The sequence below is a fragment of the Hydra viridissima genome, unplaced genomic scaffold, assembly GCF_058129835.1.
Source record: "Hydra viridissima isolate aposymbiotic clone 2 unplaced genomic scaffold, HvirCarnegie_v1 scaffold_6, whole genome shotgun sequence".
Taxonomy (NCBI): domain Eukaryota; kingdom Metazoa; phylum Cnidaria; class Hydrozoa; order Anthoathecata; family Hydridae; genus Hydra; species Hydra viridissima.
This window is the reverse complement of record NW_028324305.1, coordinates 13,475,250-13,606,173: the sequence shown is the minus strand read 5'-3', so window position 1 is coordinate 13,606,173 and position 130,924 is coordinate 13,475,250. Positions and strand designations below refer to the sequence as shown.

The 130,924-nt window shown below is 30.1% G+C and overlaps 11 protein-coding genes and 1 long non-coding RNA gene across 23 annotated transcripts; 6 read left to right on the top strand and 6 right to left on the bottom strand.

Annotated features, from left to right (window-relative positions):
• Nucleotides 1-2,341: 2,341 nt before the first annotated feature.
• Nucleotides 2,342-3,639, bottom strand: LOC145189983 (kappa-type opioid receptor-like). Its single transcript, XM_080066724.2, has one exon. It carries the CDS (start codon nucleotides 3,549-3,551, stop codon nucleotides 2,529-2,531), a length of 1,023 nt encoding a protein of 340 aa, XP_079922850.2. The 5' UTR covers nucleotides 3,552-3,639; the 3' UTR covers nucleotides 2,342-2,528.
• A 1,770-nt stretch (nucleotides 3,640-5,409) lies between these two features.
• LOC145189982 (uncharacterized) lies at nucleotides 5,410-17,065 on the bottom strand. Of its 3 annotated transcripts, XM_090090744.1 has the most exons (9): nucleotides 16,883-17,065; nucleotides 16,667-16,732; nucleotides 15,995-16,086; nucleotides 15,841-15,895; nucleotides 15,472-15,528; nucleotides 9,155-9,191; nucleotides 8,200-8,573; nucleotides 6,945-7,220; nucleotides 5,410-6,527 (listed from the first exon to the last, which is right to left on the bottom strand). In XM_090090744.1, exons 1-9 carry the CDS (start codon nucleotides 16,883-16,885, stop codon nucleotides 6,258-6,260), a joined length of 1,230 nt encoding a protein of 409 aa, XP_089946870.1. In that variant the 5' UTR covers nucleotides 16,886-17,065; the 3' UTR covers nucleotides 5,410-6,257. The 3 variants fall into 3 exon arrangements, with proteins under 3 accessions (XP_089946870.1, XP_089946872.1, XP_089946871.1); XM_090090746.1 differs by lacking the exons at nucleotides 15,472-15,528; nucleotides 15,841-15,895; nucleotides 15,995-16,086; nucleotides 16,667-16,732; nucleotides 16,883-17,065 and adding an exon at nucleotides 9,323-12,112; XM_090090745.1 differs by lacking the exons at nucleotides 15,472-15,528; nucleotides 15,841-15,895; nucleotides 15,995-16,086; nucleotides 16,667-16,732; nucleotides 16,883-17,065 and adding an exon at nucleotides 9,334-12,112.
• A 3,188-nt stretch (nucleotides 17,066-20,253) lies between these two features.
• Nucleotides 20,254-25,585, top strand: LOC145189791 (sorcin-like). 2 transcript variants are annotated; one of them, XM_090090271.1, is made up of 8 exons: nucleotides 20,254-20,394; nucleotides 20,703-20,780; nucleotides 23,046-23,084; nucleotides 23,353-23,535; nucleotides 24,356-24,434; nucleotides 24,653-24,766; nucleotides 24,908-24,966; nucleotides 25,071-25,585. In XM_090090271.1, exons 1-8 carry the CDS (start codon nucleotides 20,368-20,370, stop codon nucleotides 25,095-25,097), a joined length of 606 nt encoding a protein of 201 aa, XP_089946397.1. In that variant the 5' UTR covers nucleotides 20,254-20,367; the 3' UTR covers nucleotides 25,098-25,585. The 2 variants fall into 2 exon arrangements, with proteins under 2 accessions (XP_089946397.1, XP_089946398.1); XM_090090272.1 differs by lacking the exon at nucleotides 20,703-20,780 and having other exon boundaries at nucleotides 20,266-20,394.
• A 317-nt stretch (nucleotides 25,586-25,902) lies between these two features.
• On the top strand, nucleotides 25,903-33,890 carry LOC145189787 (STE20-related kinase adapter protein alpha-like). Of its 4 annotated transcripts, none has more exons than XR_016453315.1 (11): nucleotides 25,903-26,061; nucleotides 28,923-29,053; nucleotides 29,715-29,823; nucleotides 30,374-30,497; nucleotides 30,640-30,802; nucleotides 30,914-30,983; nucleotides 31,161-31,343; nucleotides 31,493-31,530; nucleotides 33,279-33,321; nucleotides 33,497-33,587; nucleotides 33,714-33,890. XR_016453315.1 is itself a non-coding variant. In XM_090090268.1 (11 exons), exons 1-11 carry the CDS (start codon nucleotides 25,989-25,991, stop codon nucleotides 33,773-33,775), a joined length of 1,122 nt encoding a protein of 373 aa, XP_089946394.1. In that variant the 5' UTR covers nucleotides 25,903-25,988; the 3' UTR covers nucleotides 33,776-33,890. The 4 variants fall into 4 exon arrangements, 3 of the variants coding, with proteins under 3 accessions (XP_089946394.1, XP_089946395.1, XP_089946396.1); XM_090090268.1 differs by having other exon boundaries at nucleotides 30,914-31,018; XM_090090269.1 differs by having other exon boundaries at nucleotides 25,923-26,061; nucleotides 28,923-29,060; nucleotides 30,914-31,018.
• Nucleotides 33,891-37,483: 3,593 nt separating this feature from the next.
• LOC145189860 (nucleic acid dioxygenase ALKBH1-like) lies at nucleotides 37,484-42,508 on the bottom strand. Its single transcript, XM_080066547.2, has 3 exons — nucleotides 42,039-42,508; nucleotides 41,616-41,944; nucleotides 37,484-39,157 (listed from the first exon to the last, which is right to left on the bottom strand). Exons 1-3 carry the CDS (start codon nucleotides 42,446-42,448, stop codon nucleotides 38,847-38,849), a joined length of 1,050 nt encoding a protein of 349 aa, XP_079922673.2. The 5' UTR covers nucleotides 42,449-42,508; the 3' UTR covers nucleotides 37,484-38,846.
• Nucleotides 42,509-42,856: 348 nt separating this feature from the next.
• On the bottom strand, nucleotides 42,857-45,124 carry LOC145189859 (uncharacterized). 2 transcript variants are annotated; one of them, XM_090090965.1, is made up of 2 exons: nucleotides 44,918-45,119; nucleotides 42,857-44,464 (listed from the first exon to the last, which is right to left on the bottom strand). In XM_090090965.1, the coding sequence occupies exon 2, from the start codon at nucleotides 44,428-44,430 to the stop codon at nucleotides 42,928-42,930; it is 1,503 nt and encodes a 500-aa protein (XP_089947091.1). In that variant the 5' UTR covers nucleotides 44,431-44,464; nucleotides 44,918-45,119; the 3' UTR covers nucleotides 42,857-42,927. The 2 variants fall into 2 exon arrangements, 1 of the variants encoding a protein (XP_089947091.1); XR_016453498.1 differs by lacking the exon at nucleotides 42,857-44,464 and adding an exon at nucleotides 44,630-44,832 and having other exon boundaries at nucleotides 44,918-45,124.
• Nucleotides 45,125-55,568: 10,444 nt separating this feature from the next.
• LOC145189765 (uncharacterized) lies at nucleotides 55,569-56,508 on the top strand. Its single transcript, XM_090090661.1, has 2 exons — nucleotides 55,569-55,863; nucleotides 55,961-56,508. Exons 1-2 carry the CDS (start codon nucleotides 55,587-55,589, stop codon nucleotides 56,410-56,412), a joined length of 729 nt encoding a protein of 242 aa, XP_089946787.1. The 5' UTR covers nucleotides 55,569-55,586; the 3' UTR covers nucleotides 56,413-56,508.
• A 4,487-nt stretch (nucleotides 56,509-60,995) lies between these two features.
• Nucleotides 60,996-64,866, top strand: LOC145189764 (uncharacterized). Of its 3 annotated transcripts, none has more exons than XM_080066430.2 (2): nucleotides 60,996-61,199; nucleotides 62,865-64,866. In XM_080066430.2, the coding sequence occupies exon 2, from the start codon at nucleotides 62,982-62,984 to the stop codon at nucleotides 64,575-64,577; it is 1,596 nt and encodes a 531-aa protein (XP_079922556.2). In that variant the 5' UTR covers nucleotides 60,996-61,199; nucleotides 62,865-62,981; the 3' UTR covers nucleotides 64,578-64,866. The 3 variants fall into 3 exon arrangements, with proteins under 3 accessions (XP_079922556.2, XP_089947382.1, XP_079922555.2); XM_090091256.1 differs by having other exon boundaries at nucleotides 60,997-61,230; XM_080066429.2 differs by lacking the exon at nucleotides 60,996-61,199 and adding an exon at nucleotides 61,813-61,957.
• Nucleotides 64,867-67,645: 2,779 nt separating this feature from the next.
• On the bottom strand, nucleotides 67,646-68,581 carry LOC149887121 (uncharacterized). Its single transcript, XM_090089514.1, has one exon. It carries the CDS (start codon nucleotides 68,402-68,404, stop codon nucleotides 67,733-67,735), a length of 672 nt encoding a protein of 223 aa, XP_089945640.1. The 5' UTR covers nucleotides 68,405-68,581; the 3' UTR covers nucleotides 67,646-67,732.
• Nucleotides 68,582-69,108: 527 nt separating this feature from the next.
• LOC145189827 (uncharacterized) lies at nucleotides 69,109-84,495 on the bottom strand. Of its 2 annotated transcripts, XM_090090508.1 has the most exons (19): nucleotides 84,437-84,495; nucleotides 83,718-83,784; nucleotides 77,264-79,855; nucleotides 76,734-77,178; nucleotides 76,415-76,617; nucleotides 76,084-76,235; nucleotides 75,566-75,707; nucleotides 75,189-75,323; nucleotides 73,682-73,804; nucleotides 73,192-73,332; nucleotides 72,777-72,902; nucleotides 72,510-72,629; nucleotides 72,120-72,413; nucleotides 71,907-72,043; nucleotides 71,675-71,769; nucleotides 70,699-70,913; nucleotides 70,035-70,300; nucleotides 69,620-69,809; nucleotides 69,109-69,522 (listed from the first exon to the last, which is right to left on the bottom strand). In XM_090090508.1, exons 2-19 carry the CDS (start codon nucleotides 83,761-83,763, stop codon nucleotides 69,326-69,328), a joined length of 5,619 nt encoding a protein of 1,872 aa, XP_089946634.1. In that variant the 5' UTR covers nucleotides 83,764-83,784; nucleotides 84,437-84,495; the 3' UTR covers nucleotides 69,109-69,325. The 2 variants fall into 2 exon arrangements, with proteins under 2 accessions (XP_089946634.1, XP_089946635.1); XM_090090509.1 differs by lacking the exons at nucleotides 83,718-83,784; nucleotides 84,437-84,495 and having other exon boundaries at nucleotides 76,734-77,141; nucleotides 77,264-77,401.
• Nucleotides 81,048-81,753, top strand: LOC149887120 (uncharacterized). Its single transcript, XR_016453366.1, has 3 exons — nucleotides 81,048-81,187; nucleotides 81,338-81,429; nucleotides 81,622-81,753. It is a non-coding gene; the product is annotated as an uncharacterized LOC149887120 (long non-coding RNA).
• Nucleotides 84,496-91,414: 6,919 nt separating the features above from the next.
• LOC145189857 (uncharacterized) lies at nucleotides 91,415-105,544 on the top strand. Of its 2 annotated transcripts, none has more exons than XM_090091825.1 (14): nucleotides 91,415-91,651; nucleotides 93,166-93,285; nucleotides 93,562-96,053; nucleotides 96,346-96,581; nucleotides 96,687-97,511; nucleotides 98,594-98,811; nucleotides 99,162-99,322; nucleotides 101,470-101,605; nucleotides 102,050-102,172; nucleotides 103,948-104,070; nucleotides 104,238-104,375; nucleotides 104,628-104,747; nucleotides 104,873-104,989; nucleotides 105,134-105,544. In XM_090091825.1, exons 1-14 carry the CDS (start codon nucleotides 91,597-91,599, stop codon nucleotides 105,394-105,396), a joined length of 5,127 nt encoding a protein of 1,708 aa, XP_089947951.1. In that variant the 5' UTR covers nucleotides 91,415-91,596; the 3' UTR covers nucleotides 105,397-105,544. The 2 variants fall into 2 exon arrangements, with proteins under 2 accessions (XP_089947951.1, XP_089947952.1); XM_090091826.1 differs by lacking the exon at nucleotides 91,415-91,651 and adding an exon at nucleotides 92,726-92,967.
• The last annotated feature ends 25,380 nt before the right edge of the window (nucleotides 105,545-130,924 follow it).

The window sequence follows — 130,924 nt, the reverse complement described above, 5'->3', positions numbered from 1 at the left end:
TTAGAAAACGCTTATACAGCTTGTCAGCCAACAATGCATTAAGAATGTTGGAGAACTGATTGCTGTTGAAATAACCTGAATAGATATTAACAAAGGCGGTAAGAAATGTGTCTAGAAATTTTAATTAAGTAAAGATCTCCATCAATGCTAATGAAGAAGTTATTGAGATTCTTTCTTAAAGAAAACTCAGGAAATTTCTTTGGCATTGCCGCTGATATATAAAACTTATACCTCATATGTAAAGCACATATAAAAACCCCAAAAATGTTAAAAACCTTTTTAGTTCTGAGATTATTTTTAGAGACTTCAGCTAATTATATCTTCTAATGTCAGCAACACGCTAAAGAAAGACATTTTTTAAATTTCGTTGTCCAGCTGAGTGATTATGTATGACTTTATTCATGCAACAAGGTGAAGCTTGAATGGTTGGTGTATTTTTTTGACTCTCATACCTAACCTAAATATAGTTGCAGGTTGCCGTAATCAGGAAAATTTTCAGATAGCGACGAGCAAGAAAAAAAAGAGAAGAAAGAGAACCTAAAAACATAACCGCTAAAGTAATAGTAAAAAAGTAATAATAAAAAATAGCCACAAAAAAACTCCTTAAATGTAGGAAAATCTTAATAAAGCCAGATTGGTACAAACTTCAGAAAATGGAAAACAATTATAGAAATCTCAAGACCTCCAAGATCTGAAGAGAACTAATAGCTTTTTTAAACTATTCAACGAAGAACAAGAAGTAGCATTTTGCATTCGAAATTCCATTGAACTAGAAATTGAGAGGAAGAACCGATTTCGAAGGCGTACTTCAAAGTAAAAGCTTAAATAAGGAAAAGAATGTCTGTATTTTCAAAAATCTCAGCTAGAAAAAAAGGTTTTTGCTCAATTTTTGAAGGATAAACTTTGAAAACTAAAAGATGGTGAGTTTGATTTATAAACTAAACTCATAGTTAACCAACAAAACCTTATTATTCTAAAGTATAGAGTTAAGCAGCCAATAAATATCATCCAAGACAGCGGTTTATCCAATCAGAAACTGAGAACAACTGTAAAGAGAAATTCTTCTGTACTCACGACTTGTTTTAGTAAAAGAAAAAGGAAGAATGAGAAATATTATTTCATTTGTTGAGCAGAAAATATTATCAGACGACAATTGAACAGGTTGACAAGTGACGAGTAAGCATTGGGAAATTTAAAAACAGGTAGGGAAAAGTCTCATCCAACTTAAACTTTTGAGAACAACTTCACCCAGACGACTCTCAAGATGGTCTTGATAATTATGCCGATTTCATTCGACATAATTGACAAATTCGTAAAATTTCTCATTAAAATCTCATTAAAAACAACGCAGCAAATCATCAGAAATTTTTTTGCAAAGGGGCAGGTTCTTGTTACTCCTGATTTAACGAGTCTAAATATTGTAAGAAGTAAATCCTTAATCTTTTACCACGTGGGTTCTAAGCGAGAACTTCCTATAAATGTTGAGATAATATTGATCAATAGGGAACGTTTCATTTTTTACGGATACCAGAGAAAATTGTGTTGTTGGAGCAATACCACGGCTTATGAGTGGGACATTTGACAGCGTTTTTTTAGTTTTAAATTAGCAATTCACGTTGCATGGTATGATGGAGAGAGTTGATTGCATGATGGAGAGAGTTACCATTCCACGTAAACATTCACTTCTTCTAAAAACAATTCAATAAATGTGCATATTTTGAAAGTTAAAAAGTGTTATTGTAAAACTTATTCCTATCAATATTTTAACAAATACTTAAAAACTACATGAAGATGGGCTGCAAGTGTGTTACCAATAATAAACTTGAAACCTGTTCTCATTTAGTTTCTTTGACAAGTAAAAAGGTTCTGAACATTTATTACCTTACTCCTTAAATCTTTTCTCAGGATCATAACTCATGGAGAAAAGAATAATTACCCAACAGTTTGTAGAAAATGTTGGGATGAGAATGCTATTCATGTATACTAAGCGAGTGTTAAAAAGAATGTGTTTGTACACCGAAATATTTAGTAAAGACTAATTGTTGAACCAATCCTTTTTCAGTTTATCTTGTTTATAGTTAAGTTTAGTCTGCTGTGTTTCTTATAAAAACGTTATATTTGATGTATTGTTAGTTATTGAAAAAAATTGGGAAATTTTATAAGATTTTTGCAGAGCATATTTCTAAAAAAAGAATTATCGAAAAATCTTTAAAATACTTAAACAAATGGAGTTAAAAGTAACATAAAAAACCGATGGTTACATCCATTTTTGATTAAATTCAATAAACGTTTATATTTTCTTAAATAATAGAACAAATTGAAAAAACACCATTTTCCCGCTGCTTTGTTTTGTCAATTAATAAAGAAAGTTCGAATCACAAAATATGCTTATCCTCGATAAGCATGTTTTGTGATTCGAACTTTTTTCATTAATTGAATTTTAAGTGCCATAACGGAATGATTCCCAGTTTCTTAATTGTTTTTGAACTAACGAGACAACATTTTCATAATATTTTCTCTTCTGCGCTTTAATTGATATTACGTTTGGTTGTGAAACAAAATAACAGTTTTCGATATCCGTGTCTAAAATCTGTACTCAGTACATAAAGGATAACAGGGTTCATAGTTGAGTTAAAAAATACCATAACGATCGCTATTTGGAAGACAATTCCAGCATATGTCCATTTGGTAATAGGTCCGTGAAATGTAAGATCTATCAATAAAACATTTATTGGGAAACAACAAAACGTAAAACTCGAAAAAATTATTACCAAAATTTTCACAAGTTTTTTGTTCTTTTCTGTTCGATAAATTACTTGATTCTTTCCCAATGAGTTATTTGCCAGCTTCAACATATTTTTTAGATCACGTCGCATGCGTAGAATGCAAAATAAAACAACTATGAACGGAAGAATAAATGAAAATAAGAAAAATCCCACTCGATGTGCAATATTCTCTGCATCACTTCTCCATTTTAAATTGCAACTTTTTTTAACCCAAAGACCTGATGAAACTTCCAAAGATCCGACTAAGGGAAGTCCAAAACAGATGTAAGAAAATACCCAAGTTGCAATTATAATATATAAAGTTGTTTTAAAGGAGATTTTTGTTGAGAACGGATAACAAATTGCTCGATAACGATCCACAGTGATTTGCATCATTGTAAATATTGTGTTAGCAATCACGACGTCTGAAATTGCATAAATATACTTACAAACAAATGTCCCATAAGGCCAAGACACGTAGAGTGAGATTAGAGACGTAGGTAAACACCAAAGAACGTTAATCAAATCCCCTACAGCTAAATTTGCAATAAATGCATTTCTAACATTACGCAAGCGCTTCATTCTAATAATAGTTAAAATTACTAAAATGTTGCCTGGCAAACCAACTAAAAAAATTGCCGTATAAAGCCAGGTCATGACAATTTTGAAAGGCATTATATGTTCGGACAATCGGCGTGTTGTAGACGTCAAACTTATTGACGAATTCTGGATACACGTATGTTCTTCTACAATAGACCAAGATTTGTTCACCAATGCATATTCCATTGTTGAGTAAAGTCAAAGTAACTTTTTAAAATTTTATCAAACCTCAAACTCTTATACACGCTTAGGTACGCTATTTTTAAGCTTTGTTGCAGAAATCCACTGAAAATCAATGAAACTATTTTTATATTCATTATTTATAATAGAAAAAAATCATCCCATTCTATTAGATTTTTTTATAATAAACAAAAGGAATATTAGAACCTTAATCAAATAACTTCAAATTTAGTAATTCCTCTTTCAAAAGTGTAAAAGATTTAATTAAGATGAACCGTCAATAAGCTACATTACCTTTATTGAAATAGCGATATGTACGTTGTCTTAAGCGTTATGAGAAATGATAAAAACACCGCCAACCATTCTTGAAACAAGTTTTATCGATGAAAAATAATGAAATATTGAGTTAATTGTCTCGATCAGTTTTATCGATAAAAAATAATGAAATATTGAATTGTCTCGACCAGTTTTTACATAACATGAACTTTTAAGTTCATTTAAAAATTGCAGCTTGATTCTTTGGAAAACAAGAGATTTAGGAATTTGATAATAGAAATGAGATCACTTTTACTTCTGTAATTATGTTAAAGTTTTTTTAATCTAATTTTTAAAGCATCTTGTTTGTTCTAATATTAAGCTTAACATGAGCGTATTGTTTCTCACTTTATAACATGTATAAATTTGTTAATCATGACGAAATACCAGATCAGGAAAAATCTCATTATGAAAAGTAACCAAACTGTTTTCAATTGATTACACTATGAATTTTAAGCATAAAATAATTTAAATTCTGAATATTTAACTTAAGTTAGAACAATTTATTGTCACATATTACACTCCCCCCCCCCCCCCCCGTTCCTCGCTGAAAAGATTAAAAAAATTTTTTTTGAGATATTCAATACATACCTCATATATTTATAAATACATAAAACTTTTAAATAAACAATTTCACATTTAAATAAGTAGATATGGTCACAAGAAGCTTGTATTCTACATATAAAGAACACCCGAGTTGATTTAAAAAAGTTATTCTATAAATCCTTGAGCTTAAAATAAAATTACTTTAGCTTTTTCGGTAAAATGGATTTTCATAAAAATGATTTTAGAAAAATTGCTAAGAAAAGTCAATACAAAATTACAAAAGTTCTCCAGCCACCAAAATAAAACCAAATTACGCCACAAATATATACTTCTAATGATTAATAATTTTCAAAAATTTATTGCAAAATAAATAACTGAAACAATCATTTTTCAGACTATATTTAAATATCATTTAATGTGGTTTCATATTGTTTATTTATATCACCAAAAACACAACAGAACAAATACACATCACATTTACAAAAAGAACAAAAAATAAAAAATAAAAACTGGAAATATCTTTAATCCTATGATTACCATCATTTCATGAGGCTAGCCATTTACAATAAAATTCAAAAAACATAGCGTCTTTATCCCAGAAAAAAAATGATAAGCTTGACTACTCTGATTTAATAAAAAATCCTTTTTTATGACAAATTTATATATTAATATTGCAAAATATTTTTTAAATATAAAAAGACTTGAACCGAACCACATTTATAACGCACTTTTTTCGTTTGTCGGAAAAAAGCAGTTTAACTTTTAACTTTTTTTTTTTTAGCAAAGCACAAAACATTGCCTAACTGGACTCAATTAAATTTCTTGAAATAAAAAATATGAACACTTGCTTATCAGAAAACTATAGCAAAATCATAGAAAACTTAATTGCTTAATATGACTTATCATAATTCCTTCTTCAGCTTTAACTTCATTACACTATAATGCTGTATTTCTTAGGATTTAAAAAAAAAAAGAAAAGAAAAGTTAAGGAGACAATCAATTATGTAAATATGAATTTCTTAAATGTTACAAACATTCTAATATATTTCATGCTGTTTTCATTTTTCAGTCTGGCTTTAACATAAAAAATGATTGTAAAATTTCAAAATAAAAAATTTAAAAAAAAATCCTTTCAAAATTAAATTAACAATCCAGGTTTAAAGCTAATTATGCCAGCACTGATCAGTAAACTATAAACTTTATCAAATACAAGTGTCTCTGAAATAAAAAACTTATCACTAAAAATAAATAATATAGAATGTTCAAGCCTTTTTTTCAATTTACTAATTCCTGTTAGAGAAAAGATTAAGAGGATGAATACATAATCATATATAATAATTTTGATGCTTACAACTGAACAATTAACAAAACTGCCCAGTGATCTCTAAAATATTTTCAAAGGTACAAGTTATTATTTTTGAACAATTTTTCTTTCAAGAATTAAAAAAAGAGAGAGTAAACCACTACAATTAATAAAAGTCATCAAATGTGTCATTAAATGTTTTTGACATTGTTAAATCATAATTACCTAATTAATGAAAGTAAAATCATAGTAAAAAGACACTCAAGATGATAAGTTATATATCTGCATAAGTTATGCAGTATAAATTATAATTCGTACTATATATTTTTTAAATTTTCCATTCAAACAGAAAAAGTACAAAAAAGAAATATTGTTTAAAAAAAGATAATTTACATAAGCCTAAATCATCAATCTATCTAATAAAGATTAAAAAAAAAATTTACCAAAAGTGGCAGTTTTGGAACTATTCTAGATTTATTAGCACAAAGATTTTTGACTTTGAAGAAATGAAATATATCTAAGCAGAAGAAAAATAGAAGATAAATTCATTAAACTGGTATACGATTGTTCATTGTCAAATTGTTTCCATTATCTAAGGATTCTTTATGTGAAGATTTGGAAGATGCCATGCGCTTGTAACAACTACCATTAATAGAAGTACTTGCATCATTATGTGAAAGAAAAATTGGTAGAGATTGATCAGTACATAAAGGGTATATAAATGTATCCTTAATAGGATTTAAGCATATTGGAGGTACCATATAACAATCAGCTTTCTGAACTGGATAATTATAGTGATAATGTAAAGGATGAATTGCCTATAATTAAATACAAAAACTTCTATAAGAACGTTTTTTAAGTTGACTCCCACAAAAAAAAAAAAGAAAACTCATTGTTAAATTGACCGCAGATTCACAGAAATGAATTTCTAGCAGAAATATTTTCTTTTCCACAAAACAAACTGTTCTATTGATTTTACCAAGATGAGATTATAAATTTTAAAACATTTATCAAGATTCAACAAAAGCAATACACTAAAAATGAACAATTTTTATAATGTATAACTTAGAGTTTTAGTTAAAACTCCAAATTTTATCATTTTTAATATTTTAGCTTTATAATGTATTGGAGTTGTGAAAATTCAGGATTATCCTAAATTAACCATTACAAGGCATAAATAAATTTTTCTATAATTTTTATTTTTTATTTTTCACAAAAAGATATACTTCACTAACCTGCTGAGAACTATTAATGTTGTTTACAGAAATATTTCCTTGTATTAACTTGTTTTGATAATATGGAAAATACATGTCACTTATTTGAGTATATTGTCCAGATGAACTTCCATTAAGTCCATGAAAAGCATTTAGAGGAGGGTGATGCATCTGATGAACTTCACTGCCAGGTAATCCTTGAAACCGTGATGGTGGAGAAGAGATAGACATGCTTTGAAATGCAAATTGAAGGCCTGGATTTGTAAACGGCATATGATGAACATACTCATGTTGAGACTAATTAAACAGACAAATGATAAAAAATAAGAGTAAAAAAAATCTCTACCGTTAACAATTTATCATAGGTCATTTTTATAAAATTTCTTTTACACATAATTAGATAGCAAATACTTGTACTAGATACCTTTCATTAAGAAAAAATCCAAAAGAATTAGTGATGAAATGTTTCTGCAAATTTACAAAAACATTTTAATGGAACGATTTCATGAGCAATCTTTAATATACTTTAAGTTACTTAGTGGTTAAAGACAGAATTACTTATTTAAATATTGGATAGAGTATGTTACTTTTTCACTTTTCATGTTGAAAACTTTCACTAAAACTCATATCAATATTAATAATAATAAGATGCTGTATAAAAACTTAATATGAAGTAAAATAAAGAAAATAATAATAATAATAATAATAATAATAATAATAATAATAATAATAATAATAATAATAATAATAATAATAATAATAATAATAATAATAATAACAAGAAATTTCCTTTCCTATAATACTTACTAATAGCAAAATCAGACTTAAAAAAAACTACATAAATGTTGAGTGCAGGCTGAAACAGCTACATATTCATAAAAACCAACGATTGAGTACTTTAAATATAATTTTGTTCTCACTTGATTAAAAGCATTAATAAACTTTAAACATTCAAACTTCATAAAATATCTGTGGTAGTTAAAATAAAAAGCAACAAAACAATAAACATTTTTATTTTTATCTAAAAGCAGATCAAAGCCTAGTTCAAGAAAATATGTTTATTAATGCAAATTATCAAAATAGCACAGTAGATGCATTAATTGCATGACCTGCAGATCAATTGAAGGAAGAGGAAGTAAATATTTAATAATAATTTATAAAAATTCAAACATAGTTAAACATCTGATCTCCTTGCTAATTAAATGCAAAACTGAGAGGCTAAATTCAAATTGGTAATACTTTGTTTTACTACTAAAAAATTTAGATTTTTACATACAGGAAGAACAGTTTGCTGGATGAGCTGACGATTATGCAGTATAGGTTGTATCTCAGCTGGTTGAGCTCCATGAAAAATAGGTAAACTCATATCTGGAGAAGAGTTACCTGATGCAGGTGACACTGATTCACAAGTAGAAGATGAGCAACATTCACCTGAACTTTGACGCTGTCTCAGCAGAATTGTTTGCTCAGTTTGACTATTAGAACTTCGTTTACGCTGTAAAATATTTGGTGCATATGCCATTGGAGGAGAACCAGGCACACGAGTTGGTGGTTTACCATCCGAGTTGTGAAAGTACCACACACCATTTGGGGCTACTGTATATGAATAACCACTTGGATGAATGTAAACACCAGTTGACAATACTGGTTCTAAAAATATTTAAATGCAAAACTGAATGATTTAATTGGAATTTTTTTTAAACTTTAAAGCAACATTAAAACAAAACTTTAACAAGTTAACATTCTATAATTTAAATGCTTAGTTTGCCAAGCATACTTAGTTTTATTTATACTACAACTATATTACTTGAAAAAAAACACTTGGAGTTTAAAACTTGGATTTTCATCTGTAATAGTATCTGGTTTTATTAATTATGAGTTATAATTTACTTAATATCATGCAGAAAAACTAATGAAATTTTAAAATCTTTTAAACTTTAGATCCTGCCTAATAGATTGACTAATAGAATTCTCAATAATTTGAAAAAAATGACCATGAGAAACTTTGATAGAATTAAGTATCAACAATAGAAAATCAGACAATTTTTAGTTGTTTCAAGATTGTCAGTATTTACTATCCTACTTTAATAAATTTTCAAAGTGCTACTATAAAAATTGATTTACCTGAAAATGCTATAGATGTCACTTTTTCCCCCTATGGCCTTCATTTATTTCACAAATTTAATTGTAAAAGATTGCAAGATTAAGAGAAAAAACAAAAATAAACTTACCATTTTCAACTTCTTTTGTTCCATTAAAAACAACTCCCTAAAATTAAAGCTATTAATGTATAATAATCTGCAGAAAAATCCATGGTAAAGTTCATAAAATAACAGTACTATAGTATAATGGATATAAATTCTTCTCAACAGTCAAAACTGATTTAAAAAAATCAATACCATTTATATACTTCAATTAGAGAATGGCTCAAACTGATCATACTTTACAGCATAAGAACTGTTTCAGATTTGCAAGTTTGGAAAGATTGATGCAAAAGTATTTCTTTTATTATTTAAAAATATATCAACATCCATGGCTTATGAGATTTTGCAGATAGATGAAACAGCAAATTTTACACACTTCTGGAATCTTCATTATTTATGAACTTTGTGTGGAGTATGAGGTATTGCTAATTAGCAAATCAATTTAATTTATTCTAGATTTGTTCATAATTTCTATTAAATCAATAAAAAATTATGTTTATGCCGAACTAATTTCTTTTGCAAATTTATCACTCTTAATAAAAATAAATTTTTTTAATAAATGATTGAGTGAATCCACAATAAAAAGCAATTAAAAAGTGTCAATATTCATTATGAACAAATATATTCAAAATAAATAAAGCTATTTTTTTAAATTTTTTAAGTCCTTAAAAAAGGCTCAATTAGAATGAGAAACTTTAAGTTTTCTGGAAAGTCAAGAAGAGTCAATCTAAGATTTAAAAAAATATATTATATCAGTATGTACAATCACATTTCAATTGTTTTTACTGGTGCATATTGACACTTTTGTCCAAAAAATGCAACTATTTTGTGAAAAAAATGAGTCTTTTTCTTCTAAAAATTATGGTGTAAAAATGTAGAAATTTTCTGTCAAACAGTTTGTAAAACTTCGGGAACTAAAATTGATTTTTGGGGAGCTTTTTTTTTTAATATTTTAGTCTCTTTTGAATTTAAAATTTTACATTACAATTAAATAAGTAATTAAGGAAAACGCAGTTTAGCTTTAAAACAAAAAATGCTATTTTCATGGATTTAAAAATAAATTCCGAACCATCTTTCTGGATCCTAACATCTTGTCATAGATACCATGCAAAAATACAAGGTTGATACCTTGTAACAACAAAGAACAAAACCTAACTCATTTATGTTAAATATTATGTTAAATATATAAATATTATGTTAAATATATCTTCACGAACTTAAATTTTTTTAAGTTTTGAAAAATATGGAAATCAAGTTAATGGCTTGTTCTCCAGCCAGATAAAAGTTCACAAAATGATGCAATGTGCCTCTAATCAGCTTTCATGTCATCAGGTAAGGCAAATTTATCAATTTTCTATTTAAAAACAAGTCAAAAGTTCATTTATTAAATCTAGAATTTGATCAAATTTGAACCTCTCTAATTCCTTTTGAAATCAATTTTTTTTAAATCAAATTCATCCTTGCTATAAAGGTCTGACTATGACAGTCAAATTTGATCCTATCAAACTTTTTTAATTTTTTTTTGAATTTAGACTCTTAAATAAGTAGTTATGGTATGCATTTTATTCATAGAGTTTTTTCCCATTATAGCTTATGATGTTCATTACAAAATTAAAAGTATTTTCATTTTACAAAAAATAGATTACAGTGAGACCATCATTTATACAAAAAAATTAATACAAACTCTAAATTTTGTTCAGTACGGATTACGAATGAGAGTTTTACCACCTTTGCATTTTAAACATAACAATTCTGCAATTTTTTTGTTATGGTATGTATATTAGGTTGGAGAAACACTAGACTTTTGTAAATCAAATTTTGTAAAAAATACTAAAATAAATTTTTTTATAATTACAGAAACAACCACAGAAATCTGTGGAGTTCCTAGTCAACTAGTCAAGAACTAGGCAACAATTTGGGGAGCTCTGGCATCTGGCTTTGATCTTGATTAAGGAAAATTTGAAGCTTTTCGTGAAAAAACCGAAAAAAATCTATTTTGACCCTATGCAAGGTGTAGGGTGGTATCCAATCACTTCTACTTTACACAAAATCTTAAGACATTGTTATTAAATCATTGCAAATTGTGTACTACCTATTGGTCTTACCAATGAAGAGGCTAGAGAAGGAAACAACAAAGTTTGGCAACATGTAAGAATACTTCACTCACAAAAATCTTCATAGTTAAATGGAATGTCTGATCTCTTTCAAAGACTTATGGAAATAAGTGACCCAGTCATCCTTGAAGTTTCATAAAAAAAGAAACAGCTGAAAATGAAAAAACCTAAACCCCTATCTACAGAAATACTTTCGATCTAGAAGCAACCAATAATATATATCCAATAATTTCTCTACCTGAGATTGAAAGTGCTGAGTCTGACATTGAAGATACAAATGTTTGAAAAAAGCAACAAAAAAAATTTTCAAAACTTTATTTGATGTTTTCTGCAAATAAATATTATTTTTATTGCTATTTATAACATTATGTTTTATTTCCATCTTAAGGTTTTTTCATATTTTCGACCAAAATTGACCACTGTGTGTGGGAAAGAGAACCCTAAACTCTTCTTGTTACATACTTTTTAAAGAGTTTTGCGTACTTACACTAAAAATCAAAAGGAAAAAATTCCAGCATTGTTTATTTGGAAAAGAAATTTGATTTATCTTCATCTAAATATGAACTGCTTGCAGCTAAATGTAATAAAAGGCATAGTAAAAACTTATTCCTTAAGATACAAATTTTTAAAAAATTATTTGTCCTCTTAACTTACTTTGAGACAATTTTTTGCATAGTTATCCTTATATGTAAATATTATTTAACAATTTAAATAAAATTTATGCAGACTAGCTAGATGTGATGTTTAAAACTGCAGAAAAAAGCATATTTTATGAATTTGTAATATAGAGAGGTGCCTAAGAATATAATTTTTTGATTGTATTCCAATTTAGTTGATGATTACCATAAATTAATAATTTTTTTTAAAAAAAAATTAAATACCACTAAATGAAATGGAGTACTTAAAAGACCAAAATGCTGTTCCTGACAATACAATTTCAAATACTGATACAGACAATAGCCTAATTGTTCAGCTAGAAAAAGCTACAAATAGAAAAATCCATTTTTTAGGATGTCAACTCCACTAAATGAATTATCATTTAGGGGCTGTTTATATGGACAAAGGCTAGCCCGTTTGCCAAGATCTCATCAAAAAACAGTGAGATCTCATCAAAAAAACAGTGAGATCTCACTTGCCGGGCTAGCTCTCTTAATCATATAAACGCTAAATAAAATTGAGTTGAAATAAGGACGACATCGAGATCTCAGTAAACAGGCTAGCCCTGCAAACGAACTAACCTGCTTTTCATATAAACAGCTCCTTAGACAAGTAATTTTTTTATTTAATGGAAAAACGAATGATCTAAAAATGTATGAACATATGTTTCAGTTGATTTCAAACATAAACTATCTCTACATTTTTCTACAATAAAATCAGAAACTCAATCATTGTAGATGAAACTGTTATTTCTGATTTAAATAATGATCAAAGACAACTATATGAGTGTACTGTTGGTATAAGTACAGGCCAAGTCTCCAAAAATTATGCAGCAACAAAACCTGGACCTGTAAACCATGAAAGATGGTTGGACACTTGGATTATGTATAATGTGTAAATATGCTAGGAAGGAAAATCCATCTTCAGAATTGATTTTGATGACTAAGAATGTAGTTCAAGTATATTCTCCAACATGGTTTTCTTTGAAAAGGTCAAGTCATTATAAAGATTCAGCAAAAATTCTTTTAAATGATTGAGATGGCTAAACAACAAGATGTAAAGTATAAGAAGTTGTCTTTAGAAACTTTACTAGTAATTTATTTTGCTGTTTACAGGAAAACTTTCACTATTGTATAATTATAGATGATGAGAAAGTAAATCAAGACAAAGCTATAGATCAAATACTCAAAATTACGAAGCTAAATGAGGAAAGTAAAAAATTGTTCTTAAGATTAAACCCAAAACAATTATGAAGATTGATTTTGGTTGTACAAGTTGCACAGATCTAGTTTAAGTATCTCAAATTGAAGTGAAACCTCCAGCTATAATTTATTTCCCATCTGTCGACCTGATGAAAAAATCTAGAAAGGTTTTGCAGCTTTCATATCTTCCTAACAACTCTTAATCAGTTACATGTTCTGTAAAGTTTGTTACAGAAGCCCCAAATTAGTTTATGACTGTCATTTTTATCCAGCTTAAAGCACTTGAATCTTGTACAATAAAAATCAGGGTCAGTTTATCTTATGCTAATATTTCTTCTAAATGTTAGTCATTTTTTAAAAATCAATATCCCATGGCAGATTCAGATATCACTTTTTACCAAAAATGTTAAGGAATTTATTGTAATCTACTTTGTCAAAACTTATACAAAAATAATTGTCTTGTGTATAACATAATGCAAATATTAAAATTATTAATCAAAAAGTATACAGACAAAATATATTTATCAGTATTGATTTTATGATAATTATCATAGGGCTTTTTTAACTGCATTAGGCAATTAAATGGGAAAGGATGAAAAATCAAAGAACATAAAATTTGACCCAGGTATTTTTTCTCTGTGGTTTCAAAATGGAATAATACAGCCAATATCATAGTGAAAACAATTGCATCATTCCAATCAATAATAGTGATCATAGAAAAAAGGCAGAGCTAACAAAATGGAGTGGTCAGTGGGAAGAAGGGGAGAAAATGGTGAATTTTTCCATTTTGGCAGGCTTTTTATCTTTCTTCAAGTTTAAATAGGAATTCTTCAAATTGGCCAAAAAATTAAACGTATAAAGTGTTTCTTTATTTTCTTTATAACAAGAATCTTTTATAATCTGCAAGAAGAAGAAAAAAAAAAGCATGCAGGGGGATGTTAGGGCGTTCAAAAGTAAACTACTCCTAAATTTTTACCTAAGAAATCATTTTTTTATGAAATAAATTTTTTAAAACACATCAGTCTGGACATCAAGATCAACTTCAAAGTCAGCAACAGAAAAATAGATTATTAGAGTAAGTAGGTTGTTAATATCCAAGAATTGCCTCAGAAAAACTGTTTTTATAAGATTTCAAAACACTGGTGGCATTCATCAACACCTAAGATCCAGAAGATGAAAAAAGACTACAGAGCATTAGAACAGTTTTATCATTTTTTAAGTAAGAGCTGATCCATGGTTATTGTCAATTTACCAATCGCCAATGAAGACTGTAAAAAACAAACTTCTTCAAATACAATTAGAAAAATATTACTTAGGAAAGACATTGGTATTTATGGAGCTGTTAAAAAACCAATTATGATATTCAAAGATTATTATTAGGCTCATAAAATTAAGGTGCTTAAGAACAGAATTGCTAAGTCTATGGAAAAGTGAAAGCAAGTAGTTTTCAGTGACAAAAGTAGCTTTGAAGTAATAAACAGAACTATAAAGGTTGAATCAACCAACATCATCTACAAAAAGATAATAGAAAACTGTATGATTTTATCACCAGACGCTTACTGATCAAAATAAATGGGAATTTTAACAAAATATGCCCAAAGAAATAAATCAAGAATTAGATATCATTTAGAGAAGACTTGCAACAAAAATTTAAAACAATCTTGTTAAATCAATCAAAAAGAGATACATAACCTAACTCATAAATTTTGGTTTGCTTGTGCCTAATTAAGTTAACTATCAAATTATAATTTGATAAGATTTAAGTGCTTGGCTGCAAATGTGAAAAGCAGATAAGAGAGAATTGTAACTATGGTTAAAGAAGAATCTATTTTAATGTTCGACGCAATGCAACATTATATATACCAGGAGCCTGTATTTAGTCGTTTTACGGCAAAAAATCAGCTTGCCCAAAAAGATATTTTAACATATCTATACAAAATAATTTAACACAACGTTTTCTTTAAATTCGGGAAAATTACTTATTTCGTCAATCATCAAAATATGATAAAGATGAGAACAGACTAGATCAGCTTGAATTTTTTTTAATAGAAAAAGATTTTCTTTTTTTTTCGAAACATAAAATTAAATAGCAACTAAAGCTCAAACGCTTAAATAAAATGTTATGTCTTATAACGTCATTCTTTTTTACAGAAAATTTATAAAAATTAATTTGAAACAACTAAAAGAGACAAAAAAATAAGCAAAACATATTTGTGGTTTGATACATAAACTGTCCACGTCATATTGATGTTAAGTGAGCGTTACCGCACAATTTATTTTGTAGCACACCAAAGTGACGTAGCGCCGAGAGGATTTAAAACAAAACGATATTGTTTCTTACAAAAAAAAAAAAAAAAAAAAAAAAAGTTACCTTTTGTCGTATTGCAGGACCCAAATTCAATTTCTTTTGATTAAAAAATACTGTACCCTAAAAAGTTTAGATGAAACATTATTTACGATCTTTTCATGCACCGCTAAAACTTTAAAAACTAAGATTGTTTAACTGCTTCTTTTTTTTTTTTTTTTTTTTTTTTTTAATTATAATTTCAATCAAAAATCCTAAAAACTTTTTTTTAAAAGCAAGCTTTTTAAATTTTATAACCGGAGCTAGTATGACATTGTGACCGGAGTTAATTATATTTTATGACCTAAACAAAACAAATGAATCCGTGACAAACAAAACAAACGAATCCGAGGCAAATGGTTTGCCTATTCGTTAATAACAAAACATCTAACATACCAGCTGTTGCGTTTTTACTGCGTCCTGTTTACATTCAAAAGTGACGAAGGCAAAACTAAAAATAAAAATTTTGTAACAACCTCCAAAGTTTGATTTTGTTAATCGAAATAAATACAGAATATTTAAAGGAACATTTTCATAATTCAAAATTTACCCACGACTGATGCTTTGATTGTCTTTAATGATCTTGCATTCCTTCACCTTCCCATACTGCGAAAAAAATTCCTTCAACTCTTCTTCTTTTGTCTGTTAAAAAAGTATTTAAAATTATGTTAAGAATATTTTTAACGGGTGTATATAACAAGACTTTTCCTTTTTAGGCCCGTCAAAATTAGAAGGCAAAAGATGCACTTATCTCCAGAATGATTTTCAGCAAGTTTATTTTCCGGTTTTAAATTTCTTATCAGCTAGCAATTTTTTTCAATAATCTTCAATTTCGACAAACAGAAATGTAGAAGCAACTTGTTCTTTAATATTCATTTCTTCCTGTCAGATTTTTTAAGTACTAATACAACTCCATCTTTGCCCTAACTTGGTAAATTTTAACTGGACTTTTTTCTTTTAGCCTCACAATCTGTAAGGTTTTCCTTGCTTTTATAAAAATTTTACAAACTCATATTTCAAAAATCAATTTAAAAATAAGCACGTGAAATTTTGATTATGGAATAAATGAAGAAAAAATTGACAGAAAATAATGAATATCCTATATATATTTGGCTCCGTATTATGGATATATGTATATATATGCATACCCATTCTAAAAGCCAAAACTCGTAAAAGGAAACACGAACTTTTATAAAACTCATTACAAAAATTAAATACTCACATCAAATGCAACTCCGCCGACAAAAACACGATTTGCTATTTGAATGCCGTATTTCACTACATCAGCCTAATTTTAAATTGCCAGTAATGGAGTTTATTGAAATTTTATAACATCACCAAAAATAGCCATAAATATCTTAACCAGATTAATAAGTGGATTGATTATTCCTAATTTATACACCGTGATTAAAAAATCAGTGGTAAAATAACCTCTTACCATTTCAAAATAATAAGTAAAATTTTGATTCAAATGCAGTAATTCTAAAAAGTCCTCTGCTTTTTACTCAAACTTCAAGCAAATCAAAGAGATTGACCAAACGGTACACAATGTATGAATCCATTTTATGCAATTAAACTTAGCTTATGAATTACCGCGTCTCAAGAGATTTGATTATGCATGAAACAATACTTAATATGTTTGTTTTAACGACGATAAAAAAAAATGCAACACTTAAATAGATTTCGCCAAGATTTGTTTCCAACGCTCGTAATTAAAATTTATAGAAAACGGGGTTAAGTTTATTTAAAGTATTTTAAATAGAATATTGCAAAATTTCACATAAAGTGTCTAAAAATAATCAAAAAAGACTACTAAAAAAAATTTTTTTACTAATTCAAATAACTTTGAATTCAATAAAATTTATATCAAAATAAATATTAGAGCAACAATATATAAATATACACCCTAATTAAGTAAGACACGTGAGAAAATTATTTTTCCACTCGAGATTTTAAAAAAACAAAACTTTATGATGTTCACCGAATGTGAAATAAAATGATATTAAAAATATCAGTAGACCAAATTTCACCAATAAAACAATTTTAATATACGGAATTGTTATATTTTAGCTTGAAGTATCATAATTTATCAATATCAAATATTAGCACATTGGTGTGAAAGTATAAAGAAGTACCATACAAAATGTGATCGATGTCATTTAAAGCTGTGGGACACTCTCAGGACAGTGGAAAAAGGAAGGCTAGCTGGGAACTCTTCCTAGGCTCCTTACTGGGTTAAGACCCATCAACTTGAGTGATAAAAAAAAAATTTTTTCGAACCTTTTTTTTTTGTCGCAAGACTTGTTGATTACCTACCGTTAACTGGGTATACTTGGGACAGTTGGGCTATGCTTGGGAAAGTAGTTAACTATCAAAGTAAAAAAGAATTAAATTTTATTAATTTAATAATGAACAAAATTTAATTTTTAAATTCAATGAGAATGCCAAGACACTCACAAATTTCAATGCCAGAGCTTTCAAAATTTGCGAAAACCAAGTTAACATTTTCACTCTTGGCTGTCTTAAACGCCTGGAAGTTCTCGATGCCTTAAACACCACCTTCTTAATTACTTCCCAGTCGGTTTCCTCCCTGAATATGCAAGTGTTGACTTGACGCAGTGAAGTGAGATAAATCTCAGTATCATTCCAAAGTCTAATTCCTCCTCAGTAACAGACGGTCCTTCCGGCGCGTCGACAAAATTTTCGTCAGTTGAGATGTTAATTTCAACTTCCTCGTCGACACCAATGACTTTTAGGATGTTGTTAATCGTAATTGGGACAGAGGCAACTTCGAATCCCGAGTCACTACATTTTTCGGCGACGACCTCATCTCCGATCCTGGCATGCGCTGTTTCCACAGTTTGTGCGTTATGTAGAGAAGAGTCCGACTTGAAGTCACAATTCAAACCGTTCAGTAAACCGTTTTTCCAAGTCATTCTTCTCCCCTTTAAAATACTGCACGTGCGAACCAATTTTTCGCGGACTATTATTTGCGGGCATGCACTGCACTTCTAGGAGATCTTAATACACAAGTGCATTTTGGCAATGTGGTACCTGAGATCTAGCCAGTATTAAATGTTTCTTGACATATGTGACAATACCTATCAGCGCTGTTGTATTGTTAGCCCAACAGCGCCTTAAGATAGAATTCGAGTAAGATCTTTATCTTCCAACCCTTGGAGCCCCACTATAAATGGGCATTTGCTGCCTAAGTTACTAGTTTCTCCACAGAGAGGCTGTATAATATGGATTTATTACAGTAAAATTGAGAGACGAAAGTGCTTTCTCTCAAAAAACCGTAGCTAACCAATACAAGGTCAGATGCTATGGCTTTGAAAAAGATTATTGAACAATTTCACTTTATCGTTTTCAAAGTTACAAGGAAACGTTTATAAAAACGTCTGCATAAAACTTCCTGTGAATTTCAGTCTGTGCAAATTAAATTGTCTTGTGTAAAGAGACTACTTTGCATCACATACAATGAGTAACATTTTTTACTTGACTCTTAAGAAAGTATGTTTTTAATCTCCAAAGCACTGTAAATGTGGCATAGGTTCAAAGCAATGTAGCATTGATTCAAAGTTCACTGCAAAGCAAATTTAAAAAAAAATGAGTTTTTTAGAGAATTTACTTCCGATTAACGGTACATGGACCCAGAGCAATTATTTTAAACAAATATTTTCAATGTAATAACTGATAAAACTATGATGTAATTGAAGGTCCGTTTTGAGGTACAGAAAATAGTCTCAGACATGTTTTCATGTTTATTTCCAGACAACTTGTATAATTTCTTGATAAGTCATTGTCCGATTTTCTGAATAATATAGTAAAATTAAACCATAACGATGTAAGTGAAGATTTGATTTCTGAAATAAGATTGTTTCGTGATGAATTTAAAAACGAACTCCAGTAGTTAACTACAATTGCAGTGATATCTTGAAACTTACTGCTAGTGCAGTAAGTTTCAAGATATCACTGCAAACATTATCTCAGAATTTGGCAACTGTTTGTGTGCAAAAAAGCACACAAATAATTGCAAAAAAAGCCGGGAGTAATTTTTTATTAAAATTAATGAAGCCTTACATTTGGTCAACAATATCGCAGAAATGGATGGATAGGCATTTATTGCCTAATGAAAGTGACGAAGCAATAAATAAAAAAAACTTTTAATCTAGTAACACCAATTCAAAAACACGAAGAAGTAAGTTTTATTTTTGTTAGAGACCATCGAATATGGTGTTTGTTTGTTTGTTTTTTTTTTTTTTTGCAAAAGTATAGACAATTTGATTTTTATTTAATCTTGTAGCATCAGTTCTATAGGAAAAAAAGCATTTTAAAGCATTTACTGAACTAATTGTCTGCGTGAGAATAAACTAATAAATTGAATAAATAACATTTTAAGTTAACTGATGAAGACAAAGTTTCAAGCAATTGTCAATTTTTGCTTATAAATTTTTAAATATGAAAAGAGTGTTGAAACTTGTATTGAATTGTTATCTACTAAATTATCTGTTTTGTGTCACGTTTTTTAAACAAAAAACGGTGTATTTAAAAAATGTTATCGCTACCTCAAAATTATGGCAATATGAAAGTCTTAAGTAAGGGTCACCGACTTCAAAAACAGTCTGTTGCCCGTTTGTAAAAATTGATAGTGCTACGCAAGTGATATTTTGTAACCAACTGCTAGCCGTCTCCCTACAAGTTTTTCAGCCTTTTTCAGACAATAATCCTAAAAAACCGTCAAAACTCCCCTCTAAATGCCCCCATTCGATGCCATTAAAGTTAATTTTTGTAATTTTCCGCTGGCTTTTCATAATCGTTACGTTGGCACATCCGAAAAAAATCAAAGCGCACGATTTCACAAACTTGTTTCGATTCCACCCATAAACTTGAACATTCGCCTTGTTGTGCATTTCATAAAAGATGGCATATCCAGGATACAATCAACCGGTTGGTTTTTTTCTAATATTATCTAAATAAGTCATTAAATATGTGTAATTATTGTCTATAAATATTAAGTAGGTTTTTGCTGATTGAAAAACTAACTTTATAGGTGTACATTCTTATAATTCTTTTGAAATAAAAGCCATTAAAAACTGATTTAAAAAACTGAAAGTATTTATTTTGCAAGAGTATTGATTTTTCATTTATCCTGTAACTTCTTTCCTTTTTAAAATAATGTATATTATTAAATTATCCAACCCGTATTTTATTTCATCAGCTACTTGCCTTGCTTATCCTCCCACCTTCGTTTTTAGGGTGCATACCCTGGTTATGGTCACCCTGGGGCTTACGGTCCTCCTGGGGGCTACCCTGGATACCCTGCAGGTCCAATTGTAAGTTGAGTTAATATATAATCCCATATGCCAAAGTTAAGTTAAACAGTTTTTTTAAACAAATGTTTTTGAAACTTTTTGGTTAAATATAACATTTTAATATGAATTATTTACATGTAATTTGTAGTATTAACAATAAAAATAGACACAAATTGTCAATTAGTAAAAAACTGCTCATCCTTATCTTGCTGCCTATCTAACATAAAAATGAAGGTTGTCTAGGCAAATATAATATTCAGTTATTTTATTTTGTCAAGCCAACAGAGTTAATTGTCAGTTAGTTTCAATTATTAGCATTTATAAAAACAGTTTTGACTATGCTATACTTAAGGTAAAATAATACTTATTAAAAAAAAAAAAAGTGTTAAGTTTGATAAATTTAGAAAGTGAAGAATGAGTTTTATTGACACTGACATTTTTAAGTTGAAATAAAATTTCATTAAAATTTATGTCCATTAGCATTGCAAACAACATTTCCACAACCTTCAAATTATTTATTTCAAGTATCTAACTCTAAATAAGTAAGCCATTTCCTATTACAAAATCTGTTTAAATTATTCTACATACATAAGACATGTTTGTGTGTGTATTGTATGTGTTAGCATGCATGTGTGTATGTACATTTATATGCAGTGTGGAAAAAATAATAGTAGTGGGATTAAAATTAGTAAATTATTCTTATTTTCATTAAATCATTACTGTAAATGAAATTGTAATACTGAATTAGAAATGAAATAGATGTGAGATGATAAACTAATTAGTAAAAAATTTTGAAATTTTTACAATAATTGTATAAGTATAAACAACAGGTTAGACATAGTAGTTCATAATTTTTAATGTTATATTGCAGATAATTTATTTTGTTAATCACAAAATGACATAAAAAAAATCAAACAATAATAAAAAGTTAATAATTAATTGCATGTCCCTGGTTTTTAATTACAGCTTTGCACCATTTGGCATGAAGTTAATCAGATTTTAACAACTTTCTAAAGAAATGTCTTTCCAAGCATTCTGGACAACATTCCATAAATCTTACTGATTTTCACTACAAATAGCCTCTTTTACATCCATCCAAAGATTTTTAATCAGGCTGAATTTAGGTGACTGCACAGGTCAATCCATAACTAAAGTTTTTCACTCTATGGCTGGTATGCCTTGGGTCATTGTCCTGCATATAAACCCATTTGAGTAGCATATCTTCCTCTGCATAGGGCAACATGGTATTTTGTAAAATTTTAGATAAATATTTTTATCCATAACTCCATCATTCTTATAGACTTGTCTTACGTCATAATAAAAAAAAGTAAACCCAAATATTTATTTATACTCTGTCATGTTTAACAGTTTTTAGAGTGGGTTGTACTTTTTATAAAGCTTGTCTCTTAATTTTATAATAAGATGTCTTTTTTCTGCACTATAATGCTTTGCACAACCAACAGTTTCTTTTGGTAAAATAAATCTATTTGATTATCGTTTATATTTCATTAAATTAACTCTAAAATTAATCTTGCCTTTAACAAATATTACTAAAAACAAAAAAATAAACAGTAAATATAAATGCATTAACAAGAAACAACAGATGTTATTTTAACCATGGAGTTTAAATATGTTCATTTATAAAATTTGGGATTTCTCAAAAATAATTTGAACAGAGTTACTATATATATACACACACACTGTAATCTTGATGGTTAAATTTATTTTTCCACTGTATTTTAAAAGAATTTAAAAGAAAAAACATTTGTTAGTAATATAGTTTTAAAATTTTCTAAACAATTTTAAAATGGCTAGTAAAATGTATAAATGTGATACAAATTCAATTCTATCTTATCATTTATTTGCATAAGTAAAGCTTTACTCTTAGAATCACTTTAAATACACTAGGACTGATTTGCCACATTGAGCTTCGTGCATATGTAACAATTTTTACTAGTTGATTAAGACACTAATGACATTTTAAAAAGTTATTTTGATAAAAGTGTTTTTTGAGTTTCATTAGCTTTGATAGTTTTTACAAAATGTTTATAAGAAGAATTTAAGCTAAAAATGAACGGTTCTATTTATTTAGAATCTTTTTAAAAAGAACTTTTTTTATTCAATATATGTAAAAAAATATTTTTTTGAGAAAACTTTTCAAAATTCTTTAATTTACAAACAATTTTTTCCATATTATTTTATATTTTTCTATTCAAATATATTATTATATATTTTTCTATTCAGCTTTTTTATTGAGTTTTCTAACATTTTACATTTATTTAAAAGGATCCACTATATGGATATTTCTCTGCTGTGGCTGGTCATGTAAGTAAGCTTTTCATGTAGGATTATTTTATCTATCCACTCTATATACTTTCTTTGTAATATTAAATGGATCATAGTTGTACAAATGTTTAAATGTCTGTTGTGTTGGCTGCCATGCTTAAATTTTTAGATCAGGTACTAGACTGTAACAATTGTAGACTGTTTAACAGTTAAAAACTGTTTAAAAACATAGCTTAATGTTTATGTCAAATATTATAATTCTACTTTGACTTCTGATGCTAAAGTAGAGCCTGAAACTCTTTTTTAGGATCAACAAATTGATGCTTTGGAATTACAAAGATGCTTAACTTCTTCAGGAATTGCTGGTTCATATCAACAATTTAGTTTAGAGACTTGCCGCATCATGATAAGTATGCTTGATAGAGATTACTCTGGTAAAATGGGTTTCAATGAGTTCAAAGAATTGTGGGGTGCTCTTAATCAATGGAAGGTATTTTTTTTCTCAAGTTTGTTTAAGGATTCAAACAAGCAAAAAAATGTTTGAATAGAAAGTTGAATGTTTCTTGCTATTAGTGGATATATGCATAGCAGCTGAGAGAAATTTCGGGCCCCGGGGAAGTTCTCTTAAGGGGCCATCATTATGATCAATTACATACCCAGGACCAAAAGAAGCGTGCTCTGGTCATTGAAAATGAAAAATAAAAGTTAATTAAATCTTTTAAAAGTCAAAACTATTTAAATATTTTAAAAATTACTTTAAAAAATTGTTTGTGCACACGCGGGGCCCCGGGAATCTTCCTCGTCCACCCCCTCTCGGCGGCCATGGATATATGTAAGGGACTTAGCGGAGTAGAAATTTAATAATAAATTGTGATTAGGTTTATAAACAAATTCTATGAAGAATATTTATTTATTTCAAACAAATTAAAACTTTTTTCTGCTAAAAGACATTTTAACAAAATCAAAAGATTTTCAGTTACTATCTCAATATTTACTATCAAATTTTAAAACATGACATTTTTGGAAGGAAATTGTAGCTATCAATATTGTTGCCTGTATGTTTTACCATATAGGTTAACAACTTGATGAATAAGTCTCTAAAGCCACAAACTTCTTAAGTTAGTCTATGAGTTGCAACACTCTCATAATATACTTGGTGCAACACCATAAGCTCCAGTTTTTTGTTTTTTTTACTTCATTTTTTTAAAATGAAGTTGAACATTATCAGTTTTGTTTTTAAAGAAAAATGTGTAAATGTTATCTTGTTCATTAAATTATTATTTTTTTGGTTTTGTTTCGTTTTATCATAGTCTACATTCATGATTTATGACAGAGACCGCTCTGGTACTGTAGAGCCTCATGAAATGCATCAAGCTATAGTTTCTTGGGGTAAGAAAAATACTTAAGTGTATCTAGTTGTTTAAAATAGTCTTATTATTGCTTGATGCACTAAAGTTTATATATTATTTTGTATTAGTTGCTATAAAAATAATATTTTATATACTGATTTTTGTAGTATCGTTAAATTAACTTTTATCATAAATTTAATGTACAAAATTATTTGTGTGATGCGTGTGTGTTTTAATAATTTCCATCAATTTCTCCAGGTTATAACCTAAGTGCCCAAGCACTCAATATCATTATAAAAAGATATTCTGATAATGGTCGAATTAAGTTTGATGATTTCGTTTCTGCAGCTATAAGGTTGCGAATGTTAACAGGTTAGAAATGTAGTGTTTTCTTTAATACTTTGAGTTTTGACTTTGCACAAGCAGTTTGTCACTACACCCATATAAAATCAATCTGAAGAGAAACTTTCATCTATTGGAACTACTGTTAATATATTTATGCTAACTTTATAGATCATTTTCGACGTCGAGATGCTACTCAAACAGGATATGCCAGTTTTTCTTATGATGATGTAGGTTTTTTTTAAAAAATTTTTGTGAAGATTTAAACATTTTTCCAAATGCTATTGACAGCAGGCATGCTTATGCATTTCTACAACTAATTTTTGTCATTTAGTTTATCCAAGTGACAATGTTCTCATAAAAAGACGATCAAAGAAAGATATTTGTGGGTTGCACTTGAACAGTTTTAACATATATTATGTCTCTTTTTGTGAACATTGATTTAAATTTTTAAGTCAAGGATTTTTTTTATACGAAGATAAATTTAATTTATTGTAATCTTTTTTTCTGCTTATTTGCGTTCTAAGTTGTAAATTTCTTATTTTATCATCTAATTTTATTTTAAAGTTTGATAAATTACTTTTTTCTTAACTCATTTCATTTATGATCATTATCTTTTACAGAGTGACAGTTTGATTTGGTATATAAACCATAGCTCAAACCTTTTTACAGAGTGACAGTTTGACCGTAGCTCAAACCTTTCTATTTTATATGGGATAAAAATGAATAGTTTTGTTTGTTTGTTTTTTTTACCAAAGAAAACATATAACAGAATAATAAAGGGTTGTATAAGTGTTTCTTTGGATAATTCTTGTTTGATAAATAAAAAATTTAGCAAAAGGTGTAAAAGCCTGATTGTTTTCTTTTGTTTTCGATTGTTTTCTTCTGCTAGTTATTGTCTTATATATTTAAAAGAAATGTTAAGCTATTAAAATTTAAAAAAAAAAAAAAAAATGTACTAAAGTTCTGCAAGTGTAATAGAGCTTTTTTACTCAATCACAATCTATATGATGAGTACCAATAAAGCATCTTAAAATGTTATTAAAATGTTATCATATAAATTGCTTAATAAAAAAGTGTTAACTTTTTGATATATTTGTGCCTTTTTAAATATTTTTTTAATTGTAGTACTTTAACTTGAGAATTGATGACCTAGCAGTTTTTTAAAATCTTATAATTGAGCGCTTGTTTTCAGAATAACTAAAAAAGAAATATGGAAGTAAAATTAAAATTAAAATGAAATTGTGGAATCATGTTTAAGCAAACCAAGTTGGTGGATGCCAAATTCCCATTAGATAATATGTTTGATATTGGTTGCAAAATTGGTGGGTAAATTTTTTTAATTTTATAAACTTTTTAATTTTCAAAAAAAAAAAAGTGAGAAACTATATATCTATTTTAGAAATGTGCACAGTTTAGAGTTATTTCTAATATTCTTTATGGTTTGCATAATTGAGCCTAAAATTATTCATATTCAGAGAAGACTTTTCTGCCTGAAAAATGATATGAAAAACTACCAAAAAAATTAAGCATTACAGTATTATTAAAAATGTAAAGAAAGAAAAAAGCTGCTGTTATTAATTGCTAGTATTTAATACAAAATGTACTAAATACTAGCAATTAATGCTAGCAGTTTATTTTCTTTACATTTCTAAAAATGCTGTGCATATTAGTCATTGGTACTTAAAAGTATTTTGAAATGTCTTTGTTCCTTTTCTTCTGACCATCCACAAAAATACAACCAGAGTCATAATTAAATTCCTTGGTTTTAAAGCATGAGTTTCAATTGACCAGAAACTGGTAAAAAAAAAAAAAAAAAAAAGCATATCAACTGTTCTTTCATATGACTGTTTAGAATGCTTTAGAACATCCTTGAAGTTACAAGGAACATTCAATATGATCTGAAGATTTGATTTTGACCTGAAGATTTTATTTTATATATCCTTATTTCTGTTGTTGTCATTTTTTATAATTTTATTAGGAAGATGCTTTTGTAATAAAACTCAGCATAATTAAAACCTTGGCCTGGATATGAATAATTTTAGCATATAGTTCTGTTGTTAATCCATTATATTTTACATATGGAGTTTAGGAAACAAAATGTTATTATACATTAAATAATCATTCAGATGTCCAGCCCTTGTAGACATTGAAATAGTAAACTCCAACTTCATATTAGTTTTTTGCACAACTTTTGAAAATCTCTCCAGTAGTTAACTAAGAAGAATTCAAATAAACCAGTTTCTTAAAATAATTGGACAGCTTTATGGAAATTCTTTAATGATAACTCAGTTAATGAGTGGTTTTATTTACTATGTTGGTGCTCCTTCAATCTGTGTAGCTAAGTTGCCATTTTATTGTCAGGCCAGTTGACATTGTGTTCAGACAATGGCAATAGTATATAAAATAAGACCAGAATCCCAGTTTTTCTGAGCAGGATTGTGTCCAGAAGTTGGAGAAGTTATTCCTTGAGTGGAAGGTTTTGTAGAAGCACATAATTTAACAGACTACAGGTTACAAAGTGAAGAAAGGAAAATTCATGGAGCAATTTGATATTATATTTGATACTGCTCATGCTGATGCTCTTATGCTGTTCACCATTCCAGAAGACAATTATTTTCTTTTGGCTTGTAGGCAAAACAGACAACCAAGGTTGTTGGGAACTGTATGATCATCATCTCAGGACTGCCTATTATGCTGTTGTAGCCACGCCAACTAAAATACAAAATTCAAAGTAGCTGTACCTTTAGCAGTATGCTGGAATGGAAAGGTGATGGCAAATTTAACTTATATATAACAACTCATATAGACAATCTTAAAGTTCTGCCTTCAAATTCTAATTTTGGAGTGAAGCAACTACTTGGTGTTCAAAAGCTTGCATCAGGAACTGGCAATGCCCAAGCTACTACCATTATCAGGTGCTTGGAGAAGTGGCGTTTTATTGATTGAGTTGTAGTGCTGTGCTTTGATGCTAAAGTGTCTTGTTCAGGTGCTTGTAAAATCATTGAGCAAATATTTGGTCTAGATTTACTATTCTTGATGTCACCATCATATAATAGAGTTAATGGTCGGTACTGTATTTGAGACAATGGTCGACCTATTGGATCTGAAATTTTTGCTCCATAAATTATTTTAGGAGCACTGATTACAAGAATTTTCAACCAGTTTCAACAGATCAACTAGTGGAAGTCTTGTTAACATAATCTTGAGATGATATAGCAATCACAAGAGGTATATGTAATTAAGATTTTTCCATGACCAGTTCCAATGACTTATGGTTGAATTTATGAGATACCCACATGAAGCCATTTCTAATGCAACTTAGGAGCTATTTGGACTAGACCTATTTGAAATCAGAGTGTTTTTACACATGAAGAGATTGATTCAAGGGAAACCAAAGATCATCCACCAAATCAACTAAAACTTAAATTAACTTTGTTTCTAAATATTAAGTTTTGAGTAGTTTTATACCATCAACAACAATCAACTTTTTTGCCAAGGATCCATCTAAATGGAAGGAAAATCATCTCAGGGGGCCTTGAGCATTGTCAAGAGGTTGATAGCTATCGATCTAAGGGTTGATCATGGTGTACCCCTCATTCAGAAACTTTGTAAAAACTTAATACTGGGGAGGAATAATTGAAATACTTCCTTCAAGTCATATTTGTCCTTCAAGTTGTATTTGAGAACAATTACAACTTGTGATAAAAAGTGCTCTGCGAGATGTGACAAAAAATAGGTTTGAAAACACATGAATTTAAATAATTTTTTTCCACAAATCTAAAAACTTGAGAGTGAGAAAGAAAAAATTTTTTTTTTTTTACTATATGCTTAGAGATACCCTTATAATCACTGTGTTATAATAGCCTAAGCTATACACTGTCTTATAATCTAAAAATCATCCAATCTTCATTAAATCTGGTTGTATCATCAAGCTGATTTTTATACTTTGTTTTATGGTTTTAGCTTTGATACCATGATTACCAGTGTTGCATCAGTTTATTTGATTTTCCAAATGAATCAATTTTTTTTTAAATTTCTAGTTATAATTTATTAGCTTTAATTTGAAATAAAGTTAACAATTTTAACTAGAAATAAAATTAATAATTTTAACTCGAAGAAAATTTTCTTCTAACAAAGTGCATTTTTGAATAAAAAAGTACAGAAAGACTTTTTTTAAATTTAGGCCATGGAACATTTGGTTTATCAGAACTATACTTTGCTAGATATAAAAATGACACTTTAGATCCAACTCTACTAGTTATGAGGAAAACAAAAATCGAAAAATTGTCTACTGAGGCTTTACAAGAATTGCAAGTACTTGGTGTATTTTTTTATAATATTAGCTTTTATATATTTTCTTAATGGAGCAAAACTACAACAAATTCTGATTTTGCATTTGTTTTACTTATAACTTTAATATTTCATATATAGCTCCGTTAACTGTTTTTTTTTTGTTTTTTTTTGTTGAGAAAATGCATAATAAATAGAATGTAAAAAACATTTAATGTGATTTAAATGTTTTTTACATTCTATTTATTATGCATTTTCTATACAAAGTTTTTAGTTCGTAACTAAATACCTACCACTTTTTTAAAAGGAAAGTACATAAAAATTTCCTTTCCTTTTAAAAATTGGTAGGTATTTAGTTACAAAAAAAAAAATATTGTATTATAAAGAAATAATTACAGTTAAATCCCAGTAACTCGAAGTTTGGTCAACTTGAACTTTTATCATCTCAAACTGTTTTCTTTGGTCCCTTAAAAAACCAATTGTGGAAAAATGTTCACTTAAATTAAACATTTTTTTTGTTGAACCATTTCCTTGATCCCTTTAAGGTTCAAAATACCACGATTTAACTGTAAATGATTTTAAGTAAAAAATTGTATATGATGCTAAAAATTCCCAAATGGGTTTTATAGTATGGTGAAGAGGACTTTTCTTTCAGTTTCATTGAAATAATTTTTATTAATTGTAGAAAGAGTTACAACTTTCGAAATTGGTTGCCTGTCCTGGTATTTTATCATTTTTCTGTGCATTTGTCAAGGATGAATACATATGTACTTTGTTTCCTTTATACAACTATGGTATGTGTTTTGGAAATAGTTTAAAACTTTTCCTTTTTACTAAAAGTTATGCTCTACCAACTTTATATGTTCAAACCTTTGGGTTAAAAGATTAAATAACTAATTAAAACCAAGAAAATAACTGCTTGATTTTATTCTACTGTTGTTTTTTTTTTGTTGTTTTTTTCTGTTTCAAAAAGAATAGCTAGAGTAAAACTGAGTTTAATGTTTCTTTTACAGTTTCCCTAACTTTTCAGCTCCTATCTTTTTTTTTTTTTTTTTTTTTTTTTTTTAATAAGATTCACTATTAAGGACACATAAAAAGTGCCTGGAACACTTCTAAAAAAGAACATGCAATAAGATTACTAAAATATTCATTATGTTCGAAATATTGGTTCGATTAAAGTTCCCAGAATTAAAAAATAAAAGTTAATTTATTATTATTTGGAAAATCATTTTATGAAACTTACAAATTTATAATAATTTATAAATCCTTTAGCTTTTTTTTTTTTTTTTTTTTTTTTTTTAGGTTTTGTACTTTAAAATGATCAGAAAATGATTTAATTTACAGGTTCTTGTCATGATTTAATATCATCTGAATTCCGGCACGGATTACCTATACACCTTGTGGCAGTGATTATTCGCTCAATTATTCTTGCTTTAGAATACCTCCATGATTTTGGTATAATACACAGGTATGTTTTTCTTGTCATTCTTTTACAGCAATTATTTAAAAAGAACTTTAAAATTTAATTTAATTATTTTGATATGCTGTTTTTATTGACATTTTATATCAACTGATTTTTTTTTTTTTTTTTTTAATTTTTTTTGTTTTAGAGCAATAAAGGCCAGTCATATTCTTCTTAATTCTGATGGAAATGTTTGTTTATCAGGTCTTAGCTACAGTCTTTTGTTGCCAAAAGAGAATGAGATAGCTCATGATTATCCTAAACATGCTGTCCAAATGCTTCCTTGGATTTCTCCAGAAATACTGCAACAGGTTTTTTATTATTTCATATTTGTAAGCTGCAAATAATTAAAATATCAATTAATCATAGCAAATTAGTGAATACTTTTGTTTTCTCAATTAGTGAAGTGTACATTTTTTTAGAATATTACTGGCTACAGTTATTTATCAGATATTTATAGTCTTGGAATGACCATTTTTGAGCTTGCTACTGGTACAGTACCATTTTTTACCATGAAGCCAACTGAGGTTTGTTTAAAGAAAAGTGTCAAATGATCTAAAAAAGCTTCTAAAAACTCTGCCTATTTTTAGATTTTTTTTTCCTGTTGTATTTACCTACTTTAGTATAGTTGCTGTATTTGTCTGTATTTGTCATAATTTTTCAATTTAGATTCTACTTCAAAAGCTCTGTGGTATCGTTCCACAGTTCCCAGACATTTCTAAGCTATTTGATTCACAATCTGATTTTGTAACTTCTCAATCTTCTTTGGATGGATTAGAGAATGACAACACTGAATACACAACAGTAACACCGACCTTGCAGAAACACAAACGAATAAAACACCTGCAACAGGTTCTTTTTAACTTTTTTATTACTTTTGCTTCAATTTTTTGTTTTGTTGTAAACAGTTTGAAAAATAAATGTTTTGATTTTTATAATTTTTTCCTGAAGAATTTAATTATGCAGTTAAAAAATAGAAGATAATCAAATCCTAATTTTAGTTAGTTGATGCCTGTGTACAGAGAGATCCTTCAGCGAGGTGAGTTTTTTTTTCATTTTTATTATTAATGCTTAAGGAATGTTTAAAATAAACTTAATATTTTGGTTTTTTTTTGGAGAGTTTTTTATAAGAATTTGTAAAAAGTTATTTAAAAAAGTTATTAAAAATATATATTTATAAAAATTTTTGAAAGAATTTTTTTTTATCAGATTGTAACTATTAGCAACATCATCTTTTTCAAATCCAAATGAATATATATATTTTTTTTCATGAAAGGAGTATCTTGCCTTATGGTATTTCATATCATAAGATAGAGATAAACTAAAAGTTACTGAAATTAAGGGAAATTCATTTGTTTGTTTTTTTCTTTACTAAGAAAACATGAACATACACAAAACAAATTCACAAACTGAGTTTTTGTTGAACTAGATGAAATCGGAAGAAATCGTTGTGTCAGTGAAGTGAGATTAGGTAAACTAGACCCATATGTTTTTCATTGGTCTAGGGTTTTATAACTTTTTAAAGGATCTGGGAGATGTTCAGACTGAAATTCATTCCAGCTGAGATGAGGTTTTTTTAATTTTGAAGTTGGAGGCAACCTATTCAAGTTCTGAACTTTATATTGGTAGTCCAAAAAAAAAAAAAATTGGCATTAAATAAAGAATTTGAATAGTTAGCTTTCAGTATGAAAATGAGAAAACCATACCTCAAGATGATTCTGAAGAATTTTAGCAAATGAACCACAGAGTTGACATGGTTTATAGGCCAGAAGTCTTAAATATGTCTAGCTTCTGGCATATTTGAGGGATTATTATTTTTGGCAACGCAATTTCTTAAACTATCGATTGTAAAATACTAATGCCTTACACAAAATGTGAGCTAGCAAGCATATGATTCTTGGTTTTATGATATTTTCTTTATTCTCCTTAATTCTATTGCATTTTCCAGGGACTTCAAGAAAGTGTTAGCACCCTTTAATATTCTCTAGTGGTCAGTGGGTTGAGATTTTAATGAATAAGTATCCTCAGTGGAAAAAAAAAAATTGATTTTCTGAAATAATATAGATGCAGTCCTATGTAACTGCTTTCTTCAAGGATTTAGAATTAAACTCTTCAATGACTGAAATTTCCAATAATAATCCAAATTCAAGTTTTTTTCTTTTTGACATTCTAAACTGGTTCGTTATAATTGCTATTAGAATTTTAATATTGCTATTAGAATTTTATATTGCTATTAGAATTTTAATTTCACAACCTACTCTCACGAAACTAAATTTTTTTTTTTTTTAACAATCAAAAATATTTATATAGGCTGATTAATTTCCCAAACATTAAAAAAAAAATTTCTTGTTGGAGAAATAAAATTTTAAAAGATAACTTTAAAACCAGTTCAGTTAAATTTAACAATTTAATAATAACAAAATGCTAAATTTAACAATAAAACGAAAAAATTTTTAGAAGTTCTTGTTTGGCTCACATAAGTTGTTTTTTTCGGTTTTTTGAAAAAGATTTATTCTCCAGAGAACAAGAAATGAGATCTCGCTCTTCACTACGAGATTAGTATAATACAATAATAAATATAACTGGGTTATTTTTTATCGCTTCCGCATTAACATTCTTCTATTTATTGTTTTTTAATTGGTTATTCCCATATTATTGTTTTTTAATTGTTTGTTGGTATATTTTATTGTTTTTTAATTGGTTATTCCTAAATTTTATTGTTTTTTAATTGGTTATTTGTAACTTTTTACTAATTATTTAAAAGTATTCTTATTCTTACTTTAATAGACCATCAGCACACCAGTTACATCACTGCTTATATGTCCGGCATGTAAGCAAGTATTTTGTATAATGATTTATTTCTATTGACTGACTGTTCAAAGATCCATGTTGTGTGTTTAATGAAAAATTATTCACGTTTCATTTTGACATTTAAGGTTCGTGTTACTAGTTTGAATTATGATATTCAGTTCATGTTTTTGTTTAATGAGATTTTATTTCTTAAGGTAAAACGCAAACAAAAAGAGAAAGATTTTCCATCTTTTATGGCAATGCTCAATCCTCTCAAGCCCGTAACTCAATTTATTCCTGCAGACGGTAATGTCTATTTTACTCTTCAGTAATATCCGGTATAATCCAGCATGCTGTTTTTCAGTTCGGCATATTTAAATAAAGTAATAATTCATATTTGCCTTTTTCTTTCTTTTTTTTATTTTTTTTTAGGACCGTCAGCAGAGAGCATAACTCCTACTGCGATATTGAACAACGCTTGGGTGTTTCCTTGATAGTTCTGATTAATGTCTGTACTAGATCAAAGTAAAATAGATTGTACAAAAATTGTTTAAAGAATTTTATATTTGAATGAGCTGCTCACAAAATCAAGATTCTTGGTACCTTCAACGATTTCGTAATTTTGTTTGTTTGTCTGTTTGTTTATTACCCTTTTGGTATTGGATAAATTATAGCAACCTTTTATCTCCTGGACCTATGGTTAAATCTGTCTCCGACAAACAAGAATTGATTTTTAATTGACAAAGATTTGACAATAAATGAGGATCTGCAGTATATTACTACGGCCCCTTCCATGTCTGCTCTTACCTTATTTGCCAAACTCAAAATTTGAATTATAATCTGCATTTTTATGCGTTAGCCAAAAAAAATTATCAGTTTCTATAAATTTAACAAAATTTTTAAGTAGTTTTAAACAGTTTGTGGAATGTTTCTGTACGAACTTAAATGCCACATAAAGATTCCTTTTCACCAGAAAAAAATCAAATCTTTATCTTTTAATTCAAATTCATTTTTTTTCTTGACAAAAATTAGCCCATTTGTAAATAATTATAGATTTGATCAAATGGCGTGTTAAACTAATGCCCCCCACAGTTCATTCAAATTTTTCAGGGTTTTACATTCTCTGTAGTCATATACGTTCTCAATATGATAAAGATTAGTACTTTAGACAGGCCAAATTTTAAAACGTCGACTAAACGATTATCAATCCCCTTTTTTACTGAACGTGCTGTATGCTTAGTTACTAAACACCTTTATTTGTGTAAAAAAATGGAGTTTTGTATTTTACTTATGTCTTCAATTCTATTATTCGTTATTAACGAAAAAACAAAATGTCGATTCTTAAAGCGGAGCGAATTATTTCGCGCGACGCGATTTTTTTTGCCGCGAATGTTTCTGAGCATGCGTACAAAGATATTTTTCATCGCCTGGCGATTTCTTTCGTTTCGCAAAAAAGTTGGATAAATTTCAACTTTATTGGTGGCGAATTTATTCGCTTAAGTAAGGAACCAATCAGATCCTTTAAAAAATGCAAACTCAGAAATCGTGTTGAAAAACAAACACATAGAAATTGTTGAAAAGAAAAGAAATTTAAAAATGGCCGATAACAACCCGTTAGTGGAGTGGTTAAGAGACAGAGATGTCTCTCAGACGGGCAATAATAAAAATAAAAACACTTCTTTTCAATATGAAATACGGTGAACAAGAAGAAATTTAGGTTAATATATTCATATGTATATATATATATGAATATATATTAAAACCTTTAGGTTTATATGCTCCATGAAATACTTCTTTAAATGAACTGATTTTTTTAAATTAACATGAAAATTATTTTTAAATTCAAAATTTAAAGCTATTTTTGAAGTGTGATACAGTAGTTAATATATGATTAAAAGCATATGTGCCAACTGTTAAAAGTTAACCTTGCAAATGAATTCCACCATTTCAACTGTTACTTATTAATCAACTGTATAATATTTGTCTTTAAATAATATTAGCTTAAAAGTGTCATAATATTTTGCTTTAAAGTTGTTAGACATTACCCTGAAACTATATGGTTAAAATTTATGAAGATGCTTTTTATCTCATGACTTCTTTTTTATTTTCTCATGCTTTATTTTTATGTGTAATCAAAGTTATGCAAATATAAATGCATTACACAAATAAACATTTGAATGTAAACGACTTTGTTTTTTTATTAAGAGTAACAATATTTTTACTTTAACTTCAGAAACTTTACAAAAAGTAATAATTTACAGTTTTTTACTCACTTTTAATTTCAGACAGGAACTGATTGGTTGATATTTTTTCAAATTTATGAGTTTCTATTTACTAAGTCTAATTGCCATTCCAGCTCTCCTTCTGGTGTATTAAAAAATTCTTTAAAGTCGTCTCTAACCTGCGTTGCATCTTTTGAGTAGTTGTTAGAACCTGATTGTGTCATTGGTTGAAGTGCAGCGGAACGTAAATTATCTTTCCTCCAATAACCTGGTCTATAACCCTTCTGGCTCTTGAAAGTCTGTAATTAAATATTCTTTGATCTAAAGGAGTATTTTTATTACGATGCGGCTTCATCATGTATTTTTTTAAACCAAAAGCATCATCAGCAACTAAAACATATGGTAGTATTTTTTCAGAATTACCAATATTGTTGGGATCAGGAAAATTTAATTTATTATTTTCAATTGCATAACCAAGATAGCAGCTATTAAAAACACAACCATCACTCTGTCTTCCCGAATCACCAATGTCTACCATAGTGAATTGGTGTTTAGCATTATAAACTGCTGGAAGGACAATGCTATGCGTTTTTTTATAGTTAAATTATTCTGACCCTCCATTATGGGGATAATGTGCTTGCCATCTATTGCACCTATAGCATGCGGAAAATCCGAAATATTTTCAAATTCTTTTGCAATTGACTTCCATTCATGTTTTTCTGATGGGACGTGTAGAAAATTTCTCTCTTTCAAAGAATTCCAAATGGCTGCAAACGTTTCAGTAATAATTCTACTGATAGTGGAAGCACTGATTCTGTAACTTGCAGCAATAGCACACTGAGCATCTCCTGTTACAAGGAATCTAAGTGTTACGGCCAACCTCTCACTTGGGCTGACAGGATCTCTCATTATAGTTCATTGTTTCACAATGATAGGCGCTACAAACGCAAGCAACTCTTCGTAAGTTGTTGGAGACATGAAAATACTTAAAAAAATATTCCTGGTCGTGCAAACGTAAATCTTGTACTAATAAATGAAACTCTCCTTTCTGTAGGCATTCGGCATAAATTTTCCTTACCCAAAATCGTTTCTTTAATTTTTCTCGTTTTATTTGCAGTATCTTAAAAGTAATTATTTTTCTACTAATCAATAACAACCTTTTTCTTGTTAATTAACATGTTTTCTAGCAAAAAAATAAGCGTGCCAACTTGATGGTGGAAATTAATATTCTGATTCGTCGAAAAACGAGCCGCGAAAAAAATCGCGTCGCACAAAATAATTCGCTCCGTGGAAATTGGCCTTTAAATGAAACTTATTTCCTAAGATAATGCAATAAACTAGAGCATCCCACCATCAGAAACTGCGTAAATGCGTAAATGCCGATGTGAGAAATAGTTTATAAAGGTGACTCCGATGTGATGCGATGGTGAGGAATGGTATCACATCGGAGGTGCGATGTAGTCCGAGGCCGATGGGGAGAATTTCACGCACTCTCCGATTTATTTCGAGATTTACACATTATCGTATGATATTTTTGCGCAATTTCACAATAAATCGTATTTAAAGTGTAAACTCGTAATATTGTGGTATTTCCGATGTATTATCTATAATTACGAAGTTTTCGCAAAATTACAGTAAAATTTTCCAAGCCACCACAAACCATCGGAAAATATCGGAAGATAAAAAGATTAAATCACATCGGAGTCACCTTTATAAACTCCCATCGGAATTTACGCATTTACGCAATTTCCGATGGCGGGATAAACGTTTATTAGTGTGTAATGGTTAGCAATCTTTTATTCATTACGTTATAAAATACAAATAATATTCTCTTGCGGTTCTTGCTGTGCTCAATACTGTTTATATCAATTACTCCTCTTTGGCTCTTCTAGCTTTAAACAAATATCTTTCTTCATTTTATTTTTTATTAAAAACGGCGAAACTTCTGCTTACTTTTCTTCAATCAATTTTTCTTCTGACTTTTATTTATTTCTTTACTTCTGTTTTATCAACAGTTTCAAATTCTTCAATATTAAAAACTCTCTCTAAAAATTCTTCTTCATAATCTTCCTTAAAAACTCTGACTTTTTCTCTTCATTTATATAAGAAGAGGACTTTTTCCTCCTTCTTTTTGATTTGTTCAATAACAAGTCCTTCTCACTCTTTTTTGTTTATTCAGAAGTCCTTTCGCTCCTTCATTTCATAAGGAGTACTTTTCTCTCTCTTTTTGTTTATTAACAAGTCCTTTGTAACTCTATTTTTATATTTTAACAAGTCCTTCGTAACTCTATTTTTGAGCTTTTATAGTTCTCCACTATTATTTGTTTCTTTGCTATATCTACTTATTCATTAATTTACTTGACAGGTAAATAAGTCTCTGCGTGTACGCTTTTTGAACTTTTTTTTCAATTACGTTTTATCGTGTTATCGTTTACCTATATGACAGGGTGAACAAGTCTCTGTACGTACGTCTTTTCGCTATTTTTAGCTTTTCTCCCTCCTCACAAAAAAGAAAGGTGTTCTCAAGTCGAAAATCCAAGAAATCAAAGAGACATGGCTACAAGACATACAGGAAACAGAAATTCCCTGGAAGATCCCAACGGCAATTCAGCGAAAGTCAAAAACGCGGTCGTAAACTGCTAACATAAAAGCTTTAAGGAAATCAAAAGAGCATTATAGTCGATGAAACTTACTGCAAACTCAACTGTTCGATGCACCCAGGCCAGAAATTTAATACAATTCTGAAAGAAACAAAACCCGTGATGATTCACCTGTCTTCTGGCCTGATCTTGTTTCTGCCATTATTCAAAAAGTGCAATCGAATGGTATCAACAAAATGGCGTCAATTTTGTTTAAAAAAATGAAACCAGCCACTCGCCAAAACTTCGTTCAATTAGAAACTTTGGGCAAGTAAAAAACGTGAGCTGCATAAGAAGGACAATATTAAGGCAGATATCAAGCAATTTTGCCAAATTTGGGGTGTGGCATCACGAAATTTTACGAAAATAGTCGTCCAAAAGCTCATGTCCGCACTTGAAAAATTATAATGATCAGCTTGAAGACGATGTTTTTAAGACTTTACTGTATGGGGAAATTAACTTTAAAACAAAAAAACAATCAAAATCTATTAAGGGGTTCTCAAAATATTTCACGGGTCATTATCATTCCGGACTGTTCTTAATACTGAAATAATTTTTTTGCAAGTTGCTTCTAAGCAACGTATTTAAAAAATTTGTTCCCTAAACAGAAAATTTGAGTGAAATTCATGTAGGAAAATTGATTTTCATCGTCTTTCACTTGTAAGCTATGCTTAATGCTTAGACACATGCAAAAATATTGGTAATCATTGTTCATTTATTTTTTTAAACTTGTGAACTTGCCTAATGTTGATATTTATTCTGGTACTTGAAATATATTCAGCAAATTCTTTCCATGTCGAGTCATTTAAAGCATTCTTCCACAAATGTTGACTAACGTCAACGCATTTGCATTTTTCAGATGTTTCCGTTGTAGAAGTTTCCCATAACTGACATGGTGTACCTATGTCGTGTGGCATTGTTTGTTGAGGCTTGGTAACGATGCAAGGAACTGCATGAAATGCAGTTCGTGAAATACCAGTCATAAGTATGATATCTCCGGTTCGAACCCAAATACCTTAATAAAATCAACGAAATATTTTTTTAGTGAGAATGGAAATTAAGCTAAAAATTTGAACGTACAATAAAATTTATAAAGTTAAGTACATAGCCAGAATGTTTCTAGTTTTAGGGCTTTCTATGTCAGCACATCTATCTATCTATCTATCTATCTATCTATCTATCTATCTACATACATACATACATACATACATACATACATACATACATACATACATACATACATACATACATACATACATACATACATACATATATGAAATCCAAAAAACATGCTTAGCTAAGATTGTAAATATAGAATAATCTTAAAACCTTTTATTGATCATCTAAGATTTAGTAGCATACTTCGATGTTAGCCATATTATCCTAATGTTACAATTACCTTCAATAGAGGAGGAGAATAATTTATACTGCTAATCTATTTTTTTTATTTGCATGAATATTTATAAGAATTTTCACATTTTATAAAAATGTTTGGATATCTTTTTAAACATATCAAAATATTTAAAATATCCAGGAAGTCTTTTCTTGAATAATTTCCTGGTAATGTCTCTATGATCCTTTTTTCTCTTATGTAACCATCTTTTCGCTCGAATCAAAAAAAACTTTTGATGCTTTTGTAACTACTTTAACAACCCTCTTACCACACTTTGACTATAAACACGGAACTGAGGAACTGACATAGGAGTGTCTTAAAATTTAATGTTTTCCTCATTTAATAAGCGCGTCAAAACAGGTTCATTTAAAACTTCTTCCCAATCAACAAGCTCATCTAGATTTTCAGCACCAGAATTTATTGGTGGAATTTTTTCTTTTTCTCTGGATTATTATTTCTCTGAAGTATTTTCTGCACTGCAAATTGCTTTTCTGTCTTGTCAGAGATACAAGTATAGTTTGTAGAATGTTTTCAGTATCGTTATTCTGAGGAGTAAAGCTGAACTAAGTGCATAACAAATTTTGATCTGACTTGTTCTGAAACTTTGACCAGAGATAGCTGAAGTAGGATGTGTGGTAATCCTTGAATTCAGCTGTTTTTAGTCTGCAAAATAAAAAAACTTTGTGTAACAGTGTCTTAACTTAATACGTTATTTAATTAAAATCTCATATCTTAATCTCATATCTCATATCTTAATCTCGTATCTCATATCTTAATCTCATATCTCATATCTTAATCTCATATCTCATATCTTAATCTCAGACCATTTTGTTTGAATAAACTCTGATTATGAACTGTACTAGTAGTTTCAAATTCTTCAAAGTCTTCTAATTTGTGCGGAGAGAACCAAGTTCTCAGCAGTCTACTAGCTCATACTACCCATCTTGCATGTGGACCAGATAGCTATTTTTTTTTAGATTGTCAGAAAAAGTGCTTATTATAATTTTTAGATATTCTATATATGTACTTTTGATCTGTAAAAAAAGAGTTAAGAAATTCTTCCTCAAGATCTACAAGGTATACATTAAGCAATATGCAGACTTTCTGCTTAGCTAATTACATTTTGAATATTATCACTGAATTTGTTTTCTGAAACAGTTTTGCCATCTAAAAGTGATCTTCAAGTGGCTAAGTGGTAGTACATTAGTGTCCAAAGCCAATGTAATCTAAATAAGCTTAACCCCAAGCTTTTTACTAATTGTTTATAGTTCAGGGCTATGCTACATTATAACAACATTTAACAAACAAAATACATGCACACACACCGATTTTTAACTGCTAGTAATGTCATCTGAAGTCAATACTCTTTTATCAATTGATGCAGTTGATCAGCAATGTTTAACAAAATGTCATATCACTTCTTTCCTCCTGGTTCAGAAAAAGAATAATAGTCTTCTTTGATTTCCTTTGGATGCAGTTCTCACTAAAGACAGTTTTAAAAGCTGTCTTCTCTCCCATCAAATGACATAGACTGGATATTCCTCTTCCATAATCCTTTTATTCTCATCTTAAAAGGTTTTCATAACATTTCATTTACCTATAGATACTACCTATCTTATCTCTCTCAGCCTTCATAAACTGATGTTCTATACAAGGAATTTTACATATTGTATGAGACTTCTGATGGCTGTCATCACAATTTACACATTCCTCTCACATATTCAACATTTTTTTCCTTTCATTTTTATAAAATTATAGCATTAAAAAATCATTTTAGTTTATCTGACATTGTATTTAGTTAACTTTTTATGGTGGGTAATACATATTTTTATAGGGAGAATTTATGTTAAATATTCAAATATTTAGCTTAAAAACTAAGTACAAGTAAATGCCATTAATGAGTTCTTTAATTCGTAAATATTTAAACTTAGTTTTTTTGTATTTTTTATTACTTAGCTTTTTTCTTTTACAAGTATAAAAGTATAAAAAAAGTGAAAAATACTTTGAAGCATTTACAAAATAATTATTAAAGGTAATTTAGCTGACATAAGATAATGATTGCAAATTAAACAGTAAATACCTTCTGGTTTTATGTCCCTTGTACAACCACCAATTAAAAAAACTGCTGACTGTCCAAAACTAAAAGATATTAATGGCTGAGATAGTTCCTCCTCATAATGATCAGTGTGTCCACCCATGCTACTGCCTTCAGGATAATAATTAATTATACCAGTTTCTGCAATGTAATTTTGAAAATTAAAAACCTGTGCAATAGTTGTTGTGAGTTCAGCCAGGTCACTTGGGAAACCATAGTACTCTTTTGCTTTGTAGTCAACTATATTGTAATCAAAATGGTATCCAATGTGTGTCCAGCGCAACTGATTTATAAATGAGTTATCATCAGATTTTCTAAGAGAAATTATAACTGACTGATAACTGTAGCAAAAAAAAAAAAAAAAAAACTCTCACAAGAATAAACTATTAAAGAACAAAAAAGTCTTACTCCAGGCTAATATCCCACAATGTTTTTTTGTTGTCTAGTGTCATTAATGCATCTAAATTGCATGGGTATGGTTTCTTTGTATACTCTGTCAAGGATTGTTTAACCCAATGACTTTGTGCACCATAGCATAAAAAAGGATTTTGTATCACAAAAAAACCTGGACAAGATAGTAACTCAAATACTTTCCAGCATTTTGGATGCTTTAAACCAACCCTGCAAAAGGCAACATCTGGCATAATGCTTTCTACATTACATTCTTTAACTAAGGAGCGAAACTTTTCTGGCTGATGAAAATCAATTACCTCACTAAAATCAGGTGGTGGTTTCCTTTTCTTGTATCGCTTATATTGTTTAAATACTAAATCATTTGTTCGATCATACTTATTTGAACAGCTTGATTCAGTAGTCATTCAATAAATAGCTAAATAGAAATTCTCAAAATTCATAGAAAAAACATTTATTATGTACTTTCATTCATAGATTGCATAACATGATTTTATACATAATAATATGGTAGTTAATGGCAAAAATTTAGCACATTATTTTAAATTTGGTTTCAAAAATTTAAATCAGTTAAGAAAAGTTAACACTAAATCAGTTAGAATGGTTAACACTAAATACTTATTCTTATCCAGAAAAAACTTTTCTTACAAAGTTAACTATTTTCATACTAAAGTATTCATAAGTCAAATTTTAAATAAAGCAAGATTATTTTCTTAATGATAATATATTTATATAGGGAAATAATTTTTTTTGAAATAAATACAAAAGGCCATTTAAAAATCTCAATTTGAAATTCAAAACAAATTAAACCATTCTTTTTTTCTGTCACTAAATGTTTATTTAAAAAATAAATAGTAGACAATAATATGAAGAAATACAAAATAATCTAAAGAGCTTCCTCTGAGCTTCTACCATCTAAAATATCAATAACTTTATGAGCACTTATTCTTTTCTGGCTGTTTGCATAAACTGAACCTTCTAAACAGGAAACAACCCAATCACAGTTTTTTTTTTTAGTCATCTTAACCAGAACAATTTTTACACACTCCTTGGGTTTATAATGAATTCGAAATGATAAGGTTGGTCCAAATGAATTCACTTCTTCTTTAAAACTTAATTCATCTGCATCTTGGGGTAAGTTTTCAATAAGAACATAGTATTTTGGATCTAGAAGTGATTTTAGATACTCAATACTTGAAATATCTTCAGAAGTGACTTCTATTGCATCATTTGCTGCTTCATTTGGACATTTTAAATCAATTGAGTCACTACTATCAAGTATTTCTGATTTAATCTCCTCACATAAAATAACATCTTTACCTACATCTTTTAGAAACTCAATACCTGAATTATCTTCTAAAGTGATTTTTACTGGATCATTTACTACATCATTCAGACATTGAAGATCAATTAAATTATTATGAAGCATTTTTGATTCAACCTCTTCACACAAAACAACATCTTTATTTCCATCTTTTAGTAACTCAATACTTGAAATATTTTCAAAAGTAATTTCAATTTTATCATTTGCTACATTATTCACTGCATCGCTTGAACATTTAAGATTTGTTAAGTTGTTATCGTTTGACATTACTGATTCACTCTCCTTACACAAAACAATATCTTTATCTACAACTTCTTTAAAAAAGGATGATTCTTCTTTTTGATTTTTGAACTCTGTTTCTATTTGATTTGATTTATTGAAAGGTATGTTTTCTTTGTACAAAATGTCTGAGTGCTCTTCAATTTTTTCAAAATTTGAAGAGCTATTTGCAAGTTGACTGGATACATTTAAAACTCTTTTTTCATTAACAAGAACAGAACTGTTTTCAATGTTTTCATTTTGAAAATTAGTCAATTCATTTAAATTTATTTCTTTAGGCATATATACATCTTTTAGTTGATCACTTTTAACATTCCTAAGACAAGAACCAGAATTTTTATCTTCTCTTTTGCTATTTGAGATAGGTTGAACATTTTGTGTTGCAGGTTTTGTGTTTAAAACTGATTTTGTGTTTAAAACTGATTTCTTTTTCTGTTTTGAAGTAGGATTGGATTGTTGATAAGTGTTTACAGACATAAATGGATAATCCACTTCACTAGCATAGTTAAGATTTTTTTTAAATTCTGCTTTAGAGGAGTCTGCAATACATGATAGATTGCTAGGTTCATTTAGAGATAGCAATTTTTTATTTTCCTGTAATTGCCTTCCTCTTCCCCTTCCACTAACTCTTCTTTCAAGTTCAACATTTGGAACAACTAATAGATTTGGTGGAATGTTAAGTTTATTTCGCCCTCTACTTCCAATTGGAATACTTTTACCATTCTCAATAGGTAGCTTATTGTATAGGATATTTAATTGAAAATCTGGATCCCATTTCCCTGACATTTTATCTCTCAAAAATTGGTTCTCAATTTTTTTTCTATAATCAAATAATCAAACAAGAGTCCTGATTATTTTTCTCTATAATGAATATATGTATATATATATATATATATATGTATATATATATATATATATATATATATATATATATATATATATATATATATATATATATATATATATATATATATTGTTTGTTTTTTGTAAAAAAGTATATACAAAATTAAGTTAATAAATTACAATTAACCAAATATCATTACAAATAATTACAAACTAATCAACGTCTTTAAACCTATGATAAAAATAAACAAGTTTATGCAATATATAATATAACACGAACGAAAAATCCATTCTTTGCTTTCCTTACTGCACAAACAAGTTTTGGCATACGTTTGATTAAATTATCTAAATAAATTAGAAAAATATTTTTCCACACTCGTTGCAAAATTGACCACAAATGATTTGTTGATGTAGGACACTTTTTTCTTACCTCACGATCCAGTTGTTCCCATAGTAACTCAATTGGGTTGAGATCAGGGGAATGTGAGGGCCATGTCATAATTTTGAGTTCTCCGCGAGCATCTTTTTTTTTGCAAATAGTTTGTACAGTATTTAGATGTGTGTTTTGGATCATTATCCTGTTGAATTGGTGAACCCGTGGCCAATTAGACGCCTTCCACTAGGCACGGCATGTCTACATAATATCTTATGATATCCGTTTTTATCGAGAATTCCATTTTTTTCACGAGATTACCAACCTGATTAAAAGCAAAACAGCCCCACACCATTACTGAACCTTCACTATGTTTGACAGTAGACTGTATACACTGTGGATGAAACTTTACAGTAGCTGTTCATCGCACATAGATCAGTCGCTTTGTTCTAAAAACAAGATATTTGGATTCGTCCGTCTACAATACATTTCGCCAGTCTATTTCTGTCCAATTTGAATGTGCTAGAGCCCATTGAAGCCTCATTTTTCGATTTATTGCTTTTAGAAGAGGTTTTCGAACAGCTATTCTCCCATTTAAGCCAACAGTTTTCAAGCGACGTCTTACTGTAGTTTTATTTTGAGCAGTATTGAACTTAGATTTCATTTCTTGGGCTGTTAATCTTCTATTTCTTTTATATGAGAGTATAATTGACTTGTCTTCAGCCTTTAATGTTTTGCAGGGACGTCCAGTTCTTTTCCTATCTTTATTTGTACCAGTACATTTAAACCGACAAATTGTATCACTCACTGTTGATTGCGGTATTTTCGAGAATTTTTTAATATATCTTGTAGAACAACCATCATTTGCCAGAGCAACAATTGAAGAACACCTTTCTAGTGATAAATCACATTTCCTTGACATTTAATATTATTTTCTAAAATTTTAGTCTAAAAATAATCAAAATGCACTTTTATAAACTGGAAATTAAAAAATGATATCGAATTTTATTCAGCTATATAAAATATTTACTAAATTAATTTATTAATCCAATATATTATATTAAGTTCAACAAATAAATTTTGACCCATATATATATATATATATATATATATATATATATATATATATATATATATATATATATATATATATATATATATGCGTCAAAAAGGTCAGAAAAAAAGGAAAAATGATAAACCTTATAAAATTTGAGTAAAAGCTTAGCATCGCCATAAAAATCCAAATGAACTTGGTTGACTAAATCGAATAAATGCTCACAATCTTCTTGATAATTTTAAAGCACACCCTAACATTTATAGAAAGTTTATTTTCAACATACTTAATGCTTTTTTTTGACGAAAAATGAAGCATTGCAGGCGCCCATGTAAGGGGTGGTCATTATGGCAATGGCCACATATTTTAAATTTAATGGCAGCCACGTTAGTTATGGGTTTTTTCGCTTAAATATCCCTAAAAATTTAAATTCATCCGCCGTAATTTACGGATTTTGGCTATAGAGATTCCTGCTATAGCCACAACGGTTCTTACAATACGTTACCGACTTTTTATTCAATCAATAAATGCTGTGAAAAAATATTAAAATATCGATCTTTTTTCAAAGTTTCAACCGTGAAAATTAAATATGGCCACACAGTTACAAATTCCTGGATCCGCGCCTGCATTGTTATTTTTTCAATACTTTTTCTCAGTGTAAAATGGAATGCTTTTCTCAATGTGTTGCTTAAAGCCTTCTCTTAGAATGCCAAAAATTTTTCGTAAGAAATTGAACTCACAAAATTGTAAGTTCACGATTTCTTTACAAGCTAATTGCAATTATACAGAGTAAAAACATTTTCAATTTCATTTCAAATGCCAAAAAAAAAGCAAAAGATATTAGCGGAAACATATCGTCTATTGACAAGTAAAACTCATTAAGTGCAATTTGCTGCAGTGTCACTTAATGAGTTTTACTTGTCAATAGACGATTTTCAAAAGACTTAATAAGTCAATTTTTTTATGAAAATGAGATTATTATATAGAATCACCTTAAATCTTAAAATAAAAACTGGATACAGTCCACTTATCATTTTGAGATGATATCGATTAGATCTATATTATAATCGATTTAAAGTTTTTTTTACCATCTTATATTTTAAGTTGACAAAATAATTATGCTTTTGTTTAAATCATATTTGGATTTCTTTTTTTTTTTTTTTTCTTTTTTCTTTATGTCTGAGTGGATGCTTCAACAACTATTTTAATTATTCAAAAAATTATTAATAATAATAATTTTAATTATCAAAAATTTGTTTAATTATTATTATTATTTTTAACGTCTGAGTGGATTCTTCAACATTAACTTAATTAACAGAGGCTAGTTCAATTAAGCTTATACATATAAATTACAATTTTTGACTTGTGGAGAAGATAATTATTTTAAACAAAACAAAGACTGGTTATATGATTAAATAAGCATTCCCATAAGTCAAATGCTTTTAATTGAGTAAAAATCGCAAATATGAAATGTTACACAATGTATGCATGTTAAATTATATATATATATATATATATATATATATATATATATATATATATATATATATATATATATATATATATATATATATATATATATATATACACACACACATTACTTATCTTCGAAAGCCTTCCATTAATAGCTGCCGTCTTGGTAGACTAAATTGGCTTCAAAAATTTCCAGTATACTATTTTAAGATAAGTGCACAGAACTAATGATTTTGATGTCTATTTTCTCACTCAAGTACCTTTCATTGTATTAAAAAAAATACAGTCTCTTTATGTTATTGCAATAATCCAGCATTTTCACCCGTAGTTTTCAGGGCAATGTGGATAAAATATTCACAAAACATAAGGATGACCCTCTGGACTGATAGAGTTCAAATAAGAAGCACTCACCATTGCTTGCTACTTTGGTGCGCACATTTTTGTGTACTCTACCCAGTCATGAAGTTTAGAGAAGGCCTTTTCACAGGCTAGAATAATCATTACCCAAAATAGAACGAAAGTGAAGCCTGAAACAGCCCAAAGAATGGTCTTCGTTAAGCTGAACATGAAGTGTTTTCCCTCTTCCTTCCAAGGGAGAGGGAAAATTGAAGTTACGGATTAAGAGGAAGAGACAGATATAAAGGCTCCATCAAAGGAACAATTTCTACTCAAAGCACTTCATATTCTCAGTTCTCAGCAACAGAGACTACAAAACAGATAAAATGATACGATAAAAACTAGGCTAAGGCTGTCAAATGGCAAGTTTTGATTGTTGTTAGAAAAGTCATGTATAAACTAATGTTTTTCACATAATTTAAAATTCTAAACATTTTTATAACAATCTCAGTAACAGTTATCAAACTGTTCCAACGTACGTTTATAATATTCTTTAAAAGCACGTTAGTAACAATTCGGTTTGCAGAGATATATTCGATGGTAGTTATTAAATAGTCAGTTACGAAATTTTATGTCAATTTAACGGGAAACAATCGTAATAAATTATTTGATGGTTCTCGTAATTTTTATTGAAAATTAATTGATTTACGTCAGTTATAACGAACTTTTCTAGCAAATGGATTGAAGTTTAGAATTCAATTGAATCAATAACTCGTCAGAATTTTAATTTTACAATTTAAATAGTAACGTTAATTGATACGTTTTTACGTTAGGAACGCGCATAATTTTAGGAACGAACGCAATTTTAATCTTTAATATAAGGTTGTTCACGGAAGCAAAAGTTGAATTTTCGATAAAAAAAAAAGTTTTCGAAACTCTATTTTTGTTTCGGTAAGCTCGAAATAATTTCAAACTAATTAATTTTGCATCGAAACGATTTTTTCATTTCGAAATTGTCAAATTTGTTTCGAAATATTTTTGTGATTTCGAAATTCTGAAAATAATACCGAAACGATTTTTTATCTTCGAAATTCTAAAATTTGCTTCGAAATATTTTTGTGATTTCGAAATTCTAAAAATATTACCGAAACAATTTTTCACTTTCGAAATTCTAAAATTTGCTTCGAAATATTTTTGTGATTTCGAAATTCTGAAAATATTACCGAAACATTTTTTCACTTTCGAAATTCTAAAATTTGCTTCGAAATATTTTCGTGATTTCGAAATTCTAAAAATATTACCGAAACAATTTTTTACTTTCGAAATTCTAAAATTTGCTTCGAAATATTTTTGCAGGGATTAGAACCCCAAAAGTTCGTTTACAGGGATTAGAACCCTCAGGATAAGATAGGGGGTTGTTATTTTGTGACATTTTGTGGAAAAGGGAGGAGAGGGATCTGAAAAGTTTTTGCGTGACATAATTTGCGAATGACCACTTACATCTACACGGTGAAATGTTTCTTATAAAATATTAGTCCTCTCAAAGTGAATAAAACCTACCTATAGCAAAAGCTACTTAAGTGTTTTTGTCTACAATTTAAATTGTAAAATTTGAACGTAGAGTTTTTAAAATTTTTACTATTTAAATTTTTACTTATTGATTATTGAATGAAGATGCTTAAAAGCATCTTCATTCAATAATCAATATGATGGAGGGAGATACTATATTTTAATTTCTAATTTGATATGAAAGGAAGGGGGGTAAATATTTTATTCCGGCTCTGAAAAAACTACATTCTATTCAACAGTCATATTTGCTTTTGTTAACAAAATAAAATTAAAAAGATTTATAATGTTCAATCAAATAAAAAGATATTAGAAATACATGTATAAGTACTATTATTCAACTAAATAGACTTTTAGTCGATTAGTAGAAAATCCAAAGTCGATTACATCGACTCTTAGATTTTTAAAAGTCGACTAATTTCGACTTTTAGTCGATTTAGTCTAAGTCGATAACAACTTTGAACACTTTTTAATTTTAAATTTGCTTAACGTAAGTTTAAACTTTAGATTTAGAATTTACATAAAAGCACGTGCGCTTTTCATAAATGATATAATTATGATATTTAAAAGTTATAATATGCAATTCCTTTAAGGCCTGTAACGCACGTATATGAAATAATTGTTGCAATGTAAACGGCTAATTACTCTCTTGGGATTATTTAGATGAGATTTACAACAATTTCAAACAATTATATTTATAACTTAGCAACCTTTTTGTTACGTAACTCAAAATTTTAGTTTGAGCTGTTGAGGCGAAATCAATTTATTAGGTTTTAAAGATTTACTAAAAACACTTGCTTTACAACACATTTTACGCCATTATGGATAGTAAAACTAAAAAAAAAAAATAGCTGTTTTTTATTTTATTTTAATATAAATTTATTCTCATCAAAAAAAAAAAAATCATAATTTTGATTACTAAAAAAAAACTTGTTTTCAGTTGTGTGCCACCTTAAATTTACCGAGATAGTATTATTTTGCCATATATACATATATATGTATAATATATCTATATACATTATACATATATATGTATATATGGCAAATTATTATATATATAATATATATATATATATAATATATAATATTTAATTGTATAAATATATAATTATTATATATATATATATATAATATATAATATATATACATATATATTATATATGTATATATATATATTATATATACACATATATAATATATATGTATATATAAACACCCCGTGGTAAATTATTTAGGCACCCGGATATTTTAATATTATTATGCAAATAAAATATAAGGTATTAAAATTACTTTTTGGAATAAATTTAACTTTCCAAAATTCTTTTTTTTTTTTCTTGTAATTAATTTCACTTTTCGAAATTCTGTTTTTTTCTTTGGAAATTAACATCAGTTTTCGAAATACACTTTTTTTTTTCGAAGTTAATTTCACATTTCGAAATTCTGTTTTTTCTTTCGAAATTAATTTCACTTTTCGAAATACACTTTTTTTTTTCGAAGTTAATTTCACATTTCGAAATTCTGTTTTTTCTTTCGAAATTAATTTCACTTTTCGAAATGCACTTTTTTTTTTCGAAGTTAATTTCACTTTTCGAAATTCTGTTTTTTCTTTCGAAATTAATTTCACTTTTCGAAGTGCAATTTTTTATTTCGAAATTAATTTCAAATTTCGAAATTCCTTTTTTATTTCCGAAATTAATTTGGCTAGTTCGATTATCTTCATAAGTTTTTATAGATTTCGAAAAAAAAAGAAGTATTTCGGTACCGTTTTAATCGAAAATTTTCGAAATTTGCAATTTCGATAATGAACCTTACTTTAATAATTACGTTCTCAAAAACTTCGTCTTTTTTTTTATTTATGAAATTGTTTTAAATCATGTTTAAAGTTAAGCTTTAATTTATCACTTTTAACATTTTTGTCGAAACATTAGGATAAACTATTATCCAATATAATTTTTGTCGAAACATTAAGATAAACAATTATCCAATATAATGCGTTATAAAAGTTAAGTCATTAATCGTTGTAAAAAAATGTTTTTTAATTTCAAATTATTATTTGAACATTTTTATTCTCAAAAAACACCAAGTAATGTATTTTAATAAAATTTTTAAGGGGGTGAAATAATTAAAAACAATACAAATGTTAATTTGTTTTACCGCTTTTAACCCTTAAAAAGCTCTTTTATTTTATAATAAGTGCATTGAAAAGTGGAAATAAATTTTTTTATGTTTACAAATATTGAATACCACCTTACTGATTTAGCTTTTAGAGGCTGAAGTACGTATCATTTACTGACAAACCTATGTATCTTTGAAAAGCTTAGTAAGTAAGAAATTTGATTGGCTCAGCAATAAAATCAGCAATTAACAGATAAAAAATACGTGTTTAAAAAATTTTAAAATATACAAATCAATTTTTTTTAACAAGACATTTAAAAAGAAATTAGAAATTTAATCCGTGGGAATCACAATTTAATAAGAAATCACCACAAATTAAAAATTTTTATAGAAACTGATATCCACATACACAAGTTTTAAATGTAAAAAAGGCTTTATATTTACAGTTCTCTGTGATATTTTGCAAAGTACAGGAGGCAGTCCAACGTAACATACGGTGCACTCCCAATCAGCTCTAACACGAGAAAGATGGCCAGCAACACACTGCCTTTTTTTCCCCCTGTAACAGCTTTACAAGATTATTTTCATCAAGTAGGTGATCTGCTTCTGTCTGAGGAAGTTGTATTGCATCCATTCTGGCAGACTCCATTACCGTTCGGATACGTTTGTGTATTATAACTTTTTTTACTGTTATTTTGCTCTTCAGGTGGCAGGTACAGTAAAATTGTACATTGGTAACTTGACTGGTTCTGAATCTTCTATTTCTAAAGAAAAAAATAAATAAATAAATAAAATAAACGAGCAATTAGTCTAATAAACTATATATATAATTACAATTTTATTAGATTAGATTAGTCTAGACTAATTGGTATGTGTTACGCCCCGTTTTAGAATCTAGACTACATCTAAGTCTAGATGTTAATGAAAAAAAAAAAAAAGCATTTCCGATATCATATCGGTATGCATGGCCGTATTAAGGCGGGGGCGGATGGGGCTGCAGCCCCAGGCCCTTATAAAAAAAATAGGCCCTAAGGCCCGTGACTTTTTTTTTTTTTTTTTTTAGGAAACCAGATAAATATTCCTATGTTTCTCAGTTTTTTTAAATCAATTTATTGGGAGCTGCGGAGGCGTTGTGAATAAATAAATGAATAGAGATATACTATATCTCTATCTTCGTATATTTGGCGGAATTTTGGTATTCGCAAATGTTTTTTAAATTATCTTTCCGCATAAAGATGTTTTGAGAACATTCAAGTTATTTATGTTTCCATCTATGTCCGCACAACTATCAGTTTTTAAAAAACACGCTAAAAAAATTAACTTCGTGACATAAATTTTTTAATTAAATAGGTTTTATAAGAGAATGCTTTTAAAACATTCGTTGATGTAAAAACCTTTTAAAGGAAAAACAATTATATTAGTGAATGATCTTAAAGCACTCTCATATAAAACCTATTTGATTAGAAAATTTATGTCACGAAGTTAATTTTTTAGCGTGTATTTAAAAAACTAATAGTTGGGCAGACATGGATCTCAACACCGCTACGGAACTGCTTCGTTCTTTGGGTGATTTTGTTCATTCTCTTAGGAGCCAGTTCGCAGCATTTGAAAAGGAAGGAAAGGATCTGGGTACCGATTCGTACAAAGGTGAATCAAGGCGAAAGCGCAAGAGGAACCAAGGATGGGATTATGGTGACTCAGAAGGTCTAGAGTTATCCCCTTCTGATAAGTTTAAAGTTCAGTGTTTTTTGCCTATAGTTGATCAATTGTTAGTTGCTCTTAAACAGAGGGCTAATGCATATGATACAGTCAGCAAAAGGTTTGGTTTTCATAAAAATCTACAATCTTTGTCCAATGATGGTATGAGAGATCATGTTTCATTTGTATGTGAAACATATTTTGAAGATGTTGAACCTAACTGTCATGGTGAATTTATTCACTTCACTTCTCTGTTTGCCAAATTGTCACCGCCCAATGAAACTGATTGTGTTGAACTGCAAATGTACACCTTTCTAGTTAAGAATAGTTTGACCAATACCTTTGTGAATGTCTACACTGTGTTGAGAATTTATTTGTCTCTTATGGTCACAAACTGTACTGGAGAAAGATCTTTTTCAGTCCTTAAAAGAGTTAAGAATGAACTTAGATCAACAATGGGACAACCTCGCTTAAATGATTTGGCTTTATTATGCATTGAAAGTGACATAGTTAGATCAAGAGATTTCACAGTAGTGATCAAGAAGTTTGCTTCAAAAAAGGCCAGAAAAGTCAATATATAAAAAACACACGCTACACGCGCTAAAAGAACATTTCAAAGAAAACCAATTTAAAATACTGAAGTAATTTTTTTTTTAGATGTTATAACTGTTTTAGAAAGCTTAGAATTAACGTGTTCTAATATAAATAACTTGATTTTTTTTGGGGGTTCAAGCTGTATGGTTTTGTCGTAGAGGATCACATTTTACTAAAAATTGTGTGAAGATTGGCTCTTCTTGATGTTGAATACACAAAATTTCTCTGAAGCTTGAAAACCCTAATAAGTTATCTTCTATACGTAATAAATTTAAAAAACACTAATTTCAAAAAAATATACCGTGGTGTGACCTAAGGAAGTCTTATGCAATAAAAAATGTCTTTAGTTTAAGAAATGACAATTTTGGTTTATATAAAATAAACATTAGAGAAAAAAATTCAATTATTTTAACGAACTAGATATTTAGTTAAGGTAACTATGTTATTTTCCGCAAATGTTTATTTCATATATACAAAATTTGTCATTTCTTATATTAGGACTTTCTTAAAACATGTCACACCACGGCAATTCATTTAAACAACTTCAAAGTTTTTTTTGGTTCGGTATAACATTTCGCTGGCGATATTAAGAACGCCAGGGTTGCAAAACAGTCATTCTTATAGGTAGCTGCAACTACCATTTGGTACGCTACCCACTACCCACGATTTTACTAATTACTACGTTGCTGCATTATTACTGCTAAATTGCTGCATTGTTAGCAGAAAAAGTTCCGAAATTCCAACCTAGTTGTTTATTCCTTGTGAAAAAATGTAAAATGCGAAGAAAGAAAAAAAAAAAAAAAAAACAAATCTGAACTTTTGTATTATTTCCTTTTTTAATTTTTTCAAATTAGGTTATGATTTTCATCTAAAAATCCTACTCAAAATGACGACCTGCAGAATGTCCATTCTAATTTTTTGTTTAATCTTACAACTCTTGAATCTTAAAAAAAATAAGTGATCCATAATTATAAGCTCTGTTGTGAGTCTCTGTCGGCAATTACATAAAAAATCTTTTTAGTGATTATCAACTGTAAAAACCATGGAAATTTAGGCTACCAATGTTTCTGTTTTTGATATTCGACCTCAATGTTAATGAGCTAGAATATCTAGATTTCTTCCATAAATGTTTTTTCAAAAATCAATTACACGCATTTCCAGAAAATTTCATACTGGTAAAGATAGCAAAGACTTTGCCTAGCTTTCTTCTAATTTTGACCAATTTATCAAATTCTATGTACATAAATTTTAAAAAGTTCTCTACCACTATTTATAGGCTGATAACTGACTGCTGGCTGCCATTTTAAGTTCTGGAACATTTTAAAATGTTCGCAAAATTTCTGAATAAGTAATATCTAAAAAAAATACGTGTATAAAAGCAAAAGGTTTGAGTGAGGTACTTTTAAAATGAAGTAAGGCAAGCATATCCTTATCGAGAATGAGTTGTGTTATAATGTAATGAGATAATCAAACATGAAAATAGCTTTTAGAAAATGGGAAAAAAAGGGTGTCGTAATTGACTTTTAACTTGAGTAGGCTATTGTAAAAAAAAGTAATTTCTATTTTTTAGGTTATGATATTTTCCTACTAAGCTTTTAATTTATTATTTACTTTGGTTGCTTGTATATGTTGTATTCTTAGTATTACATATATATATATATATATATATATATATATATATATATATATATATATATATATATATATATATATATATATATATATATATATATATATATATATATATATAATATATATAAATATATATTTATATATATAATTCAATACTAAGAACACAGGATAGCAATTATTTTTAATCATAGTATTTAAATGTGAAAATTTTTTAATTATTATATAAATATTTCTTTTAGTGAAATAATAATAGAAAAAATGGCACTTCGGCATATCCCTATTCAAGACATTATGTTCAAAGATAATCTTTTAGAAGATTTTTTTGAAACAGCTCCCGCTTTTCATTCTTTATCTAAATTGAAAGAATTGGATGAGTTTCGTGATGTCTTAAATGCAAAGAAGTTACATAACTTTTATCATAAATTGCTTCGTTATCAACCTTACAAAACTTCAAGAAAGCAAAAAAAAGATAACTTTGTTTTGCAACTTGATGTTAAGCATTATAAACCAGAAGAAGTTAAAGTAAAAGTTCAAGGTATTTATATAGGTCCTTTTGTATTATCATAAGAGAAGACTTATCTAAGATTAGTTGTTTGATATATTTCTTTACGATATTGAATTTTTTCTATCAGATCAAAATCTTGATGTAAGTGGTAAGCATCATAATGAAAGTGAAAATGGGTTTGAATCAAGTGAGTTTCACAGAAAGTACACCATTCCTGAAGATATTGATGAGACTGCTCTTACTTCAAATATCACTCAAGATGGCATTCTACATATAGAAGCTCCTAGAAAGTCTTCTACTACAGATAACTTTAAGTACATTTTAGATGTTCAGGGCTATAAGCCAGCAGATATATCAATTCAAGTAAAAGGGAGAAAACTGGTTATTCATGGTGAGTCTAAAGATGAAAACAATAGCAAACAAGATACAAGTTTACTTCAAAAACAGTTTACAAGAAGTATTTCTTTACCAAATGATGTCGATCTGTCTCAATTAAGATCATGCTACACCAAGGACTCTAAACTAACTGTGGAAGCTCCTCGTTCACCACCACTCAAGATAGAAATCAAGAGTGAATAATAGTGGATTTTTAATTTTCTACACTTTCTATTTATTTGATTATATCGATTCTCTGTACTTAACATCTTATTAGATTTTAATGTTTTACACATTAAACTTGACTCATATGTTTGTTATAAAATATTAGGCTAAATTTTTCAGTTAAAAACAGGAGGTCGACTTATACACTTAGTTGACTTACCAGCAGTATATCTAGTACACCTATAAATAAATGTGTATATATATATATATATATATATATATATATATATATATATATATATATATTTGCAAAACACAAATTTAAGATTAAAAGTTTTTGTTAAACTTTTCAACTAACAGAGACTATTGTTCATGATACTTCATTAGCCCATAATGAACAATCAACGTTATGAGTAATTCCACAACAAAAAATGCTGAAAAGTGAATCTATTTACATTGAAGCTAAGTTCCTAACCTGAATCCATATTAACTGCAAGTTATTAAGTTACTCTGGAGCAAGTTTTGTTTTTTTTTTTTTTTTTTTTTACACAACAATATTTAGTCTTCATCAAATCTTATGACTGTTCTAAAAAAATTTTGTTTATTGTTATTCAGCTATTATATGACATGTTTGGTCTGTTTTGAGGAGCATAAAAAATGTATAAAGAGTTATTTAGGATCAGGTACTTGCGTGGTTTTACTTGTTTACAAAAAGTAGCATAAACAAATGATGTAAGTAAACAATTTAGCATATTTGTAACCAAACCCTGGCTGTATACCCAATTTTATTAAGTGGCTTGTACAAGAAAATCATTAGGCAGTTATTTTTTTGTGCAACTAGATTTCTTGTTTTATGACATGATTCTTTTCATCGCAAACTTCTATTACGATTCCATTACCTATGTGCATATGTAGCGTTGTCGACTTGTAAGATTTAAGACTTTTAGGACAGGCCATTTTTGTATTAATAATCGTTGGTATATCCCTTATTTCTAACTGTCATAGCTCACTCATCGTGTAAAGTCATCACTGTTCTTTTCATACGAGAAACAACCCTAGGTGAGCTACTCCACATCATAAATCTATAACAACACTTGCAACGACCTATGTGAACTGTGTAACTTATCTTACAAATATAACCATCAGCTGATACTGTAACTGAGTAAAGAAAATAGTTTTGCAATTAGTAATAACAATACCTAATAAAAATTTTGCGAAATTTGTTTAAAATATATTTCTGTTATTTCTTTATTTTTTTATTTTAGCCTCGGTAAAATGAGTTTATCAGATTTTCATCGGTTTTAATCAAAAAATATAAAGTAGAAAACTAAATAGACATCTGTAATATCTATATTATTGATAGCTTCGGTAGTGTTAAAATTCAAATGTTAATTGCGAAGAACACTGTGTTTTGATTTAAAAAAGGTTTTTCTACTAAACGCGTTACGATTATTTTCCATTTAGGCTACTGATTTAAATTTTTTTTAATGAATTTATGAATGATATTTAGTTTATGATAAATATATAGGTAATTTTGATGATCATGGAGTGGCAAAGTATTTAGAATGTTGGACTCTCATTGACGACCCGAATGTAGACCTGTGTTTACATAAGGAGTTAGTTAATAGTTTTGAAGTAACTTTGAATTAATTGATCATTGTACTGTTTTTATCATGGTGTTAATATTTTATTATAACAACTAATAGCAATCTATAATATGTAGCACTTGTAGCATTGTATAATACATAAGAGTAGTGTGAAATTAACATTTACAGAAAAAGCAGAAAAGAATGAATAAAACATAGCAGCAGCTTCTTATACAAACTGCTAAAAATATTTTGCAAAGAAACTTTTTAATAAAATATAAAAAATCAAAGTTTTTCTAACTCCCTTTTTTTTCTAAAGATAATTCTTCGAAACATTTTTTATCTTCAATCATAATTTATTTAGCTTCATTATTTACTTTACAATCTTTAAATGTTACAATGTAACAAATTTTAATGAAAAAGTCTGCAAGAATTGTGTTGATCATTCTTGAAATTGCACAGCCAGAATCCCATTATTTTAGTAGATGGATGAGGTATCACACTCGAAATCTAGCTGTTTAGGAACAAGCAAATGTTAACAATTTTTCTCTTCTGGTTTTCTAGTTCGGAATTGTGACAGACAATAGCCCAGCTACATAAGAAGTTTCTATCTACTTAAATCTATTTCAATCAGTTAATGTTTTACAAACGAAAATCCGCCACAAAAAAAAGTGTAAAATCGCTAGAAAAACATAGAAAACATTACTTTATCTTAGAATCTCGAAAAACACGGACAACTGTGACAAAAAGGTTAACCTGAAGCAAAGGGCTTTATATAAAACCAAAGTGATAAGTTTTAACATCACTCCATGATTGGGTACATTATTTTTTCGCATTATTTTGAAAAGTTTTTTTTTAAACTTCAATTCTAAAGGTGAGATGGATTTAATTTGAATAAGCATTAGAATAGTTAGAATATGATCAGAATCAGATCAAGGGAGACTGCAGAAAACTTAAAATAAAAAAAAAGAAAACAACAAATCTTTATCATGCAACTCTTGCCACTAAAAAATAGGCTATTCCTTATGAATCCTTGCAGCATCCTAACATTAATTTTAAATATATTTTTGTTTTTTATTTATATTTTCTTAAAAGGAGAACAAGATATGGTCTCCGTTTGTTTATAACTTTTTGATTTTTCACTATTTTAATTCAATATTCAGCTGTGAACTGGATGCAGCTTACTTCAAGTGTTCTACAGTTTTTTTTTTCCTTATTACTATCAATTCAAATTGAACTTCTAAAGGCATTTGCGTGTTAATACTAATAACATCATTCAAAAGGATCCTCAGGTATCTATTCTCCAGAACATCAGCGCCCTTGACCTCTGTCTTGGGCACTGAACATTACTCCCTGTTTTTTGGATTTTTAAGCTTCCTGTTACAGCATGCAATCGTAAAATCTGTATTTAGCCCATAAAAAAAAAACTCAAAATAATTGATTAGTTTAATTACGCTTTACTTATTACTTTAATAATATGACATAACGTGCATCTCCAAGATATTGTTTTAGAAATCTTTAATAATGTGATATAATTCCTTATAATTTCTAAACTACTAAATCCTAAAATTACTTTTTTGTTCAATTTTTTTTTACAATGAAACCAGGACAATATGTTCATTAGAAATCTTACAAAATGTTGATAAATCCATAGGGTTCTATTAAATTTCTATTTATTTTAGTGTCTCATGGAACTTCTTTAATATTCATATATAATTCGTTTACACTTGAAGCGTAGAGCTTTTTTAAAAGCAGAAGTAACTCTTTTTAGGCTCATTCGTTTGGAACTATGAATACCGTATATAGTGGTGTATATAGTGGCGTATGTAGTGGTGTATATAATGGTTTATAAGCCGACCCATTTAATAAATCGACCTTCTATTTTTAAGTGAAAAGAGTATTTAATGGTTTATAATCAATGTCGATGATTGAAATCTAGGTGTTTAGTTTCCACAGATCAATATTTTAGTCTCATTACATTTTTTGATCTAATATAAGTTCTAGTCTTGTGTAGCTTGTAGTCTCGACTAGAATTCACCGGTATGTATAGCACTTAAAGACGTTCTTACAAAAGTCGAGTCCTTTAAGAAAACGTTTCCTTCAAAATAAAACAAAAGGAAATATTACTTACCTTGGTGTTAAATCATCTATTAGCGGTTTTTAAGCTTGGTACTGAGGAGAAGTCAGGGATTAGTAAGCCGTGACTCATTAAGTTTTTCAACATTTGTATTAAAATGAAATAAGTTTCGTGTTGTTAAAATTTTCTTTTTGTTATTTAAGGTTATTTATCAACACAACAGTTTAAATTTCAAATAGTGAGACAATCTAATTTTACATACCGAAGCGGTTCAACAATAAGTTTTAAGAAAATAAGAAAAAGTAGTCCTGAGATTAAATAAAAGAAATACTAAAAAGATACGGGGAGCAAAACGGAAATTCTATTTATCGAACAACGATTACAAAATCATTATTGAACGAGTTTTATGAAGCGTAAATAATTTTTTTTTTAATCAGTTTTTACGAAGAATTATCTCTAACGGCTAATAAAGACAACATGGGTTTATTAATCTTGAAAAAAATATTAATTTGAAAAAATGCACTGTGAATAAAGTTTTTATTACTCAAGACTATTGTTTAACTCCAGTTGTTTAAATACAGTAATTTAGTCTTAAGGTGTACCTGCGCAACAAATAAAAAAATTTAAAAAATACCCAATGCGCAAAAGAAAATGCAAACTAGTGAAAATCGCTTGTTAGTTTTGTAAACTTGCAGAATTGAATTTCTTTATAACAATAAAAATCTAAATTTCATTGATAAAAAGTAAAAATAAGAAAAAAGTTGATTTTTTAAAATTAGTTTAGAATTTGAAAGTCATCATTTTTCACACCCAAATCAGATTTATGTTCTCCAGCTGAACGAAAACTTCCACGAGTTTTTTTCGTGTCTCTTAATTCATTTATCAATAAGATTGGAAAAAATATTCAACTTGTCAATGAAAACTATTAATTTTTTATCGTGCTGTTTTATATAAAAATAAAAAGATGAAAACGTTTTTATCCAAGAATCATACTGATTTTCTTTTATCTATTTAAGAGAAAGAATAAAGAATTGATTTTTCATATCTTTTTACAATCGCACTATGATATTACAAGGATGAAATAAATCAATCTAAATATGTAGGATTATACTTGTAATCCAATAGCAGAATGAACTGTAGTACATTTTGCTAAGTATATGAAGGTTCGTTGCAAAACTTCTTACGATTTTTACGGTAAATTAACTTTTCATTGAGAGGGAGGATTTTTTTGTATATTTTATATCATTTTGAAGTCAGGTGTTTTAATTTTCTTCTTTTCTCTTTGTTTCTTAGTTCTTTGTTAGAAATCTAGTTTAACAAAAAAAAAAAAAAAAAGTCCAATAGCTTTAACTTATTTAGTGTTTGATTATAAATAATGCAAATATACATGCATAAAATTAATTATGATGTATGTAAGCAGTTAAAAAATTGGCCGTTGTCACTGTGTTTAAAGGTTACAGCATATTTTTTTTTCTCTAAAGTCACTTAAAATTATTGAGTAAACAGGATATCAGATAAAGCAACAACACCACAAATAATATTTACAAAATTTAATTTTTAGATATTGAATTACAGAACTTATTATAAGGAAACATTGAATTCACATTTTTTAAGTTTTTTGCTGTTAAAAACACCTAAACTCCGCAGGTTAAAAACCACCCGATTTGTGATCAAGCTTATTAAAAATAATGATTTTCATTCATTTATTACTTTTTTATAGCCATGACAACTAAAATCTTCTTTTATTTAAGTACGTATCACTTAAAATCTTAATAATTCTTTTGAGAATAATTATATTTCCTTAACAAACGTTTAAATAGCTTTAAATATTAGTAGAGTCGTGAAAAATAGCCGTTTAACAAATATAAAGTATTTTGCATATAATCGTAATAGATGTAGCGGAAAAGACGCTTTGGCACAGGTTTTATGATTTATTTTAATTTAAAGTTAAGATTATTTGCCATCATGTAACAAAAACGGAATAGTCTAATTAACATTAAGTTCTTCAAAAACCTAGCTTTAAAATAAAAGTTAACGCTTCAAACGTAAACCAGCCCTTTTTTCTTTTTGCGTTCATTCATTCATCGACAACAGTGTTGATCTTTTAATCCAGTATTTTAATCCAGTATTAGCTTTACTTTATTTATTCTAAGAAAAAAAAAACTGCAGACTGTGTTTCAATTGCTGCCAGATAATAATTTTTTAGAAAGATTATAGTGTGTATATATATATTTTTGATGTTGTTGTTGTTTCTGCCTTTTTTTTTTTAAGTGTTATATTTGCTTTTGTCTATTTTACTGTCATATTTTACTAAGAATTTTCATTCAAATTTAAAGCAAATCATAAAAATTTTTTTCCTTGATATAAACTAGATTTTGTCTCTTTAGTTTTTTTTTCTTTAAAATAAATTTCTGAAAATCGAAATGATGTAACATCTTTGTAAGCTTATCTCGCAACTATCTTTTTATAATTGTATATCTATTATAAGAGCGTCTATATCGTATAGCTTTTATCAAAACGATTATCAAAATTACTGATATTGGCTGTTACGTACATAACGTTTTTTTGAAGCAACTATAATGCATTAAACGAGTAATGAAAATCAACAAGCATTTAAATCGCACAACAATTTAAAGTAATAAAAGCAAGTTTAAGACGCTTTACTAAAGTTGTTTTTTAAGCACTTGATAAAACTTTAGACGACGTCGAAAAAAAACATTGAGGCCATATTATAATAATAGTAAAAACTGTTCTTAAACCACTTTCATTTGCTGATTTGGCAATTAACATTAAAGCTTTTGATGGCTCAATACTTATATCTCGTTTAGATAAAGAACAACAGGGAAAGACGGATGCGGTCAGGATGTGCTATATTGTATGACGTAAAGCTACTAAAACGTTTGAATTTTTAAACATTCTGCAATAAATCTATGAAATAATTACCCATGAAGTTTAGTAAAAAGTGTGGGTTTTTTGGTGGATTTTTGATGACTTATTTTCTGATTTTTTTTGTCTATTCAAATAATTTTCTGAAGACATGGAGCATAATATGGTTCGCTGATGAAGAGTCATTAGAGTTCAGCTACACAGTAACTAAAGAGAAAGCGATCGATTCGAAAAACTTTGAGAGAAAAATAAAATTTTCGACTGATATTGATAGTGATACTGAACAGCTCGCGAGCAAAGAGCTCATATTTATTTCGAAAAAAGAATATGACAATGGAGATATACAGCTTGATGAAACAAAAATCAAACAGACACGTCAAGATCAGTTAACTTACGAAAGTAAACATAGTTTGTATAAAAAATTTCCACACCATGGCAAGAAAAAATACATTTTTGCCATGCGTCACTACGAACAGCTTGCAAAAGCTACGAAAAACTTCTTGTCATTGTCATCGCTGGCAACGGAGAGTGGACGTCATCCAGTGATGCCGTTTGTCAACAACTCTCGCTTTTGTGGCCTTCGACTTGGATTATCTTTCTCAAGATTTATGGAAGCAAAAAAACAGAATCGTAGCAGCGATAAAGAATATGAAGGAAATAAATTTAGCGAACTTGATCGATATTTTGATGTGGATCATCTGCACGCTCAATTATTATCCCACGGATACTCTAGCCTCGCTACTTTTAATGAGTTTTCCAACGAATGCAACCACTTAGATGTAGTTATTCATTTTCTTTATAACGATTCAATTTCATTAAATGAATTTACTAGGTGGTATCAAAAACCTAAGGAGCAATATAACCAAATTTTACAAGAAGCTTTTAATAACGGTGGATGGACTGAATGCAATTTTGTAAAACAATCTCGAATAGCAGATTTTTTAAATGTTAAAGTACGTCAGTACGTGTGTGTTGATCCGGAAGCTATTAAGACAAGTAATCAGCTTGAAAGTCTTGTATTAAAGGGTAGTCAATGCGTTGGAATTGTATCTTGGAAAGGAAGCGGTTTGAGAAGGACGCACTTTCCACTTTCCTCGGCAATAAAACAACCGTTAAACTCTTATGACATTCAACACAGTCAACGCCTGATAGATATAGCCTACGATTATGTCAAAAAGGTCATACAAAGACCTTTCATATCTGTTCATGTTCGTAGTGAGCGTCATCTTTTAAGTAAAGGGCTTCGAGCAACGCGCAATTGCATACAACAATTATGCGAAAAACTAAAGTTTAGGAAATTTAATATGAAAAAAATATTCTTAGCAAACGATCTCAAAGACGGTTCAGACACTCTAGTTGAAAGTGCGCAGTTGCATAAACGGGATCGTACCCTAAGTTATTTGATTGCAGAGCTAGGTAACCCATATATCTTTAATGCAAAGGATTATGACTTGTATGATCGAGGTGAAATTGCTATTGTTGAAATGCATATTCTGAGTATGGGCGAGTCGTTATTCACACTTGGTGGTGGAAATTTTCAAGAATGGATCGAAGAACTTTTTTTGAAACACAATGCTCAAGATAGATCTCTTGTTATTAAAACTTGTACGTTACCCAACTTATTAATGGGTTTTCCGGAACAAAAAGCTGACTGAAGCTGCTTGTTAACAATAGAGAATATATATATATGTAATATAGATACTATATTTCATGCATGCATATACAATATATTAATAAATAGTTACATTATATTTACATATACAAAGATGAATATACTGTGTATAATTTGTAAATAAGTTTTACCAAAACTTTTGTAAAAAAGAATTAGGAAGAAAGGTTTATGCATTTTTAAATAAAATAGCACCTAATATTTAAATTTTATCTATTTATTTAACCTAAGTGACAATTGTTGCACATATAAATATGAAAAAATTAAAAAAACAATATTATTGGTCTTGTTCTTTATTTCGCATGACGTAAATTGCAAATACCCCATAAGAAAATAATACATTTATTTGATTTATTTTTAGTTAAATTTAGAAAAAAAAAGTTATATCTTACTATATATATATATATATATATATATATATATACATATATATATACACATATATATATATATATATATATATATATATATATATACATATATATATATACATATATATATATATATATATATATACATATATATATATATATATATAAATAGTATTATATACAATAAAATAGTATTATATACAATAAAATAGTATTAATTACTATTTCAAGTTGTATTATTTTCAAATACAAAATCTCATGCTCGTATGAGAGCAATATATATATAAATATAAACCGAAGAAACAACAACTATGTATGTTACTTAAAGTTTCATGCCTTACGGCAATCATCAGCCATGAAATACAAATCAAAAATAATATTTTGTTTTTATGCCGGCATTTGGAAACCATTTCGTTCTTTTTATTCAATAAGTTTCCTTGTTGAAACATTATAATCACTTGCTTCTCATGCTGGCATAGCATACAACGTTTTCCATATTTCTTTAGATAATTCCGTGTCGTTCTTGTACTTTTCAATGATAAAGGATTTTAGGTGGTTTGCATACCGTAATTTTTCTTTCATTTCTAGGTTGTAGACTATTTTTTTTCTAAGGCAATTCTGATGTAAAGGACACTTTATTTTTTCTCTAATATTGGGGTTTTTTTGCAGAATGTTTTGGTTGTGTAAATTTATGATGTCTTTTATGCTTGGCATGCAGCTGTAACTCTTTTTGATGGAATTTCTATTGAATATTTTATGGAGTTTATAATTTATCAGAAAATGTCGACCAGATTTAAAAACCGCTTTCCTACATTTGTGAAAACATTTTTACTGTGAGGAGGATTGAAGCAGATAATTTTTCGCTTACGACTTTTGTTGTTAACAGGTTGTAAGTTGGAAATGTGTTTAAGCTTTTGGTTGTAACCGGATTTTTTGAAGGCTTCGTCGTACATATAGGAAGAATTTCTGAAGATGTATTCACTAGATGAATTGGTCGACAATTGTAGCTCAATGGAGTGCGGAATCTCCTTTAAGATGTTTGGTGGATGGTTTGGATTCAGCATGAATATAGCTTAAAACATTCTCGGGTTTACTGTTAGGCCGCAATGAGTAGTCATCGAGGTTTAAAGTAACGTCAAGATAATTGAGACTTTTCATATTATATTAGATGGAAGTAAGATGGCCATTGTCTTTGCAGATTTGAAGTGCATTGGTACTTTTAAATACAGTTAAATCGTCGTCTCGATACAATCCAAAATCAGCCTTGTTATGTTGCGATATTTGGAAAAGTAGGAAAATACCAACTAGTTCACAAACCTCGGCGCCGTCAAAAGCACCCATGTTAACATCAGAAAAACCGTTTTTCTTTTTTACCCAAACTTGTTCATTATTGAAGAGTAAAGATTTTTTTGCGTGATTAATAATCTTTTTTTTCTCATCATTAATTATATGTTGCTCAGCGAAGCTAATTGCATCGTTTAGAAGATTTTCATTAATTAATGGCTGGAAATCATTTATGTCAAAAAAAAGGAACTTATAAAGCTGTTTTTCAGTAATTCTTTTAAACCAAGAAGACTTTGGTTACACAATGATTTTTTTTTTGGGTCTCTGCCATGATTTCATATTTTTAAATTGTTCCAATAATAGCTGGACTTTATTTAATTTTTCATCTTGAGTTTAATCTAAAATTTCCTGAATAAAGGTTTTTCATAAGCTCTTTTTAGTTTAAGAATAGCTACAACTTTCTCATTGAAAATTCTTCAAAAAGCCTCAAAGATTTATGAGGAGTAGACCAGGCCGTTGTTTATATTCAATAATTTACTTAATGAGATGCTAATGGCATTTTTAAAAGCAGAAAAAGCTTGTGAACACAACTTATACTTATTATAAAACAATTATTGTCATGTGACTTCTTGAAATTTTTTATCATAAAAATACATACTATATATCATCTTGCCAAGATACTATTTTATCATAAAAATACATTCTATGTATCATCTTGCCAAGATATTATCAAGTTGTCACATTTTTTATGTAACTATTTGCTTGAGATTTGCTGAGAAAGATAATAGGGATCAAAACTGAGTCAAGCCAAAAGAACATGTGGAAACCAAAAAAATGAAACGTTTAGGAAGAAATAAAAGCGGAAGTTTTGAAAAATGATAAAAAATAAATTATACGTTATTTAATTTTTCTGCAAGAAAGTAATTCTACATACCTAAAAATTTACATGAACAAATTATGATTGGCTATATAATTAGTCAAATGATCATTTATATAAAGGTTATGTGATTTGATTGGTTTATGGTTGCTTGTGTAATTTGTTATACAATTAATTCATCTTCTAAGAACATTTTTATGCCTTTCATCATTTTTTTAGCGCAATCCCTATTATTGAGGGCCAGCCTATAGTATAAATATACAGTACAGGTCTATATTAATAAAGTAATCTGACTTTACAATACCACTTACAAATTTGAGTCAATGCTAGTTATAAATACAGATTTAATTCGTTTTATGATGAAAAAGTAGAGTAGGGGAGTTTTAAGATTTATCTACTAATAACTAAATCTTTTCTTGAAAAAAATTTTTTTTTGAGACAATTTTTTGGTAGTGGTTAGGATCACTAGCCCCCTCTCGTCTTAAATACTCCCCTGAATTGCAAAAATTCACTAACAATATATTTGATAACACAGTATGCAATATATTTGATGTAAAAAACAAAACGTTTCAGGATTTCATCTTTATTATGATATAAAATAATATCGTCTCAAAACATGCCTTCACTTTGATACTCTTGAACATCAGATTGTTGATTTAAGTACCGAGATTGTACAGACGAACTTGTTATGGTATCGATAGTTGATACCGTAGCATCGTCATGAATATATGCTGAATTATAAAGGCTAATTTCTCCTTTTTTTAGTTTACGAATGCAAACAATTATCTCCACAATGATTAAACATATACCCAAGGAAGCAAAAACAACTCCTACATCTAATGTAGAACACGTGGACCATGAGTTTAACTTTAAGAACTCACACTCCCCGACAATCTTTTGTCCTACTCCTAATTCAGGCGTGTAAATTCGTTCTGAATTGTTTATTACATCAATTTGAATCGCTGTAACCACGACAGCAATCGAAAGAAACAGAGCAAATATAACATCCATGATTAAATATACCCAATACCAAGGTATAGGAAGGTGGTTTGTTATCATGAGGAAATTTAAACAAAACGTTAGTAAATACATTATCCACCCGACCGCTGTTACCAATACAAAATAATGCAGCTTGGAGAACTTGGTGTTAGTGAATGGCGTAAGATTAATAAAAGATTGTACAGCAGCCCATGCAATAAGAAGAAACACTATTTGGATAAGTTTTATTATAGCAAGAAATGATCGTAAGTAGACAGCGTCATATTTAAAGCACTTGGTCATTATACAAATTGTTCTGGTTATTTCAAGTTCTTTTTCATTCTTCTGCAGTTTTTCTGAATGTGATAGAAAGTATTAACAATAAAAAGTAAGAGTAATTAGAAAAAAACTCTAACTTTTCTCTTTTAACAAATCTAAAAATCTTCAAAATAACATCGGAACTTTCTTAATGCAAATGTAGCAACGGTCTTTAAATAATGAACAACTTCTATTCATTTCATTCAGCATTACGCGCAATACATTTTCTAATTCATTTTTAAGTATTATTTATTAATGCTCGCGCGAAGATGAAACGTGTGTTAAATTTTGAATTTCAAAATATGAAAGAACGTTTTTAATGAAAATTTATCGTCCATAAATAGTTTACTATATTCTTGATTCTTTAACGGATAAGTAACCAAGATAATTATATGAAATTATATGAAATTTGGGTAATTGATAAAACAACTGCAACAAAAACAAAACAGTGGAAATGGTAGAAGTTGGGCAATAAAGATGTTATTATGTTAAAGATGTTAGCTCTATCGAGGTTTTATTATTTGATAGTGAGACCCAAAGAAGAATAAACTAATTCAAAGAAATTTCGGTCAGTTTAAGACATCGTAAAGACAATTAATTCTAATAGAATCACAAATTGAAATTGTTTTAACAGCAGGAGTTCATCGTGGTAGAGTTATGCTAACTGAGTTAATGAAAAAGCATTGTAATTTTAATCAAAAGATTTCTTTAAATAACTATTTCAACATATAGCAAATGATGAACAATTTTAAAATTATATTTCCAATTTTAGTCACGACGTTTTTGCTGTTGTTACTAGTGACTTTGTCTCGTCGTCATAGAGATTTAAAAACAATGCGTTTAAAGTTTTCTTGTTTAAAAAATTTATTTGAAGAAAATCTCTGCAAAAAATCCAAGCAAAAAAAATCATATTTTTTTGCTTTTGTTTAACCAATTCTTTGCTCTGTTTAACTGTTGTGCGTGCGCTAATTCCATGCCATCCAACCGGTCATTCCAGTCACGCGTGAAGCAATCGATTTGTCTCTTTAAACCCAAGATTTCGTTTTTGAAAGTAATTTTCTGGTATTCGATAATTTTATAGCCACGCCATACAATTCTTGGCTCTAAAAGACAAACGAAAATGTAGAAAATATCGGTGTGTATATGTGTGTGTGTGATTGTATGTAGTGTGTGTGTGCGTGCGCAAGTTAAAAAACATACTCCTTGAAAAAAATTTAATTTTTGTTGTCGATAATGGTGGTTTTTTTCTCCACAGAAAACGTTCGAAGAAAAATCCAACCATAATAGATACCACTATAAATGCTACACAAAGTAGCAACAACTGGTAATATAACAGAGACTTAAAATTAAACACGATGCTCTCCTCTGGCGTATTACTCCTCGAAACTTTCTATTGGAAAAATGTTAAGATAAAACATATATTCGATAATAATATTAAACATTTGTTAAATAATCTAAAATATTAAATAACAATATAAAGCATATATTAGATAATAATACAATTGTATCTCGTTTTTTAAAAATATATTTTTCTAAAAAAAGCTTAAGACTAAGAGATGGATTAAATTAACAAAAAGATGAGCTGCATTAAAAAAAAAACAAAGGCAATTCCTACTATTTCTTCTTCGACAGGAGCACCATTTGATAAAACTGAATATATAGCATTTGGCTGATACTTCAGAAAATTCATAAACATTGTTTCCAGTTTGAGCCCATCTCTTGCAAGTACCAGGCCATATGCGAAATCATGTTCAATCATCTCTTGAAACGTATAGTTCAAAAGATCTTTTTGGAAATCTCTAGCTATTAAAGTGTCAAGTAAAGCTCCATCAATTTCACCAATGGTTAATGCTTCTATAATGTCAGCAACAGAACTGTATCCTGAATATTGAGCAGACATTTTTAAAACGAAACTCACTTTTATAAAATTAATATAAAGAATATTTTTTTTTTTATTAAAGGATAAAATCCTTTCCTTAGTTTTTTTTTTTTTTTCAAAAACTTTAAATCTTTAAAACTAATTAAATGAGATTTTTCGTACGTATTAAATTTCGTAACCTATGAAATTTTTAATGAGATAGCAAAAAAAAAAAAAAAAAATCAGACCATTTGAAACATAGAAATCAGAATATAAACAAGAAATGATATTTTAGCAAAATTTATAAATCAAAATTTCTTAAGAAAAAAGTATATTTACAAGCAAATTTTTCAAACTCAGTCTTCTATTTTTTTTTTTAATTCTTTTTTTTTTTTTTTTAATGTAAATCAAAAATTCACACCTACAACTTCAGCATTTCTCTTAAATCCCAGACGAAATTCCTCACTGTTGCTAATGGCTCCAACTTTTAAACCATGAAGGTTCATAGTATTCCTTTTTGGTAGCATTATTATGGTGACACAAGCAGTAAGCACAGAAATTAATATAACACTTGATAGCATCCACATTATTCCAAGTGTTTGTGCAAAAAATGCTTGAGAAACTTTCTTGACAAAACTAATTTAAGGAAATCATAGTTCATCATAAAACAACACAATATAGGTGTAAAAGAGTAACAAAAAAATTAAAATAAAATGACATGAGTTTAAAATAAGGGAAACATGTCAACAAAGGGTATACTTTATTGCAGGATTAGTATGGAGGCTGATAATAGAATTTTCAGTCAATATTCTGCAACCCTTCAGTTTTCTTATGAAAATCAGGTTTTGAGTTTAACATTAAATTACGCACCAAATGTTAAAAAATTCATTAATCAATATAAGTACAACAGGAGTAATTTGTTTGAACTTTCCAGGACATAAGAATTTTTGAATTGTATATAAATGAAAACCTTTAAACTCTTGTAATAAATAGCATGCAATAATTTATCCAGCTATTCTCACAATAACAATTATTGAAATTGATTAAAAAATCCAAAAAAGTGGACTGGTGGCATACAACATCTTTTATTTTTAAATACTGGCAAATATTTTAAAAATGTTATCTCTTTACAGAGCTAATAGTTTACTATGAACTCAAAAAAATAAACTATCAATCTTTTAATATGTGCAAATGTGTATAATAATAAAAATTAAATTTCTGCTGCATCATGTTTCAAATAAGTAATTAAAGTGTAAGAGCAAACAATAATCATTTCAAACAAGAACTGATACTTTATTAGAATGCATGCAACTTAATTCCTTTGAATGATTACTACATTCTTACGCTTTCAGGGTTTGTTGATTTTTTTAAAATAACATCAAAAGCAAGAAACTTACCCAATATTGGTGAGTAGAGCAACTACCCAACAAAAACTTTGATACGACCCTTTGAAAAAAGAGCCAGAGAAGTTCCTTGAACTCATTAAAGTATCCTGATAACAAAGTTTAAAAACAATTTTTAGGAAACAGATTTCATTTATCTTTTAAAAATGCATTTTAAAAATCTACCTTATTTAAATTAATAGGTGCAAAAATGATTAAAAGAAAAATAATTTAATTGACTGCTTACTACAAACCAGATAATCATACCAAACAACAACACTAACAGGAATAAAATAACAGGAACCAGGCAAAATTGACTCAAAATTTGCATAAAATATTTGTCCTTTTTAATTTTAATGTAGAAAGCCACCTTTGTTCGTTCAACTAAATTTAAGTTAGAAATAGTGTCATTTCAAATTCACACAGCTTTTCATTTAAACATATAAACTTTATGACTTACTAAGTGGAATAAATGGATGTCCAGAAAATCTAAATTGATCATTATAACCATAAAAAGTGCAGCCAAAGTCTGTAATATTTGAATGAACTATCATAGCTAAATCTGCAAAACTTTTTAAAGGTTCTTCATAAACAACATGAGAGCATTCCCTGCAAATATCTTTAATAATGAGATCAAGAATATCCTTGATCAAACCATATACATGATTTAATGATAGATCTCTACCAATGTATGGTTTCTGTGGCAGCCATGATACAGAATATTGTGCAGTACAATATGAAGGGCAACCAACAGCTAAAATAAATTTTCACCTTTACTAAACTTGAATTGTTACTGTTTTGATAAATTACTATCCCAAATTGACTACTCATATATTTAAATTTTACTCACACATGCATTCTATGCTACCATTGCCTTCGTACCCTTGATTACAGATACACATATAAGAACCAAGGTTGTTAACACATCTTGCATTGATAGCACATTTAGTTTCTGAGCACTCATTAATGTCTACATTAAAAATGTGAAATCAGTTGTTTTATCAAGTTTAAAAACATAAAAAGTCACAAAAGTCATAAAAGACATAACAGAGTGTTATCTCCAAAAATGTATGAGGCGCTGAGAATGTAAAGAAATATAGAACTAGTATAACTTAACCTGTGCAATCTGTTCCATTGCCAGTCCAACCTAAGTTACATTTACAAACATTTGAGCCTGAAATGTTTTGACATGAAGCTTGTTTATGGCAAACATATTTGTCTAAATAACTGCATTCATTAACATCTATAAAGAAAGAAAAAAAGAAGCTTAAGCTTTGCAAATAAAATACTTTATATAATAAATTTGAAATGAATTTAAAATTTACTAAAAATATTTATTAAAATTAGAGGTATTTTAAGAACTTCAAAGTTCTTAAAAAAACATAAAGCTAAATTGCTATTAAAGCTAAGCAGATTTAAAATTTAAGAAATTTTATAATATTACAATATAAGTAAAGAAAATCTTTAATATACTTTAAGTGCAGGAAGTCTTCCATAAAGTTTTTATTTTAAATTATAAAAATCATGAATACCTTTGCATGTGTTATTTTCCTTAACAAACCCATATTTACATAAACATTCATATGATCCTTCTTTATTGTGACAGAAAGCTTGATTGGAGTGCATCTCTTGAATACAAATATTGTCACCATCTAAGCTGCACTCATCAGTATCTACAAGTATAATTTACACTTTCAAGACCAATATAAAGAAAATAGTGTGATACTTTAATAGCAACTAAATCCAAAGTATCCCAAATGTAAAGTTTAGCTGAAATATAATTAGTAAAAAAAGTCATTGCATTTTTATTAACTTGTTAAAAATTAGGCGCCACAGACTTGTTTTAGTTGGTTAGCAACCTTTTTTTCAATTTTATATTGGAAGGAATACAAAATCAAGCACATAGGATTTGAGTTTCAGTTTTCTAACCCGTGATGAATAATGGAACTGTTTTATTAAAGATAAGCATACATTAATGTCCCATTCTTATTGCTATAAAATGCAAACCTAAGACGAATTCACCTTGACAATTTGCTCCATTAATTGATTCAAAACCAAGGTTACATGAGCAAGAAAATGTCCCATTTAAGTTTTTACAAATTGAATTTTTACCACAAATATTTTCCTGCTCACACTCATCAATATCTAAAATGAAAGAAAATTTTTCATTAAAAACAAAGCACTAATTCTAGTGTAGGATGGTTAAACAGGTGGCCTGTGGTGTAAGTACAATCCAGAAATCTTTAAAATGTGGCACACATGACTATAAGAAACTGAAAAAATAACTTTAAACAAGAACAAAGTATTGTGCAAAGATTACACAGAAATATTTTAGTTGTATTGAAATAATTGTTATTCAAACTTTCAAATTATTATTATATATATTATATTATTTGTAGTAAAATTAATATAAGATACCTATAGATGCTGTCAGAAAAAAAAAAGGTTGATTCAAAATAAAAAAATAAAAGAAAAACCTTTTTTTGTTAACTATTGCATTATATTTCATTTATTTGTATGATACATACTGCACCATTAAAGAATTTATTTATTTATGTATACTAGGGTTATGAATAATAGGGTGGAGCTTATTTTTTAACTTTTAAGCTTCTAATATTATTCTAGTAATATGAGTATTGTTCCATAATATGAAATAAAAATTCAAACAATATATGTACAATTGAACAATATTTAGAGGTAGTTCAATAATGGCAAAGTTTCCAGAGCTCTTGTTGTCAGACTCCAATGGGTCTATAATTGTATTGTTTCAGTATAAAATTTGGCCTGACTTAACTTCTTTATACTTTATGCCAGAAGTGTGATCAATTACCTGGATGAGAAAAACATCCATTATGTTACAAAAGAATGTCCCAGAATTGCAACTTATTGAGGATTTCTGGTCAATCCTTTAAGGCTAAAAAAACAATTGGGAAGCTGAAAAAAAAAAAAATCAACTGCAAAAAAAAATCTCTTCTTGTTTAAGAAGAATTGACCAAATTTTTCTACAACATGTGTGAACATGTACACAAAATTTTTCTTTGTATTATTGCTGCTTGTGCTTATTTTGCTCCAAATTTTTGTCACCTGGGTTTTAGTGGCAGTAATCAAGAAAAATATAGAATCCTACGAGATGTTATCTAAGCCAAAAAAAAAAACAACTGTTAAATAACTTCTTTAAATTTTATACCATAAAAGTAAAAGTAAACATTTACTAAGATTAGGAGAATTTTATTAGAGAATTGATAGGAGAATTTCGCTAGAGAGTTTTATTAGAGAAGTAATAGGAGAATTTTGTTAGAGAATTTTATTAGAGAATTAATAGAAAAAATTTATTAGAGAATTTATTTAGAGAATTAATTAATCACTGTACTAAGATGGTTAATGAAAAATATAATTGCACCTTTCATAAAGTTAAAGGACTATACCCTAGTATAATGGTTTACTGAACACTTCATAAATATTTTGGAAATAAAAAATTTAATCCATTTAAAAAAAGACACACAGTTCTAATAAAAACAGCCTGCCTTACCTTCACAATTAAACCCATCACCATAATACCCATTTTTACAGGAACATTTGTATGAATTATCTACACTTATACAGTCTGCCATAGTGCTACAAAGTTCCATATCTGTTAATACCATTAATTCGCACTTATCTTCTTCTAAATAAATACAGATAATTAACAACACTATTTTGATTTAATGTGTAATATTAAAAATATAACCAGTCAATTTCGTTTGGATTGTTTTAATTTATTTGGTAAAAACAGAGTTTGATCATTGCCTTGTTATTAAATTATTTACACAAATAACTTTAACCATTCCTTGCTTTTTTTTTAATGACTTTTATCTTACTTTGTTTGTTTACAAAAACAAAAATGAAAAAAATAACTTATGAGAAAACCTTGTATTAAGAATGTGCCTATGTTAGAATCAACTTCATAACCTTGAGATGATGCTGTACAAAAGTAATGACCAATCTCTGATGATCTACTTAATGTTAAATTGCTTGAAGTTGATATGTTTAAATATTGATGTCCAGAGTTCTAATAAAAAAACATAAAATTCACTATTAAAATGCAAAATATTGATAATGCAATAGCTTATATTACTAATATTGACAATTTTGCATTTCTTACTTTTATGAATTATCTATTAAGATCTGCTATCTTCCCACAAAAACATACATATAATAATAAATACATACATATAATAATAAATACATACATATAATAATAAATACATACATATAATAATAAATACATACATATAATAATAAATACATACATATAATAATAAATACATACATATAATAATAAATACATACATATAATAATAAATACATACATATAATAATAAATACATACATATAATAATAAATACATACATATAATAATAAAAGTAGAACTTCTTTATACTTACAATATCAACTTTGTTCCATCTGTATTCTATATCCTGGTTTCCATAAGCTTTGCATGCATAACTTGAAAATTGTGGTGAAAAAAAAAATTTAGTATAAGGTTGGACATAAAATACTGGTATGTTGGTATGCAACTCTTCAAACAATACTTCTTCTAAAAAACAAAAAAACATAAGTAAGCAAATGAAATTCACAGAAATTGTTAAAAGAGTTTAGAAATAAAAAAAGTTTTTATTAGAGTATCAAGGTATTTTTTTAAAACTTTTACTGAATCATTGTCATCATTATGATGATTACAAAAACCATTATAGTTTTAATTCAAGCAAAACTTACCTTCTCTATATACTGCAACTGTACTTTCTTTCAGAAAAGTAACTTTATTCTTATTATTACAAATGATAAAAAACTGCATTAATTGGTATAAATTTAAAAATATTTTTTTATTGAGTTGGTGGACATATAAGTCATCTTTAAGTTTGATTGTTGTCAAAGGTTCTCCTTTATCTAGGTTCCCATCTATTACTAAAAGAACTGACCTAAAGAAGAAAAAGATTACTTTAAGGTTCCCATCTATTACTAAAAGAACTGACCTAAAATAACTTAAAAGATTTAACAAAAAAAATTTTTAAATTAATCATTAAAAATATAACACCTGTTTTCCTTCATGAATAAATTTGCAATGAACAAGACTCTCCCCTGAAAAAAAGCACGATACTCAAATCCATAAACAACATCAACGATTTTCTCTAAATTACATAGCATAATATTATGCTCATAGGTAAAACGCCTGAGATTTTTCACTTCGTTACCAGAATAGAGAGCATAAGTTTTTATTTGAAATAATGAGGTATTTGTTAAGGTTCTTATGATCTCCTTGCCTTTAAGATGGACCATAAGTTTCAGCTCAATACTGTTGCAATAAGTGCAGTCAAATTGCAGTAATTCCACATTTGAGTCGTTGCTTGATAATATAAGTTGTACTTGCATTGAATTCCACATGTTAACAATTTTTTCATCAAAGATTTCAAATGTTAAAGTTTGATTCAAGGATGATGAAATTCTTAAAACAATAATATAGATACCTGGTTTATCTCCAACTAAAAATAGACAAATAATGATAAAATAATATTTAGAAATCTGAGAACATATTATAAGCTCCAGCAAAGGAATTATAATTTATACCTTTGGAAGCATTATAAAACATGGGATCAGAAAAATTTAAATCAGTAAATCCAAAATATTCAGCACATTGAACATTTTCTTTAACTCCATCCAAAATTCCAAACATAACAGAAGTTCCATCTAAAACTTCAAAACTTATTCCATTTGAAGCTTTAACATTGAATTGAATAATATCATCTGGGTAAAACAAAAGGACACCTGACAACTGCAAAGTCAATTGGGAAGACCAATTTAATAACTTCTTTGTTGAGCTGAAGTGTGGTGATATATTTTGACCTTTCCTAGTTATGTGTAATTCAATAAACTGGTCAGCAGAGTTAGATAAAAAGTCCAACTTTAAATGAAACTCAACTGATATAATTGCAACAAATGTTTTTAGAGCCACAAAATCATAAAAGAATCTGATATACTTGCTTGGCTTACTATGTTTTGGAAGTGTAAAAATAACATCAGCTGAAGATTTTGCATAAGTTGGAGAGATAACAGCTAAAGCGTACTTTGTCTGATTATTAGTAAGCATAAAAGTTGAAACAGTATAACTTTTTTTAACTATATAAGTACTGTTCAAACTATGTTTTATTAAAAACTGCAAGCTATCATGTTTATTTAAGTAATATATTTTCACAAGTGAAATTGTTAAAACTTGTGAATTGGCAGCTGCTTCATATGAATAAAATTTCTTCACTTTCAAATTAGAATATAGGTGTAACTCTAAAGATACAGTAAAGAAATCAACAACAACACCAGCATCAATGTTAACATTTAAAGTTATAATGTAAACACCAGGATGATCAATAAGTATTCTATCCTTATATAAAGAAATACTTCTGGTAAAAAATATTGAATTTTGATTGAGCTGTTCATAAGTTAGAACATAATCATTTTTTTCTAGTTTAACACTATTATCAACTTTGAGAGATAAACCAATAGCTTCTTCAATTCTATTTATGTACTGTATTTCAAAAGATAAACTAACTCCATCTTCAAAACAGTAGGATGGTGCAAAACACTCCTGAAGAACAGCAAGAGAATCAGATGATTTTAATAGCAAAATGACAGGCGAGAAACATGCAGATAAATCTTCTTGAACACATCTAGATATAGTTTGTTCAACGTTATGATTTTTGTTAACTAAACTGAAATTGAACAACTTGTTTGTAAACAACTTTTCACTAAAAAAGCTTATGACAATATAAAAAATGCCATCTTGTAAAACTTTTAAACCACGCTTGTCAGTGCTCAAAACAACTTTTGAATGATGCCCAACAGGTGCTTTTTTAAATTGCAGATACCTGAAACGACTTTCTTGATCAACACTTATGTTTCCAGTATTGATTGTATATAAAGAGTTATAAAGTGCAAAAGGAACCTTGAAAATGATTAGATAACTCAAAGGGAGAATATTTACATTAGATGATGTTTGAATGTGGCATGAGAGAGCTTCTTTTTGCATTATAAACAACACATTACTGATTGACACAATATTGGAGTTATTTGATGGATAAATTGAGAGAGAAGATTTTTCTTCACCATTTAATGAAAATCCAATTTTTATAAAGGCTTTCCCTTTAATTACCATATTTAGGCTAAGAATGATAAAATAATACCCTGTTGATGCAATCTGGAAAGCACCATTAAAGTAAACAAAATCTAAATTGATTTGCCAGTTTGTTATTTTAACAAGCTCTCCTGTATTATTTACAACCTCTTCACTCATTAAATAAAAAACATCATAGGATTGATATTTCCAAGAAATACTTTCAATAAAAACAACTGAATATTGTGATTTTGATGAAACTCTGCACCCATTTTCAACATTAACTTTTAAAACTAGTTTTGTCTTTGAAAAGTATTTTTTAATGGCTGTAAATGCAATGGTTTTTGAAATATTACTGACTGAATGCGAGCGATGTACAACTTCTTCACCTGCATTGCTATCACTCAGGTAGACTGACATCTCACCACTTGCATTCAAAAGAATAAGATTAAGACTTATTAAATAGAAACCATCAATTTCTATTATGAAATTCCCTGTTGACTTAGAGAAACCATTTCCCACATCTAGTAGGGTTTCCCAATTTGCAACTAATTGCTTTTCAACTCCAGGTAAAACCTCAAACTGTTTCGGCAATGCTACAAATCCTAAAGAATGGGTGTATGAACAAATGAGCTGCATAGTAAAACTTGATTTTGATGAATAGCTTACAGCTGCAGATGAAAGCACATACAGTTGAAAACTAGCATTTTCATCTATTAAAACAATCCAGTTAGAAAAGAGAGTTTTTATGTAACTTTGATTTCGATCTTCAGTCTCATAGTACTTTGTGATAGAGTTTGCTGTTACTGCTAATCTTGTCATACACAAAGCATTAGATACAGGCATCTGAAATTGAATTTGCAGTGATGCAAAGTATAAACCAGGTCTGGATGCAAGAAACTTTGAATCATTTTTTATATTGAATCCTTCAAAGAAGGCACCTTTTGCTAAATAGCTTTTCTGCCAACCTTTAAGCAATATCCATTCATTAGTTGTTGATGCTGACTGATAATTTTCAAGATTTACTACAAATCCACTCTCTGGATATAAATGTACTAAAAACAAATAAATGAATGTAAGAAAAAAAAAAACAAAAAAAACAATAGCTTACACTTTGCTAAGTCAAAATTGATAAACAAGATGCATTTAACAATAATAGCTCATATATTAATATTATGCTATTTTCAATTCAAAATAAACTTTTTAAGTCTAGTTTTGATGTTATGTGATTTTTTCAAAATTTTTTGAAATAAGTGTTTTTGCAATATTATACAAATACATATTACCAGTGTACAGTAGTCTAAGACAAGATACTATATACATGTACACAGTATCTTGTATATACATGTATGCAGTATTTTGTATAGACATGTATATATTATCTTGTATAAGTCTTAGGCTACTTATCATTTTCATAGTTTTTGTAGTTTACATATATTGTCAATAAACTGCTTTTTGTAACATAAAATGTGCTGTTGGTGATGAGAAACGTTTTTTATCTCTTAAGATACACACTCTATCCTAAGTTCTTCATTATTTACATTTGCCTATGAAAGAAAGTTAAATACTTTTTTTATATATTTAGTATATTAAGGAAATATTAAACAAAATGGTAAAATTAATTGAATTTAATAAAAACTGGATTGTGTTACAGTACCAAGATGATAACTATATTATCAGATAGCATAAAAAACAACCACATCTAAGACAGTTATCCAAAGTCCTATTATTTTTTTTAAAGAACTGTCAAAAAGATTTAGAAGACCAAAAAAAAAAAAAAAAAAAAAAAGAAATGAAAAATTTTGACCATGATGACATGACCTCCCCAAAACCAGGCTTTGAATAAAATTAAATGTATGGCAATCTTTTGATTGGAAACTACACACATGCCAACCTTAAAATTTCAAAGAACTAATAAGTTTTACAATGCGGCTAAAAATTACTGAATCACTCATAAAAAAACTATTAACAGTATCCAAAAAGATCAAACTAATTTAAGTTAATTAAAATAATTTTCTCCAATTTTTCGGTTACCTATAAAACATGTTGGTTTTGCTTAATATTATTTTGTATCATGAAAAATTACACCTCCTCTACTGAAGGATTAACACATGATCATTAGATATTGGATCTCTTGTTTGAGCTTTTTGAATAATTTAGGCTACTCCCCCCTTAACAGTTGCATTAAGTTCAGCTCTTGTTATTATATAAGCTAAACATTCCTGTATCGTAGGTGACTGTAAGAGATGATTTTTGTGTTTCGTGTTTTTAGTTAATTCAAACGTTTTTTTATTTAGATTTCGGATTGCTTTAAACACGAGGAACAACATTAAAGCAAAACGGTTGGATTTCTTGCCGTAGATTGATATTACTCTAGACCTTTTTAGGTAACTTTGGCACAACCTTTACAAATAGTATTATTATTATTATTTTTTAAATATATGCAAAGCCAAATAAGAGCATATATATTATTTTTTGCCCAAATGTAAAGGGAAACTCTACATAAGCAGAAATGCTGGGTTTTACTTTTTTTTTAGATTGGCGTTGAATGTTAAGTTTATTTTGTTCTTGTTGTTTACATTTGAAACTTTTGGATCGCGGAACAATAACCTGAAGACATAAAATTAAAGTAAGTGGGATTATGATAATTTACATAAGTCTTTCACCCACAATAATACATTTAACGTATATTTATATTAAACATAAACCTAGCCTTAAATGTTGTGTTTTGGGGTAACATAAGCATAGAAATTGTTTGGGTCATGAAGCCTACTCTTGAATAGCTCTGTTTTATGTTATAAATATAAACAATGTATTGTAGAATTGTTTCAAGTATGTTACAACAACGAAGATGCCTAGAAATTATCGGAGACAAGCAGGTGCAAGAAAATGTTCAAACTACTCCAAATAAACGTTGCAAAGGTGTTTGGATGATATTTGGAGTGGTTTGCAATCGCAGAGACGTGCATCGCAGCATTACGGAATTTTGAGAAGTACAATAAAAAAAAAAAACTTAAAGGAAATTTGAAGGAGAAAGTTGGACACCCGTCTGTTTTCACTAAAGAAGAGGGAAATTGTTTTAAAAGCAAGTTAGCAAAATGAGGGTTTCCTGTAATCGAATTGGATATCCGATTTACAATCAATATGTACTTAGATAAACAACGTCGTCTGGTGAAACAATTCAGCAACAACGTGCCTGGTAAGGATTTGACCCTATCATTTTGTTAACGCCACAAAAAGTTAATAGTTTGCAATTTCCGCAATATTGAGAGGGTTCGAGCTGCAGTTGATGAAAACACCATCAACAATTTTGGAGGTCACACTACAGAAAGTAACCTTAGAAAATATTTGGAACTACGACGAAATTAACCTTCGAGATGACCCAGGTTCGGCCAAAGTTATCTATAAAATAGGTTCAAAATATGCAGAACGTATGAAAGACTCAACAAAATTGCAAAACCAGTTTGTTTATTTTAACGTCTTAAAAACGTAAGCGGACCTAATAAAGTTAGAATAAAGATAGGCAATTTCAGAAAAGCCCGGAAAACAACCAAAAGCTGTATCCTGGTGCGGACTATTCCAGACTTTCCTGAAATTGCCTCTCTTATTGATCATTCGTGGAGGCTTTGTTTTTTTATACTACATCATACCATTCACAAAAGTCCGGAACTTGCCGATGACTAGACATGGACCATTTTTTTATAAGTAGCCGGATAGCCGGATAGGCCTGAGGGTAATTTTTTTTATAAGCTGTATCAGTAGGAATAAGTTTTTCGTAAGCTGCAGTAAAATTAAGTTTTTAAAAAAAAAAGAATCAAGGTTAAATATTGCCACCCATTTCTACTATACTCTGTTTTTTATTAATTCCGTTTTACCCCAAAACCATAAGGTTTACAACAGCTTAAAAGAAAAATAAACTAAATTTAGATATTAATACAAAAGTGGGCCTTTTTTTCAAATAGGGGGGGGGGGGGGTCAGATCAGCACACCTTTAACAAAATATTTTGCAAATTAGAATAGCTTTTTTTTTTGAACTCCATCTTAGATTAATTGAGAAACATAAAAAAACATGCATGAATCAAAGTGGATGAAAAGCCCATTCGACGGTATTGAGAACATTCAAGTTCCTTTATGTATTTTGTAAACAGAGCCACACCCGGATTGCTAGAATCCAGATATCCATTTCACAAATCAGTTTTTCTCTTCTTGAAGATTGAAGCAGAACTTTGGATATTAAAGATCTCGTATGCTTTCTAGAGTATTGCGACTAAAATCAGTATAATGGCACCAGGCATTTCTTGAAATAAATAGAAAAAGTGTTTAGTGAGCTCTCAGTTTTATTTAAAAATATTTAAGCACTCTTAAGTGAATTATGTATTAAAAAAACGCAAACAACGCTGATCAAAGAAATACCCGCGATTTGGCAGACTATTTCAATGGCAAAGAACATTCCTAAGAACCTAAGAACTTCAGCAAATATTCTAGCATTTAAACTCAGAAAATTCTGGTATTTAAAATCTTGGGATTAAAATTATAATATATTTCTTTTCTGAATCGAAAATATCCACGATTGAAAAAGTAAACGTGGTTAGAAACGACTAGTTTATTGAAATGTTTTAAATCGAATGGTTGTAGCTGCTTTTTAACGAAACGTTTTGGCTCATAGTGATAGATTAGTCGAAAGTAGACATTTTAAATTAACAATTTTATTCGTAAATGCGTAAAAATTAGATTCGACGTTTAAAATCTTTTAATTTTGACCAATAAAGTGGTTGATCATATTTTTCGCGTTCACTTTTTTTCAATATAAACTTTTCTAATTAGCAGATATTTGGATTAAATTAACTTTTCTTAATTTTTTAATTTTATTTTTGTTTTTAAGTGATTAAAATTAAATGTTCAACGTTTCTAACTTACCGAGGGTTAGCCATTCACAAACTATTATTACATTCACCCACCACATTTTTAGGTTGTTCGTTTTTAACTAAAAAAAAACATTAATTCATCATTTTTGGTATCTCTTATAAAAATAAATGTCTTGTAACAATACGCGAGTCTTTAGTTTGCTGAAATCATTTGCACCCAATGCCTGGTCTACTCTTAAAGGTTACTGAACAATTGCATTTTGCTCAAGAGCTGTTTAAAAAAAAAATAATGTAAAAGATTTAAGGCTCTAACTTTAAAAATGCAAAAAAGAAATAATATAGTGGATAATGGTGTATATAATAATCGTCACTATTACTATTATCATTATTGTTATTATTTTTATTATTATTATTACTATTATTATTAATACTATCATTGTTATTATTATTATTATTATTATTATTATTATTATTATTATTATTATTATTATTATTATTATTATTATTATTATTATTATTATTATTATTACTATTGTTATTATTATTATTACTATTTCTAATACTATTATCATTAAATGTAGTTAAATACTCCGTAAAAAGAATGTAAAATTAGTCAAATGTCCAAAACAAATTTTTTTAGGCTATTAATTTTGAGTGAAATAATTCCATTGATTGTATTCACTGGGCTAGAAGATTTTGCATTCGACTAAGAAAACCTTTAAAATTTTGAAGAAATATAGATTGCAAACAAAATAAGACGATAACGCCTACCTTAACGTGTTAACACTTCCGTCTTTACAACTTTGTAACTCGCTTTTATTTTGATGATGAGAAAAAAATAAAAAAAACAATTGTTTTCTTCGTTTCTAAAGATGTTTTTTAAATTTTTATTCAAATTCAATTTAAATCAGCTTCAAATTCTTTCTGATAATAAAAGAGAAAATTGAAACGTTTTAATTTCAAAATGATAACAAAGCGATTAAAGGTTTGATTTCTTCAAACTTACTATTATATTTTTGTTCTAATAAATTCCATTATTTCCTTTATAAATCATCTTGAGGTGACTAAAAAATTTTTATTTTTTTTATATATATATAGTAAGATATAACATATATATATATATATATATATATATATATATATATATATATATATATATATATATATATAGTAAGATATAACTAATTTAACTTTAGTATAAACGTATATTTGTATCGTTAGTTATCTAACATAAATATTTTAATAGGATGTAACTCAATAAAAAATAAATTTTGGTTGAAGAAACAAATTTAGGAAAAACATCTTTGTTTTTTTCTTCTTTCGTTTATTTTTAGAGCCCCCTGGAAGCCACACTGTCATTATGATATCTATTACTTCCAATAGCTTTTTTGCAAAAAAAAAATTTACACATCAAAATAGTAAGTTGGAGAGGCTCTTCCCTTTCCCTGACATCCCGCCCCACACATTTCCTTGCTCAATGAAGTTGTTTGAAAGATACACAATGAATAAGTACAACAAACGATGAGAAATTTTTTTATAACAATAGGAAATTTCTACAATACTAACCTGTGCAGAATGTGAGTCAGAATATTTTGTAATCTAATATATCCATGGTAATTATTATACATGTATTTTATCGCTGAAAGAAATATGGTAATTCAGTGATTCTTCAATATACCGACACAGAAAACCTCTCATTCTTCCTTACAAAGATTTTTGTAAGGAGAAATGCAGGCTGTCAGGATCATATCAACCCTGTGAATAATTTTTACAAAAAGGCACTATTCAGCCCTCAGGGAGTTTTTAAGATACTGGGCGACCTATCGGTCAGCAAAAAACTTACATAATTGTCGCTCTATATCTGCTGGAACATGTAGAAGTTCCTCAAGAACAAATATGCGTTTAAGTCCGTTCACAAAATTGCGCAGCACTGGCGTGCTTTTCTAAAAAATTTTGTTAATGACTCTTTAATTTGTTAAAGACCGAATTGTATCAGTAGCTCGGCTTATTCGCCTTTTAATTCTCCTGTTGCGATAAGTGACAAACAATTGCAAAGGAAGGTTGTAAAAGCCCAATAGTGCAACCAGCAGGTATTGGTGGTGTGTTAACAACGGCTAAATATTTAACGGTCTTGTATTACCATTCACCCAACTCCATTGTTTACTTATAGCTGTTGTAACACCTGATAACTTCTCTACGCAACTCTTGTATAAAAAACTCCTAACTTTAAGTAAGTCTTTGAGCTTTCATTTGGCTAATAAAACTAGCCTTTCGACATTTTTTTTTAACTCTGATTGTTTCTCTGAAGTTCTTTGAGTGAAAAATTGTGGCGGCCAATCTTTTCCATTGAAGACTTGTTACCTGAAAGATTAGGGGCCGCGTGTTATGATTCTGTGAAGGCTAGCGCATTTGCAATTGCTTAACCGATAATTATTGCAACTAGTACTGCCATACCGTGGCTGACACTGCAGGCTAATTTACTATATCCTAAAAATTTTTCTCATTCTTTATTTTTTTAAAGGGGATGAAGAATGAGCCATAAAGAACTTGTTTTGGCACCAGCAAGCTGGTATCCAACCCTAAAACCATTTGCTGACGAGGAAAATCATTTTACATTTAAAATCTAATCAATATAAAGCAATTTAAATTCATAAAGATCATGGATTAATAGAAAACTTGACAAAAAAATCACTTTGTTAACTGCTATTAATTGTCTGCAAACCACGATGTTTATTAAACGATTAATATTGTGTATAATTCAGAGAGAAAAAAATTTAAGTATGTTAGGTAAACACGGAGAAAATTATGTGATCTTACGTCAGTCTGATGAAAACTAAAGTTCGTCAACCATAAAATTTAAGAAGAAATTTGTGGCAAGAAATTATACTAACAGAAATTCTCGACTGAGTACCATAAAAGAGAGAAAAGAATTTAACTAAATGCTGGCCAAGCGAGCTGATACGTCATTATTTGCTTCAGATTCAGCTGTAGGAAAACGAGTTATCAGCGCTTAACAAACATAATATAAGTACAGACTGACTGAGAGAGCATGAATTTCTGAATTAGGAAATCCATCTAAAATTTAAATACTTGAGCTGCGAACCTGTAAATATAGTAGATGTATGATAGATACCTGAGGCTACTTTGAGATAGAGCTATCCTTATCTCAGCTTAGAGCCCGGCAGAGCTAGACCCCAAAATTAGGCTTAAAGCCCATGGTTAGACTTTTTAGAGCAGCTAAGGTAGGTCCGACGGTTAGAGGCTGAGACCTATTGCTAGGCGAACCTTTGGCTTTATCCATTGGTCAACGCTCTGGGTCCTACAGTGTCTAACGCGATTAACGATAGAGTATATGGTGGGTGGACGCCTAAGACGCTGATCAGCGGACTATATATTTTTCCATTTAGAGATTTTACTTATATTAGGATATTAACCAATCAACATGAAACCAATCATTAAGCAGGACCTTAAAAGTCTGCTCCGAGAAAAAGTAATAACCTTTAAGGAGTTTGTGGAATCTTGCAAGACCCTCCTACCATAAGATCAAAAAACCGCGCCATCACTACCCAAAACAACAACCAGTACCGAAAGCATTATCCAAACCACCAATACCACTTAAGCCTAAGCCTTTACTACCACCCAAGCCAGCTCTACCACCAAAGCCCAGGCCTGTCTTACAGACTAATTGTAAGGCAACCCCTGATCAAAGACCAGAGTCTGTTGCTCAGACGCTTAGTGATGAAGATTGGGACCTGCTCATGAATTATTATGGGTTGACTGGGAATGAGCCTGCTGGAGTGGCATCCAAAGAGATATCAGTCTTCTCCATTCATAAGAGTACCAGCAAACTCAAGAATGACATAGCCTTCATCCCACCTGGTCATGAGCTTGAGCGTGAAGCATTCGAGCTCGTGAAAAGGATAGCACCCACCGTTTGTAGTGGAGAAGGAAATACAGGAGGAAGGGCGGAAAGTTTCTCTTATGCTTGAAAACAGATGCTTCGAGTGGGTTATCCTATCCGCAAAATATCCAGCAAATTCCTACACTTGCCGCACGACTAAGTACAATCTGCATCTAGGTGAGCTCAACTTCACGGGCATTGATTTCCCGGTGAAGCTTACGGATCTTAGAAAATTTGAGCGTCTAAACCCTGAGCTATCGGTGAACATCTTTCCATAGAAGAACAGGCTATACCCAATCCACATCAGCGAGAAAGAAGACATGGATGTTGACCTCCTATTAATAGTAGATCAGGCTAATCCAGAAAAGATACACTGGATGTCTGGATTAAGAATCTGGTAGCGATATGCTATCGAACGAACAGATGTACATGTATGTCTGCATGTCTTCTCCAGAGCGGATATCTTGGAAACGCACTGCCAGGATTGTTTGGGTGTAGGAGAAAAACCTCACAGGACTGTGATACCATAGACTGATAAAAATTTACTAAAGTTTATAAATTAGTTTAAGGAATAGCGTGTGTCTTTCATAACCTATGTTGACTTTGAGTGTCTAAACATCCCTATAGAAGGTGTCCCAGCTAACCCAGAAAATAGCTCAACGCATCTCATATCAACACAGGTTCCATGTAGCTACTACTATGTGAGGATGCAGAACGATGGGTAAACTAAGGTACCCTTCTTGTTCCGTGGTAAGGGTACAGCGGAGTACTTCTTGACTTACCTCAATGCTGTGCTGGCCGAGATTACTGAATTCTTTGAAGATAAAGAAAAAATGAGCTCGCGAGATTAGTACTTCAATGGAAAGAGATAGAATGCTCCGTATGCAAAAAGCATTGGATGAGGACTAGGTTCCACAGCTACTCGAGTGGGAGGTACAGAGGAGCCACCCATTAGCAATGTAGCACCATAAAGTATGAGAGCGAGCGCAAGAACACAAAGCTTCTGGTTGTCTTCCATAATCTAAGGGGATATGATGAGATTATCATCATGCAAGCTCTCGGTAAAGATAAGGAAAACGAGGAAACCAGCTGCACCCCGAACACTATGGAGAAGTATATGACCTTCTCAATTGGTCGGCTAAGCTTCATCGACTCTAAGCTAATCTATCAAAGAACCTAAAGAAGAATCACGAGCGAAAGTCTTGCAGAAGCTGAAAATTGTTGAGGCGCAAGGGTGTCTATCCCAATGAGTATGTCAACAGCCATGACCAATTCGATAAGGCTTGTTTACCACCCAAGGAGACATTCTACTCTAAACTGGATAAGAGTGGGATAAAAGATGAAGACTATGCCCACGCGCAAAATGTTTGGAGAACGCTTGGATGTAAAAACTTCGATGACCGCCTGATGTCTACCTGAAAACTGATGTAGATCTGCTGGCAAATGTATTCAAAAAATTCAGGAAGAAATCAATGAAACACTATAATCTCGATTTTACCCAATATTTCAGCGCCGCAGGGATGACATGGGACCACATGCTGAAAAAGACTGGAGGCGAGCTCGAGCTCCTGACCGATATCGATATGCATCTTTTCTTCGAGAAGGTTCCTCGTGAGAGTATCTCGATGGTCTCGAAAAAGTTTACCAAGGCCATTAATCCAGGATGTTCAGATTATGATGCCTCAAAGCAAAGCAGTTACAAATTGTATCTGGACGCCAACAACCTCTATGGGCTATGATCCAACCACTACCCGTTGGCGGCTTCGATTGGACCCAGCCGGAGCTGGCTGAAGTTTTAGGGACAGCTAATGATGCGCTAGAAGGCTATGTCCTCGAGGTAGACATTGAGTACTCTACCTACATGACATTCCTAACGACTATCTTCTCGCCCCAGAAGCTTTAGTGATCCCGTTAGACTGGCTCAGCGAGTATCAAAAAAATCTGGTTGAGAAGTTTAAGTGTGGATATAAGGAGTGTGTTAAGCTCGTCCTCAACCTTTGCCGCAAGGAGCGGTATATCGTCTGTTATCGCAATCTGAGGCTTTATTAGTCGCTCGGGATGGTGACAACTCACATTCACAGGGCCATAAAATTCAGGCAGGAGTCCTGGATGGCCAGGAGTCCCGTGCCCACTGGGGAGCTGTATCCCCAGTGGGCACGGCGATGTTGGTTTAACGTTTAGACGACGTCGAGTGCGACATCGCATTAACGTTGGAAATGGAAAGTTAGATCGACGTTAATATGCGATGTTATCGCGATGTCATCGCGATGTTTTACGTCGTTTTGACGTTTATTTAACATCGCAACTCGATGTTAATTTTCGACGTCATTCTCACGTTGGTGCGATGTTGACTTTACGTTGGCGACGTCGCTAACCTAAAACTAACATCGAACCGACGTGAGAATGACGTCGATGCCCACTGGGTCAATAGGCCTAATTTAAGTATAAAAAAGCCAGCTCTGAGTCTGAAGAAGCTAGCGCTGAGTCTAGAAAATCCAGCTCTGAGTCTAGAAAAGTAGGAGTTGAGTCTAGAATGGCCGGCTATAAGTTTGAAAAAGCCTTCTTTAAGCTGATTACAATAGTGTCTTCAAAATACAATGAAAAATCTGCGAATGAGGATACGCATCGATCCCATACGCGCCAGTGATATAGATTGATTGAGGAGGCTTGTAGATAATCCTGCGTATCTGTTACAGAATACTTGATGGCGATTTGGTGGAAATCCAAGCTTAACAGGCCGATATATTTTGAGAAAGCTGTACTTGACTTGTCGAAGCACCTGATGTATGACTTCTATAATGAGATAAAGGCTAGGGATGGTTTTCAGACACAACTGATATATGACAGCCTACCTCTATAGCGATATGTAGGAGAAAGTTGATTTCAATGACTTAAGCGATTACCCGATTCAACTCTATCCACCTTTTGGTATCTAGTGCGTTCAGAGTTGTCTTTACTTGCTCATAGTCACCAATCTGGTGGTCAATACTCTGGATTGCGACTTGCACATGTCTTATCTCTTTTCTGTCTTTGTAGGACTTATGCTCGAGTTCCTTGCCAACCACGGTCTTGCTAACCCCTTTGCATTCTTTCTATTTACCATTCCTCATAGAGAATTGAGTACATTTTTGTAAACTTGTTATCGTATATGTTTACCAGCTCCAGAGCCAAATGGTTTGGCAAACTGACATTCAATTTTTTTTTTTTTCTTTTTTTTGTATCCTTTTTTTCTACCTCTAAGGTAAAAACTTCTTCTAAAAACTTTTTCACCTATAACAAGTCATTAATCTATTATTTTTGGCTTTGTGAATATATTAGTTCAAATTTCTCCGTAGGTTCAAGATTGTTTATTTCCTATTTTAGCATCCCCGTGTACTGATATCTGTGTCTTAAAAAATGAGAGGATGTTAAAAGGTAGAAAACTGATCCGAAATAAAAAAAGAACAGTTTTTCAAGAAGTTCTCGATTAAAGAGCAAATACAACAATAATATATATTAATAATAATCAATGCCTTCTCTACTTTGTTGTAATGTTGAAGAAAGGGCCTTTTTATCCCATTTTCACTGCTAGAGCACTAAAATCTATTTTTATTTTGGACTCCACATGCTCTAATTACGTCTCTTCTATATACTCACATCAAAAGCTATCTGTTAAAATAAATATACATTCACAATGAGGATAATTATGAAACATAAAAATTCCTTCCAGGCAATATGTAAAATACAAACTAACTATTTTTATTTTTGAAAATTCGTTAAAAAGGAGTAAATAATTTACAGTTTTTTTTTAAATAATCGGCATGGGAGATTTAAAAAGTGAATGCTGATTCAAACTTATATTTTTGATTGATTTACGATTGGTTAAAATGCTAAATAGGTAATATTCTCTCTAAGAATATCTACGGCAAAGAGTTAAAAATCATGTGTTAAAAAGTTATGAAATCATGGAGACTTGTTAAAAACATTGAGAGTTTGTAGCACAGCTAATTCCGCAAAATGTGAATATATTTTGGTGAAACCGACAAAAAATATGGACTACATTTTTAACTTTTTTTTAATTCTGGTTTGTTGCTACTCATTGAATGGTAAGACAATTTAGTTCCAATTTTTTTCTGAAAGTCATTTTAAAACCTGATACGTAATGCATAGATAATATATATGCTATAGAGTGACTTTTACATATATCGGTCTAATAAGCTAATGTAGTATGTAATAGATTTAGGATGTATAGGAAGCGTAAATAGGAAGTAATCATCCCACTTTATTTGAATTGAGGTAATTTTTTAAAGAGTTTATGGAGAAAGTTTAATTCTTAATAATATTTTGTAATAATCCACTTAATTGTTTTACAGTTAATAATAATTAAATATAATACAGGTAATAACAATTAACAAATTGTTCTTTCATTCTTGTATGTAATTTACTTTATCGGCTGGCTTTGTAATTAATATTGAGTCTAATTCAAAATTTAATTAAAAATTTTCAAAATTATCATCAAAAAAACAAACAGCACAATATGCCGAAAATCAATTCGTTGGATTTGTTGCGCTTGGAATAAAGCAACACTTGAGATAACTTTAAAGAGACTACGCAACTTAATAAAACTAAATTCAAATTGATTATTTCGTGTTTAAGTGACAGATCATGTTTATAAGAAATTCATATTTTCACTCAACGCAGCAATATTATCATGAGGATTCTTTATTTGGTTCCGAGCGTTCTGTAGAGGCAAAAATTAAATAAAATATTGAGTACTTTATGTAAATAATTCTGTAGTCATACTTTTTTTTTTTTGGTGGAGCCTAACTAACATTTCCAGATACCCCTAAATTATATGTTGTGATTAAAGCAATGAGACAATATCCTGCCACTCATTTTGGTATCAACTGCTAGTTCGGCTAGTGAATACAGAAAAAAAAAAGTTCAATGAGAGTGGATTAAAGAAAATCTATCAACCTTGCTTCTTCTCTATTGAAAGGAGTTTTAATATAAATTTTGATTGGTAAAAATTTATACTCCGACAATTTATGTGCTCTTGCATTAAACGTGTATTGCATTTCAATACTATCTTAAAATGCGAAAGAGCCTAAAAGAAGAAAAGACATTGGCGAATTTAAAGGTTGGTTGGATGGAGGGGGTGGGGGAGGACGGAGATATTTAAATTAAATAAATCTATCAAGCTTAGGCCCGAACGCAAGCACCAAGCCTGAAATCCAAAATCAATCTGAAGCTTGGTTTCAAGAATAAAATTTGCGAACTTCTAAAATATTCCTGGTCATAAAGCATATATAAAATGCACAAGTTCCTTGATCTCAAATATGACTGGCATATTGCTATCGTTTATAAACAAAACTTTTTAGCTGCACTGACTACAAAGTTTATCATGATACCCTTTACTATGGTACCTCTTGTATTACCCTTTACTATGGTGCTTCTTGTAATACCCTTTACTATGGTGCTTCTTGTAATAGTGCACACAATAAAAAATCTAATATTGCAAATAATTGTTCTTATTGATTGAATGCTGAAAATTATGAAAATGGTACATACAAATACATGCACACATTTGTTAATCAATATTTTAAAATTTACTAATTAGGTTTTCCAGAGAAAGGATTGAGTGTTTCCATGGTTAACTCTAAATCATATGATTACAACAAGTGGGAGATACTTAGAGGATGGGATGTCTCAACTCATCTTGTTGGGCAATATATTAGAGGTAACAGGTTTGTTAACCAAATTGATGAAGAATATAAGCATTGTTATAAATAGCTTGATATCTTAAAACATATTTTAAAATTAATTTTGTAATTTTTCAAAACTATTAACCATAGTAGTTAATAGTTTTGAAAAATTTCTATTTTAAACCTAAAATCGGTTTTAAATGGTAGCCAATTTTAAATGGTAATGAACTATTGAGTTTATCAATGTTGTAATACACTATTATTCCTATCAAAACTGTCTTTAAAATTCAGAAAAATATATTTTCATTTAGGTTTGATGTTTGATGATGCAAAAGCTGTGATAAAAATTCAAACACCTGGTATTTATTATATTTCCTTTCATGTCATACTGGAAAACATAGAAGATTCTCTGACAGCTGCAATATCAATTAACAATAAATTTGACAGTTTTCCAATTGTAAGTGCTCTGAGAGTAAATGAAACTAGCACAGTTGGTGCTTCAGGTTTTCTTAAATTAACTGCAAGTGATACAATTAGCGTGGCAGCATATTCTACAAAATCTTACACAGTGAGCAAAAATACAGCTTTAATTATTCGCTATCATGATGATGCTTTATCTGTCTCTGGGTTTTTGTTTAGCTTGCCTGAGTATGCATTAAATAACAAGACAACTTCACTGATGTTAGGCCCATGGGCTGCACCAATATACGGCCAGTTCTCAAGCTCCTTAAGTTTTCAGCCTGGCCAATATGAGTATACTGTACCTATTAATGGCTCATACATGATTACATTGAACTTAATTTTGACAATTCTTCAGTTTGAGTATGATGTACAATTAAGTTTGTATGCAAGCAATCTTTTGATTTTTAATATTGATATTGAAGAGATACCATTTTCTACAGCCACTGTAAACTTAAATGAAATTGTACATCTAAACTTTGGAGAAGTTCTTAGGGTTATACTCACAACAAATGGTGCCAGGCTTAATTTGCAAGATATGAGCAGCTGGTCAGTTTTGTTGCTAATGCAACAAGAGGATATAGTGAATGGTTTTCGTGGAACTCTTGAAAATAGTTTAATTATTTTTGATACAAATGAATATCAGATAATCGGAAAATGGCTTCCACAGAATAATACACTAGATTTTTCTCAGCTTTTATCATCATCAGTTGAAAATGGAAACAGTTTTAATACAAAAAGCGATGGAATGTTTTATGCCACAGTGGATCTTAGTTTTTCACTTTTCATGAATATTTCACAGAAGGGATACTTTTCATTGTCATTTTTTCAGGAGCCAAATGGTATTTTTGCTGAAAAGCAAGTTATTCCAAAATTACAGGGGATTACAATAGATGGTCTCTCTGTACAAACTTATCGAGTAAGTTTAGCTGGTGTATTTGAACTCTCCAGAACTACTCCTTTATCTGTGGCTATAGATGGAAAAAATATAAGTAAATTTATCATTAACAAAGAATCTTCTTTTGCCATTATAGAAACCAGCTCTTTGTATCCTGGTTTTCACGGTGCCCTTGATAGTTCCATGCATGTTTCCAACAATGATCGGAATAAAATTAAAGAGTGGAAAAGTTTTAATAGTGATATAGGCGGACTGTATGATTTTACAAATGGTTTAAGTATTGGAAATGATATATACACTGTGAGTGAAGATGGCTTATATCTAGCTGTTGCAAATATAGTTGTAAGTGATGTTGACGATGGATGTATTTATGGGTTTATTAAGCGACTGTCAACTGACTCTGATAGTGTTTCAGCCAAATGTTGTTCTTTAGCACTAAAGATGGCCTTTAACTTTGGTGGTTTTTTCTTGCTCAAACGCGGAGAAACATTGTTTGTAGAACTCCAATCTAACATTGATGAAGATTGGAAAGTCTTACTGTCTGGGTTCACTGTTGCATACATGGGAATGAATCCAATATATTTTCAAAGTGGATTAAATGATGTTGTTGTTGTTGACCAGGGTACTATTACAATTGATAATTGGCAGAACACTGCAGATAGTTTAGTTACTAATGGTAAATTTGTTGCCCCTTATGATGGTGTATATTTTACAGTAGCTAACATTATTGTTAAAGTTGATAGATATTTTGATTCCGAAAAAAAAGCTTACATTAGTATAGACGGTCAGGAAGTTAAAGGTTTATACAGCAAGAAAAAAACATATATAGGGACTTCTTTCATATTGTTTTTGTCAGGTTCATTTTATGCAACTAAAAATAGCATTATTGCTGTGAATTTACAAACAGGCACACAGTTAAATGTTTTAGTAGAAAGCACTTGGGGAATTGTACTTGTTTCAAGCTCAACAGAAGTTTCTGGTGCGTTAGGTGTTTTGAATAAAGATTCATACTTTAGTGATCAAGTAGGTGATTGGAAAAATGCTGGAATCTGGACATTTAATGACAATCAAGATTTTAATGGACAATACTTGCAATCCATTACTCTTTCATTTGATGATTCAACTTATATAAACGTTCTTGAAGAAGGTGTTTACCTGATCTCTGCTAATATTGAAGTGTTTTGTAATGTAATTCGGTCACTAAACAAAATTTCTGTACATTTGAATGATGATTTAGAAACTGGTTTAACTGTTTGGCAGTCCTCAACATGGAAAAAAGAAACTCTGCACTTGTGTGGTGCACTCTTTCTTAAGAAAAATGATAAAATATATTTGCGTGTTTCATTTGACAACTTTTTGGACACAACAATACTAAGTGGTAGTGGATTATCTATAGTTCTTTTATCAAACAGTGAAGCAAGTTCAAGTTTCTTTGCAATACTCAAGGTAAAAAATTAAATATTCATAAGTATTATCAAAATAATACTTTTATTTTGGAATTTTAAATGTAATAAAGTTTAAAAAAAAAACATGAGGAGTTTTTCAACAAGAGTAAAAAAAAAACAAAAAACAATAGAGAAGATTTCATAATGACTTTCATAAATCTCTAAGTAGAAATAAGTAAGAAATTTTCTTGTTTTTAGTGCTTTTTATGTAAAATGAAATTGATTGTTTTATTGCTGTTTAAGGTATTTCATGGTTTAGATTGTTAAATACATAATAAAGTTTCTTGTTAAAGGATGATTTTGATGTTGGCAGTATTGAAAAGACTTTATCAAAGTGGTATTTCCCAACATTGCTTGCTACTAATAATTTTGATTTAAACACTGGTATTGTAAACATATCTCAGTCAGGTTTCTACATGTTATCAATTACATTGCTTTTTGAAAAATCTAATCAAACATTTGTGAATGGGGTGACAGTGGCTTTGTTAGTCAACGCAAATGCTAAAATAAATTTTTCTTTAACATTTCAGTAAGTGCATAAATAATTTTTAAGTAGTTGTAAAAGAATGTTTATAAATTATTGAATCTAAAATAAAAATCCATTTTAGTTTAGTTTTTCTTTTGTTTTGTGTAGGGAAACAGAGCTGCATTTTCATTTCAGCGAGATATATTTTTTTAATTTTGAAGATACCATTTCATTGAGTGTTGTGAATAATTATGATACGTTAAAGATTAGTGAATCCCAAAGCCATTTTAATGTTTCAGAAGAGATGTTAAATGCAAAAGTAAGAAAAACAGTTTCTTCCTTTTCTTTATCATATCTACCAGAGATGAAAGCATCACGGGGTTGGTCAATGAATATTTTTGCTCAAGAGATTGTTAATGCACATGAGACTGACTTTAGTCTTGAAAGTTGGTCTGATCTTAAGGAGCAATCAGGTTCTTCTCCTGAAGGTGATTATTTTGTAAAAACATCTGGGAATTATTTGCTAGAAAGCAAGATCAATCTGTACAATATAAATGGATCTGTTGAAATAAGTTTTGTTAATGATAAAGCAAAGATATGTACTAGTGCTCTTGAATGTATTGGTAACTGCAGAATCTTATTAGAAATGAATTGCTTTGCTGCTCTAATATTAAATGATGCTGTTTCCATTGTTGTAAAATCGTCTGATTCTCCTGTCAGAGTTGATATAGGATCATTGCGTGTTGTTAATTTAATCACAACAAGTAATGTAGGTTTTGGCAAAACCCTTTTTAGTGATTTACGTTTGGAACTAACACTTGATAATTGGCATTCTGTTGGACCTTGGGTATCTAATAAAACAAATTATTATGGTTTGTTTGACAAAAACTTTCAAACTTTTGAAAATAAATCTATAGTTCTAAAGCAAGGAACTTATCAAGTTGTTGCAAATCTTATCGTTGATTTTAGAAGGAGCAACTTTAACAGTAACTGGTAAGGTTTTTTAATGATGCTTTATATCTTTCACAATGTATGTATGTATGTATGTATGTATGTATGTATGTATGTATGTATGTATGTATGTATGTATGTATGTATGTATGTATGTATGTATGTATGTATGTATGTATGTATGTATGTATGTATGTATGTATGTATGTATGTATGCATGTATGCAAGCATGCATGCATGCATGCATGCATGCATGCATGTGTTTTAACAACAATCATTTTAATAACAACTTTTGTAAAAATAAAAATGATACTATACAGGAGTTAGAAGAGCAATTTATAGCAATAAAGCAAAAGTAGATTATGTAATAAGGTTTTAAAAGTTTCCAGCCTTCATTTGCTCAAGAAAGAATGTTTGTTTTTATATGAAATGGCAAATTTGATACCATCTGTCACTTTTTAATCTTTTTTTTTTTCTTTTGTAACAGACAGATTTCAGAGCAGAGGAATTCTTCATTCACTGCAATCATCTATCCATTTTTCATATGTTTAAAAAAAGACTTTGTTTTTTAAAACAAATAGTATTCTGTTTACTTTTGTTTAAGCATTAATGTTTGATCTGATTAAATATTGTCTGTCCAAATCCAAAGTCTGATTTCTTGCTGTTTAAATATTCTTGATTAGTCAGATTTGAGCATCTCACAATACACTATATCCTTTGAATCATGGCAAATCTATTTTAAAACCATGGATGTTAAGTTTTGCTTTTTAGCCTTTTTTTTTTTGGTTTTTCATTTCAAGTTCACCATCTGATAATAGCTTTTCTGGATGAGGCATGGGGACTCCAAACTTTTTTCGATAATTAATGACTTTTAGCTGCAATTTTAACTAAAGCAAAAAAGAATGTTTGCTGTAACAGCTGTATTGTTGCCACAAACTTCAACTTGGTTAAATAATAAACAACTTCTTACTGTACTTTCAATACAGTAAAAAGTTGTTTATTATACAACGAATCGACACTTACTTTGCTTTTATGTGAAATGTGTAAATATAAAATATTTACTAGAAATATGAAAAAATTAAAAATAATAAAGCATTTTTACTTTTATCATATTTCTCTTTTAGTTCAATTACTTTGATGTCTGGTGTATTTGTTGATAATGATCTTGCAGTATCTATGTTCCAACAAACTGTTTTATATGCAGAGCACAATGTAATTACAATAAATCTTGTTGGAAATTTCAAAATAAGGAAGTGGGCACAAATGGAAATTAAAATGAAGTTATCAACAAATGCAAACATAACCTTGCTTCAGAGTAGTTCATGGGGAGCTGTGTTGATAGGTTTGTTTATTATTAGATGTTGGTTTAGACATATTTGCTTTTTAAAAGTTTAAAAGATGTTTAAAAGTAAAATAGCATTCTTTTAAAGAGAAATGTCAATAAAAATTATTGATAAAAATAAGTATTTAAAAAAAAGATATTATTTGGAATTGTATAACTAAAAATGAATAATTTTAGTTTACTGAGCTCATCCTTACAGTAACATTTGTTAATTATATATATATATATATATATATATATATATATATATATATATATATATATATATATATATATATATATATATATATATATATATATACTTGCATAAAAGTATTAAATTGCAGATTAAAAAGCAATTTCTTTTTCAGCTAACTCTTCTTTTTCAAGAAGTTCTGACAAAGGACCTCTTATGTTAACTAAGTTTTCACCAGCAAATTATTCAACATGGCTGGTTGGCTTAACCAAAGAATGGATATGTGAAGCAGCTGGTGATGGAGACTTGACATATATATGGTATAAAAACAATGAGGTTAGTATTAACTTTTTAAACACTATTTGTTTACACTTCTGCTATTTTTTTAATAGAATTAAAAGTTATCTTTATCATACTTAGGTTTTTTTTAATACCAACGTTTAATGTTGTCTATAATCTTTTTGGAACACATTAACAAAACATAATAATGCTGGTTCCTTTATAGTTTTTAGCAAGAGTTTTCAATAGACACAGAAAAAATAAAGTGCTAAAAATATGCTACCCTTGTAAAAGTATGGTTGAAATTGAAGATCTTTTGATATATAGTTTTAAACTTTTACAATTTAAATGAAAAAGAAATTACTTTTTAATCTGCAATTTAACACTTTAATTTCATCACAGCAGACACTATAGTATTTTTTGTATATACATATTCTTTGTGTTAATATTTTGTATATAGATAACATTTACATTTTTTATGGTTTATAACATCTGAAGATTGCTATTGCATGAAATTTTAGGTTATTTTAATAAATAAATCTAACTAAGTATTTAGTTTTTATGTTTCTGTGTGTGTGTGTTGTTACATATTAATGTTAATAGCTAAATATCTTTCTTGTTACATACTAATGTTAATAGCTAAAAGCAATATCATTATTGATCTGATGACAATTAAGGTGGTAGACTGCTAAAAAAAAAATTTTAAAATCTGACATTATTCCAATTGACTTTCTCATTTTAAACACGATAAATAGGATTAAAAAAAAAAAAATTTTTTTTTTTTTCCTCTTTCTAATTTTTGGGCAAATTTAAGTGTTTTTAGGCCTAAAAAGTGCAAAGTTCTTGGAAAAGATATCTCAAAAAGTAAAATATATCAAGTCTCAAAATTTTACAGTTGTGTACCTTTTAAGTAGATAAATGTCCTGAGATAAACAAAAAATTTGAATCTTTTTCAATTTCGATGCACCATAAGCTTTTTCTATGCGTCTAAATTTAGGCCAAATTCCTGACCCCAAAACAGCCCAAAAAATTTAATTTTAATTTTTATCCAAAATTTCTTTATCTCAGGACATAAAGCTCATAAAAATGAACATCTGTACAAAATTTCAAATCATTTGGACAAATACAGCTCCCGCAATCTTATCCAGAATATGAAAAACTTTACAACAGAGAAAAATGCAAATAAAACTTTATATTTTGAAAATACAAATATATTAACACTTGAAAACAGGTTAAAACCCTCCCCCCCTTTTCATATAATGTTCCTTCTTCATCATTGTGCTTATCATCAAACCCCTTTATCCAAAATTTCTTTATCATTCAGGATTACTATCTTGACTAATACTTGGAGTATCAGAAGTAGGTAAATTTAACTTTTCAGCAGATGCTGATTTGCTTGAAGAAGTATTTGTTAGAGATGTATTATTTGATGTATTATTTGAACTTGAAGTAGTATATTCAGAAGTCAAGTGAATTTTATTCGCAAGTAATCTATAACATTTACGTTTTTTGCTTTTAGACTTATTTCTTCTTTCTGCAGAACCCATGTTGATAGTATGCACTTTTATCGAGTTAATATATAGTAATAAACCAATTCAACAACGTTGTTCTTTCACACCATGTCATTTAAACATAGAAAAACAAAAAACAAAGAAGTAGCTATTGGTTTGAGTGCTTAGATTTTGTAAAATTTAGTTAAAATTGCCTTATTTTGACGTTGCTATGAGCGTTGCTAGGGGAAGCAAAATCACCCTACTAAGTTTAAACTGTTTTTTTAGGCCTTTTTATGTTTTTTTGTAAAATAATATGTATGTTTTTAAAAACAGCAATAGTTAAAGTTTTTAACTAATCAACTTTTGAAAAACTACTTTTTTCAATGTTTTTTAGCAGTCTACCACCTTAAGGAGTAATACCAATAATATATTTAATTATTACTTCTAAGACTTTTACTGCTTTTTCCACTTGATTCGTGTTTTTTATGTTTACAAGTTATTTATACTAAGAAGATAAGACATTAAAATTGAATATAGATTTCTTGTGGTGGTGTACATGCTATCATTTAATGCCTGTTGCTTTGTAGTGTTCATAATTTTAAAATGTTGGTGTTTTCATGATAGCAAGCATTCACTGCAAGTAAAATCCATGTTTTGTTGATATCTGTTCTGATCAGCTATATACTAGAAATTACTATTCTGTTACTTTAGATTATAGATGTGCAGCAGTCAACAATTGGCATTTTAAAAATTGCTGGTTACATCAATGATAGTGGTAGTTACAATTGTGTGGTAGAGTTAGACAACATTAATGCTTCCTCTAACTCTCTTAATGTCAATATATATGGTATTTACTATAAATTAACTTACAACTTGCATATTAATATATATTAAAGTTTAGAATATTTTTCTCAAATGTTTTTAATGCTCCAATTTTACTATACAAATTAAAAAAAATAGTTCTTTAGTTTTTTTCAAATGTTTTCTTTAAAAGACAAAATTTTCACTTGACTTTTATTGAAAAGAGTTTTTTTTTTAACATAATGGTAACTTCAATTTTTATGGTACATTAAAGTTCTTGAAAATTTCCCATGTTTTGCACATAAAAATTTTTTTTAATTTGAAACTTTTGTTTTAATTATTAGTTTTTATTGATGCTTTTATTTACTACTTACTAACTATAAAGTATTAACTACTTTCAAGAAGATTTTAAAGAGCCTTTTTCTCAACACCAAATTTTTTTATTATAAATATTTCATTTATGTTTTTATAATTAAGCTGGTCTATTTAGACATCAATGAATGTGCTTTAAACATCTATAATTGTTCAAAAAATGCAACTTGTTACAACACTCCAGGAAGTTTCATATGCTTATGCAATCATGGGTTTTTTGATGATGGTCTAGAGTGCATTGGTAAAAACCTTTATTTTTATTTCAGTTCAGTCCTGTTAGTTTGTATATGCAGAAGTTGTTGTAATTTTAGAATTAAAGAATCATTTGATATTGAGCACTTTCAGACTCTGGTGCAAGTTGAAATTTAATTCACCTTAATAGTGATAGCTTTTAAAATCATTTTAAAAAATTTATATGATTTATGTTAAATACTTTTTAGTACATGCAGAAAGCAAATGTTGAGAGATTCAGTCATGGTTATTGACTCTAAAACATTATTGTTGAGTATTTTCAACATTAAATGTTGATTTGTGTTTCATATGTTGTATTTCAATCTTCTTGACAGGAATGTGCTCTAAAAACATAATGTTTCATATGCCTGTGGGATTTTTTCCAAAAATGTTTCCTAACATTTTTATAAAGAGTTGACTACTTTAAAGACACTTGATATTTTAGTCTTTCTCTATGGACACTTACCAGGCTAATTTTCCTGCATAATACCTCTTAAGCCTATTGAGTTTTTATGTTTTTAATTTGAACTGAAACCAAGAAAGAAATATAGCCTTGCTAAAAAAATAAATCTTCAATTTTTCAATTTTTGTAAATTCAATTTTTTGTAAATTAAAAGTATTATTTGAAAAAAAATTTAACTTATTTGAGATTTGAAGAAAAAAATTTGTTCCCTAAAGTTTACCTTTTAATATGCCCAAGTTTTATCCTCCTCCTGTGCAGGTTTTAGCAAATTTGGCAATTAAATTTAGTGCACTGAATTTGAATTAGTTGTTCAAAATGGCTGTTTTTTAGTTTAAAACATTAGCAGAACATAATACACGAAATAGAATATGATAGACAATACAATAAACTTCCAAAAATATTATGAAATGTTTTTCATAACATTTTTCAATTGTTTATATAAAAAAAAAAAACACACTCTAAAATCCACTATTTTTATCTGTATCAACTATATGATTTTGTATATTACTTTGGATATGTACAAATACATTCAGAACATAATCTTCATCATTTTCCTCTGGCATGTAATGCAGCATTTTTTAAATGGTTGGATTGTTTTTTTGCATCACAAAGCTTTAATTTCAGATCATGTAAAATGTCCACACAAACACATGAGTACCATTAAGAACTATAAAGTAATGATTCAACAACAACAAACATGAAACTCTAAAAGTAAAAATCCACTCCCCTGTATGGTTTGTGCCCTAGATGAATGCCAAGTTTATGAGCATAATTGTAAACTCTTGCTTCTGTGACACACAAGTCACAGAAGTGTTTTTAAAATATTCAGCTCAATACTATGACTAGCTATAATTAGCATTGATGGTATGGATAATTATTAAATTAAATTATTACCCTTCCATAAATGTTATGGTAGCCTACCTAATTCACCATCAGCTGATAATATAGGTGACAGTGCAAATGTTTAACAGAATTAACTGATTCTCTGCATAAATGGCATTGATAAATTGTATTAGCGTAGCTAAAGACAATAAATAATTTGTGTAATCCATTACGATAACACAAGTTAATATAACACAAAAAGTGTTATTTTATTCATCTCATGAATATGTTCTAGTTGTATATACTCTAGCAGTGCGCAACAGTATATTCAAAACGGCCACGGCCTTAAACCTCTTTAATTTTGATGTTACAGTACAGTGAACAATTGCTGAAATGTTATCACAATTTTTAGTTGAACAGTTTCTCAACATCACTTTTCTGTGTGTATTTAAATGTATAAACTGATCATTTAAAATAATTTTCTCTTTTTTTTTGTGAAGACGAAAATGAGTGTACAACAGGAAACTTTCTATGTGGCATCAATGCTCAATGTATTAATACATTTGGAAGCTATATTTGCATGTGCAATAAAGGGTTTGAGGGAGATGGTAGAGACTGCAGAAGTAAGATTTTTGAAAGTTTTTTCTTGGAAAAATAGTTTCAAACAAAATTTGTTTATTGATTTTTTTTTTTTTTCTTTGTTTTTTTTTTTTTTTAACAAATCAAATATTACAAATGATTTTATTTAAATGTTTGATTCATTTCAAATATTTGAAATTTATTCACTTAGATATCAACGAATGTCTTGATTCCTTGCGTAACAATCAAAGTATATGCGTACCAAATGCTGAGTGTGAAGATACAATAGGCAGCTATACTTGCAAATGTCCTGTTGGTTTTGAAGGGAACGGAACTGTCAGTTGCAATGGTATTGATCTTATAACATTTTAAAATATATTGCTAAAGATTCTTGCTGTTAATAATAGTTTCTTTTGGGTCCACTTTTTAATTCCATATATAAAAAAAATTCATTTGGATGACTCAAACTGCATAAAAAAAAATGATAAGATGAATAAGCGAGACAGTATTGAATCATACACATTGATTGTATTCAACAAGGAACTCATCTTGTATCATTATAATTCAATCACCATGTTATTATTTTTTTTTCTTGCTTTAGACAAAAATGAATGTGATGATTCAAACTTTTGCTATCTTAATTCTGTATGTATAAACACGATTGGGAGTGCTAAGTGCAAATGCAATCCTGGTTATAGCGCTTATGGAAAACAATGCATAGGTATGGCATCTTGTTAAGTTGTTCAAAAAAAAACTGTTTGTTTTCAGTATTTTCCTATTTTTTTAACACAACTTTTTTAAAATTAAAGTAAGATAAAAAAGGATTGTTTTATTTTTATATTTCAGACACAGATGAATGCATGGGACCTAATCCTTGCATAAACGGTAATTGTTCAAATACGGTAGGATCGTTTACGTGTTTATGTCCAACTGGGTATCTCTTAAATGGTTTTACATGTGAAGGTATAAAGTCAGTTTTAAAAATTTCCTTTAAGCGCTGTTTTTGTAGCTAAGATAAGTGTTATCTCCGTTTTTTCAAGTTTTTGAGCGCTTATGCATTACGTGTTTTCGCTGGAAACTTTCTTTAATTTTTTATCTTATTTTTAGCTAATAGCCCTCAAAGTGGAAAACAGACTACTTGCTTAAAAGATTCGCAAAGCTACGCCTGTCTTTGTGGCGATAATGCAAAGCGAGAAAATAATATCCTTTGCAATGGTTTGTTTTTAGCGCTCATCATTCTCTCAGTGATTGCAGTAATTGTTGTGATATTTGTAGTTAAGTACATGAAATCGAGAAAGCTCAAAAAGATTGGCCCAGTAAAAGTGCACAAAGAGAAGTATATCGAAATGGAAAACGAGTTTGAAATCTAAAATGGCTTTTTTCTTAAGTAGTTACGCAAAAGAAGTCTTTCCATAATTTTTTGCTTTTTTTTTTGTAATTATTGAGAAATTGGGCTACAAAATTGTATTTTTTACTTTTAACATTAGATTTAGATTTGAAAAATATTTCCGAAATGTGTACGAGCCTCCTAAAGGTATTAACATACCGTATATACTCGCGTATAAGTCGAGAAAAATTGGACGAAATATTTACTCTAAAACAGCAATTCGACTTATATGCGGGTCAGAAAAAAAACAAACTTATTCCTAGAAATTTTTTTTTTCGTATTTCTTATTTTTTGATTAAAAAATGTTTCATTTAATATTGATTTTGTATTGATTTTAGATCGACTTTTAGGCGAGTATATACGGTAATTATCAAGTATCAATTCTGTTTGGCTTAAAAAAATTATATGCAAAGGAATTCGCGTATTGATTGCAACACGGAAAATTAAAAAAATTGAGTATAAATGTTTATAAGAAACAATTTCAAATGATCAAAGCAAAAAAATGATGCACAAAATTTCCAGTCAAAATTTCAATATTATTAATTCATCGGATGGTAGGTTGTGTGGAAAGAAACAAATAAAAATACAAAAAAGACTGAGCTAAAAACAATTGAGTCCATCCACTTGCAAAATAATTCTTGCGTTTTTAGTAAAAAACAAAACTCGGTTAAAAACCTTTAAAATAACTATTTTTGAGATCATTTGCATAGTTTTCAATTCAAACTAACAAAAATAGTTATTTCAAAAAATTTTCTAGCCGATTTCTGTAAGTGAAACTTGTCGATGTGGACTATCGCATATAACTGGTTACTTTGCGTTGATTGAGTTTTTCATTGTAGCTTTCATTTGCCACGAATCAGTTTTTGTTAAAAATTTGTTTTAATTCATGATTTGCGCTTTTATCTTTTAAGGAAATCCAATATATCTGTGAAGAAAATCATAGATTTTGGAATGCTAAAGAGAGAGATCAGTTATTATTATTTCTATTAAATATTGTAATGTTATAAAATCTCAGCTTAATGGAATAAGAATTCAATGCGTTTGCGTGCCTTATTGATTATTGTTGGAATCAAACCAATCTGCTACATAATTGGATCATTGACAGCCGTTGAGTTAAAATATAGCACTACAAGGAAGCTCTTTCTTTGGACCATTGAAAAATATGTACCTGCATGGTAAAAACTTTGAGGTTTTAGTGGACAACAAACCGCAAAAGTCTAATTTTTCCGGTTCTAAACTGAATGCAAGTATTGCAATATGGCAAATCAAATTGCAGGCATATGGTTTTGACAAAATATATAAAAAAGCATTAGAGAACATTGAAGATTTTATATCCAGAAACTGTATCCCAAATGAAATGCCTAATGAGTCAGATGAAAATGAAGTACCACGTTGCCTTTTGATGTAGTTGACAACGATAACTTTAAACACTTTGTGAAAGTATGTACAAAAAGATAGTAGAAGCCAATTTCTTCAAGTACAATTTCTCTTCCTAAAATTCCGAATTTTATAATCATATGGTGAAAGAGGTTGCTGATCATGACTTAAAAAATGGCTGACAGTTTTCCCGAATGTGGAGCATATGCAAACGGAGCATACGCATATGCAAACATGTTGAATCCACGTTAAAAAGGATCTAAATTTCATATTATTGGGCAAAATTACAACATGATCAAAATATCCGTGAAGGAGAAGTTGTATTCAACATGTGCAAGGCCGAACTTAAAAACACCCCCTCACCCAACACATCACAATCCCTCATTGATGACATACAACGAGGCACAATAAGACAAAACAGGCACAAGCACAGCTACAAGAAAATACAACAACTGGATACGTAAGAAGGTCTTCCAAAGGCTTGAAGGTTCAAATTTTTGGAAAAGTGGTAGATAATCCGGAAGGGAGGACCTCCTTGATGGCGGAGTTTAAGGCGGAGTTAGAAAACTATTTAACAACACCGATTGCCGAGATAATGGGGATATATTTCGTTATTGGAAGAACCAATCAGTTAAGTATCCCAATCTTGTTCGCTTCGCGTGGAGAACATTGTCAATTTCAGCAGCTTCCTCTTGCTCTGAACGAGTGTTTTCCACAGCTGGAAATATCTGTGGTGACAAGAGAAAAAATGTCAGCATCCAAAGTTGAAAAGCTTATTTAATTAAGACAGACGAAGAAAATGAATAAAGTGCCTTTTATAATTTGACTCAACTTTCCAAAAAAAAAATTTGAAATTTTCTTTTCTGTAAATTTTCTTTGTCATTATTGTAGCAGAATAGCAAATAACAATGACCAAATAAAATTTTAGATTAAAACGTAACTGTTTTATACTTTATTTTTTCTCTTTCGATGCAATGTTTAACTATGAAGGTTTTTCGATAATTGTTTAACGATTCGTGTATCAATGCATCTGTAACGATGTATTGACCACGATGCATTGATCATTATTTAACGATGTACAATATGATGCGTCGCTCCCTATATTCCAGATACCCGTTTGTTAATATAATCAAAATTGCAGCAACACCAAGTGCCATAAACTAGAAAATTTATCTGCTATATTTGGTTATCCTGAAAAAGTAAGAAGTGTCAACGGTCCACCAAGTGAGGCTTTAAAACTGTATATTGAAAATGTTTATATAAAACACATTAAAATAACACCACGATATCCGCAAGCAAACGGTAAAGTAGAAATATACATGCAAGTAATAGGGAAAATAAAAACAACTCATTTAATGGGTAGAAATTGGAGAGAAGAACTTCAATGTATGCTTTGAAATAAAGATGTGCTCCTCATGCTATAGCCAGGAAATCACCAGCCACATTGCTATTGAATAGAAGGATCAAAAATAAATTCCCTTCAATAACAGTTGAGAAATCATCATGCGATAAAGAAGTGAGAGAGAGAGTCAAGATAAAAAGTATGCAAAAAGCAAAAAAATATTTTTACGAGAAACACAACGCACAGTGGGCCAGAATTCACTTTTACTGGACAAAATTCGTAACTAATTTAATATTAGAGCTATATTCACTAAAATTAGTATGAGTACTAATATGATGTCTGCGCTTTTTATGAAGGTAATATTTTTTATTTCGTTGCTATGGATACCTTTATTTTGCTTAGCAACAACCTATTTTGTTATCTACAGATATTTTATAAGTGCTATATTCACTAAATTTTGGCATGAGTACCAATATGAGATCACACTTCTTACAAAAGTGATAATTTTTTAAATTTAGTTGCTATGGATACTTGTATTGCTTAGTTACTGGATACTCTCCTTAGTTACAAAGTGGTAAATTGATATTTGAATATTTTATCGGATTTTTGACTCACCTATATTGAAAAACAATTGAGTATTTAGGTAAATAATGTTTTACGAATAATAAAAGCAAAAAATAGTGCAAGAAAACGTTATCAATTTTAAATTGCATCAAAAATTATAAAACAATAATATCGTTTGAACCTTCCTATCAATCATTGTAACTTCAATAATACAATTCACTTCAATAGAAGATCTGCAAACCTCTAATAAAATCATACCCAAACTTTCTATCTCGCTTTTAATGTTCTGATCTTCTTCAATCACAGAATCCTTGGATTCCATTTTGTATGCAAATCTTATGGGTCTACAATAGGCTGTGGAGGACGACTTTTGATTTCTCCAAATAGGCACCTATTCGTTGATGTTGTTAAATCCAGTCAAATCCAATGGTACTAGACAAGTAATAAATAATGATTCTTCACGCTTTAAATCTCTGTTAATGTCGGGTTCTGATAAAACCTATTTATAAATGCTTTAGCCAGTAGCACCATCAAAACTAGCCTTACACGTTAGTGTCATTGTTTTTGTTGCTTTGTCGTTCAATATCAAGTGCCTTAGCACAGGTTCCCGAACTGCACAGATTCTTATCAAAGTATGAATTATTAAATCTTTTAAAGGAACTGAAGCTGAATAGTCCTCCACTGTTATGTTTGCAGGATAACATTTCAATTTTGCATCTCTGACATCATTGTAAGCAGGGTAGATGTTATATTCTTTCTCCAAGGCTCTCTTTCTAATCAATTGACAGGAAGCTTTTGTCAGACTTGCATCATATATTAAAGCCAGTGCTTCGTCTGCTGAATATTTAGTTGCTTTATCTGTATTTGAAATACTTAAAATGTTCTTGGCAGCAATAACAATAGATTCATCTCTAAATTTTCTATTAGCAGCAAAAAATAATTCATTGGATGAATGAGATTCAATTAAACAAGATACACGCCGTTTTTTAGTTTTATTAGAACTATTATCAAATGCAACTGGTTTTCGACCACGTCTACTTGCAGTTGGTTCATTGTCTTTTTTTCTGACAATTAAATATTCATTAAGCCAGTTCACAAACTTCTTTTCAAAATTTTTGACAGTATAGTTTGCAGATTTCCACTTTTTTTTTATACAAGTAAACAAATCGTTGAACAGCATGTCTAAAATCAACTTCTTTAAAATCAGCAAATTTTGGCTGAATAAATTTTGATATATCTTCATTAATATTTTGTTTTGAAATACTAAGATTGTTCTTTTGGAGAAAATTATGAATGTCTAAGTTTAATAAAACCATATCTAAATAATTATTGTAACAAGTATTTTGTATTTAAAAGTTTAATGTTATAATATATATGCCGCCCGGACTACTAATACTTGTTATTAATTAAGTTACTACAAGTGTTAGTAATTAAAATTAAAAGTAATTAAATTACTGTTAGTGTTAGTAATTAAATTACTAACAACTACCAAAAATATGTTGCTGCTATGCTATGCAAAGTAAGGTATACATACTAACCAAAAAAAAAAAATCTCATAAGAATTGTGAATCTCATTTTAATACATACCTCCAATATTGTGTACTTAGCGGAAGTAAAATACTTTTAAAACAACGTTAATGTAAAAATGAGTTGTTGCTATGCAAAATTTAGTACCATAGCAACTAAGTTAAAACGTATATAAAATCTGAACGGGGATTTAAGGGGACGAGCAATCAATTAAAACTCGATTGAAGCATTATATAGATCAAATAAATATAAGACAGCACATGGCAAATTGTGGTAATTATTAGTTATAGTGCGGCAAAAAAAAATTTCTTAAGGAATTTTTTTTTTTAATCTGTGATTTTCAAAGTATAACTGAGATAACATGCTTTGACAAATTTATTTCACACATTGGTTTTTTCTTATCTCTAAATACTCTAGAATAACATGTACTAATTTTTTTTTCAAAAACGTAGATGTAATTGAAATATAACACAACGTTGATATCACCGTTAATTACTTATTTAAATTTTTTTTTTTTTAATTTCAATATTCAAATGCTTAGAGTCCTGGTAACTAAGGGATTTAATATAAATAAGTTATCAATAAATTTCTCCTAATATATATAGATACTAAAACTTAATAAGTTTTCAAGATTAGATAACTAAAATTTTTCCCATTTTGTCCACCTACTGGCCCACTGTGCAATGTAAAGAAAAGACATGATATTAAAGCAGGAGATCAGGTTCTCGTAAAACATCAAAAGCGTGGAGGAAAATTGGATTAAAATATCTAAAAAAGAAACAAGTAGTTAAAGAAAGAAAGTAAAGTTTAGTTATTGTAGAAGATGAAGAAGGAAACGAGTTGGCGCGTAATATACAATTTATAAAAAAGATTTAAAAACTTGATGATTTTATACAAAGGGAGATACAAGTTAATGATAACGAAAATACAAAAACTGATGGAAGTTCTTATCCTAAACGAAATTATAGACCAGTGAAATTCTATCATTAAATACCAAGATTTGATAATCTGATAATAAAAGTCTTCCCAAACTGAGGGAACTCTTGAGTGATAATTACGTAACTACTAAGAGTGATAATTACGTATGTGGAACGCATAATAAAAACGTGTACAAAAATGAGAAGAACACACTCCGTAAAAATGACAATTAATACCAACTTCATGTCCCTTGGAAACCCCTTTAGGGGTAAATAGTATATGGGTACAACGTTCACCACGTTGTAACCTTGTAAGGTAACAAAAGGATATTTAACAACCATCTCCTTTTTTGTCAATTGCTTTACAATGTCTTTCTCTCACGTATTTTTGGTTTTATATTTTGTTGTCTGGCAGATTACTTTTTTTTTTTCACAACTCCTGTTTCCGGGAAAAGATGTCACCATTTTCCAGGAAATGGCATTCATCCTCTTTTAAATATTTCTTCATAGATTAATTTTCTTTTGTGGATTGTTGGTTTTCTAATTTCAAAGTTCCAAAACTCATGAGGACTGCAGAAAATCAGTTCAGAAAGCCGATAGACAACTTACTGCATTCATAATTAAAAGAGCGCATTTAGTTGTAAACAAAGATATGGACTTCACCGATCAAAGGGTACCTACTGGTGTCTGTAGTGGTTGCAGAAAAAAAGTTGATAGACTTGACATGGATGCTAGTGCAGAGTATCCTACATTGTTTAATTGTGATTCCATCTTAGTATGACCTTTTACAAGAATAAGCACTGTATGCAGTTGTTTGATCTGTAAAATTGGAAAAATGACATTAAGAGACAGACATCCTTTGTCAGAACTCCACGATACAAAAGTTTCTAGCAAAACTGATCTGGATAAAAGTGTTCAAAGTTTAAAACCCATCACTGAAAACTCTGTTCAAGTTGCCTCTCAACAATTGGCCGACGCCTACCACATTTCTGAACAAGGCATGAAAATCTAAGAAAACTTGCTATGGAAGATTCACAGGGTGCTGAACAAATGGCATATCAAGTCATTAAACTTAAGGAACCATCCCCATATGGTGTAATCCAACAAAGCCAAGGATTTGGTGGAAGGCCTTTGCCAGTGAAACCAGGTGAGCCGAATTTGTTTCTTTAGTTATATTGTTTTTGCATAAAAAATTAGACTAATTATTAACTTTTTACCTTTAGGAACATCTGCTGCACGACAGTTGTTTGGACCACAGCTTAAAACACACAGCCTTGTTCAGGTGCAGTTGTAAAACTGGTCTTTCTAACACAAAAATAAGACAATTGGTATCAACATTAAACCAATCTTCAACAAGCAAAGTTATTGAGCCCAATTTTGAAAAACGTTTTGCAGCTGTTTGTCGAGTTTTGCAAAATTTTTTTTCCACCTCACAAATCAGTATCTCTACTAATAGGAATGGCAAAGAACAGACAAAGAATGTTTGTCACAGCAAAAGTCTTGAGCAACTTGCACAAAAGGTTGTGAAAGCAAGAGATTTGCAGAACAACTACTTTCTAAAGATTGGCATGGATGGTGGTGGATCATTTTTTAAAGTCAATCTAGGAGTCATCCAATATGAGACTAACCCAACTCAAAAAAGCTTCAGACTTCTCACTCATCAAGCCTCTAAAGATACTGGAGTGAGAATCCAGAAGCCTATGAAAATATCAAAAAATTCTTGAGCTTCTTCATTTGACAAGGTACCTTTTGTTGTTTCATGTGATCTGAAGATTGCCAACATCATCTGTGGAATCCAGGCACATTGTAGTAGTCACCCTTGCTGCTGGTGTCAAATTGCATCAATAGATTTTGCCAATGTTCGTGCTCTCCAATCAATAGATTCTATCAAGGAGTGCTTCAAAGCTTTTGAATTAATAGGATGCAATGTGAAACAAGCTCGAGAGTTCAAAAGTGTTGTTCACCCACCAATCATTCCAGAAGATAAGTCATCATTGATTCTTGATCTGATTCCGCCTATGAAACTGCATCTCATGTTGGGAGTTGTAAATCACATATTTAAGGGCTTGCTTCAAGTGTGGCCAGGTGCCAAAGAATGGTCTTTGAAGCTGCACATTTTTATGGAGTCATACCATGGGTGTCAATTCAATGGAAGTGAATGCAAGAAGATTTTGGAGAATTTTGATCTGTTGTAGTCTTTTGCACCAATAGACAAAGCTCAAGAAGTGGCAAAGTTCACTGGTGCATTTACAAACACTTCATGCTGTTGTATCAGCCTGTTTTGGAAACCATTTGGAAGCCAACTACAGTTAGAAGATTGAGGCATTAAAACTTTGTACCTAAGATTTCCAATAATTGTGACACCAAAAGTTCATACTCTTTTCCCCCATGTTCCTCAGTTCATTTCTAGAAATAACTGTTCTTTAGGACTCTTTAGTGAGCAAACAACCAAGGTAATGCATTCCAACTTTGCTTGTAATTGGCAGCGATTCAAGAGGGATCAAACTCATCCTGATTACAATCTTCAACTTTTGCAATGTGTTGTGGACTTAAACAGTTAACATATGTGAATTTATGTGGAGTGACAGAAACTGTAGCATCAGAATTTGTTCTTTATACATGCTGAAATGAATTGACCAGAATAAAATTCCCTTTGTTATCTTTATTTGTCTGTCTCATTTTTGGCTTAAAACATATGATATGGTTAAAACTTACACCCTAGTATATCCACTCTGCCAAGTACATGATTGTGGTGCCAATGCTGTAAATAGTTGCTGTTTCTATTAGCAGCAATAAAGAGCTTTTCAATATAGAAAAAAAAAAAAAGGTGTTAAGTTTTGACAATATCTATATGGCGAAAATGAGATTTATGGACCAAAACTTTGAATGTGAATATCTCGCTCGGACGGCCATACTTGATTTTGAAATTTCTTATGGTAAACGTAGTACCCATATACTATTTACCCCTAAAGGGGTTTCCAGGGGACATGAAGTTGGTATTAGTAGTCGTTTTTACAGGGTGTGAGAGGAGACATTAGAGAAATTACAGTTCGCTTTGTATAAAAGTTGTATAAAGAGAATTTTGCTGATTGATTTTAAAATAAATATATATAGCAAAAGATATAAAAAATAACATGTTTGAGGGAAACGTAACAAATATTTCTTAAATATATAACAAACTAACAGTCATTTTGTGCTTGGCAGTTGTCGCACACCCATTAAACTAAAAAAGATTAGCCATGTAACATGAATGGCCTTTCACTTATATAGTTTTTAAAAATTGATTTTTTAAAATGTAAAACATCATAAAACACAGTTTTGAAGTCTGACAAAATGAATAATGAAATCCTTTTTGACAAAATAAATGTGGAAAAATTGTGTGGTTTTTTGATCATAATATATTATCGGTGGCCTTAAAAACATCATAGCAACGAATTTTTAATCTTTAAACTATTCCCACCTGAAACATTTAGTTTCATTTTCGGAAATACAAATATTATAGACACGTGTTCGTCACGATCCAGGGATAAACAAAAAACATGTTGATTTCACGGGATGTTTTACTGGAGTTCAACACGTTTTTTATGAAGTTTCAAACACGTGTTTACTGAGATTTTAAGTGGCCGTTGCTACTTGAAGCGCAATGCGCTCTATGCAGCTATATGCTACTCGGAGCGCAATACTTTGTACGCATGCGCTAATTTTTTTTTTTTTTAAAAAATCTTGTTGATGTTAACCCTATCCCTATCCCTATCCCTATCCCTATCCCTATCCCTATCCCTATCCCTATCCCTATCCCTATCCCTATCCCTATCCCTATCCCTATCCCTATCCCTATCCCTATCCCTATCCCTATCCCTATCCCTATCCCTATCCCTATCCCTATCCCTATCCCTATCCCTATCCCTATCCCTATCCCTATCCCTATCCCTATCCCTATCCCTATCCCTATCCCTATCCCTATCCCTATCCCTATCCCTATCCCTATCCCTATCCCTATCCCTATCCCTATCCCTATCCCTATCCCTATCCCTTACTCTAACCTCCTATCTAACCAGCTTTATTGTGAAATATAAATCGCAGTTATAATAAAATAATTGCGCATGCTTGTACAATATTGCGCTCTGAGCAGCTTATGGCTACGTAGAGCGCATTACGCTCTACGAAGACACTTCGATTTTAAATACGTGTCTTATAAGGTTTCTAGAACGTATTAAATGAGTTTTCAGTATAGAACTTAAATCTTGAACAAACACGCGTACGAGGCGGTACAAGCGTATTTCTATTGTTTCGCATTGTTCAATCTAAATAAATGCATTTTCTACCATTAAACTGTTTAACAGAATTGTAATGATTTTTTATGGATGAGCAAAATTGCTTTTCACCAGATATACCATATCATTTTTATAAATTTATAGATTTTTTAATCAAAGATAAAATTTAAAAATATTCTTTTTTTGTATAAACAGAAAGTAGAGATTCACAACAAGTATATTTTACAAGCAGTCGCGTACCAACAAACAAATCTTCTGTAGGTGGATGTTTCTTTGAAATTGCAGAAATCTTCACCAGTTGACTGGAATCCATCCTAATAATGTTTTGGTGCTTGTGAAAGTGCACATATCCTCTATTTTAAATAATTTTCAAATGGAAAGCAAGAATTATGTGCTAAAGTACGAGAGAAGTATTCCACATCATTAGCAATATGAAGTAAGTTGTCACAAATGACTGACCACAGAGAGCCTTGTTATTTGCAACAAAAGTTTTAAGAAGTTCTTGGGCAAACGGAAGCAAAATGTTTCTTCTAGTAAAATTTTCAATATACAAAATTTTAATTGCAATTGAAAATGCCATGAAGGTCATACAGATCCTTTGTAACTTCCTTTTTTAAAACCACCAATCCAGTATGCAATACAAATAGTCTGAATTCTGTAACTTTCCATCTTACTCTGATATGTTAAGTAAATTTTCTAAAACAGACTTTATGCTACCAAAACTAAACCGGATATTTCTAGGCCTAGATTTTTAAAAAAATATGAATCGTCTACAAACACCTAAAAAAATAAAGAGCATAGAATCTAATGGAAATTCTTTAATGATGTCAATTCAACTTAACTAAAGAAGAGGACTATCAGATAGTTTGTGACTTGGATAGTCCTTTACAAAATTCTATATCGGTTCTCAATTTTCCACCAGTTTTTAAATAAACTACCCCATAAACTTCTGATGTTGCATCTATTATACAACCAAACTTTGCAGTGTGTTCCAAATATACTTTTGATAAATGCAGGTGCATCACAAATAAATGAGCGAACACAAAATGGCTGAGAGTTAGGGGCTAGGACCAATTATTTGGCAAACCGACTGGTTTATCCATGAGTCGACGCCCAGGGTCTTGCAGCGTCAAGCGCGGTTAGTGGCAGGGTAGCCGACGGGTCTGCGCCCAAGACTATCGAAGGTCAACTTCGAAGGTGGTGAAATTGCAGGGGCTAAATATGCAGTAGCCTCTGAGACGGCACTTATCAAAAATCCGATCCTATTAATCTTCCACCGTCAAACTTTGCTATAGCATCTAGCGCGATGAACATATATACATCAACAGACTATGCTCCCAACTTTGTAATAGTTACATTTATAGTTATGCCATTACCCGTGTTTTGCGGTTTTAAGCCTGAATCGGCAAGATTGCTAGTGCCACGGAAGTCAATAGTGAGGAACTTTCGGTTACCTGCATACCAATCGTTAAAGGTAAGGGTTTGGGCGAATAACTCGTTAGTTATAATTTTTGTTTCAGCAGAAGTGAGGCGGTTTTTCCCTGTGAGACAACGACATGTCTCTTCAAACATTCAGGAGGGAATAAGCCATTTGAGTAGAACAGTTGTTCCTACCCTCTATTGCGATATCTATCCTCGTAGCATTGAGCATAGATAAGGTCCTTTCTGGCTGGCGTGGGAAATTGATGGAGCTGGGAGTGGCGATCACAACATATTTTAAATTATCGCATAAGATATTGACGTTGAATAGCCAGCTTGTTGTGTATCTATTTGGTGGATCCTTCTGTGACGAATAATTTTTTCATAAGCGAGAGCAAAGTGCCCTTGAGAACTCATAGCAATATCTTCAGACAGGGAGGCGGAGGAGAAAGTCTCACACTCGAGCGTGATGTTATTGAGACTATAGTTTACTGCTGCCCCCGTATTAGTTGAGATTATTACCTGTGGTTGGTTGCTGAAAATGATATCGTATTCCAGATGGTCCCCAAAGCTCGGGGGTGGATAGGACCTCTACCTTTGACCATCACAAAGTTGAGAGGGGTGCAGTATAGGGAATGTCATTAGGTCCCGTTCGGCCGCCAAACGGGTAATTTCAAAACGTTTTTATGGTCCTGAACTCTTTCGGGTATAGACCCGTTAAATACCCGATAGTCCGAAAACCCGAAACAATGATCGAACGGATTAACGAGAACTGACGGCTAAGGAACCAAAACCGATAAATAATCGGGTACCCGTTCGGTAATAAATTTTTTTTAACATCCGAAAACCCGAACCCGTTCGGTTTTTGGCTTTATCACAGTTCGGGTCCCAAAACTTAGTAAAAAATTTTTAAAAATTTGGAATATCGCTAAAACTTGCTACGAGTTATTGCTTACGATAATTTTAGCGGTAATATTTTGAAGAGTCTGTGAAATGTATAAACTAAAATTTAAAAAAGTACTAAATTAAACGTATTTAAGCTGTCCACTGTTAAATAAACAACATGAGTAAATGAAACAAGGTACCAAAAGGTAACTTTCTAAACAGATTTGCTGCCTTAGTCATCATAGAAATAAAACGCTGGCAAATATAGCATTTTCAGTTTTGAATTTTTACCTAACACTGATTACAAAATATTTGTCGTCAAGAGTTTCTTAGCATGAAGTAAATTGAAAGAAATCTGAACCAAGGTTTAGAAAATCATGTTTGACAAATTTTTTGTCTTCTTCTTTTTCATACATGTCCATAACGTTAATTGATGATGTCATCATCCAGCTTCTCCTTTGGAATTGATGAAGAGCATATATAGGCAAATGCGGGTTCTGAGCCATTGATAGCCTTCCCATACTTAAGGATGCAAACGTTTTTCATGTTTTTCAAGAAGAAGTATAAAAATAACATGATTATTTGTATACCCTTCAAGATGTCTAAAGATGCCTTCAAGATGTTTTAAGATGTTAATTCAATTTTCTTGTTTTGTAGTGACCGATGGCTAAGGTAGTGTGAGTGCCATCATTCAATAGGATCCTTTTATCATCGTTAGCGCTGAGAGCGACTTTGTTGATTTCTTCAGTGTAAACGTCATGAAGATGGGATCTGAAAACGTTCATGGCGGCAAGCTTTTCTTGTTTTTAACGACGTTCTTTTTGACTCCTTTGCATTTTTTGTGCTCTTTATCTTCATCTTCTTTTTCTTCAGGGATGTAATAAGAGTAGAGCTTAGGTCGAAGCCCGACAAACTGCGTGATTTGTTTACCACCAGTCTCATCTTTGAACTTGCCAATAATCTTTTTATTTTTTCCTACTTTAAACCCAACGTTTTGAATGGCAGGATGATCTTTAGGAAAGTCGCTCGTGTCAAATTTGTTTTCTACATCGTCAGCAATGTCTTTGTAAAAATCTTCTGTTTCGATTTCGTAAATGAGCGAGTCGGTGTCAGTCATGAGAAGTTTTGCTCGATCACCGTATTTGGGTTTCATGTAGTCGTAATGGTGTTCAAACATGAGAGTCTTGCTGATGTCGAGGATGCTCATTCCCAAGTAAACGGGTTTATCGTAAATGACTTGTGTTTTCTTCATGCGAATCGCAGTAAGGTTTTCATCAAAAATGGTGTACCGATCATAACGAGGATCTTTGGATAATTTTAAGACTTCTTTTCTTGTGGTGACAAGTTTAATATCAACATGCTTTAGAATGTTTTCCATGGTTTTTCCAAAGACAGAGTTGTTCATGAGTTTGAAAAAATCCTTCTCAAATTCGTTTTTAGCTCTTGTTCTTTTATCGGTGTTGCCATCAATGTATGATTTCATGAAGGGTTCTTCTCTGAAGGTAAAGCCTCGATGAATTTTGGTGATGACCAAGCCTAATCGTTCATAGAGTTTTAGGCTTTCATGGTGAATGACGTATTTTTCTTTGTTGTTTAAATTGGGAACCAGCTTGGGTACTTTTCCAATGGTTAATCTTTCAGGTGCAAGAGGGTAGTCGTTGTGTAAATTGTGAAGACTTTCAGGATAGGTTAAATCGACTTCGAGAATGCAAGGCATGGATTTCCAATTTAAAAGTTCATCCTCAGTCATCCATCTAAATCCACCAACGGGAAGAGGTTTGCTCATAGCCCATCCGTATAAATTGTTGGCGTCTAAGTACTGAATGAATGTAGATGGTTTTGAAGGATCATAGTCTGGCATGTATTTGTTATTGCCAGTTCCAAACCGTTTTGAGATCATGCAGATTCCACCGCGTATTCCTTTTTGGATCATGTTGAGCATGTCAATATCGGTTATCAAGTCCAGCTCAATTTTAGTTTCCTTTAACATAGCGTCCCAAGCCAAACCAGGAGAGGTGTAATACCAAAGAGGGTCGAGACCGTAATATTCCATGCAAGTGTCTCTAAAATTTTCAAAGACATCGGCAAGATTCAGCACGTCGGACTTGTTGTATAGCTCGTGATAGTCTTTAAAGGTTTTGCATTCAAAACCTTTCCAAACGTTTAGAGCATGCGCATAGTCTTCATCGCTGATGCGTTTATCATCTAGTCTAGAATAAAAGGCTTCTTTCGGAGGCAATTGCGTTTCGGAAAACTTTTCAATCGAGTCCACCCATTCATAGGGGTAAACTCCTTTTCTTAGTAGCAAATTTCTTTGTTCTCCGCTGTAGAATGAATTGAGATGTTTGCACATGATGTCTCCTTTTTTAAATCTTCTATGAGCGCAGTCTTTACAATTGTCTTTGCACTTGCATTTTTTACCTTTCTTATCAAGGCAGTCCTTTTTGCATGTCTTAGGGTCTAATTTAGAGCACTCCTCACACAAATCTTTAACAAGGTTGCTAGTCAAATCTGCTAACGAGCTTTGCATGAACCTATAGCTGTCAACGAACCTTAAATCTCTATACACATTTGTTGACTTACCTTTCTTATCAATCGAATCTCTCACTTTGATGCTTTTTGAGAAGCTGATGTATTTTTCTTCGCTGTTGGGTATGCAATTGAGTTTTCCGTTTTTTCCGCCTAATCTCTTGATGAACAAATGGCTGTCATAGCCAGACAAGTTATGAAAGACAACGGGAATAAATTTTGGAATTTTATAATCCAAGTTGCATTTGTTATGAGCAGCTCCTCGATACTTTCCGGTCAAATGACAGTGATCCCACACTTTGTCACCGTTAAGATCCTTTTTGCAAATGTGACATTCGGTTGCAGCTTCAAACTTCTTTTCATCCTCATCAGTCTTTATTGGCTTATTCTTCCATTGTTGTTTTTGTGAATAACTATCACAGCAAATCTTTATAAAGTCAGCTTCAAGACTGGTAACAAACTTTTTACCTACGTCGTCCTCATCGCTTTTGGCTGTGTACTCAAAAGATTTAATTTTTAAACCATCAGGTCCTACGATGTAATACCAGAAAGAGCTTGGAACATGCTTTTGATATTTTTTGGTATGAGACTCTTTACTACCATGTTGCTTAATGTCCTCGAAGGGTTGGATGAAACTTTCAAAGTCAGCATAGACACAGTACGGAACTCTCATGGTGTTGTTGTAGTTTTTAAACTCAAGGGTTGACCCTTCTTTAGGAAGATCAATTCTCATTGGAGCGTTCTCATAACAGTATCCTTTGTGAATTTGAAGCTTTTCTTCTTGGTCATAACCATGCATGCAATTTCTGCAAAAATGAAGTTTTCTTTTTCCTTTTGTTGTTGAGGAGCTAGCAAACCGACTGAAATTGCTAATGAGACAGTAATGGCTGTTGTCTTTGTTTGAAATATACAACAAATCAACACAGTGCTTTCGATCATGAAACTTGGATATTTGCATAGGTTGAGGTTTATTCATTTTATAGTGAAAGATGTTCACGCTAATATCCAGATTATTTTTCTCAAACTTTTCGACATCAGTCACCTTTACAGGAAATTCCATTTCTTTAAAATTGAGCTCTTTCGATTTTTCAATCAAGTCTTCATCTATTCTTGAATTATGCATAGCTTTCATGTTAAGAGCTCTGGTGACACACCACTTGAAGCATTCATTGTCGTTGTTTACCATGTTGATGATGGCTTTTTTGTTTTTCAACTTGAGAGGCAGCTCCATGTAGGAAGAGCCCTTGAAAGGCTCATAATCAACAAAGCTGATATCCATTCTTAAAATCTTAGACAAGACGCAATTGGATCCCATCTTGTTGTAATTAGCGCTACGTTCCAAGACTTTTTCTTCCATTTCGGTCATGAGCGCTCGCACATCATCACCCTCTAATAATCTTTTCGCATTAGATGAAAAGTTAGCCGTCTGAGTAATCTCTTCACCTGTTAAGATGCTTATGCGAATCATTTCACAGACTAAAACAATTCTTACCTTTGTGTTTCTTTCTCCTTCCATGGTTTGAATAGCAGACTCTCTTACCAAGTTTTGAAATGAAACAATGTCTTGTTGCCGAGAAGACGGCTCGTAAGAAAATACTCTGGTAGAGCGCTCTGCTGAATGCTTAGTCATTTTAAACTTTACTATAATTGGTTTTGGCACGGGTTGTTTATACACTGTTTTTAATACAAGTGATTTGATAGACTTTATCTTTTCATCGATTTGTTCCACTGATTTGCTTACATTCTTCTTGACTATTTCAGGAACGTAGGGTTCTATCCATTCTTTAATATCATTAAACTTAGTTGCAACATAGGACGCCACACTTTTTGCAACTGCTGTCGGACTTGAAAATAAACCAGGTCTCTGTGGAATGACTGGTCTAGGTGTAATAACGTTTGTTGAATCTGAAACAGGCTCATCAAGAATCTGTCTTTGCAAATGAATTGGTTTCGGAGCAATAGGAGGTTTTACAACAGGTCTTGGTGGAATGATTGCTGGTTTCGGAGCGATGACTGGTTTTATCACTGCGGAAGGAACAAACCTTACTTTTGTAGGCTTCACAGAAACTTTTGTCGGCTTTATTGAAACTTTTGTCGGCTTTACAGAAACTTTTGTCGGCTTTACAGAAACTTTTACAGCTGGTCGAACAAACCTAACCACGGTAGGTCTTTCATTAACAGACAACGGTCTTGCCTCAGTCGTTCGTCTACGAAGAGAAGCAGGAGCAGAGACAACTCTAGGAGGATGCAAAGATCTTATAAGTTCCCCCTTTCTCATTTTAGAATACCCTTTTATTTTTTGCCCTTTAGCAATCTCTTTTAATTCTTTTACAGTCATTTTGGAATAGTTTCGATCTTTTCGATCATTAACAGGCTTTTGGCTAATGACAGGTCTTGTTGTTCTTATGGCCTCAACAAGCTGTTCCCTTGTCATTTTGATATAGCCTTTGATAGCCCTGCCTTTAGCATCTTTTCGTAATGATGCCATTGATACTTTTCGATCTTTCACAGTTTTACTTTCCATTTTTATTACGGAAAGATTTTTCTTTATGTCACTTTCAATTTTTCGCTCTTTGGCGGTAGTTTTTGCTTTTTGCTCTTTAGCATCAGTTTTATCACCCATTTTATTAAGGGAAAGAAAATTTTTTTCGATGCATTCAAGTTTTCGCTCTTTAGCAATTAATTTTTTTGAAGAATGGAGACTCATTTTATATCTGCCGTGATTTTCTTTAAGTCAATTCAATTTTTTTTTTAAATCTTGGCACACTTTCAGCATATTTTCTTCTTCGAAAAGTTTTTACCGTTTTTTAATTCTTTTCGCGGGAGAATTAAAAACTTATGAAACAAGATAATTGGCAAAAATTTCGCTTATTGAGTCGTATACATGTGCTTGACCCATTTCATCAAATCTAATCGTATACTTTCTTCCCAACTCGTCATGTGCAGTAAATTCGCATCCAGCCGCATGAATTTCTTTTTCTTCATCAAACAGATGCGCACGACCCATGGTATCAAATTCAATCACATACTTCCTCTCCATCTTTTTATTTATGCCAAGAATTTTATTTAAGTCAATTTTTTAACATGTTAAAAGTTAAAAAATCAATTTTGCTGCTTTTTACGTTTTTCAAGCTTTTCAGAATTTAAAAATTCAATCTTGATTCCATCATCCACCTTTCCATCTCGACGCTCTAAATATCTCCATCCACGTCCAGTTCCTGCCATCGCTTTGTAAAGAGACTTGTATTCAGTCACCTCACCCGTTTCAATGTTGCTTATTCTCACAGTGATGGGCTTTTTCTTAACAAAACTAAGCCATTCCCATTTTGGATCAACAGGTTTTTTTTCTTTTGGAGGAGGCTTTACTTTTTTTTCTTTTGCTCTTTCTAAAATCTCATCTTTACTGATCAAATTATTTTCAACCGCAAGCATCATCAACGTTATTAAATCATCTGCTGTTTTACTAACGCCGTTTTCATTCAGCAAATTTTTCAAATACGATGTTGTATATCTCATTTTATTATACCAAGATTTTTTTTTAAGTCAATTCAATTTTTCCTGAAAAGACATCTTAATAAACAGCAGTCATGTTGGTTCCATCTGAAACAAATTTAAGCAGTTTGTCAGAAATAACCACTGCAAAAATAACGGTATTTGCAATAGTTGAAGTTCGAAATTTAAGGTTTACCACTAATTCAGCTGTTTCCGACGTCATTCTTTCTTTTTGCTTGCTGATATCCACAAAGAACAACGGATATAATTTTATATATTCAAGCAAGCTTAACCCAGATTGACAAACAAGTTCATTTGTGCCGTAATATTTTTCATCAAAAGAGAACGCATCTGAATAAGCCATGACCACTCTCTTTTCTCCAAAATTCAAGTCGTAATTGTAATTTGGATACTTTATTCCATTAACAGTCACGTAAAAATTGCTAACATCACAATGGTCGAATAGTGATGGATTAACTGTTTGACTGGAATTTCTGTTTGTCTGAAGTCCGAACAAGAAAAATCTTGGAATGCTTTTGTCAGTAACTCTTCCAAGCGACCAGGTAAATTCTGTTTGACCGGCTGGAATAAGCTGTCTTTCACATTTGTTTGATTTATAAGCCACTTGAATGGGAATTTTTTGAGCCATTAAATTCATGAATTCAGTCTTTTTCGAAATATCTAATTCAACGCGAGGCATATAAAGTCTGAATTTTTTAAGGTTGATCATTCCTGCACTAACGCTCTCCGCTCTATAAATCGCATCATCACATTCTTTCTTTGTAAAGGTGATGGTATGCCTAAACCCATAAACAACTTTGTCATAGGTTTCGCAAAATCCAAAAATGTGCTTCAACGGAATTTTAAACGAAAAAGCTCCAACGGATGTAGTGTCTGCAAACAAGTGGTCTCGTCTAACATTGAATCCTGAATTTTCAACAAGATTTGACGTATCCATATACCACATCTGTTTTAATCCATCAGCAAACTGAAATCCATAAGGATATTTCATCAATCCAAGTATGGTGGTGGCTGGACCTGGATACATCACTCGTTCCACTTGCTCTCCCGACAAGTCATAAGTCACATCATTAAACAAATACAACAAAGCGTTGTTCACCAGTGCAATGTTGTCTTTAGCATCGTAAAAGGTTCCATCGCTCTTTTTCAACACTCCTTCAATAAGAATGTAAGCCTCTGATGGTACTGTTTGAATCGATTGACAGTCAATCTCAAAAGTAATCGTGCCTGAAGAATTTAAATCGAGATTGGTTGGAAGGTACTCAAAAAAATCAACTTTTTCAATACCAATATCATACTCTGGGTTCTCAGTAACTCTTAATCGCTCAGTACTTATCATTTTTTATATAATAAAAAAATATTTAATTCATTTAAATGTCTCTTATCGCAAGCCATCGCAAGTTTATAACAAGCCATCGCAAGTTTATAACAAGCCATCGCAACAGAATGCTATCTTCATGCTATTTTCATGCCCTGCCCTATTTTCACCAGGTCTTGAATTCGAATCGCGTTCTTTTTAGACATTTTCTTACTTTGAATAGATGAACCAGTCTTTAATTTCTCAATGGTCTTTTTACCTTTATCAATAGCTACATCTCTAGCAGTGGAAATGGCTGAAAGGGCTAACTCTGTCCCAGCAGATTTTGCAGCTGTAATCGCTTCTTGTCCAATTTTACTTGTAGCAGCATTTTTAAGAAAATTCACTGTTGCTTTTGACACACTTGACGCAGTTGCTCTTTTTATGAAATTTTTAATCATGTCTACAATACCACCTCCACCAACAACGTTCTTTTTCACATATCTTCTTTTGTTCACAATGAGCATTTTTTAAATAAAACACTTTTTTTAAATAATTTTATCAATAGTGCTCATTAACGATTTATATTCCTCTTTATTAATCTCTCCTTGTCTCAACAGCTCATCGCAAATAGCAACAGCCACATTTCTTGACTCTTTATTCCCAGCATGCCATGCAGCAATACTCAATTCAAGCTTTTCTACCAACGCATTAGGATCGCTCGGAAGAATGATCACTCCACGACCTTTTTTACCTTTTTCAATACGCATCATTTTTTCCCAAATAGGAGCAATAAGTTGCTGATACTTTGGCCTTCTTGATGATTTCGGTTTATGCGGTTGTGAATCAGATCTTATAGCATCACTATCCATTAAAATTTTTTCATAATTTTGCAAATCTTCATCGGTATAGCTCTTTGGTATTGTTAATTCACTTATCAGCTCCCAAAGACCTTTTGTCCCTTCATACCTTTCACCACCGACAATGATATCATCTCCATTTATTTCAACCTCCATTTTTCCAATATACATTTTATCTCCAACTTTGTTCACTTCGAAAGGTCTTTTCTTTTTTTGATCGACTGACAGGCTTTTGATCATCTTTTCATTGCTCTCGATGATCGGCTTGTAAAGCTTTCTCAAATCAGTCTGAAGATTAGCATCTGAAATGTTGCCGTTTCTTCTGTCATTAATTTCTTTCACAATTTCATCCCTTTTATTCAGGTCTTGTATTTTAAAGAAAAACATCTTTTTAAAATACGTGGAAAAAAAACAAATTGGTTTTTACGACTACGTTGATCCTTTTTTAAACAAATTGTTAAACGTTTGAATCGCGTCTTCTCGACCTTTTTGGATCAAGTTTTCTTTAGTAACTTCATCTATTCCCTTTTTGGTTTTGGTTCGTATTTCCACCGTCAAGGATTTAAATTTTTGAAGCTCCCCAAGAATCAATTGAAACTCTGAATCGCTTATTTTTCCGTCTATCAACGCTTTGGAAATGTGCTCGCTGATGGTGTTCAATTTCGACTCAGCCAACACTTTGATCTTCTCATGCTTTTCCGCTTTTAATACCATCTTTTTATTCACTTGACCTCCAACAATCGATAAAAACCCCATGCCAATAGCCACACCTTCACACGCAATCGCTACTGGACTGGCAATAATGGTTGATCAAAGACCAATTCCAGTCGCACCCAATGCTATACATAATCCTTGCATCACATTGTCCACATTCGAAATGATCCTAAAGACACGATGGTACTTTTTGCTCAGATGAACTCGCTTTGCTTTTTCACTCTCTATCTCTTTTTGTATCTCGTCTATTTTATGAAGACGGTAAACATGCCCTCCTTCTTCTATAGGAGTTGATGGAAGAACTGGATAAAGTTTTTCATTCAATATTTCCATTTTTATTAAGCGAAAAAAACTATTTTAAATCAATGTAACTAATCTTACAAAGTTTTTCTCCTTTTTTAACAATCACGTCCTGTTTGCTGTTACTATTCACGTCCATAATAACATCATCTACAGACTCTGAAATAATAACTTCGTTTTTTCTATAATTCAATTGATCAGTAATTTTATTCATTAATGTTATCACTGCAACACCTTTCTCCAAATTCAGCCCAATGGATAAAGCTATCATTGTATGTGAGAGAGCAGCAAATTTAATGTCTTTCTGGGCAAAAATCTCATATTGTTCGTTAACGTTGAAATAAGGTGGATGATCTAACGTTTTCGTAGACACAATAATGTTGTTTGGTCTTCTTTCCTCCAACTCTCTAACCCTCTCTTCCAAAATTTTTAATTGCAAATCCAAACTATGAACTTCTGCTGAGGCAACATTTCTAAAAAACTTGTGAGGAGCATGCATTTTACATATTAAAAATAAATTTTTAGATCATTTTTGCAAACTTAACAATTCATTATTATCTACCCATGAATTAAACGAGTCTGGATATCCCAACCATTTGACTAACGACTTGCTCTTGGTTTTGCGAATGATTTTTTCAATTCTGAATATGTCTTGATGCGTCTTTTGCATCTCCTGCTCGTAAAAGGTGCCTTGAATTTCTTCACCGTTAGCGTCAGCGATTTTATACGTGGGTGGATTCGTATGCTGAACATTTGACACTGTAAAAACCTCTTCAGTCCATCTCGGCGTATACCCTTTTTCAAAATGAGACTTCTTTTTTACGATCCTCACTTGATCACCTATGAGAAATTTTGGTTTTGCTGGTAATGTTTGATCCTTTCCATACAGATTCCACCATACCCTACCTTTATTCTTTTCATCGCTAGCTTCCACTGGTGTCATTTTGATAGAAGAGTGCTTTGTGTTGTTGTAATTTTTCACCATCTCATCTAATACGTCAATGTATTTATTGGTATTGTTGGCTGAAAAATATTTAAACATTCTCTCTTTCATCGTTCTGTTCCATCGCTCGACAACACAACTTTTTTCTTCATTTTCAGTGGAGTATAATTGCACACCCAACGCTCTCACGTGCTTGTTGTAAAACTCTTTTCCTTTATCTACCCACATTTTGACGCATTTTCTTTCACCAAAAATCTTTTTCAACGATTCTGCCACTTCAAGACCCGTTTTGCTTTTTAACGGAACGATCCATCCATACTTTGAAAACACGTCAATCACCATGAGCAAGTATTTTACGCCCTTGTTGAATTTTGAAAACGATTGCATGTCCACCAAATCTGCGGCCCATATTTCATCAATGTCGTTTACAATCACCCTTCTTCTTTTAAAATGATGAATCACCGGTTTATGAAGCTCCTCTGCAAGCTGATCCGTCCATTTCAAATCACTCACACCCAATCCAAATTTAGCTTTGGCTTTGATGATGGGTTCGATGATTTTTCGCTCGCTTATTTCTCTCTGAGTGGGATTGGGAATCGAATTCATTTCTTCAAGCATCATTTGATCTGCTAAACTTAAGTTTTTCTTGTCGTTAAAATACTTGTAAGCTAAATCGTGGTGATATGCAGCATTGTCCACTCTATCCACCGGTTTGCTCCACTCTTGATACATGTCTGTGGAAGTGAGCCTTTTATCTAAATTGGTACCAGGTCCCGCAAAGTTCATACCTGGAACGTGCATTTCTCCTGGAAACTTTGCCCATGGAAGTTTTATTTTGTTAGAGAGCTTGTTGATCGATTCCACCAAGTCTCCTCCATTGACCGCATGCGAAGATGATCCTTTGGGCGTATGCGAAGAAACAAACTTGCATTTTGTTATCCCACAAGAGTTGCAAGTCCCTTTCAACATAGGTCTGTTGTTTTTTGTGATCTCGTTTTTCAAGTGAATGGTTTCAGTCTCTCTTCTACACTTAACGCAGTACATTTTAACATATATAAAAACTTTTTAAATATAAAAAATGGAAGTGATGAAATTGTCGTGTAAAATTGGGAAAACCAAAAGAAACAACAGCAAGCTTTTACCGAGAAGCATTCGAGGAATCATCGTTGGAAAGTCTGGATATGGAAAAACAACGTTGCTGCTCAATCTACTTCTCAGAACGGGATGGCTAGATTACAACCGATTGTATGTCTTTGGAAAATCCCTTTTTCAACCTGAATACAAAATACTCAAAAGATCCTTCGAAAATAAACTTCCTAAAAAGGATATTGTTGATTTGTTAGCGGATGATGTACAAGACGAAATGGAAAAATTGAATTTAAACCCTGAAGATGTTATTAACAACCTTTCAAAAAAATATTCCAACAATGATGATATGGAGTGTCAATTTTTTGAAACAGCGGACGATGTGCCTGAACCTGAATCCTTAGACTCGACCAAAAACAATTTGATGATCTTTGACGATTTGCAATTAACTAATCAAAACAAGTGCGAAAAATATTATATCCGAGGAAGACACTCTAACGTCGACTGCTTTTACCTCGCTCAAAACTATTTCGAGATTCCAAGACATACCATCAGAGAAAATGCTAACTTTATTTGTCTCTTTAAACAAGACCAAAAAATTGTTAATCACATTTATCAAGACCACGTTTCGTGCGATATGAAAATAGAAGATTTTAAAGCCTTTTGCAATCATTGCTGGAATGAACCTCACGGATTTGCCGTTATTGATCTCTCTTCTAAAAAGAACGAGGAAAAGTACCGAAGCGGGTTTGACAATTTTTTATTTTTCTAAAACAATTTAAAAAATAATTCTTATTTAAAAAAATAACAGGTATAATAATCGATGTAGATGGAAAATCAAGTGTTATCACCACTGATTTTTTGGATAAAATCGTTTTTGACGAAGGAAAAAGTTATGAAATGGCTTTTCTCGGTCTTGAGACTTACAACAGTATTCCAAATGTAAACAGTAAAAACAATTCTTTCAAATACAGCATGAACAATGGAGCTAATTGGGAGAACATTATCATTCCATCAGGAAGCTATGACATTAAAGACATCAATGAGTATTTGCAAAAGTCTATTTTAAACACAATAAAAACAGCTCAACGTGGAAGTTATATTATTGCAAATAAAATTAATTACTCTCCAAACAACCTTCAAATTGGAATCAATCTTAATACTTTAAAATCAACCATTAAACTTGGCTTGAATTATTTGATTGACTTTAACGTGGAGAACAGCATCTCTTCAGTTTTAGGGTTGACTAAAAGAAAATTAAACTCCAATTCCGAATACGAGTCGGATCATATCGTTAGAATTTCAAGCATTAACACCATCAGAATCGTTAACAACGTGATCGGATCATCCTATATTAATGGAACCCAATTAAATTGCATTTACTCGTTTTATCCAAATGTTAGTCCAGGCTATAAAATCATCGAGAGACCAATGCATTTGATTTATCTTCCTGTTAAACTGTTTGAAATTTCAACAATGGTTACTCGCATCATTGATCAGAATGGAGATTTGGTTGATTTTCGTGGAGAGGATATTACAATACGATATCATATTCGAGAAGTGAAATAAATAATTTTTAATACATAAAAAATGAGCAATTATCAAAATATCAAAATTAATATCTCGCAGAGCCAATCTGATAAAATTAAAAAAGCCATGCATGATAAAACCGATACTAGCATTAAGCTTTCTCATCAAGACTTGAACGGTAAACATGTTCTCGCTATCACTAATGCGCAATTGAACAAAATTAAAAAAGCGTATGAAGCTGGTAAAGGAGTCACACTCAAACTGAGCAGAAAACAATTATCATACAACTCAACCATTGAAGGCGGATTCATCGGAGCTCTTTTACCGTTATTAGGTATGTTAGGCAGCACTCTTGCTACAAGAGTAGTTCCTGCTCTAGCCACTGGATTGTTAGCAGGTGTAGGTTCTTCTGCTGGTTCCGCTATGGTTGATAA

Excerpts from the sequence above, each read along its gene's own strand:
- LOC149887121 (XM_090089514.1), bottom strand. The coding sequence starts at position 68,404 with ATGACCAAGTGCTTTAAATATGACGCTGTCTACTTACGATCATTTCTT.
- LOC145189857 (XM_090091825.1), top strand. The coding sequence starts at position 91,597 with ATGGACTACATTTTTAACTTTTTTTTAATTCTGGTTTGTTGCTACTCA. Across the intron at positions 96,054-96,345 it reads GTTTCTTTGCAATACTCAAG|GATGATTTTGATGTTGGCAG; the intron begins GTAAAAAATTAA and ends TTCTTGTTAAAG. Across the intron at positions 96,582-96,686 it reads AATTTTTCTTTAACATTTCA|GGAAACAGAGCTGCATTTTC; the intron begins GTAAGTGCATAA and ends TGTTTTGTGTAG.
- LOC145189859 (XM_090090965.1), bottom strand. The coding sequence starts at position 44,430 with ATGTCAGGGAAATGGGATCCAGATTTTCAATTAAATATCCTATACAAT.
- LOC145189983 (XM_080066724.2), bottom strand. The coding sequence starts at position 3,551 with ATGGAATATGCATTGGTGAACAAATCTTGGTCTATTGTAGAAGAACAT.
- LOC145189787 (XM_090090268.1), top strand. The coding sequence starts at position 25,989 with ATGTTTAAGCAAACCAAGTTGGTGGATGCCAAATTCCCATTAGATAAT. Across the intron at positions 29,054-29,714 it reads AGGCTTTACAAGAATTGCAA|AAAGAGTTACAACTTTCGAA; the intron begins GTACTTGGTGTA and ends TATTAATTGTAG. Across the intron at positions 31,344-31,492 it reads GAATAAAACACCTGCAACAG|TTAGTTGATGCCTGTGTACA; the intron begins GTTCTTTTTAAC and ends TCCTAATTTTAG.
- LOC145189764 (XM_080066430.2), top strand. The coding sequence starts at position 62,982 with ATGAAGTTTAGTAAAAAGTGTGGGTTTTTTGGTGGATTTTTGATGACT.
- LOC145189827 (XM_090090508.1), bottom strand. The coding sequence starts at position 83,763 with ATGTGGTGGGTGAATGTAATAATAGTTTGTGAATGGCTAACCCTCG. Across the intron at positions 72,630-72,776 it reads CAATGGAACAGATTGCACAG|ACATTAATGAGTGCTCAGAA; the intron begins GTTAAGTTATAC and ends TTTTTAATGTAG. Across the intron at positions 70,914-71,674 it reads GCTCTACTCACCAATATTGG|TTTTGTCAAGAAAGTTTCTC; the intron begins GTAAGTTTCTTG and ends TCCTTAAATTAG.
- LOC145189765 (XM_090090661.1), top strand. The coding sequence starts at position 55,587 with ATGGCACTTCGGCATATCCCTATTCAAGACATTATGTTCAAAGATAAT. Across the intron at positions 55,864-55,960 it reads AGTTAAAGTAAAAGTTCAAG|ATCAAAATCTTGATGTAAGT; the intron begins GTATTTATATAG and ends TTTTTCTATCAG.
- LOC145189860 (XM_080066547.2), bottom strand. The coding sequence starts at position 42,448 with ATGACTACTGAATCAAGCTGTTCAAATAAGTATGATCGAACAAATGAT. Across the intron at positions 41,945-42,038 it reads TTGTGGGATATTAGCCTGGA|AAAATCTGATGATAACTCAT; the intron begins GTAAGACTTTTT and ends AATTTCTCTTAG. Across the intron at positions 39,158-41,615 it reads AAGGGACATAAAACCAGAAG|GTATTTGGGTTCGAACCGGA; the intron begins GTATTTACTGTT and ends GATTTTATTAAG.
- LOC145189791 (XM_090090271.1), top strand. The coding sequence starts at position 20,368 with ATGGCATATCCAGGATACAATCAACCG. Across the intron at positions 23,536-24,355 it reads GTGCTCTTAATCAATGGAAG|TCTACATTCATGATTTATGA; the intron begins GTATTTTTTTTC and ends GTTTTATCATAG. Across the intron at positions 24,435-24,652 it reads TCAAGCTATAGTTTCTTGGG|GTTATAACCTAAGTGCCCAA; the intron begins GTAAGAAAAATA and ends CAATTTCTCCAG.
- LOC145189982 (XM_090090744.1), bottom strand. Across the intron at positions 9,192-15,471 it reads GTCCTGCAATACGACAAAAG|GGAGTTGTTTTTAATGGAAC; the intron begins GTAACTTTTTTT and ends CTTTAATTTTAG. Across the intron at positions 8,574-9,154 it reads AACAAAAGAAGTTGAAAATG|AACCAGTATTGTCAACTGGT; the intron begins GTAAGTTTATTT and ends AAATATTTTTAG.